This window comes from Rattus rattus, chromosome 3, assembly GCF_011064425.1.
Source record: "Rattus rattus isolate New Zealand chromosome 3, Rrattus_CSIRO_v1, whole genome shotgun sequence".
NCBI lineage: Eukaryota > Metazoa > Chordata > Mammalia > Rodentia > Muridae > Rattus > Rattus rattus.
Genome location: NC_046156.1, coordinates 149,269,002 through 149,413,180, shown reverse-complemented (window position 1 = coordinate 149,413,180; position 144,179 = coordinate 149,269,002). Strand labels below are relative to the sequence as shown.

Sequence of the window (144,179 nt, the reverse complement as noted above, 5' to 3'; positions counted from 1 at the left end):
TCCAGTTCATTCTCTGATTCCTTCAACGGGGGTCCCGTTCTCAGTTCAGTGGTTTGCTGCTGGCATTCGCCTCTGTATTTGCTGTATTCTGGCTGTGTCTCTCAGGATCGATCTACATCCAGCTCCTGTCGGTCTGCACTTCTTTGCTTCATCCATCTTGTCTAATTGGGTGGCTGTATATGTATGGGCTACATGTGGGGCAGGCACTGAATGGGTGTTCCTTCAGTCTCTGTTTTAATCTTTGCCTCTCTCTTCCCTGCCAAGGGTATTCTTGTTCCCCTTTTAAAGAAGGAGTGAAGCATTCACATTTTGATCATCCGTCTTGAGTTTCATTTGTTCTAGGCATCTAGGGTAATTCAAGCATTTGGGCTAATAGTCACTTATCAATGAGTGCATACCATGTATGTCTTTCTGTGATTGGGTTAGCTCACTCAGGATGATATTTTCCAGTTCCAACCATTTGCCTACGAATTTCATAAAGTCGTTGTTTTTGATAGCAGAATAATATTCCATTGTTTTGATGTACCACATTTTCTGTATCCATTCCTCTGTTGAAGGGCATCTGGGTTCTTTCCAGCTTCTGGCTATTATAAATAACGATGAACATAGTGGAGCCGTGTCTTTTATATGTTGGGGCATCTTTTGGATATATGCCCAAGAGAGGTATAGCTGGATCCTCAGGCAGTTCAATGTCCAATTTTCTGAGGAACCTCCAGACTGATTTCCAGAATGGTTGTACCAGTCTGCAACCCAACCAACAATGGAGGAGTGTTCCTCTTTCTCTGCATCCTCGCCAGCATTTGCTGTCACCTGAGTTTTTGATCTTAGCCATTCTCACTGGTGTGAGGTGAAATCTCAGGGTTGTTTTGATTTGCATTTCCCTGATGACTAAAGATGTTGAACATTTCTTTAGGTGTTTCTCAGCCATTCGGCATTCCTCAGCTGTGAATTCTTTGCTTAGCTCTGAACCCCATTTTTTAATAGGGTTATTTGTCTCCCTGCGGTCTAACTTCTTGAGTTCTTTGTATATTTTGGATATAAGGCCTCTGTCTGTTGTAGGATTGGTAAAGATCTTTTCCCAATCTGTTGGTTGCCGTTTTGTCCTAACCACAGTGTCCTTTGCCTTACAGAAGCTTTGCAGTTTTATGAGATCCCATTTGTCGATTCTTGATCTTAGAGCATAAGCCATTGGTGTTTTGTTCAGGAAATTTTTTCCAGTGCCCATGTGTTCCAGATGCTTCCTAGTTTTCTTCTATTAGTTTGAGGTGTCTGGTTTGATGTGGAGGTCCTTGATCCACTTGGACTTAAGCTTTGTACAGGGTGATAAGCATGGATCAATCTGCATTCTTCTACATGTTGACCTCCAGTTGAACCAGCACCATTTGCTGAAAAGGCTATCTTTTTTCCATTGGATGGTTTTGGCTCCTTTGTCAAAAATTGACCATAGGTGTGTGGGTTCATTTCTGGGTCTTCAATTCTATTCCATTGGTCTATCTGTCTGTCTCTGTACCAATACCATGCAGTTTTTATCACTATTGCTCTGTAATACTGCTTGAGTTAGGGATAGCAATTCCCCTGAAGTCCTTTTATTGTTGAGGGATAGTTTTAGCTATCCTGGGTTTTGTTATTCAGATGAATTTTGCAAATTGTTCTGTCTAACTCTTTGAAGAATTGGTTGGTATTTTGATGGGGATTGCATTGAATCTGTAGATCGCTTTTGGTAAAATGGCCATTTTTACTATATTAATCCTGCCAATCCATGAGCATGGGAGATCTTTCCATCTTCTGAGATCTTCTTCAATTTCTTTCTTCAGAGTCTTGAAGTTCTTGTTGTACAAATCTTTTACTTGCTTGGTTAAAGTCACACCGAGGTACTTTATATTATTTGGGTCTATTATGAAGGGTGTCGTTTCCCTAATTTCTTTCTCGGCTTGTTTCTTTTTTGTGTAGAGGAAGGTTACTGATTTATTTGAGTTAATTTTATACCCAGCCACTTTGCTGAAGTTGTTTATCAGCTTTAGTAGTTCTCTGGTGGAACTTCTGGGATCACTTAAATATACTATCATATCATCTGCAAATAGTGATATTTTGACTTCTTCTTTTCCGATCTGTATCCACTTGACCTCCTATTGTTGTCTGATTGCTCTGGCTAGAACTTCAAGAACTATATTGAATAAGTAGGGAGAGAGTGGGCAGCCTTGTCTAGTCCCTGATTTTAGTGGGATTGCTTCAAGTTTCTCTCCATTTAGTTTAATGTTAGCCACTGGTTTGCTGTATATGGCTTTTACTATGTTTAGGTATGGGCCTTGGATTCCTATTCTTTCCAGGACTTTTATCATGAAGGGGTGTTGAATTTTGTCAAATGCTTTCTCAGCATCTAATGAAATGATCATGTGGTTTTGTTCTTTCAGTTTGTTTATATAATGGATCACGTTGATGGTTTTCCGTATATTAAACCATCCCTGCATGCCTGGGATGAAGCCTACTTGATCATGGTGGATGATTGTTTTGATGTGTTCTTGGATTCGGTTTGCCAGAATTTTGTTGAGTATTTTTGCGTCGATGTTCATAAGGGAAATTGGTCTGAAGTTCTCTTTCTTTGTTGGGTCTTTGTGTGGTTTAGGTATAAGAGTAATTGTGGCTTCATAGAAGGAGTTCGGTAGTGCTCCATCTGTTTCAATTTTGTGGAATAGTTTGGATAATATTGGTACGAGGTCTTCTATGAAGGTCTGATAGAATTCTGCACTAAACCCGTCTGGACCTGGGCTCTTTTTGGTTGGGAGACCTTTAATGACTGCTTCTATTTCCTTAGGAGTTATCGGGTTGTTTAACTGGTTTATCTGTTCCTGATTTAACTTCGGTACCTGGTATCTGTCTAGGAAATTGTCCATTTCCTGCAGATTTTCAAGTTTTGTCGAATATAGGCTTTTATAGTAAGATCTGATGATTTTTTTGAATTTCCTCTGAATCTGTAGTTATGTCTCCCTTTTCATTTCTGATTTTGTTAATTTGGACACACTCTCTGTGTCCTCTCGTTAGTCTGGCTAAGGGTTTATCTATCTTGTTGATTTTTTCAAAGAACCAACTTTTGGTTCTGTTGATTCTTTCTATGGTCCTTTTTGTTTCTACTTGGTTGATTTCAGCTCTGAGTTTGATTATTTCCTGCCTTCTACTCCTCCTGGGTGTATTTGCTTCTTTTTGTTCTAGAGCTTTTAGGTGTGCTGTCAAGCTGCTGACATATGCTCTTTCCTGTTTCTTTCTGCAGGCACTCAGCGCTATGAGTTTTTCTCTTAGCACAGCTTTTATCGTGTCCCATAAGTTTGGGTATGTTGTACCTTCATTTTCATTAAATTCTAAAAAGTCTTTAATTTCTTTCTTTATTTCTTCCTTGACCAAGTTATCATTGAGTAGAGCATTGTTCAATTTCCACGTATATGTGGGCATTCTTCCCTTATTGTTATTGAAGACCAGCTTTAGGCCGGACCACAGCAACTCTTATCAAGAAAAAAAAAAACATTTCATGGGGGCTGGCTTACGGTTTCAGAGGTCCAGCCCATTACCTTCATGGCAGGAAGCATGGCAGCGTGCAGCAGACATGGTGCTGGGGAAGGAGTTGAGAGTTCTACATCTTGATCTGAACCAGGAGCTTGAGCATAGGAAACCTCAAAGCCCACCCCTCTGTGACACACTTCCTCTAATAAGGCCACACCTCCTCCAAGACCACACCTCCTAACAGTGTCCCTCCCTGTGGGCCAAGCATTCAAACCCATGAGTCTATGGGTGCCATTCCTATTCAAACCACCACACTTCGAGTATCAGACTTAGCCGCAAGGGCCTTTACCCACTGAGCCATCTCTGAGAGACGCACTTTAAATCAGCACGCTGCTTCTACTGAGGGAATCAGCATTAGACTTAGAATATCATCAGTTTGGGAGTCGGTTAGGAAAACCAGTTTGACTGTTGTGAAAGCATTCCTCAGTTCCCACTTAAAAAGTGTATGTTTCAAAGCTGACCAACAACCTGGCCCCCCAGACTCAGCCGTTTCTAGAATTCAACTCGAACATCAGAGAATGACATCTGGGGTTGTTGTTGTTGTTGTTGTTGTTGTTGTTGTTGTTGTTGTTGTTGTTTGTTGTTGCTGTGGGGAGCATGGTTTTTAATGGAAAAATACTGGAAATAGTATGCCACGAGGTTTGAAAGCAGCTCACAGACTGGGACCCCTGAGACACGCATGCTCTCAGTTCTGGGTCCTTGAGGCAGGTCCAGTCACAGGCCTGGGCCACAGAGGCCCATTCCTGGGGCATCCCATGGGACATGCAGCAGACTCACATGTCAAGTTTACAGTCCCACAACTGTAAACTGACAAGGGGCCGGTGCTTTAGGGCTGAAGAGAATTCCCAAATGAAAGCAGAGTAAACCAGCACCCCCTCGGCAGGCCAGAGCCTCAGGACACCCCCAAGAGTCAGAAGTGAGTCAAAGTGCTTGACTGCACCGGCAATGCAGTAGGCTAGAATGAAAGGTACCTTCTACATCCAGGACCATCTCAAATGGGATCAGCAATCAGCAAGGTCAACAGTGGCAGCATTCCCAGGACAGGCTGCCCCAAGGGACTGAGGCTACCAAGGACGCAAGGCTGCCCTGCAGGACACAGTTGTCTGTAATGTCAGACTCCAATTCCAAGAGCTTCAAGGTCCCCACCAGGTGTGACAACTCCCATTCATGTCACCAAGGCTCTTTGGGGAGGGGTCCTGGGGGTAGGTGTCATCCTGATGCCACAGTGCAAAGGCTGAAGGGGCCGGGCAGCTGTCGCTCTGTTCCTCACTGCCTTCCCCTCCAATCTACCAAAGCAGGGAGTGAGCCAGCACAGCCATGCAGGGGTGGTGGTTGGAATCCCAGCTGCCTCCAGCTGTGAGATCTAAATTGGAAAGATTTTAATTAGGTCCTCATAACTGCCAGTGCCTTTATCCAGTTATTCATTCTCCCCTTATTAAGAACCCACCACGAGCAATGATGAGCACAATGAGGCTTAACCACTCGGGAACCCAGAGCGATTATAATATAATCTCCTTTCTGGTGGAGTAGTGGCCGTGGCAGGCGTCTATTATGGGACAGCCATCAAATCATGGTCTTTAATAAAGGCAGATGGCTCACACAGATTTACTGCACAATAGGAGTTTATCCTAAGTAGGCTTCCATCAAAGTAATTTCTAGGTCCTCATAGAACTCTGCTCCCAGCCTCCCTTCGCACAGCTGTTTTGCACGGCTGAGGCTCACCTCTCCAGGTTTTGTTGCTGAAGGAAGCCTAGCCACGCAGAGAACTGTTAGTATTTGGGAACCAGGAAAAATAAAAGCTAGATGCCACTCATCTGCCCAGGACATGCAAGATCAACCAAGAGAAAGTTACACACACACACACACACACACACACACACACACACACACACACATGCACACGCACACACACACATGCACACACGTCTGTACTGAAGGCATGAGATAGGGGACAAGGAGAGGGTCCCTGCCCTAGCACCTGATCTGAGGGTCACTAGGCCCCTGAGAACAGTCTAGAAAGTCCATGATCCACATATGTTCCCACCCACTGTTGAGGACAAGCCTTTGATCAGAGCCTGATAGTCACCAATGTATATATTCTGACACCCAACCTAGACTGCAGACTCTTAGAGGTCTACCAGAGGTGCCACCATGTTTTCCTAGGGTGACACATCTCTCTAATCACATGTATGTGCACACATGGCCATGAATAACTAAATGAATGTGTACCAAGCCGACCTCTCTGTCTTCTCAATTCTTGACTTCCCGCCCTCTGGCTAGGTACTGTACCCTTACACCAGGCCTCTTGGCAGAAGCCCTTTAACTCTTTCCAGTGGAATGTGACTTTTGTGTCCCAAATTCTAAACGGTGAGTCAGTGAGAAACAGAGGAACGTACCCTGCCTTTCTCAGGTATGTCACTGTGAGACAAGGACACCAATGAGCACCCTGAAGCCTGCATTACTAAATCCTCCTGTGGTCAGTCCCTGCTGCTCTGTGCTGCTGGCCAGTGACAGAAAACACTGACCACCCTGACCTGCACATTGACATCCTCAGCTCCACTCTGGATGAAGGCTACTGTTACCCATACTGCACATAGGAGACCATCCCAGGCTCAGAAGGTTTCATGGGGCCATGGAGCTGGGGTCTGAGGCCGACTAGTGAGACTCTACAGAAAGATCCCACCTCACGGAGGTCCTATTCCCAGGGTCCCCTCAGCCAACAATGCCCCATGCTGTATTGTGCCCTCACTGCCTCTGCTGCATGCCTAAATGAATACCAGCAGGAAGAATGGGTTCATCAACTTCATGGGTCCCAGGAATTATGGGTGCAGCCTTTGCATGAGGCACAGTGAGGTTACCCGGGTCCCAGTAGAAAATATGAGGGTGGCAGGGCCCGGAGCAGAGCAGGCTCCCTTTACTCTTGACACCTGAGCTGCCTGGCATGACCCAAAGGTGGGGTTTGACTGGGCCCCTGTGTAAAACACTGTGCCTGCTTTCCTCTCATAACTGTGGTTTCCAGAGCTCAGAAGGTAGGTTCTGGGCAGAAGCATGCTGACGGAGCACATCGAGGGGAACACAACCCTCAGAACTGCTCTCGACGTGGCCTTGGGAGCCACATAATGTCACTTCAGCTACATTGCCAGCTCGGCTCCAGGAAAAGAGAGGAAATGCTACCCTCCCTTCCTCCCTTTGATACACAAGGTCTCATGTAGCCCAGGCTGGCTTCAAATTAGCCAACGATGACCCCTGACCACCTGATCTTCTTGCCTTCACTAATCAAGTACTAATTACAGATGGGAACCATAATAAACGGCTAATGAAATGCTAGGGCCTGAACTCATGGCCTTGTGCATGCTAGGCAAACATGTCACCAACCGAGCTACATATTATTTATTTACTTCACACACACTACTACCCAAGTCTCCCTGTGTTTGAGCTTTCGGTGCCTTAACTCAGAAGCCAAATGCAACATCATAAATTTTACATTTAGATCTTCGATCCAACTTAATTTTTTATAGAGAGGAACCAAAATTGATGTATTTGTCGAAAAGCCATCCCTCCCCCATGGCTGCTCCTGGCATTGATGACCCTCCAGACAGACCACAGGCAGGCGGCACTTGTTGCAGACCTTCAACTCTATTCCACCGGTCTGCACGTCCATCTGATGCCCATCCCACACCTCCCTCATTCCATGACTGTGGAGCAAGGCCAGAATCCAGGAATGAAGATCCACACTTGTATGGGGAGAGGGTGGTGTATGTTTGTGTTGTAAGTAGACAGAGAGAGAGAGAGAGAGAGAGAGAGAGAGAGAGAGAGAGAGAGAGAGAGTGAGTTGTCCTGTGTGTGCACATGAGGAGGCCAGGAAATGACCTCCTGGGTGTCTTTTTCCCCTTCAGAGAGGCTTTCACTGAACCTAGGGCTTTCGATTTCCTGGTACGCTGGCTGGCCAACAAATCCAAGCAATCCTGCCTTTGCGCTGCCTCCTGTCTTTGATCCGATACTCAGGTCGAAGTTGTGCTTGGCCACACTCAGCTTTTCACATGGGTGCTAGGGATTTGAACTCAGGCACTCACGCTAATGCAGCAAACCGTTACCACTGAGCCATCTCCCCGGCCTCCATTGGCTTTTTATATGAAGTAGATGCTGACGGTCAGTCTGAATTGCCGCGTGTTAAATGCACTGTCGAGTCTTCACTGTTGAGGCAGATTACTTTTTGGTTTGGTTTGGTCTGGTTGTTTGGTTTCTTGATGTTGTTTGTTTTTCAAGACAGGGTTTCTTTGTGTGGCCTTGGGTGTCCTGGAACCAGCTCTGTAGACCAGGATGGCAAAACAGATTACTTGTGAAATTTGCCACAACGTGGGGTTTGTTTCGGCCTCCTGCTTCATGACCATTTTATTTATATTTCTGCCCAAGGTTATGCTCCACTATTTATACATGTAAAAAAAAATACTGAAGACAGTGAAAAGGGAGACAGAGAGAGAGGTTTAAGATGTGCCTCTGGACTGTGCCTCTGGACTACAGAACAGACTCTGCCCGCCTATGGCAGACTTCAAAACTGGAGTGGACTCTGACCAGGAAGTTGGATGACCAACCACCCAATAAGTAACAGAGGCCCAGGGAGGCCCTGGGCTTCTGACTCCTTATGTAAGTTAGCCAGACTTCACTCATCCCAGAGATTCCGAAGAGCAACTAGCCCTGAGATCCACTCCCCTCCCTCCCACATCCATCCTAGCCTTCATGCTTGCTGCCAGATTCGCCAGCCGAGGTCAGCAATAAAGGGTCCAAGAGCAGCAAGGGCTGGACCACAGGGGTGGCAGCATCCAGGAGCAGAAAGCCGAGCCAGGCGTCCCTACTGATTGTGTGTTAGGATCCTGAGCTCAGTGAGTCTCTGGAAAGACTAACCAGACATTTGTGCAACGTATCTGAAGTAAGCAGGAAGTAGGCTGTGCTCCAGGCACTGTGCTCAACTCAACCAGTTTGGCTCAGTATAGTAGCACAAAACTTCCCTTAGGCCTTGGGCCAAGCTATAAATCCAGTTTGTCCTATGTATTGGCAGTATTGGTAGTATTGACAGCAGTTAGACACTTGCTGATAAGGGGCGTTTGTTCAGCAAATAGCTGTTGGATACATATGTCCAACGAGGTGTTAAATATGAACAAGAAGGCAAAGAGGACCAGGCAGGCATTGCTCTTGTCCACTTCCATGTGTCTGCTGGGGTGGAGTCCACCCGTCCTGCCATACTGGGAGCATAGAGATGTATGTATGGGAGTTTCAGGACTTGGGCAGACTAAACAAGTGGGTAGCTCTTTTCTTTTCCCGAACCTTCGAAGAGCAAGGCCTTGCAAAAAATCTCGGCTTTGGGTTTCTGGGCTCCAAAACTAAAGGAATATGCTTGTGTCACATCAAGCCACCCTTGGTCTCAGCCCTTTGTCACAACAGCCTCAAGAAAGGTTTGCACTTCCAGGAGGCTAGCCTGCAGCTCCAGGAGGCTAGCCTGCAGCTCCAGGAGGCTAGCCTACAGCTCCAGAAGTCAGAGGCTGTGCGGGATCCAGCTCCAGTTCCCAGGAAGCTAGCCTGGAGCTCCAGGAGGAACAGAGAGGCTGTGGAGAACCCAGGTCAGGTTCCCAGAGCAAAGCCGCAGGCCCAGTCCCCACAGGGACAGATGTGAGCACTGCCTATGAGCACATGCTTCTGCTGCCACGGCTCTCCTCACTCTGGGCTGCTTCCATGGAAGGTGGGCAGGCTTCATAATCGGAAGGAAAGGTATAAATGAGCAGAGTAGCTTTCAGCAAAATGTACGCCTGGCCCTAGCTCTGCTCCCGGCATACGAGAGACACAGAGCACGTGGCATCATGCTGTTGCCCAGACAACTCGACTCATTCGGTCTGGAATCATCATAATTTTAGATGCTAACAAATAAAACAGTCTCCCCTCCCTTCTTTTCTCTCCCTTCCTTCTTCTACCCTGCCTTTCCTTCCTGCTCTTCCTTCTCTCCTTTCTCTCCCTCCCTCCTCTCCTCCTGCTACTGGGACTGCCTCCTGACTGCAGCTGCGCTCCACTGAGCCCATCTGCTGCCTGGTGGCCTCCACAGCTGTGCTGACCTGTGCCCCGCTGACCCAGATTCCCCCTTAATCTCAGACTTGCGCGTGTAGACGGGCTGTTCTGGTTTCACAAGGATGGCAGGTGGTTTTTGCTAATCACATAGAGTCTCTTAAGATGCCCATTAAAATAAACGTCACTCAACCCATTTGAAATGAGGAGCAAATGTTCCGCAGGCCCAGCTATGGGAACAGGAAGTCAGAGGCAGCCCAGGGTAAGCGCAGGTGTCACGTGACATGGTGCTTTTATTATTTTACTCATGTGATAATCAGGTAACCCGGGCCTCGAACTCATGATCCTCCTGCCTCTGTATGTTTTTTGTTGTTGATGTTGTTGTTGTTATTGTTTTTTGTTTCGTTTTGGGTTTTTTTTTTTTTCCAGAGCTGAGGACCGAACCCAGGGCCTTGCTCTTGCTAGGCAAGCGCTCTACCACTGAGTAAATCCCCAACCCCTCCTCCTGCCTCTGTTTCCTTCAGCAAATCCTACCATCATGCACCAGGGCAGGAGCCCAGTCTGTTGTCACCCAAAAAGAATGAATATGGTTGCTTCAGCTTGTTGGAATAAACACCATGACCAAAAGCAGCACGGGAGGACGAGGTTTATTCGGCTCACAGGTCATAGTCTATCCTGAAGGGAGGGCAGGGCAAGAACTGGAGGCAGCAAACATAAGGCCACAGATGAACACTGCTTACTGGTTGTTCATTTTGGCCTGCCCAGTCTTTCTTCCACACCTCAAGACTACCCACCCAGGGTGGCACTGCCCATGGCGGGCTGGGTCCTTCAAAATTCAATCACTCATTAAGGAAGTCTCCCTTAGGCTTGTCTACAAGCCAATCTAGTGGGGGCGGTTTCAGTTGAGGTCTCCTCTTTCTAGATGATCCTGGTGTGTGTCAGGTTAACAAAAAGCTCCCCAGCGTCAGGGCCTTCACCTTAGTGAGGACTTCGGGATAAAATAATCAAAACTCTGAGGAAGACTGCAAAAAAAAAATTTAATATTAGATAAATATGGATTTTTGTTAAAGATTTATTTTATTTTTATTGATGCATGTGCATGTACATGAGTGTGTGTGTGTGTGTGTGTGTGTGGTGTGTGGTGTATGTGTGTGTGTGTGGTGTGTGTGTGGTGTGTGTGTATGGTGTGTGTGTGTGTGTGTGTGTGTGTGTGTGTGTGTGTGTGTGTGTGTGATGTGTGTGCACACTGTATGTGTGTGTGGTGTGTGTGTATATGTGTGTGTGTGTGTGGTGTGTGTGTGTGTGTGTGGTGTGTGTGTATATATGTGTGTATGTGTGTGTGTGTGTGTGTGTGTGTGTGTGTGTGTATTGTAAAGTAAGTAGGGAGGTCCAGTCTACAGGATCAGTTCATGAAGGGCCAGATGCAGGCAGGAATCTCCCAGCCTCATCAGGGCTGTGTCTAGAACCCAGCCAGGTGAGGATGCCTGTGATGAGCCTAGGCCCTCACTTGGCCCAGGAGTGGGGAATGATGACAGAGGGCTGGCTGGCCACCACCACCAAGCTCTTTACTGTCATCTGAGTCATGTTTACCTACCCTGCCTGCGTTTAGAAGATGACAAACTGTGCTGGAGACAGCTTCCTGGATGAGATTAAAAGGGAACTCTGGAAAGCACAATGCCCAACCAGGCTCCCTCGAGCCTACTGGAAGAAGCGTGTAGATAAGAGACAGCTCTGCAGGAACAGCCACCCTGAGCACTGGCTCACAGGGCTGCCCTAGCTCAGTGGCATGGCATGCACTGAGGTAGAGCCCTGGGGATCTGTCCCAGACCTTCCTGTGGGCTTCAGGTGCCTCCGAGATAAGTTTGACACCCATTCACTTGTAGAGGCACGGCATAGTTTGAATTTCGTGTAGCTGTCTGCCCTTTCCTTGTCCCTGGGCCTGGCATGTCAACAGGTAAGTTTGGAGGGGACACCGCTCAACCCATAAAATCTATGGTGGCACAAATCCAGCACAGAAGCTCAGGCAGGGGGATCAGGAGCTCAAGGCCAGTCTGAGCTACTCTACATTATCTCAAGCAGGGGGTGCTGGCTGGGTCACAACAACCGCAAGGACATCCCCCTCCCTTCTCACAACTCTACCGCCTTAAGCTAGCACTGTCCACAGTAGTGAATAAAGAAGGGGCATACCTAGACACAGGTCAGTTCAGATCTGTTTTGTCCCCAAGTGGGCCGGTCTTGGTTCCAAATTCCCCCTTAAATGTTTTGCCTCCAAGTGACTCTTATGTCCGAATGCCCCCTTAATCTTTGCCTGGGCTATTTGGCTTATAGAATGGTGGTTACAGGATTGGCTGCCAGATTTTCGTCTTCCTGACGTAGATGATGTAATGTGTTTTGGTGACGGCAATTTTTTTTTTCTGTTGTTTTCCCAGGGGACTTTTTGGTCTCGGAGTCCCATTGTGTAGTCCTGGCTGGCTTGGAAATTTGCTACATAAATCAGGCTGGCCTCAGATCTGTGGTCATCCTCACCTCAGCATCCCAAGGGGTAGATGACAGTCATGGCTGACTTAATGTGTTTGTGCAGCTGGAAGCCAGATCATTCTGGGATGCTCAGAGAATCCCTTTCAGTATCATAGTTTCCCATCTGACAGAGACTTGAGACGAGGAGAGAGCAGAAGGTGCCTCCTAAAGACTCCCTTATTGCTGACCTCCACTTAGCCACAGGCAACCCCACCTTAAGTATCTCAACGGCTTCAGAGACTGGTGTGACAGCCCTTGAGCGCCTCCCGGATCCCAGGTGGCCTCTAGTTCCCAATTCTTCCCTTTTCCTTGTGTCTGTCCGGTACCTGCACAGAAGAGTGAGGAGGCTCGTGTCGCAGTGAGGCCCCATTCAACAGCCAAGGACATGGGACACTGGTCAGATGCAAATCGTAGACCACCAACCAAATTTCTTATGTGTGTCAGTATATTGATATTTAAAATACACAAGAAACGTATTTATTTGGAACTCAGATTTAACCACATGGATGGTGTTTTATCTGGCAACCCTTCCACACATCTCTTAGTACAGCTGGTGGTGGGAACTGTGACCCGAACTACACTGCTGTGGGCGGCACCATGTCCAAGGCCTGGGACTTCACAGCATGACTAGATCAGAAGATAGCACCTTCAAGGGAGATAGTTATTCTAAAATGTGGGGTTGGGCAGGGATTGGGGTGGGCTCTAATCCAATATGGCTGCTGTCCTGAGAGGACACCCCAGGTGAGGACACAGCTAACGTCAGACATCTGCAAGTCATCAAGGAGAGGTGACCCAGGAACCTTACAACTGCTGACAGCTAACCATTTGACCCATCAGCCCCTGGAACCGCAAGTAAGTGTGCTTCTGTTGCCTGAGGTGCCCAGCCTATGAGCTGGTTATGGTGGTCCAAGTGGCCTATACACAGCTCCTGTGCTTGGACAAAGAAAGGAGAAACATTCTGGAGAAAGCATGGAGAAGTGAGGACATGGGTGGATAGACCAGGAGACAGGCCCACAACAACAATGCCAACTTCCTCCTTCCCTCCTCCACCCTTCCTGTCTTCCTCCTCCTCCTCCTTTTCCCCTCCAACATCCTGCTTCTTGGCCAGATACCTTGTCTCCGGGCAACTCCTCCCTCCTGCCAGTGGCAATGGGAAGGGAGGCATCTGAGCTCCAGATTCCCTTCTGCAGCTGCCAATTCTTGACAGAGGTGAATTCACCCTTGAGGCTGAATTCCTGACTTTTGCCACAAGGCATTACGGTGAAACAGACTCGGTTTATTGAGTAAAGTTTTTAAGCTGGGAGTGGTGTCTCCTGTTACCCCAGGAGGTGCAGGCAGGAGGGCCCAGAGATCAGGGTAGTTCCAGCTACATGGTTTGAGGCTAGTCCAAGACTCAAGGTTGTCAAAAAATAAAAAAGCAAAGAAAAATAAAAAAGTTTTAAGATTTCTTTTTATTATCTGTGTCTAGTTACCTGTCTGCATGTCTGTGTGTGTTTGTATCTGTGTGTACGGATGTCTGTGTGTTAATGTATGTATGTGTCTGTGTGTTAATGTGTGTCTGTGTTGTGTCTATATGTCTATATGTGTGTCTACATGTCAGTGTGTGTCCGTGTGTGTATGTCTGTGTTATGTCTGTGTGTGTCTGTGTGTATGTCTGTGTGTGTATGTCTGTGTTATGTCTGTGTGTGTCTGTGTTATGTCTGTGTGTGTATGTCTGTGTTATGTCTGTGTGTGTCTCTGTGTGTATGTCTATGTGAGTGTCACTGTGTGTCTGTGTGACTGTCTGTGTGTGTGTGTGTGTCTGTGTGTTTGTGTGTGTGTGTGTGTGTCTGTGTGTTTGTGTGAGTGTGTGTGTCTGTATGTGTATGTGCATGTGCTCCTGAATGCAGTGCCTTTGGAGGAAAGGGTGAACTGAGCTGCCCAACGTGATTGCTGGGATCTGAACTCAAGTCCTCTGTGAGAGCAGTTCATGCTCTTAACCACTGAGCCATCTCTCTATCCTCAAGGAAAAGGTTTTAATGTCAATCAATTAAGTAGAACCATGAGGTGGATGAGGGAGGAGCCAAAGTGTGAGCGCTGCTTCTTCGGGTCACATTTGAGTGTCTCAGCAGTGTGGTGGTTTTTGAAGTTATATTGTTCGGGAGTCTTTCTCATATTCTCTCTCTCCCCCTCTCCCTCTCTCCCTCTCTCCCTTTTGTTTGTAGATCAGATACAAGCTTTCAGCTACTGCTCCAGCACCATGCTGTCTGCCATGTTGAACATGGACTCACCCTCTGATACATGAGTCCCAGTAAACCTTTCTTCTCTAAGTTGCCTTGGACATGGTGTTTCGTTCTGGCAGTAAAAAGGTAACTAAGACTCTAACCTAACATGTCTTTGAAAATCACCTGGATAAAGTCAAGTGTCAGATTAGGGCCTGAAGCTCTAGTAGCCCCCAGTCTCTCTGCACTGGAACAACCTAGGGCACCAAGACTGTTTCCAGGGTCTAGGTCATTCTTTGCTGACTAAGGTAGGATTTCCAGCATGGCTTAGTCTTTAGCCATTTAGAATCCTTCCTAAGGATATCTGGGTGCAGTTGGACCCCAGTGGGTAACCCCACTGAGAGTCTTCCACATTCCAACACACTAAAACAACCCAAAGACCCACGTAAAAGCAAGTCCTGGCTCAGAAGGTAGGCTGCCCCGAGGTTCTTGAAACTGGACAAAGTAGGGTTCTCGTGTGATTGTCACCTGGACCTGGGAGTTTGTGAGATGCCGACTCTCACTCCCCACCCTGGACCTGAGAATCAAAGCTGCATTTCAACAAGGCATAGGCAGGATGGACACACAGGCAAGCTAGAGCAACCTGCTCCAGCCCAAAGCCTTGAGAGAACAGAACAGGGCCTCCCAGACTCCAGCTTCAGCTGCTACTTAATTCAAAGGTGTGTGTCTATGTGAGTGTCAGTGTGTGTCTGTGTGTCAGTGTGTGTCTATCTGTGTTGTGTCTCTGTGTTAATGTGTGTCTGTCTGTGTTGTGTCTATATGTCTGTGTGTGCGTGTGTATGTCTGTGTGTGTCTGTGTGTATGTCTGTGTGTGCTGACAGCCACCCAGACGCACTCTCGCCCTGCTTGCTTGTCCTCCTGAAGACTCCTTGTTTCTCTGAAAACTGATGATTTCAGGTGGTGAACAAAGGTCCCTCATCCTGCTACAAGGAATCCAGGCACAAAGTCCAGAAACCATGGAAAGGAAAGAGCAGACGCAGGGATAAAGAGGCTACAAGATACAACCAAATGATGCTCCCCTTCATCTCTTCAGTTAAACAATAGCTATATGGGGGGGCAGTGACTCAGTGGGAGAGCACTTAGCTTGCTCAGAGCTCCTGGGGTCAGTACCTAGGCTTGGAGAGAGAGAGAGAGACAGAGAGAGAGAGAGACAGAGAGAGAGAGAGAATTGTGAACTCAAGGGCAGCATTGAGACCTGGGTTGCAGCATAATGATACAGAACTTGCCCACCCTATGCAAGGCCCTGTGTTCAATCCCCAGCACTTGGGGGAGGGTGGCAGGGAGAAGTATGGGGGAGGGGTGTAAAGAGATACTCTGTGGGAAGATGGATCACTTGCTGCTAGCCTCGAGTGGGAGAAAATTGAGCTTCCTTCAACCCGTTCAGTGTAGGCTGCTTTCGGCCTATTGTGAGACCACAAATAGGAAAAGGCCTCAGCCAATAGTCATGCCCAGCTCTTCCTGTTTCCGAAGACTGCAGGACTGGAATGACAGTGTTAACCAGAAGCTAATGGCCCCAAGGGCATCCACCAAAGGATGAAACTTATTCCTCTCCATTTCAAGACACAACAGTGAGCCTTTACTTGGCTAGCCCAGACCCCAGTTTTTTGGAAATGACCAAGAGTTACTCAGAATCTTGTTATCTGCTTCAGGAGGGTGACCACACTAAACACCATGCTCAGAGACAAATCTGAAATGTAGCATCAACATAACATCTCTGGGGTCTTTTTGCGTGTTGCCATCTGCCTAAGTGAGGTCAGCTGAAGATCCCTGTTGTCACATTCCTAAGGTCTCCTAACTCCACCCCAGTTCCTGCTCACACACAAGGCAGGGGCTTATTATGGGTATCACAGAAGAAAAGATGGTCTTTTCTTAAAACATAGCTTTAGGAGCAGCGACTGGTCAGGTGGCAGCAACAGAGCCAAGGAAAAGGGCAGGCCTACCTGGAGTGTCCTGGACTGCCGTGACAAAATAGCACACATGGTGCATTAAACAGAGGAGCTTGCACTCCTGAAGCAGAAACTGTCCACAGGATTGCAGACTAGTACAACCATTCTGGAAATCAGTCTGGAGGTTCCTCAGAAAATTGGACATTGAACTGCCTGAGGATCCAGCTATACCTCTCTTGGGCATATACCCAAAAGATGCCCCAACATATAAAAAAGACACGTGCTCCACTATGTTCATAGCAGCCTTATTTATGATAGCCAGAAGCTGGAAAGAACCCAGATGCCCTTCAACAGAGGAATGGATACAGAAAATGTGGGTACATCTACACAATGGAATATTACTCAGCTATCAAAAACAATGCCTTTATGAAATTGAGGCAAATGGTTGGAACTGGAAAATATCATCCTGAGTGAGGTAACCCAATCACAGAAAAACACACATGGTATGCACTCATTGATAAGTGGCTATTAGCCCAAATGCTTGAATTACCCTAGATGCCTAGAACAAATGAAACTCAAGACGGATGATCAAAATGTGAATGCTTCACTCCTTCTTTAAAAGGGGAACAAGAATACCCTTGGCAGGGAAGAGAGAGGCAAAGATTAAAACAGAGACTGAAGGAACACCCATTCAGAGCCTGCCCCACATGTGGCCCATACATATACAGCCACCCAATTAGACAAGATGGATGAAGCAAAAAGAAGTGCAGGCCGACAGGAGCCGGATGTAGATCGCTCCTGAGAAACACAGCCAGAATACAGCAAATACAGAGGCGAATGCCAGCAGCAAACCACTGAACTGAGAACAGGACCCCCGTTGAAGGAATCAGAGAAAGAACTGGAAGAGCTTGAAGGAGCTCGAGACCCCTTATGAACAACAATGCCAAGCAACCAGAGCTTTCAGGGACTAAGCCACTACCTAAAGACTATACATGGACTGACCCTGGACTCTGACTTCATAGGTAGCAATGAATATTCTAGTAAGATCACCAGTGGAAGGGGAAGCCCTTGGTCCTGCTAAGACTGAACCCCCAGTGAACTAGATTGTTGGGGGGGGGGGGGAAGGGGGGGAGGGGGGGGAGGGGAACACCCATAAAGAAGGGGGGGGGGGGAGGGGGATGTTTGCCCAGAAACCGGGAAAGGGAATAACACTCGAAATGTAAATAAGAAATACTCAAGTTAATAAAAGAAAGAAAGAAAGAAAGAAAGGAAGGAAGGAAGGAAGGAAGGAAGGAAGGAAGGAAGGAAGGAAGAAAGAAACTGTCCACAGGGTGAGCCCTCTTGAAACCTGAAAGGAAGGATTCTCTGTTGTGGTCTCTGTGAAGCATCCCTCATAGGCTCTGGCATTTGTCTGCATGGCACCCAGCAGGTGGCGCTGTGCGAGAAGTCATTCAACACTTAGGTGGAGTTGAAGGAAGTGGGTCACTTTGGGTAGACCTTGAGGTTTTGTAGTCTAGTCCTGCTCTGCTTCTTGGTTACTCCCTGCTTCTTGGCAGCAGACACAATGTGACCAGCTGCCTCCTGGTTCTGCCGCCATGCCTTCCACACCATGATAGATGCATCCTCTCGGACCGTACACAAAAAGAAATACATCATCTTCCTTTAAGTTGCTTCTAATTATGTACTTGGTCACAGAAACAGGGAAAGCACCTCACACACCCTCCCTAGCTTATCTAGCTCCCAGCCATCCTTGATGCTCTTGGTATAAAGTTCACCTCATAAAACTGCAGTCAGTTTGAACACATTCATAATAAACCCAGAGTCACAAATAATATGTCAGCATTGCGGTAAGAAAAAAAAAATCAAAGCACTTTCCCTTGGTGTCATTTAACCAAGAGCAAGCCTAGATTTGAACTCTCTACTTTGCTTCTCCTATGTGTCTTTCTGTCTCCTTATCTATGTCTGTATGAGTCTATACCTGTACTTCTCTGAAGGTTGCCTTGTGAATCTATCCCTCTGAGTGTGTCGGGACCTAGCAAAGTGTTCTATTTCTTTTATTGAACAGTACAAAGCACATCACATGAGGAAGAAATGAGTGAGACTACAGAAATCCTTAACAGAGTTTCACAAGGGATTAAGTCACCGATGCCAGTTGACACCAACTAACTAACTAACTAACTAACTAACTAACTAACTAACTAACAGCATTACCAGCATCACTGGTTATTGAGCAATAGCCACATGTTGTGTTCGGCTTTTTTTTTTCCGGTGCTGAGAACCGAACCCAGGGCCTTGAGCTTGCTAAGCAAGCGCTCTACCACTGAGCTAAATCCCCAACCACCACATGTTGTATTCAACATTTATGGTGGTGTGCTGGCTAGTTTTATGTCAACTTGGCACAAGCTAGAGTTATCTGACAGGAAGAAACCTGTTAAAGGAATGCCTCCATGAAATCCAGCTGTAAGGCATTTTCTTAGTGATTGATGGGAGAGGATCCAGTCCATTGTGGGCAGGGCAAGCCCTGTGCTGGTGGTCCTGGGTTCTATAAGAACCAGGCTGAGCAAGCCATGGAGAGCAAACCAGTAAGCAGCATTCTTCCATGGCCTCTGCATCAGCTCCTGCCTCCAGGTTCCTGTTCTGGTTGAGTTCCTGTCCTGACTTCCTTCAGTGATGGACTACGATGTGGAAGTGTAAGCCAAATAAACCCTTTCCTCCCCAACTTTTGACCATGGTGTTCCATTGCAACAACAGAAACCCTAAGACAAGTAGATATTCATTTTATAAGACCGCTGAAACATTTCTGTTTTCAGGAAATGGATATCAACACACACACACACACACACACACACACACACACACACACACACACACACTATTCTTGGGTCAGGGTCATGGAAGAGTATATAATTTAAGACCAGAGCTATGTATTGGCTTAAATTGTAAACGTTGCTTACATGGGAAATCTAGGCAAGTTCTCTTAAAGGCAGGTTAAACAGACAGGCTGAGTACACAGTAGAATAGCAATCTTTTTTTTTTTAAAAAAAAAAAAAGATTATATATAAGGCCACTGTAACTGTCTTCAGATACACCAGACGAGGGCATCAGATCTCTTTACAGATGGTTGTGAGCCACCATGTGGTTGCTGGGAATTGAACTCAGGACCTCTGTAAGAGCAGTCGGTGCTCTTAACCACTGAGCCATCTCTCCAGCCCTAGAATAGCAATCTTAAGAGTGATATTAAGGTGTGTTATTTACTCTGACTGTGAGGTCCAGCAAAAGTCCCAGTCTTCTAAAATGTAAGAAATGTTCTTATCATAAAGTGTTGCTGCAGTAACATCACTGGTCAGAAGAAAAGGATCTGACCCATCTTTCTGGCCCTGAGGAAAGATACTACATTCTGAATACTTAGGTCATGAATAGCTAAAGAAACCTTCTCAGATGACTATCAGGCCAAGGAATTCTGATAGAGAGGGTACTCCTGCCCTCTCCTCCAAAAAAAAGAAAAAAACAAAAACAAAACAAAACAAAACAAAACGGGTCTGTCAATCACCTGGACAGGAAAAGAGTCTTCAGAAAGGCTGTCTGTTTCAGGGGTTTTAAGAAATAGTATAATGACTACCACAATGTAGGCGAGCACAGTGTTATAGCCGGCCATTGTCTGTGCCCTTGCTTGTGTGGTCATAAATCTCACACATTTGCTAAGCTCCCGGTGAACCTCATATGAATTCTCTCAAAGGAGATTATAAAGACCAGAGCAAAAAGCTCCATGACAATAGCTACAGAATCTTGGTCATCTAAGGGCCAGCTATAGTCTCCAACAAATAAAGCATTGTGTGGCACAGGAAACCAGAGATGGGGACCAGTGTCCATCCTCATTGCTAAGTCAAGCCAGGCACGTGGGTCTACAAGGAAGCCTGTACCCCTCCACTCTCTCAGGCACCAGAGCCAAATGAGAGAAGATACATTCTCACCTACTATGGCTCCGAACACAAGTTCTCTGTGTGCCCGCAGTGTGAACTCAAGAGCTAGGACTGGCCAAGCCTCACGAAGGTCTCCCTGCCAGGTTGGCTCACCACCACCAACACCCCACCACCACCAACCCCACCCCGGTCTGTCTCACTGTAACCATGTGAGCCCGCCATCTTGCTGGCGTCCATGCTCCTGGCTTATAGATTTTTTTACCTTGTCCGTTCTCCAGCCTGGATGTTTCTAAAGCCTAATCCCAATTACTGCCTATGCCAGGACCATCAGCATCACCTAGAGTTGGAAGGAGACTTTAAGTCTACTCCAGACCTGCATTCCCCACTAAGACCCCTGGGACCCACCACAGGGGGAGGAGCTTACAGCTAGAGCTGCATCATCTGCCCCCACTCCCCTCATCCCTCCACAGGAACTGCTCTTTTCTCTCCCAGCAGGAGAGTGCCGGCTGCCTAGGAACAAGCCCATAGTTTGGAAGTCAAGCAGTGCTCTTTTGGTTTATTTATATTCCTGGAGCTTCATCTATTTTGGGTCTCATATATCATCTGAAAAGGCTCGAGCTGTTAAACTTGTTCAGGGTGGAGTAAGAGTGCTTGTCTTAAACCAAGTTAAGAAACATATCTGGGGCTTGTGGGCTCGCCCAGTACCAGGCCCAGTCTCACCTGGCTGCCTGCCCAGTTATCGCTGCAGACCATCTGGGTCAGGCCCTCCCCATGGCCATATCTGTTGTTCTCAAAAAAGAAAGAACACTTCCCTTTCCTTTAGAAAAGTTCTGTTCTGGGTAGAGCAGGGCTTCTCACAGTGCACCAGGCCCTGCTCCATTCACTCCACCGTAGTCACATGGCAGTCACGTGATCCAGGCCAGCCTGTGTATTGGCTTATGTGTTCTTGGCAGGACTGATTGCTCCAATGTGGCCATGTAGCTGAAGTTAGCCCACTTATGGTCTGTGGAGCTGCTCACAGTGAGTACGAATGGAGTCTGAGGGATTTGTAAACTGTAATGACATTGGTAAATACATCCTGTCTCAAGCTGTACCACCCTGATTTTCTGCTATTCAGAGGTTTTCTGAACACCCACAGAAGGAGCAGTGCCCATCTCAGACAAGCCCCAGATCAAAGTCGGAGCCTGAGGAAGTCTTCACTTCCTTCTAAAGCCTGTTCCAGTCCTAAAGGCCCCAGACTTGGAGCTCCACAGAGTCCTAAATCATTCTGAACTGTCTGAACTGCTTTGAACTTGATTTGTCATTTGTCACTAAAAAGGTTCTAAAAAAAAATCCCCATTTAGGAAGTCTTTCAGTGGCTGCCATGGTGGAGACAGCATTTTAACTTCCCAGTGTAGCTCCATGCCCTGCGTTTCCTCAGTGGAAACATAGCTCCTGCCCTTGATCTTCAAAGGTGCAGGTTCCTGCTGGGCTCCTTCCAGGCCCCTTGCTCCCTCTGGCTGCCGCAGCACCTGCACCCGGGCAGCTGCACTCTTCTGCGTGATAGCAACCAGCTGCATCCGTTTGCTCCATCGGGAGCCTGGGAGCCTGGAGTTAACGCAGTTCTGAAACTCAGAATGTCTCTGACTAGTAATATTCACAGAGCCTCCAAACTCACCTTGAGGCTTGAGAACTCAGTGTCTGTGAACATCCTGTGCTATAGTAAATATGGAGTTTTAAAAAATATTTTCACAAGGCAGTGGCTGGAGAGGGTTCAGTGGTTTCGAACACCTGCTCCTTTTGCAGACGACCAGATTCTGTTCCTGCACCCACAACGGGCAGTTCACGAGTCCACTTCCACGGGATACGATGCCCTCTGCTGGCCTCCGTGGCCAAGTGCACTTATGCAAGTCCACGTACGCACACAGATACACACAATTAAAAATTAATTTTAAAAACTTGACCTAAAAATATTTTCAGAGGTGGAAGGATGGACTATTTGTACAGAGGCAACACTGAATTGCTTCACTCTCTGCTCTCTTTGCTTCTTTACATCAACCATATGCTAGATTTCTAAAACAGAATAATCTGGCAAAATTGTTTTTTTTTTTTAGAACAACTTTTAAGCTACATTTTCAAAGTTTTCTTCAGTATATTTACTCCTTAAAAACTTAATTTTTTTATTAAATGTAAGTGAGCTGCAGTGAAATAGGTTATACCACTTTGGGAGAAATAAAATTAAAACAATTGATTAATTAACTAATTAATTAAAAGTAAAAACATTAATTCCAGCTGGGCAATGGTGGCACACACCTTTAATCCCAGCACTTGGAAGGTAGAGGCAGATGGATCTCTGTGAGTTCAAAACTAACCTAGCCGAACAAGAGCCAGGACAGCCAGGGCTACACAGAGAAATCCTGTCTCAAAAAGATAATAATAATAATAATAATAATAATAATAATAATAATAATAATAATAATTCTATTGCTAATTTTAAGGAAAAATCCTGACTAGTCCAAGCAAAGGAGGATGCTACCCAGTCTTGGCATTAAAAGCAGGTTAACTAATGGAACAGAAGAGTGGACATTGAAAAGCTAGAGCTGAGCTGGAGAAATGGCTCACTGGTTAAGAGCACTGACTGCTCTTCCAGAGGACTTGCGTTCAATTCCCAGCAACCACATGGTGGCTCGCATCCATCTGTAACAGGATCTGATGCCCTCTTCAGCTACAGTGTACTCACAGTAAATGCATAAATACATAAATCTTAGCAAAAACACATAATGGGAAGAGATACAGTAAGTCATGCTGACAAAACTGGATAGCCACATGCAGAAGAATTAATCAGAACTTGATTTTTCATTCTGCACAAAAATCAACTCAGAAGCCAGGTGTGGTGGCACATCCATCAATCCCAGAACTTGGGAGGCAGGGGCAAGCTGATGTCTGAGTTCAAAGCCAGCCTGATCTACATAGCAAGGTCTAGAGCAAAGATAAAAAGTGAGACCTGCTCTGAAAAAAAGAAGAAGAGGAGGAGGAAGAGGAGGAGGAAGAGGAGGAGGAGGTGGAGGAGGAGGAGGAGGAGGAGGAGGAGGAGGAGGAAAGAAGTGGGGAAATGAATCTGAAGTGAACTGTAGATCTCAATTTAAAGCCTGAAGCTACTAGAAGAAAACAGGGATAAACCTCAGTGTGCTAGGTCAGCAAGAATTTGATGGGACCCCCCTCAGCCCAGGACCTACCGCCAAGAAGCAGCCGGTGAGACTGCTTAAATGCTCTCTGCATAGCAGAAAAAATGATTGGCAAAACCCACATCTCAGGACAGGAGTCTCTTGATATCTGTACTTCAAACAGAGGGTTAACAGGCAGGACTTACAACCCTAGCCCACACAGGAAGGAAACAATACAAATGAGCCAATGCAAACCATGAAAATGCAAATAGCCAATAGCTAGTCTCCAAAGTGTTCAACATCCCTCGCAGTCAGGGCAATGCGAACTAATGCTCCTTTGAGATACCAGCTAACCCCAGTCAAAATGGCTATCATCAAGAAGTCTAACAACAAATAACAGAGAGGGTATGGAGGGGAAGGAACCTTTACTCACTGGTGCTGGGGCGCCCACTACTGCAGACAATAAGGAAGTCAGTTTGGAGGTTGCTGAAAAAATTAAAAGCAGAGCTACCACATGACCCAGCCCTCCCATACCCTACTGTAGAGGTATTTGCATGTTCATGTTTATTACTGCAATTGTCTCAGGAGCAAGAAACGGGAGCAGAAAGGTGTGCACCAGCAGATGAACAGATCATGGAAATGTCATACATGCACACGTTGGGAGAGCACCCAACTGTGTGTACTAAACTATGAGAAACGATGAAGTTGTGAAACTGCTAGGGAAAGTTGAATGGACCCAGGAAGGATAAAGTAAGCAAGGCGACCTACACTCAGAAAGACAAGAATCCCATGCTCTCCTTCATAGGCAGATCCTAGCTTGCAATGTATACACATAGCTGTCAAAATGGGTATAAGTCTAACTACTTAGAAAGGAGGTTGGGCTGGAGAGATGGCTCAGTGGTCAGGAGCACTGACTGCTCTTCCAGAGGTCCTCAGTTCAATTCCTAGCAACTGCATGGTGGCTCACAACCATCTGGAATGGGATACGATGCCCTCTTCTGGTATGTCTGAAGACAGCTAAAGGGTACTCATATAAATAAAATAAATAAATCTTTAAGAAAGGAAGAAAGAAAGAAAGAAAGAAAGAAAGAAAGAAAGAAAGAAAGAAAGAAAGAAGGAAAGAAAGGAAGGAAGAAAGAAAGAGGCTAATATTGGCACTATTAGATTGTGAGTATAAGATATATGACTCACAAATGAGGATACAAAGTTAATGTGTTCTCTTTTCTTCTCCATCACAAGCGATTCTCCTCCGTGGTAAACATGTGAGGGCCAGACTTGAATGGATAGCAAGAATCACAGAACACCCTGGGAAAGGCACAAAGCCTTTGAAATTACAAAGCCTGCCCCCATGACACATTTCCTCCAGCTAGTCTGTACTGCTCTCAACTAGGGACCCAATGTTCAAATGCCCAAGAGTATGGGGGATATCTCATTCCCACCCCTACACCAGTGGTCTGACGTGCTAGCTGGACCTTAATAGAGCTTCTGCTAATCCATCTAAGATACTAAGAAAGAGAAACCATTCAACCATGCAAGGGGACTCGATGGGCCCCACCCTGATTTAAACATTATTTAAAGTTATATTTATTTATTCATTGTATGTGTGTTCCCACACCACAGCATATGCGTGGAGGTCAGAGGACAACTCATAGGAGCCTGAGCTCTTCTTCCACCACGTGGGTTCCAGGGGTCAAACTCAAACTGTCAGGCTTAGTAGCAAGTGTCTTGACCCAGTGGACCTTCTGCCTGGTCCTCACCGAGATCCAGGGTAGCAGAGCTATCTACAGACAGTGATAGAGAAAACAACACATTCCTGGACACACGCTTCTTCCTTCTGCCTGTCCTTTACCCTGTGACAGCACCTTTACTTTCCTGAGGATCCCCTAACCCCCACTGAATCAAAACAAACAAACAAACAAAAAGTGGTCAGATTCCAAGTGTGTGTTCTAAGAGGGGACCTATCGTTCTGCACAGCCTACTGAGGATGGAAGCTGGGTTCTCCAGCCCAGTGCTATGGCTCTGACATGATTTGTGCCCCTCAAAGTACTGAAAGGAAGTAGTTATTTAGGGGCATGCTCTGTAAAATGTTTTGGGACTCTGTCTCTGTCTTAGCTAGGGTTTTACTGCTGTAAATAGACACCATGACCAAGGCAACTCTTATAAGGACAACATTTAAATTGGGGCTGCCTTACAGGTTCAGAGGTTCAGTCCATCATCATCAACCCAGGAGCATGGCAGCATCCAGGCAGGCATGGTGCAGGAGGAGCTGAGAGTTCTACATCTTCATCTGAAGGCTGCTAGAAGAAAGCTGACTTCCAGGCAACTAGGACCAGGGTATTAAAACTCACACCCACAGTGATACACCTACTCCAACAAGGCCTTACAATAGTGCTACTGACTGGTCCAAGCATATACAAACCATCACAGTCCCCTACCCCCTCCCCTCACTCCCATTTCTCCTCCCATATCTCCAGCTCTTGGACACTGTGACCTTCTGTTATGGTGACTTCAGTGAGCCCTGACACCATAAGCCCAAATAAATGTTTGCTCTCCTATGTCAGATACTTTGTTTCAGCCACCAGAGAGTGAGAAAAGAATTTGTGAGTTGGTACTGTGGGGCATTCTAGAACAGTCTACTGACTCATGTAGGTGTCCTCTAATGGACAAATTCTACATTTCTATTGAGCTGGGGTCAGGTGTGGAAGTTTGAAATAAAGACAATAACCACAGACAATCCCACAGACCAACCTAATTTAAAGAATCCTTACTCAGGACTCTGTCTAGATAATTCTAGACCCTGTTAACAGGAAAAAGCTAACCATCACAGGATGTGCTCCAAGAGGAGTCTAGGGATTTTTCTAGAACAAAAAGGTAGCACTGGATATTTTTGCCTGAAGCTACCTCCAACTTTCATAATGGCACTGTATCAATTACTTCACACATCATTGGGTCTAGAAATTTTTTTTTCCTTTTTTTTTTTTTTTAATTAATGGAAGTCTTTCTATCAAGATATGTGTTTGTGTACTTTGTAGCTCTAGGGGACAGTCAAAGGAAAAGAAAACTCAGCAGAAGTAGCTACATTTGTTTCCAGTCAATTATAGCCCAATTATAGCCCATTTTTTTCATTTATTTGCTCTTGCAGGGAGTTGGGAGGCTCTATTTTTAGCACCTCCCCTGCTCAGCCTAGGCTGGCTCCCTTCAGTTGATAATTCCTAGCCTCTCCCTCAAGTCATACATGCACCGAGAGGAGTTAGTGAGGGCAGGAGCCTCCTCCCCACAAGTACCGAGGATTCCTCCGAAGCAGGGGAGGCTGAAATCAGTGGCCGTAGAGTCAGAGGGCTGTCTGCAGCTCTCCACCTTGGCTGCCTCTGTGCCGCTCACTGAGAGTGAGCTTTCCAGATTCCAGAGAGGCTTCCCTAGATAGTCTTCTGCTTGCAAATCCTCTGGGTGTTGATGCTGCAGTCCCTCCCCCCACGTCCATTTACAGCTCTGTCAAAGCATCTTGTCCAAACAGCAACTGATAAGGATCTCTGGAAATTGGAACAACCGTAATGGAGCACAAGCCCCACCTCCTTAATCCTGGAGAAGTGCTTGATGGAAGATGGTCACACAGTCACGACAAATGTGACCAGGGCCTGGGCACAAGGGTTTTCTGACTCCAAGAAGACGGGCTAGACTCTGAATTGTCTGTATGGCAGTGTCTTCACTTCTACAGATCATCCCCACCCTGACTTGCATTCCCAGAAGCTGAAAGAGTTATTATTAGAGTCCAAATGACTGGCTTCTGCCTCGGCCATTCCGGAAGCCCGTTTATTTATTCAAGCAGTTGTTTATTTTCTTTTGTTCCGATTTGTTGTTTGGGTCTTTTTAATACTTATTTTTAAAACTTTTGATTAATTGAATCATTTTACAAATTTTAACAATTAAAATATAATTACATTATTTCTCCATCCCTGTCCTCCCTCCAAACTTTCCCACTCTTTCTTCTCAAGTTCATGGCCTCTTTTTATTACATACATACATACATACATACATACATACATACATACACACACACACAAACATGTTTAGTGTTACTTTTATATATATATATATATTATGTATTATATGTGGTGCATATGCCTAGTATTGCTTGTATGTATGTATCTTATTTCAGGGCTGACCACTTGGTACTGGGAGCCTCGGGGGGAGACTAAATCTCCCCCTCTCAGCAGTCATTACTTACTCATAGTCCTCTGTTGAGGATGGAGCCTGGTGAGATTTCCAGATTAGGGTAGATTTTTGTTTTGTTTTGTTTTGTTCTGTTTTTGAGATGGGTACTAGTGCCTGGGCTACTCTGGAACTTGCTACATAGCTGAGGTGACCTTGAGTCTCCTGCCTTTGTCTTCAGATACTAGCAACACAGGCTTGTACCTCTCCTGGCATATGCAAGCCGGGAACTGAACCCAGAACTTCATACATGCTCTACCAAGTAAGCTATATCCTCAGCCCCATCATGGAGGCCTTTGGATGCTGCCATTCACCACATAGTGATGTCCCTGTCAATGCACCATCTATAAGGTAGTCAGCAATCATATTGCAGTGGAGTTAAGCGCTCCCATCACCTACCGTCTTTATTGGGCCTTTTCTACAGTCGGACACAAACACCATTGCATAATGGACAGCAAAGTCCTGGGAGGTGTGTGTCTAGAGGGAGGCACACTGTGGGACAGTCCAGGCCTGCACAGTGACAAGCCTGCCTAGTAATGCTGTTCACAACTGTAGCCGAGGGGCCTGTCAGTGTGCGCTCATAGCTGTTGCACAAATCGTCCTAACCAGCTCAGAAACAGCAAGACCAAGAGGCACAACAAAACCACCCATGGAAGCAGGCTTTTCGTGCTCTCAGCTTTTTCCACAAATCTGATGGCGCCATCTTGGCTTAGCACTGGGTGCTCGTGCCTGAACTGACAAATACCCTTTACTATCATTCTTTCCTCTCCTGAGGTGAACCCAGAGCTGCTTTCATTACGTGTAATTTATACTACCCTTCGGCCTGAGAAATCAAACAATGTGGGCCGGGCAGGAGCATCAGGTGAGGAAGGGCTTGTTGACATGCCGGACAACCTGAATTCAATTTTTAGGATCCAGGTGGTGGAATGAGAGAGTCACCTCCCAAAACCTGACCTACACACACACATAAATAAATTAGTTAATGTAAAAGTTTGAAGAAATCCAACAACATAGCTGGGCATGGTGGTGCATGCCCTTAATCCCGGCCCTCAGGAGGCAGAGGCATGTGGAGCTCTGTGTGCTCAAGGCCATCATGGCCTACATGCTGAGATCCAAGCCATCCAGGGCTGTATAGTGAGGCTCTATCAAGAGATAGAACAATCTAGCATGTGTGTACAGGTGAGGACTGGATCACAGTGTGTTCCCTCAGCTTCTGCAAATTTGTACCCAGCCAGAAGCTCTGCATATGGCCCCACTTGCGAATAGAATCTTTGCAGGTGCTTGAATTACCCTAGATGCCTAGAACAAATGAAACTCAAGACGGATGATCAAAATGTGAATGCAGATCGCTCATGAGAGACACAGCCAGAATACAGCAAATACAGAGGCGTATGCCAGCAGGAAACCACTGAACTGAGAACAGGACCCCGTTGATGGAATCAGAGAAAGAACTGGAAGAGCTTGAAGGAGCTCGAGACCCCATATGTACAGCAATGCCAACCAACCAGAGTTTCCAGGGACTAAGCCACTACCCAAAGACTATACATGGACTGACCCTGGACTCTGACCTCGTAGGTTGCAATGAATATCCTAGTAAGAGCACCAGTGGAAGGGGAAGCCCTGGGTCCTGCTAAGACTGAACCCCTAGTGAACTAGACTGTTGGGGAGAGGGCAGCAATGGGGGGAGGGGTGGGAGGGGAACACCCATAAGGAAGGGGAGGGGGGAGGGGGATGTTTGCCCGGAAACCGGGAAAGGGAATAACACTCGAAATGTATATAAGAAATACTCAAGTTAATAACAAAAAAAAATTAAATTAAAAAAAAGAAATGTAAATAAGAAATACCCAATTTAATAAAAATGGAAGAAAAAAAAAAAGAATCTTTGCAGGTGTGGTTTTAAGATGGGGCTATTTGGGTAAGGTGAGCGTCCTCACAAGGGCCGTCTGGATAAAGATAAAGGCTCTGTGAAGAGGAAGGCAGGGATTTACGCAATGCATCCACAAGCCAAGGACTACTGAGGGTAGCCAGAGGCCAGCAGAACCTGGAAGAATCAGGGGAGGGGTCTTCCTTGTGACCTTGGGAGGAAGAGAGCTCAGCCAATACTGAGGTTTCTAGTCTCAGTGGTGTCTCAAGGCTGAGTGAGTCCTATGGCCAGCCTGAGGTACTCAGGTATAGCAGCCCCACGAGGCTAATGAGGGGCAGGAACTGAGGTCGGGGAGCCCAGAGGGAGCTCCAGAGGCTGTGACTGAGCAGCTGCCCCATTCATCTTCCCGGTGCTGACAGCAGCTGCTTCTCCTCTACAGCAGCAGATGCACAGTCACGGCAGAGTCTGTGCAAACCGCAAGTATTCACTCTCTGGTACTTTATGGAGGATGCGGATTCCCAGAAACGACCTGGTCCCCTCCGCTTCCACCTGCTCCTTCCCAGGAAACATGAATTCCAGCTGCTCCCCCGTTCCCAAACGCACACCAATGAAGCAAGTGTAACCCAGGCAAGCGAGTGTGTTTATCCCCAGCCTAGATGGCCAGGCAGACACACACTGCATATCATGCTCTAGGAGGAGAGTCATCTGGGCAGGCTGATAGAAGGCTCTGGTGAGAAGGCACTGCGAGCAGCTTCTGTCTGACCAGACCTCCCTCAGCAGGGGTCCCCTCTCCAGGTTGGTACTGAGAGTACCAGGATCAGCATCCTCTTCCGGAGCACAGTAGCAGGTGCCCTCTGTCATCCACTTCTAGGAGACCGATCAATTGAGCCTCCCTCATCCTCAGGTCCTGTGAGTGCCCAGCCAACCCCTGTCCTACCTTCTTTTCCTGATGTCTGCAGGGCTTTGTCCCACCTCATGCCATACACTGTCCAGTTTAGTGTGAATGACAAGAGCAGGACCTACCTCCCAGGGGAAAACTGAGAGCTGCCAGGATGGTACCAGGGACCAGCAGTGCTCAGAGGGTGACGTGTTAGGAGACAACTCCAAAAACCTAAAGAGTATCCAGGTCAGGTGCATGAAGTTCATGAGGTGAGAGGGAAGTATAAGCAGTGAGCTAAGACTGATTTTATACATAATTAATTAACCGAAGAGGTGAAGCATAAAAGTTAATGATGCACATTTATATAAGCTTGTGACTTTGGTGTTGAGTGATTAAGGGTTTTCTTAGATTTATTTTTATAGCGTGTATATAAAAATATAGCGTGTATAAACGTCTTGCCTGCTTGTGTACACGTGCACCACCTGACTCTGGAGACAGGAAGAAGACCTTGGGTCTTTGGGAACTGAAGTGATAGATAGATGGTTGCGATGGATGCATCGGTAGTGGGAACTCCACCCTGGCCCGTTGCCAGAGCAGTGTGTACCCTTAACCACTGAGCCGTCACTCCCCCGGTGTTCTCTCTTAACTACTGGGCCATCTCTACGTCCCCAACAATAAAATTTCCCTGGACACAAACGCACTTTTCACTTTCACATTGCTAGTGGCTGAGTAGTCATGGTAGGAGACATGTGTCCTGCAAAGCCTTAAACTGTTTCCTGGTTGATGTTCTACAGAGAAAACTTGCTGGGCTCCAGCAACCAAATTGATTTTTACTTGCAAATCCACTCCTGGCTAGTTTGGAAGCTTTAGGTCAGTTCTCCACCATGTTCTGCTTCCCTTTGCCCAGCTCCAATGGTCATGACAGTCCTATGTCAAGATAGTTTTATGAGACTTAGGTAGGTCCATATTTAAAAAACCTTACCATGGGTCCTGGAATGCTGACTTACCATAGATGGCATGTCAGTCAGCTTCCTGCAACTGCAACCAAACACCTGAAGTAACTAAATTATAAAGTGAGGTCAGTTGTGGCTGTTTGGGGTCTACTCTATGACTGAGCAGACCTTTGCTTCTTGAGCTTCTCCTAAGGGCAGAGGACATTCCAAGAACATGGGGCAGAGAAAAACTGCTTAATCCATAGCTAGGAAGTAAAAGAGACCAAGGATGAGTCTTCAAGCCGCCAGGGGTTGAAGGGGTACCCCAGTGACCTATAGTCTGTTCGGTAATGGCTTTGGCTTGGTGGGAAAGGCATGTGCACCCCCATCATTCTGTTTTAACATTTTAGAATTAAGACCAATAGAGCTTGGGAGAAACTTTCCATGCTGAAAAGTCGGAAGTGGTGGTGAGATGAATAGCAGCAGCCCCTGTACATCTGCTAGGGAATACAGAGTTTTCCTCCCACGTCACAAATTAGAAGCCATCTGGGACTCGAGAAATCTGAGCTCAGGTTTCCTGGGTGTTTGCATATGGAGCAATAGCTGAAAGTTCAGAAAACATGAGTCAGTTTTGAAGAACTTCTATGCACGAGGTGGGGAAGCTGCTGGAGGTTTTCAGTGCTCATCCAGAAGGCCAGGGTGGGCTGGATTTCAGGAGAATGAGGACCCAGGGAATCGTGCAGTCTGTCAACTATCCTCTGGATCCATTATAAGTCTGTTCATGGGTGCTGTTGAGAGATGGTGGGCCCTGTAAGAGGTGGGGTCTATTGTGGGTCCTTAGGTCATTGAGGGTATCCTTTTCAACACTTGAAGCCCTATCCTTGGTCTCTTTTACTTCCTAGCCCCAGTGGAAGGCAGCATTTCTGAGTCTGGGTCTCAATATATGAGTATGTGCTCTTCCTCCTTGGGCTACTAACCTCTTCCTGAGAATGGCAACCATGCAGAGAGGAGGACGGTAAACTGAGAGGATGGAGATACCAGCTTTCCTGGAGGACCCATGGAACACAGGAGTTCTTTCACGAAGACGCCCTCGTCCCAGGGTCCCTTGAGAGAATCAGCCATGTGCTTTCATTCACAACATGACTTCATTGCAGCAGCTTAGCTTTTTGCTCCATCTACACAAAGGCCATTATCGTCTGCAGACTACAGATGAGGGCAAAGATTGAGAAGTTCTCACCTTCAAAAGCCCACACTGCAAAGCCAGTCTCTTACCTTGAAGACCCGTGCTCTGGCCATGTGCCCTCAGTATTGTCTGCCCATGAGAGATGGAGCAGCGTCTCCTTTTAAGTTGTGTGTGGTGTGCTGTCAAGGAGCGTGTCAGTCTGGACCCAGTGAGGAGAAAGCAGCTGCCCAGTGATTTGAACAAGGAGAGTTTAATACAGGCTCAGGTGCTACAGCAGGATTGGCTGGTTGAGGAGAAGGGTATCCTGCAGGTTGGAAGAACAGATTAAAAGACTGGCCACTGGCCCAAGGGCTGGAAGATGAGCTCCAACACGGCAGCTGGGAGGGAGAGAGGAGCCTACTGCCTGGTTCATGTGGACAGTCTGAGGACGTGGTTTCATCTTGTTAGACATCTGCCCTCTAGGATGCCAGAGAAAGCTGCCCAGAGGTAGAGCTCTCTGTAAGGTCTGCTGCTACAAAACTCTCTGGGAAGCTGTGTACGCAGCCTCTGCCCGCACGGAACAAGCAATCTATTTCTGTATACATCTCAAACACAGTTTTGCATAACCAACCTGCGACTTTTGTTCCTCTGCCTATATTTTCTTTAGATGCTTTGGAACTTTTTCTGGACTAATGTGTGATTCTATTCAGAGTACGAACCCATGCATAACACTGGATCGTGAACACAGCATAGGGAAGAAACACAGTCAAGGTCCCAGCTCAGCCGCTGCTGTCTGAGCTGGATGAAGCTCTTATGCGGCCTCAGGACCTTGGAGAGGTCCCCCTCGGTAAGGCAGTCCCCCAACTGGGAACCAGAACTGTGAGAGGGATAAATCTGCATGCTCTGTAAGCAATCTGGTGTGCTGCTATAGCAATGAAAACAGACTAAGACATCTCCTACACACTTGGTGAATTATTTTCCATGAAACCTTCCTCTCAAATTCTATTCAAGTGTCCCTTGCAGGGATCCTGTCCTACATACCTTCCAATTGGGAACCAAGAAATTAACCTTCACCCCATCCTGACATTGCCCCAATCTTAGGAGCCACATTTCTCTCCTGCCTTCATTTTGAAGGCAGACTCCCTCGGTTTACTGCCATGCCACTAACATCCTGTTTCAACCAAATGAACTTGGACAAGGAGCTGTGTCTTCATCCATAAAATGTGATGACAGGAGCGTCTGAGGGTGAGAACTCAGTGGCATGCAAAGTTCCTTCTTGACCCAGGATGTGGCCCACAATGGGTTTGAGAGAAAAGCATTTCCACCCAAGCCCAAGTGCTATTAACCCAAATGCCTTTCCAGACTGAGACTTCCCTGAAGAGCACCTTCCAGGCCCCTGGTGTGCAATGGCTTGCCCTTCTGGCTACATCGTTGCTAACTCCACTCTACGTTGATCTGAGCATGAGGTTAGGGCTACGGTGGTAACTCACTGGGACATGAAGCTCTTCTGATCTGAGGTTAGCTGCCTCTAACTCAGCACAGGATACCACAGGACTGCTCCCTCCTGGTGGGGTGGCGGCAGTCACTCTGTACAGACCCCTGGCATCAACACGTCACATTGCTCAATTTATTTTACCTGTTCATTCGGTCTTCTGATGTCACAGAAAGGCAGCAGGGTGAGGAAAGATAGCAGAAATGCTAGTTAGTGTAGGGACCAGAGAAGGACAAATATGTGGGTAGGTGAATGGACCTGAATTGGGTCCTGAGTGTCTGTAGTGGTCTGAATAAAAATGGCTCCCATAGGTCCATAGGGAGTGGTACTATAAAGAGATGTGGCCTTGTTGGGGTGGGTGTGCTTTGTTGGAGGAAGTGTGTCACAAAGGGTGGGCTTTGAGATCTCAGAAGCTCAAACCAGTTCTCTTCCTGCTACCTGTAGATCTGGATATAGAGCTCTCAGCTCCTTCTCCAGCACCCTGTCTGCCTGCCGGCTGCCATGCTTCCTGCCATGATGCTAATGCACTAAGCCTCTGAAACTGTAAGCGAGCCCCAACTAAGTGTTCTCCTTTATTAGAGTTGCCATGCTCGTGGGGTCTGTTCACAGCAGTAGAACCCTAACTAAGGCAATGTCACTGGCCTTTACTATAAAGAAGCTAAAGTCTTCTTCTGTGGCTTGCCTCTGGGTGATCTTTGAGGAATCTCTTTGCAATCAAGGAGAGCAAGCTGTGCAGAGCAGGGAGAGCGCTGGGGCTCTGAGCCCATTTCAGTCTCAGCCACTCAGGCAGAGGATTCAGACATGCAGGTGTCTCAAGGGCCTTCAGACTCGTGAAGAAAAATGACTGACTGCGAGTTACTGAAGGAGCAGAGTCATTCTGCTCAAATGACTAATTTATATATTCATCTCCATTAATTGCTAAATTGAGATAAAAATCTGAGTACATTTGAAAACCATTTGTAAGTCAGATTTTTCTCACTTTACAAGAATTCACAAGTGTGCTAGCGAGTGCCAGGAAATAATAGCTGACCAGAAATTAAATGAGTGATTGGACCAAAATCATTTCTGTAGCAAATGTTTGGGTCTGGCTCCCTTCTCAGCACTCCTCTACAAAAGGGGATCACATATTTCCAGTCAGCCCTGATTTCCCAGGGGTGCAGCTTTACATGTCATAAACATGGGATGAACATGGGAGAGAGCTAACCCAATTTATCTTTAGAGATCAGATAGATGGGTGATAGATAGATAGATAGATAGACAGACAGACAGACAGACAGACAGACAGATATTGATAGGTTACTCACACATAGACAGTCAGAAGGACAGACAGAGAGAGAGAGAGGCCAACCAACTACAATGTTAGATTGAAACCAAAAATCTATTGACCATCGCTGCAGTGACAAGGACATCTGAAATAGATTTTAAAAAGAAACCTTGGGAGGCTTTGCACTGGATGTATGACACACACCTGTAATCCAGCACGCAAGCTCTCAGGAGGCTGACGAAAGAGGATCACCTGGCTTTAAAGTTCAGCTTAGGCTGCAGTGTGACCCTATCTCATAGACACAAAGAGATCAGTAGGTAAACGTACTTACTGTGCGAACGAGAGACCCTCCTGGAGCCTCAGCACTTACATAAAAACATCTGAGCATGCCCACACCTGCCTGTTTCCCCAACAGGAAAGGGAAACAGACCCCAGGGCCTTACTGGCTCCCAACCCAGCCTAAGCAGTGAGCTTCAGGCTCGGGGGGAAATCCTACCCAAAACCAAGGTGGAGATGGTAACACCTGACATCAGTCAACATGGCCTCTAGACATGCCTGCAAGGACAAGCGCACATGTACACAGGAGGAACACACACACACACACACACACACACACACACACACACACACACACACACTATCACCCCCACCCCAACAAGCCCCCACTTGTCACTTCTGGCTTTTCTAATTCCTCATTGATAACTGCAACTTTGGGATAGTAAGCAGATATTTTTCAAACCCTTATGTGTTTGTCCATTTCTGTTGTAGTTGCTACAGTAAAATGCATGAAGCAGGATAACTTTATAAAGATCAAAGGGTTTCTTTAGCTCACAGGTTTGGAAATTCAAGGATGTGGTGGTCCTGGCAGAAGTCTGACTCTGATGAGGATGTAGAGGAAGGAGCACATAGGAGAGGGAGAAATCACATCCCCAGATGAGTCAGAGTCTAAGAGGCACGGAGGTAAGCACTAGAGGAGCCAGAAATGCTAACCAGGCGGGGTTGTTTCTTTGCAAGGAAGAGATGTATAACCTGTTTTCTACCCAGATGGATGGAAGCAGAGGTGGTTAACTAACAGCCTGGTGAACTTTGCACTAAGTGTATGACCAAGACCATACCATGGACACTTAATCATGAGCTTGTCAACCTATAACCCATATTTATGGAAGATGCCATGTGTACTTCAAAGAGGGTTTCTACGTAATCATGTCTAAGCTCTAACGTCCACCCAGGATTGAGTTAATTATCACCAAGAAAGTGTTTTTCCCAAATTGTGCTGCGCTTGAACATTCCTAAAATAAACTGCCTGGCATCAGACTCTCAAAGTTTGAACCAACAGCAGCTACTGAGCCATGCTGAGCCAGATTTCCTTCTTGCCTCTCCTGGATCAACAACCTGCTGGTCATAATGTTTGCAGAGACCCTCCCAGGAGAGATGTTCTGGGGTCGGACTCACTCTCACAGCTTCTCACGTGAAAACACAGAGTCTCAGAATAATTACCCATACTCCTTTCTGAGAGGGGAGTTCTGTGACCCACTGGACTTCAGTTAGGCTCTGACACATTGATTTTTTTTAAGATTTATTTTTAATCATGTGTATCTGTGAGGGAGGTGGATACACGCAGGTGTAAGTACAGGTACCCTCAGAGTCCAGAAGAGGACTTTTCATCCCCTGCCATTGAAATCACAGGAAGTTGTCAGCTTCTCAGAGTAGATACTGAGATCTGAATTAGGTTTTCTGCAAAAGCAGCAAATGTTCTTAATCCCTGAGCCATCTCCCTACTATCCCATAGGTGCCATCTCTTAAACTCTAAAACTAGGATTCTAAGGACCCAGCTTCCAACATCCGATACTCAGGGAACAAGCACAAGCCATATATAAGCCTTAGTTCCATGGCTTTCAAACACGAGGGCTGAAATATTCTGGTGTAGAGGTTCATCATTATCAGACTTCAACCGGAAAAGTCTCTTTGCCCCCACGGTGTTAATCAGGATGGGGTGACTGCCTCCTTTTCTCTTTCCCACACGTGAGCAGATCCTGGCTTCTCAGAATCTACTGATCCTCACAGATCCCAGCCTCCTATAGAGAAGCTTTATTTAAACACACCAGTTGCTTGGTCAGTTCTCTCCAACTGTCGAGTGAGCTATGACAGTTGCAACATGGCTGCTGGTAATTAAACCGTTTTTGTGCACACTTCCCCAGGTGATTATTAATCTGACTGAAAGCCCACAGCCTACAGCTATTTAACAGGAAGTCACTACAGGCATGGAGGATACAAACGGCTTGGCTTGTCACAGAAGTGTTAAAGTCAGCACGGGAAGGGAAAGTGTGTTCTGCAGTGAGGGAAGCAGAGCATTCTGGGACTGGGAGCCAGGTACACTAAGAGGGAGCCATCTACTTTTGGCTTAGAGAGGACTGAATTAGGTGCTAGGAGAAGTTACCTGAAGCTCCTAGGCAGAAAGTTGCCAGGCTGTGTGTCTGCCTGGCCCCTGGGATGCCTGAGTGCCACCAGCAAGTCTCTCAGGAGAGGCAGAACAGTCTGTTATGGGATCCCAGCCCATGCTCTTCTGGGCAAGAAGTAGTGAGTTCTGGGACAGACCCTGTGATTCTCAGTCTTCTGTATACCTAAACACTACCGGGGACCACGGGGAGTAGAGATCGGCGGTCCAAGGATCTGCCCTTCCCCTACACACCAGGCAGGAAGGGAATGGTTGAGCCCAGGAAGAGGCAGAATCCAATTTGGTTCCAAGTGAGTGCCAAGGGTATAAAGGGGCGGGAAGAGAAAAGACCTGGGAAATTTAGGGGGCGGTTCTTTACAATGAAGGCCTCCCACCCTGCCCCCGAAGCGATCCTTGATGAAGGAGATGTCCTTGCTTGTCCAAACTGTTTTATTTATAGAGAATGTGAACGCGTACATCTTACTCAGCGTGAACCAGGGATTAACTACGTTTTGCAGAAAGGAATGCCCAGGAAAGGAAGCTCATTGGCTAAACGCTCAGTGCATACCTAGATACCTTACCGGCATGGAGAGCTCCAGGTGTTTTGCTATATTACATGTTGTCATGGTTCTCTCCGTGTGGTATCATGGTTACGTGTTCCAGGACAGGTAGAGTTAGTTTAGCAGGGAGCTGGCTCTACGCCTACCGTTCTCAATTCTGAGGTTCCCTGGGGTTTTGAACCTGCTTCAACCTTATCACCTCTTCTGCCTGGTACACGGCCCACGCAGGAAGTGTCATCTTTTATGTGTTACTAATAACACTACCAATCATCTCTCACCCCTTGGGGAAGCTCAGCCCCTCTGGGAGCCCAAGGCTTGCAGCTAGCACACCAGGACATCTGAACTGAGAAGCCAGGGCCAGAGGGTGCTAGCAGATTACTGTGCAAGAGATGAAGACAGAGCTTAAAGGTGACTCTGATGTGATGACTGGGGGGGGGAGGTGGTGGCATGCAGTTGCCTTTGTATCCACTGCTGAGAGAGAGCCAATGACCCCCATTAGGAGGATGGGAGTGCAGCAGACAGGTACCTTTCTTCTTCAGACCTAGAGTCCACCATAAAGAACATTCTTGAAACCTAGCTTGAACCTGGCTGTTAAGCAATTACTCATAGGGCTTGAACACTGCTTACCATTTGAGATAATAGGTGTGTTCAGGTGTGAACTAGACAAGGGCCAGTGTAATGTCTAAGATCTCTTTGTTAGCAGTTCACGACCTAACTTACTAACTCATGTGTTAAAAGTCCTAACCCCCAAAACCTCAGAATTGTGACCATGTGTACCAAAGAGCTTTAAAATGATGTGTTGGGCTAGAGAGATGGCTCAGTGGTTAAGAGCACCAACTGCTCTTCCAGAGGTCCTGAGTCTAAATTCCAGCAACCATGTGGTGACTTACAACCATCTGTAATGAGATCTGATGCCTCTTCTGGTGTGTCAGAAGAGAGCTACAATGTACTTACATATAATAAATAAATAAATAAATAAACAAACAAACAAATAAATAAATAAATAAAAATGATGTGTCATTCAAAAGAGGTCATCACAATTGATCCTGATCCAGCATGACTCTTGTTAAGAGAAAATCAGGGCAGAGGACACACAGGAAGCCAAGGTAACAGTTAAGTCAAAACTTTCCCTCCTGGAGTGAAGAAAGAGTCTCCTGAGATTCTTGGGAAGTAAGTGAGGCATGCAAGGCACAGGAGCTCCTGAAACTTACAGGGCTCAGGAGGCCTCTCCTTAGAGTTATATAAGTAATAATAATAGCTGGGTTTAGGAGACTCTCTAATCAGCTAAGCTGCCTCAAGTCAGTCAGGGAGCTCCAGGGAGCAGCTTTCATAAGTTACTACCTGTAGTAATGTTAAAAAAAAAAAAAAAACCCACGCTATTGCCAGCTAGGCACTGGCCAGAGGTCTCGGTCTGTTCCCAGCCCGGCACATAGGCCAAGACCATATGTTTCCCTTTTGCCAAAGCCTGTCCCACCAAAGCTGGCTCTGCCTCTCCAGAGCTCCAAAATCATTCTCTCCTCCCTGAGGCTGGCTGCTGCCTAACTCACTCAGCACTCCCAAATTTCCGAGGCTAGCTGGGGTGCACTCTTGCAAACCCATGCTCTGCCGCAGTTACCTTTTCCCTAGAGCTCAGCCAGGGAAAACACCAGGCAATCTTAATTTAGAATCAACAGATAACACAATCTCTGGATGCAGAAACCTAACATTCTAAATTCCCCAACTACTGTGTTAGAACTCTTCCAGTGGTGGATCCTGGTGGATCTGCCACCCGAGCTAATAGTTGCCCCCCAACCTCCACAGCCTACACGTTGGTTGCCTTGCCTCTGCAGTCCAAAAAGAAGTCCCCTCCTCCTGCCTTCTATCTTACTCTCTCAGACCAGGAAGTCCCGGCTCCTCGCCCAATGATTGGCTTCTAGTATTTATTATTTGAATCAATTAGGGGACAATTCTGATATAACCACCAACCTCACAGGTTCTCCAAGATGACCTTGGTGGTGCCGTGCTTTGGTCTGTTGTTAATTCATGTTCCATTCGGGGTAGGGACAGACTTTTGTTGGCATCTACCCAGGAAGTCACAACCCCATGCAAACCATCAGGGACTTTGTTGGCTCTACCCAGGCTGTGTAGATTGCTGTGGCTGCCCAACTGAAATCATTTACTCCATCCCTAAGCTTCCTTGGTGTCTCTATCCTGCCCCCTCAAAGGCTGGACCTGGCTCAAAAGGGCTAGGGCAGTCCGGGGCTTTTCCTGAGGCCTTGATGTATGGAGAAGGAACTAAGACCAGGTATGATTGTGGTAAGGCCAGGAATGGCCTGGGGACAGGGACCTAGTGGGGCTGTGGCTTTGAATCCTGAGAATCCTCTTCCCGCCCTATGTTACTACGGTCATCAGTCCCAAGGCTGCTGTGTACTTGGTCTCTGTGCCCTTGAGGTATCCCTTTGTACAACACTGATTAGCTTCTTGCTGACTTTGTCCCACGGTATAATAGTTTTTGCTGACACTGACCTATTTTTCTTTCAGGAAAACTGTATGTAAGATGCTGCATTTCTTAATAAACTTGCTTACATGGCCATCAGCTTGTGTAAGATGCCCCTGGTCCCAAACTTTCCTATCCTCTCATCCCCCGACCACCTCTCTTGGGAACCTGTCACTGAGGAATGACGTACCGGTCCAGATCACAGCTCTCTTCTCTTTTCTGCTTCCCCAAAGTCCCTATGGCCCTGTGTGGATGGTGTGCCTCCTGCATCTAGAAACCTGTCTCTCCCACAGTGATTTTTGTTCTTCCTTTACCTGACTAGAGGTAACCCTGGCTATCCTTTTAGCACATCCCTGAACTAGATTCCTTGAGAGACAAGCCCGTTTTAGAAGGGACAGGGAAGATGGCGTGGCCCAGTGCACCCAGACACTGTCTGTTGGCATGCTGTCATAGGGGGACCTCCAATGGGCAGGGCTTATGAGTGGTCCGGGGATGGAGGGAGAGAGGAAGTTAGCCATTTTTTTCTGAAAGGTTTAAGTATAAAGAGGGTCATGGTACATTGAAGGGCATCCCTCACAGAGATGTGGGTATATCCTGACCCCTGGATCCTATGATTGTGGTCTTTAGAAAGGGAGTAATCAAGAGATAGGAGCCAGAGACATTACTCAGTAATGGCTCTTGCCACGGAGCCTGACAGCCAAAGTTCCATCCTCAGGACCTACCTGGTGGAAGGCACTGACTCATGTTTGTCCCTTAATGTCAGAGCACACACACACACACACATGCACAAACGCATGAGCACACACAGATGCTCATGTAATAAAAATTTTTTAAAGGGTGATAGGATCACTGTCCTGTGTAGATAGGTCCTAACCTCCATCACAGGGGAAAATACAGAAAGGGTCAATTAATGACTACGGAGGCTGAGGTGGGAAGGCCCCAGTCATCTGGAGCTGCGTCCTCACTCTCTTTCACAGAGGGCATAACCGCCAATAGCTTGATTTTGATATGGGCCCTTAGTGTGAGGGTAAATCCCTCTTATTTCCAACCAAAATGGCGAAATGCTAATTTGTTGCAGCGTCACAAGAAAGCATTGGGGGCCAGAAGATAGCCAGGCATGGTAGCCTTTCCCTTCTCCTGCTACTGTGTCCCCATCAGTAAGGACTGATCTCCGGCTTCTTGTCCATTGCTAGCTCTAGGTTTGCTATGTTCTGTTGCTATGACAAAACACCCCAGGCTAGTTCTTTGTTACGGAGGAGGCTTGCTTTCCGGTTCTGGACAGTGTCCTCCTGGCTGTGTCACAGCATGATGAAACAAGTTCATGCTGCAGCTTCATCTCATGGTAACCGTCTCAGCATGCCTGCAATGCCAGCAGCCGGGTAGCTGATGCTGAAGGATCATATTGTGACCGGCTTGTGCTAGGATGTACCTAGACCATCTGACAACACCGATACACTAAACAGTGATGGTGACCCCAGCATTCTGAGGGCTAACTGTGAAGCCCTCTGTGAGGGTTAGTCCTCTTAACTTGCTTTCACTGCGGATGTGACTGCCTGCTTCGGTGTCCCGTCACCTTGATGTGCTCCCTCCTGATATGCTACCACCACACTGGACAACAGCTCCTGTCCCTGAGCCTTCCTGAAACCGCACGCTTGAATATATAGAACACACAACAAAGCTGAGTTCTTAAAACACAAACTTTTAAAATGAACTCGCCAGGCCTGGTGAGATGCTCATGGGAGGCACAGGCAGGAGGACAGAAGTTCAAGGCTAGCCTGATCTACAAATTGATACAAAGAGATCCTGTGTCAAAAATATACAGGCTGGAGAGATGGCTCAGCCATTAAAGGCTAGGCTCACAACCAAAAAAAATATACAACAGTTCTCAGGGCCCTACTTTCTTGGCTGGAAGACAGAAACACACTGCCTTGTGCTGGTGTCATCAGGGTCACAGTTTCAGCCTCTGGGTTCACACACACAAATCACTTTGAGCTGGGCCCTGCACCTCTGACATCCAGGGCTCAGCTTTCCTGTGGTGAAGGCTCATTATGTAGTATGAATGAACAGGCCTTGAAAGTTACACTCTGAGGGACCTGGCCCTGAGGCTTTGTCTCTGAACCACGAGCTGCCCAGTCTCAGATCTCAGAGATGTTTTCCAAAATTGATTTTATGAAACGCCTAGTGACTGACCTGACACAGCGATAGAGTTGTCTGAGCAAACCTGTGCGTGCAGGTAGTGGTCCTCCAGGCCAAGGGTCAGTGGCCCACAGCGGTGGTTCAGCATTCTACTGCCAAGTTACATTCCCAAACAAAACTCTTGTCTCTTATCCTACCCACCCCCACACCAACTCTGCGATTTCTTGAGCCAGTTCTTGGTAAATTATAGTGCAAAGAAAATATCCTGTGTATTGTATGGATGCATCACCTGTCAATTAAAAAGCCTTTGGCTTAGGCAGGAAAGAGGTGGGACGTCCAAGAGAGAGAAAAATGTTCCGGGAAGGTATGTGCATGGTGCCTGAGCACAGGTAACCAGCCACACGACAGGGTGTAGGTTAGAATCAATGGAATATTTTAAGTAATTTCCTAGGAAATATTTCCCCTCCTAGGAAGAGTAGGGCCTAGCTATATGGCCAAAGTATTTGTAAGTATATTTGGAGTCTACATCTTATTTCTGGGAGCATGGGGCTGGAAGAACCAGAAATAACATCAACATTATAGTTTTTAAAATGTACACATTTCATCAAAATAAGAATTCTGTTCCAGCTGTGAATGCCCTTGTCTCAGAAAGTTCCACTTCTGAGAGATTCTCAGCACTGAAAAGCCAAGCATCTGTGTAGTCTTCTAGGCAAGAAAGGGCTGGACACTGAAAGCTGCCTCCACTCCACTCCCTGCCCTCTCCAGCTCCGTTTTCCCCCACTGTGAGGTCCTTCCACAGTGCAGTAAGAAGCAGTGACCAAGTGGCCCTGTGAGCACCTGCCACAGTACTGCTCCACTGAGAAAAACTCAAGTCACAAGTCACAAGGTAATGACAAGCTGTATTTGGCGCCAAGGTTTCGCAAAAGCTTCAACATTAAACGCGTTCCTCTCTGCATTAAGGCTCTACTCTTCAGAGCTTTCTCTTCAAGGCTCCCTATACTGGCTTTTTTCCAACGACGAAGTCCGAAAGTCCTATCATGCCATTCTTTCTAGATTCTCTGCATGGGAAACAGACACAGCATTAGAAACATTCTTTCTACAGGACGTGAACCATTTTACAAGATTATCCCAAACACTGAGCACTAAAGTTTCACCAGACTCCTGCCAACAAGCACGAACTCTGGGCAGGACAGGATAGCTCTATTTTCTTGTACAACAATGGATGTTTATTTCCAGGTGAAATATCCATACTGTACCTTAAATCTCCACACTCGGGAGGCAGAACCAGGCAGATCTCTGAGTTCGAGGCCAGTCTGGTCTAGAAAGTTCCTGGGCATTCAGAGCTACACAGAGAAACCCTGTCTCAAACAACCAATCAACAAACAATGTCTGGGAGCTACTTTATACTAAGCAGTGATCACAGCACACCCTGGTTTTTGACACAGCAAGTGATCCCTCTAATCTTCCCATGCCTCCTGCTCACTCTAGCCAGAGAGGTCTCTGTTGCCCATGCTACCCCCCCAACACTCCCCTCTCCCCCCCCTCTCCCCCCCCCTCTCCCCTTCCCTCTCTCTCCCCCCCCCCTCTCTCTCCTCTCTGACATAGGCCAGAGAGAACCAGGGCTGCAGAGCCCACATGGCTCCCTATGCCTCAACAGCTAGGACAGATCATGCACAGCACCACTGCCCACGAAGGTATAGATAGCAAGGGAATATCAAAAGCTGTCAGAACCAAGCGGGCAGCAAGTAGGTGACAACGTGAACGAACTGTGGGGTGGATAAATGTATTTGCAATAGGCAGACATATAAGCAACAGTTCCCTCTATTTAAAAAGAGAAATCTAATTAACAAGCTGAAGAGGGAGGGGCAGGAGAGGTGGGCAGTCAAGCAGCCTGGCTCTGGCTTCTGGGTGTTCACCACATGCCGTACCTCAACCCAGGGGCGCACTCAGAGCACCCAAAGAGCACCAACCGGAAGGTCAATGGCCGCGCTTAGCCAGGCATCACATTACCTGGGCAGCCAGGCCAGCCCACAATGCTTCCTTGAACAACTACAGTGGGGATTTTTCAAGGTGAGTGCTAATGAGTACAGGACAAGCTGAGACCCCCCTTGGCCATTTAGAGCCCGTATCTCCAGCTGCTCCCCTTAGAATACTAACCTATCCCTATTCACAGTCCTGCCCACCTCCCCACCCTCTCCCTGCAACCAGCCATTCACAGCAAGCCACAGACTGCACTTCTGTCTCCTAGTTACCTTTTAGTCTCGCTTCTGTCAACATTCTCATCAGCTGCCACATTTGGCTTGGCTGTCAAGCCCCCTCTCCTCCACACATCCACCTCAGTGTCATGGAGTCACACTTCCTGAGATAATCCTGGGGAGCATTAGAAAAGACCTAGCCTAAAAAACTTATGAGCTTCCCACATAGAAGTGACAAGCCCTCTCCAACCAAGATGCCAGTACATCCACATCCACAGAGAACAGGAACAGAACATCTCAGATGTGGGCGCCTCAGGCCACTTACTAGTCAAAGGCAGCCATGAGTGAAGTCAAGAGTGCCAAAGGACCTTCACTACTCCACATTCTATCAGTGCTGACAGCATGAAGACACAGTGTGTACAAGTCATGTGCCAGCTCCTCAAGTCCACAATGTAACTGGTAACACAGCGGTGTCCACAGGCGCAGCCAGGCTGCCCACTGCTGCCAAGTCACCTCTCTTTCATGCATTGGTGAGGGAAACTCCATCTGTTTAAAACTCTAGTAGAATTGGGCTCTTCTGTGACAAGACATATTTTCTCTATCTAGTGTCAAGGAAGATAGAACCTAAGTCCCCATCCTGAGGGCACTGAGGAGACCAGCTGAGGGCTGCAGCTCTTCTGCTTATGGTCTCTGATAGGCAGTTCCCCGACAAGACTGTTGGAATCAAGGTGGACGTCTGTGCCTTCCACCAGGGGCAAATTCTCAGCAAAGACGTGGGTGAAGGAGATTCTCCAACTGTCAACACACCAGAAACCCACAGTTTTGTACTTACGACGTGTCTCTTAAATTGGCAAGATAGGTCTCGGTCTCCACGGCCGAGTATTCTGGATCCAATGCAGACAAGTACTGGTAAATGTAGGCAAACGTCTCAAAGGGAATGCGAGCGGGGCCGCCCTCCGGGTCAGAGGTGAGGATCTCACACACGTTCTTCATGGCCGTGTTCAGGGTCTGAGCGGGGGATGGGACAAGGATGGGACAAGGATGGGACACAGTCAGTCTCAGAGTCACAGAGATGACAAGCCAACACCAGAGACAGAAACACAAATGTGCTCTGAAAACCGTCTTCAGAGTGTTTTCTCCACCTAAGCAACAAGAAAGACTTGACCAGAATGCAACAGAGCAGACACAGTGATGCGCAGACTTTATATGAAATGTGAACGACTGCCACAAACAAGATAAGCACATCATCTTTAATCAGCAGCTTCCTCCACGTGCTTCTGGATTTGGAGTCTAGGGCCATTTAACCGTACCCTTTAGTCAGTGCAGCCTGACTGGGTGCAGAAACAGACTCTGTGCCAAGGCACACAGGGACCTAGTGCCCCTCTGAGCTGCCGCTGAAGAGGGCACAGTTGGCAGGACAGACAGCACTGTGCATCTGTCAATGTCCCTGCTGTCCAGCCTTCAACCTCACTCATACAGAAGGCTTTAGGACTCTGTCAGGCCCAGGAAACTTCTCTATGACCTGTGAACCTCTCTCAGACCTGCCCAAGACGCAACCTAACTCTACCTGCACCCCACCTTCCACCTGCAGCCTGACCGATATTCTCAGCATTCTCTCACAGTTTATGCACAGGCTTCTGGTCTTTCTTGGAGGCCTGCAGAGTAACAATGACGCAACAGGAACGAGGTTGCAGAGAAACACTGTATGACCAAGCCTCAAACACTTCCTTCTTGCTCAATTAATCCATGAAAAGGGGGGTAAAATGGAGAAAAAAAATGGCTCATAATAGATTCCTACCTAAAAAATATTACAGGAACCAAGTTTCTTTCCTTTCTTCTGTACTGAGGTAGCACAGTGTCTTCGCTAGGGTTTCTATGCTCTTACTGTGATAACATCATCTGTCACTTGCCACCTGCCTTCCTGCCACCATGGAGCCAGTCCCTGAAGTCATCATGGAACAGCATCTCACATTTTGTGCCCTTGCTCCCTGACTGGCAACGGTCTAGCAAAAAGAGCTCCAACACACCTACAAGCTGGCTTCTTCATCTCTCCTTTGAGAAATAGTTTTTAGAATGCAGAAAGCCAGAACTCCCTTGCCATCCCTACTGTGTGCTTGTGCATGTCCAGGCCACAGGGCCCGTGTAACCCGGGCTCCACAAGTGGGTCTGCACAAGCAGTTGTGCTGTCAAGTGTGCTGATGGTTATGCTGGGCTTGGGTACCTCCCTGCCACACAGCCCATACTGAAACAGTTCACATCCATGCCCCGGGGAGAACAGATCCCCCCATACGGTCCAGTGGCAGGAAAGATACTGACACTGAGCCTATGTGCTACTGGGCACCTAAGAGAATAGAAGGCAAGCAAAGCAGTTAGAGCCAGTAAAGACTTAGGCTAGGGGACAGGAAGGACCCCTCTGTGAACAGTGTGCTTTTTTGGTGTAAATTTATTTTGTAACAACAAAGTGGCATAGAATAAACAGGATCTCGGTTGTTTTCAAGTAATCACGGCAGAAGATGAAGCGCCTTCCTTTACAAAATGGCGCCACCTAGTGTTGATCGATGTACATGGCTTGGCCTTTTTCATGACTAAGATGAAGCCAAAATTATGAATTATCCTGTTCTTTCTTGTTAAGAGCAAACTGTTGCACCTATTTTTAGAGGCATAAACTGTCAACACTAACCCCAAATGTTAGATATTCTCTGTTAATTTAATGTTAACTTCAGCGTTCCTGTGAGCACACTGACAGTTTCTGTAGTAATCACATTTGCCTTCCCTTTCCAAGGAATAATCCACTGGGCCGCCCAGCCCCTGTGAGAACACGTGTCAGCGTCTGGGCCTCCACACAATGAGCCCAAAGCTGACCAGAAACCACATATCCAACTATGGCTGGGCACACGGTCACCAGCCTGACACCTGCCTTCTCTGAAGGAACAGAGCTTCCTCTGACGGAGCCCGCACTGCAGAAGATTCAGTCGCTCGTCCAACCAAGGACATGCATAAGCTACGCAGACAAAGGCACCCCCAACGCCATCAGAAATGAAGTTCCAGGAGACACCCATCTAGCTATCCCATCATAAAACAAAACCCAGCTCTGATGGTGTGCTTCCTGGGGCATTTGTCAATGCATGCGTATAAGGCAAAGGCCAGAGAAAGCAGAGACGGTGGCAGGAGAGGGCACGTGCAGCTGGGATTTTACTGTCAATGTCTCAGTGCCGGTGCCATCTGATGCAGAGTAACTCTGGACAAAGGAAAAAGAAACGTGAACACGGACCAACATTAGAGGAAGGAAGGGCAGGAGCTCGTTCAGTGGTTAAGGGCATTCATTGCCCTTCCCGAGGACCTGAGTTAGAGACAGACAGTTCTCCATTGAGAGGCTAACAGAGGATCCAGCACCCTATTGTTAAAGGCACATGAAAAATTATGAGTTATATACAGCTAGGTACTCAGAACTGACAGACTGAAGAGGCAATGTAAAATATGTATCCAGACAGAAAAAAATTAAAAAGGTTGCTTCTCCCTCTGAAACCCCTTTCTTCACAAGCACCAAGTGTTCTTCTCTTAACCACAGGCTCTTCAGATTCCAGCCTCCCTACAAAGCTCCACCCACATCCTCCCACTGCAGCCTCCACTCACCTCACGCCTAAATCCCAGGCCCACAAAGGCCACTGCTTCCCAACTGAGGACCATCCGATTAGTCATGTTATTCCAAAATTGTCGGAGTTCCATTGTAATGCCAGCAATGTTACACCATACCTACTAGTTATTACTACTGGATTGTAAGTCAAATACAATGGAGTTTTATGCCTCTTCCCACAGACGAAGAAAACTGTTACCAGCTTTCAAACGTATACTGCTCAACCAAAGAACTCATTGGTAGATCCCATCTGAAAGCCTAAACATATTCCAAGTGTGTCCAGATGTTTCCTCCATGCCCAACATCTTTGGAACTGTGGTTTTTAATCATATAACTGAGGTCTGGGAAAACAACATTAGTTAATAAGATAATCAACCTGTTTTCAGTAGCTACTGAAACCCAGTCTGACATGTAGTCACACAGATGATGAAATAATATTAAGATAACATTTGAAGGTACCTACCCCACCCAGTGAGCTACATCCAAGTGCTAAAAATTTGATCCATTCCATTTTGTCTTCACTCGGATCCAGATCCACGATTGCTCTGAACTTTTCTACTGGAAGGCACAAATTTTTCCACTTCTTCTCAAGATCTGCTAATTCCACATATTGTTTGTGGCTACACTGTTTAGAAAACACAATATTACACACTCAATGTAAGTAGAAACTCTGTGAAACCAGAAAAATGCTTCTGAAGACTTTAACTCATAACAAATAACTATCATATGCGTGGGAGATGTGGACTGTACCATGTGACTGTGGACTGTACTGTGTGACTGACTATGGACTGTACTGTGTGACTGACTATGAACTGTACTGTGTGACTGACTATGAACTGTACTGTGTGACTGACTATGAACTGTACTGTGTGACTGACTATGAACTGTACTGTGTGACTGACTATGGACTGTACTGTGTGACTGACTATGAACTGTACTGTGTGACTGACTGTGGACTGTACTGTGTGACTGACTATGGACTGTACTGTGTGACTGACTATGGACTGTACTGTGTGACTATGAACTGTACTGTGTGACTGACTATGAACTGTACTGTGTGACTGACTATGTACTGTACTGTGTGACTGACTATGGACCGTACTGTGTGACTGACTATGAACCGTACTGTGTGACTGACTATGGACTGTACTGTGTGACTAACTATGGACCGTACTGTGTGACTGACTGTGGACTGTACTGTGTGACTGACTATGAACTGTACTGTGTGACTGACTATGGACCGTACTGTGTGACTGACTATGGACCGTACTGTGTGACTGACTATGGACCGTACTGTGTGACTGTGTGACTGACTATGGACTGTACTGTGTGACTATGGACTGTACTGTGTGACTGACTATGGACTGTACTGTGTGACTGACTATGGACTGTGCTGTGTGACTGACTATGGACTGTGCTGTGTGACTGACTATGAACTGTACTGTGTGACTATGAACTGTACTGTGTGACTATGAACTGTACTGTGTGACTGACTATGAACTGTGCTGTGTGACTGACTATGAACTGTACTGTGTGACTATGGACTGTACTGTGTGACTGACTATGGACTGTACTGTGTGACTATGAACTGTACTGTGTGACTGACTATGGACTGTACTGTGTGACTGACTGTGGACTGTACTGTGTGACTGACTATGAACTGTACTGTGTGACTGACTATGGACTATGCTGTGTGACTGACTATGGACTATGCTGTGTGACTGACTATGGACTGTGCTGTGTGACTGACTATGAACTGTACTGTGTGACTATGAACTGTACTGTGTGACTGACTATGGACTGTGCTGTGTGACTGACTGTGGACTGTACTGTGTGACTGTGGACTGTACTGTGTGACTGTGGACTGTACTGTGTGACTGACTGTGGACTGTACTGTGTGACTGACTATGGACTGTACTGTGTGACTGACTATGGACTGTACTGTGTGACTGACTATGAACTGTACTGTGTGACTATGAACTGTACTGTGTGACTGACTATGGACTGTACCGTGTGACTGTGGACTGTACTGTGTGACTGTGGACTGTGCCATGTGACTGACTATGGACTGTACCCTGTGACTGGTGGACTGTGTCAACCCTGGTAAGAAGAGCTAGGAAGGGAGATAGGGGAAGGGCGTGCCAGGATGAAGCAGGTAGATGGATATTAGCAACATTTCAAAAGAGAAGAGGCTAGAGGATGGCTCAGTGGGGAAAGTGTTTGCCACTCAAACACCCACCTAAAAGCTGAGTGTGGTGGCATAGACTTTAAAACGTGGGACCCAGTCCTGCCTAAAAACATTGTGCTCCAGGTGTAGTAGTTCCTTAGTGGTACAGCTGCCTATAACAAGATGGCCCTGTAGAAGCTGTCAAAAACAACAGCACAATCACATTCCCTCAGCGTGTAGCTGTCACCGATGCTGCAGGAGATAGCCATAGTGGTGCATCACTTTTCCCACCACCCCTGAAAAGCAGCTGTCCATGGTGACTGCACCTTTCCTGCCTCAGCTACAACTTTCTTGAAACACTGCTCAGGCAGGAGCTGTCTCTCAGGATCTGCCCACAGTGGCAGTGCCTCCTCTCCAGCCTCCCCACAGCAGTCCCACAGAGATGACACCTCAGCAAAAGCTGGCTTCAGCAGGGAGAGACTTTCCACCCTGACCCATGGGCCTGATGCGGGGAAAAGGGGGTGAAAAAAGCGGCCAATCCCTGAGCAGGAAAACCCCCAGTCCCTGAGCTCCCCAAGATCAGGACTTGAAATCCCACCACCCCTCAATCTGGAAACCTCTGTCCTGAGAAGCTCCACCTCTCAGAAATCCTATATAAAAGCACTGCCTCTGTCTAGTTCATGGCTGTCGGCTCCCAGGAGCAGGGGGCAGCCATCCTCGGATTCGTCCCTCCATACTGGACACTCTAATAAATCTCCTTCATGAGATTTCCCACCTGGTGTGACTTTCTCGTCGGAAGAAGACAGGAAGCAATGAAAAGAAGAAGAGAAGACATGAAGAAGGAGAGACCGAGACTCCTCAGCTCCTCAGCTCAGCTGGGGATTCCCTCCTGCACATGCGCACACGAGCGCGCGCACACACACACACACACACACACACACACACACACACACACACACACGAGAATAAGGGAGCACTTACAGGGAAGGGTGAGTGGAGAAAGAGGAGTCAATGAAGAAAACACGCCCCACAGTGGCCTCCTGAAATGAGCACTCCCATGGGGAGCACATGGTCCCTACTGTCCAGAATATCTCCAAGTTCAAAACTAACTTCAAAACTAGAGCAGAATGCCCACCTGTACTCCTAACACTCAGGACGCCGGGTTACGAGGGTCACCTCAAGATTGAGGATCTCTGGGACTACATAGCATGTTTCTATCTCTCCAAAAAAAAAAAAAAAAAAACGTGAAACAAATCTCTGGGGTTTGTTGATCTCCAACACACATTCACAAAATAAAAATAAAATCTATACATGAAAAAGCTAGCTCTTGGGGTTCTTTCCAAGAAATAACGTCAGATTTAAACATGGCAGAGCAGGCCTGGGGACAGCGGGGAGGCATCCCAACGTTTCAAGAGACACAACGAGGTACCAGCAGCACGGGCAGTGAAGAGGTTCACCCACCTGCTTGTGCAGGACTTTCAGGAGTCCCTGGGTCAGGCCTGTGTCAGTCTTCTGTGTGGCCACAGGCATTTCAATTCTGTCCTTTACGGGAAGTGGGTCTCCTCGGGACAGGGCTGAAAAATACCTGGAAGGAGAGACATCACTGAAGAGATCAGCACAGAGGCAACACTCTCTCGTCACCCCAGCAGATGTGCTGGGAGCTCCCAAAGCCAGCGGACCACACTCAAATCCCGGGACCTTGGCTGGACAACCTCCTTGAACTTCACTGTGCACTGTGGGTTCTCTGTCTGCAAAGCAGACATGCTGATTGCTATCTGAGGGTCCTGGAAGCACCAAGTGACAGAGAGCTTACATGGGAACCAGGAGAGCCTCACTGAACTGTGGTTCATCTCCCTTCTTCTGAGTGCTGTGTTTCTTTGTTTTTTAAACCTTTTTTTTTTTTTTTGAAGCTGAGGACCGAACCCAGGGACTTGTGCTTGCTAGGCAAGCACTCTACCACTGAGCTAAATCCCCAACCCCAATATTTTTATTTGTGTGTGTGTGTGCGTGTGCGTGTGTGTGCGTGTGCGTGTGGGGGGGGTGCAGATGTCCATGTCCAGGAACTGGAGTCACGGTTGGCTGTAAACTCTGTAATGTGGGTGCTAGGAGTTCAAGTCAGGTCCATCAGGAAAGCAAGCAAATACTTTTAACGGTGCCCCATCTCTCCAGCACTCCATGCCTAAGGCTATTCCTTTTCAACAGCTGCTTTCTGGGCTATGTGGCATTAGACAGCTCTACACGTTCACTTGGAGGTGGTGTGGGCATACACAAAGGTCATCTACTTCCCGCTTTCCATCTTTCCCCGTCCTGCCTGCCACCCTCCCACCCCCAATCGTTCCATTCCAGGTCACTGAAAATGCTTAGGCTGGAGGCAAAGGAGGCACAGAAATGGCTCAGGGCAACAACTCGAGTGGATTTCTATCAGATTTGACCAGAGGGAGGCCTTGTGCCAGGCAGGGTCTTGAGCCATAGTCGTTAACCAAAGAATTTGTACAGGAAAATGTACATGAAAGTAAGCACCAGGGCAACAGGTATGTATATGAGTTCCCAGAAACCTCTAAGTCTGTAGCATGGGTGTATGCGGAAAGTGGAGACTGTGTAGATCAAAGATAACCCCCTCTCTCTTCACCCCTCAGGGTCAACTCTGCCTATAACTAAGACTTGTGCTCCTCTCTGTGGTTTTGTTAATGATCTAAGGAGTGGTTCGGACAGCCATGAGAGAATCAGATGCAGAACTGTGGACCTATCGGTCCAGGCCCCATTTGTGGCTTGGCAAATTCACACCTATCCTATAGTCGTGCTCATCACCAATCAAATGAATCATGGAGTTCTTGAGCAAGGCCTCAAAAAACTCTCTGGGAAGTATTATCAAATGTGCCCAGTTGGGGCAGAGTCTCGGAGTGCACATAAACTTTCGTAAAAAGCTAGCCCTTTCTCTAAGGCTTAAGCGTAATATCGTAGAGGGGACATTGAGAGAACAGTCAAAGGTGGCCCTGACAGAGCTAAATAAGACACATCCAGGTCCTTTCCCCGGGACCTGTGAGAGGTACATCTTTGCACGATTAAGGACTTTAGGTGGGGAACTATCCTGAACAAACTGTATGGCTCCTAAATGCACCACAGGAATCCTCAAGGAGAGTAAGGCAGAAGAGAACCCATGGATTGTAGAATGGCCATTAGAGTGCAGTTCCAACAGCTGAATCAAATATGGAAGCCGCCACCCCAAAAGCCTGTTGCCGGCTTCAGATGATTTGGGGTTTTTACCTCCAGAGCTGTTGTTTTAAAATAAGTTGAGTTATTGAAACAGCCAAAAGAAATGAAACCACCTTAGTTATACAGTTCAGAGAAAGTTAGCAAAAGTTGGCTAAAAATATTTCTCGTGATTTAAACAGTGGCAGAGTTCTCGTGTAAAAACCGAAAGAATGAGTGGTATGACTCTAATGGCCAGGCCCAGGGTTCGTGTCCTTATTTCTAGAGTGTGAAGGTTTGCTAGCTGTGAGCTGTGCTAGCCAATTTTCTCTGGTGGCAGCCTTCGCATACCTCAGCCTCAGTGGGGTTGGGGTCAGTTGATCTGAGCGGTTTCACTGTAACATCCCTGTAACTTTTTTTTTTTTTTTAAACTCAGCGGAGCCTCTTTCAGCCCCGCGGTTGGTGTGCAAGCTTTGTTAGTCTACACCCACAAAGTAGGCGTCTGTACTCGGTAACGGGGTGAGGTTCCCAGGCCGGCCTTACCCTGCCGACCACTGCAGCACGTCCGCCGGCTGCGTACGGATGGCAGCCTTGGTGAACTGCTTGAGGATGTCCGGCAGCTCCGGGGGGATGTGGATCTGCTGCGCGCAGAACATGGTGTCCGGCAGCGGCATCGCTCTGGGCAGACCGCGGCGGCCAGGGACGATCCGCTGTGCTGCGTGGGGAGAGGCAGGGTCAGCGCAGCGCAGCGGGCGGCGGGGAGGGCCTCGGCGGGCTCCGCTTCTAACCGGCTGCTCCGCCCCCTCCTGGAAACTGAGGCCCAACCGCCCACAGCGCCTGGAGCGCGCGATTGTGGCGTGCGGTTTCCAGGCAACCTGAGCTGCGCAGGCGCATAGCCTCGGCGAGCAAGGGGCGGACGTCCGGCCCGTAGTCGCGGTGACCAAAGTTTCTACAGAGGGGAGAGTGCAACAAAACAGCTTGTTTTCCTAAAATTCAGAGGTTGAGCTAATCTGGACCCCACGAGATCGCAAACTGTCTTCTGGATAGACCAGGGTCTCGGCTTGGCGTCACCATCTGTGAATCCATTTGGTCCACACACCCACTGTATGAATACACATTTCCAAACCAAAGCAGCTTTGGGAAAAAAAAAAAAAAAAAACCAAAAAACAAAAAAACCAACAACAAACCGATAGAATGGGCAAACAAGGATTCTCAGACACTGTAAACAGAAATGTGCGTTTATCTGGGGACTACAGAATTTTCTGATGACTTAGCAGTATAATTTATCCTTAAGGGGGGTGGGGAGTAGGTATAAAGGAGTAAATAATAATGTCCATTATGTAGCTCGGTAGGTTAACTTTTATTAAAAGAAAAACAACATAATCGGATAAAACTTGACATAGTTAAAATCTGATGTGGGGGCTAGTGTGTGCTACAAAGTTTCTGCGACTCAGTATGGGGTTCATTTGAGCTGGGAACTGGAGACATCCCGGACAACATTTAGTGTTTCAAGAAGCAACAAGTCTGTCCCCACCCACACCACCACCACCACCACCACCACCACCGCAAAAATTAGCCACAAGACCGGTGAAGCTGAAAAGATTGTAAAACCTCCAATCTGGGTTTGCAGGTGTCCTTTTATTCTTAAATGTCTCATAGGTATAAATTGTGACAATTAAACTTGTATTTTGCTGTTGTATCTAAAAAATGTATGCCTAGCTTGACATTGACCTAAATTTTTTTTACCCTACAGAAATTACCATTTGGGGTTTTACTTAGAACTAGAAATATTCATTTGTACATATCTGTAATATAAATGTTTGCTTTTCATTCTGTTACTTCATTTTCAGCATCCATGCACCATTGTGAAGGATCCACTGTCTACATGTGGGAGTTGTCTGCTTTACCACACTGTGGCAAGGAAATGGCCTCCTAAGCAAAGAACAAATGGCTGTGGTTCCTGAGCAAGAAGCTCCTTCCTCCTTCAAGTATGTCCTAAAGCATCAATGAACGAGAACAGAAACTCTTAGGCACTGTTATATACATTTTTTTTTAAGTGTCTTAACAATGTAAACTGATGCAGACAGGCCTGTGCCTTGGTGACTGTCTACCTGAGATAAAGGCAGCAGGCAGCAGGAGGCTGATGGAGGATTAGGTGTGTATGTGTGCAGACCTATAGAACCCACTGAGGAAGCAGCTGGTCCCGGTGTCTCCCCAGTCCTGTGTGCTGGCTCAGGCGGCTGACTTCTCTCTCATCCCTCTTTGGTTACTATCTGTTCTCCACTTGTGGTCCTTGGAGGCAGACATCTTCAGTCACTTGACACATCAACTCTCCTAATCACTGTGTTTCCAATGAGTAGATATAAGATGATAACCATTTCTGAGTATTGATTTCCTTTGATGAAGACTCAACTTCACAGATTAAAGATGTCTGTGGTTCAAAGAACATTTTCCCACCACTCCTACATTAAACAGTGTATTTATAACTGGGTGGAGATGAGAAAAATGTTGAAAGCTTTTGAAAAACTTGAACTTAGAAACAGAAAAACTAGAAATGGCCCCGAAAACCAAAAGATCTCATTATCATAAAGGAGAAAACCCTTTCATTCTCAGGCATGCAGGCAATGGACATAAAGTGGTTGCTGACGTGTCTTTTATGAGCCTCCATCCCAAAGCGATGGCTCATGGCACGAGAGGTTTCAGGCCTTCCAGTAAAAATGCTCTCCACTCCCGTGCATGAGCAGGGACAGAGGTGTCCTCTGCAGCTACACTTCCCACCCACTGTCAGAGTACATGATGGGACTGCGAAGCTTCAGGTAACTTTTCCTTTCCATTATAAACACCTAGCTATTTCTAAATTTTACTAATTTCTTTTGAGGTGGGGCCTTTCTGTCACTCCAGCAATCCCCCTGCCTGTTTCACAGTAAGCTGGGGTACACATATGTTCCACAGTACCAGCCCCATACCTTTCGGAAATTAAAAGCAATCTTACATCAAAGTAAAAACACGCAACCAAAAAGAAAACGAGGCTACAACTAACATTCACTTTATTCAATTCTGTTCTCTTAACTCAGAAGGCAACAAATGACCACATAAAAAAGGGAGCATTTTTGAATATATACACATAAAATTGATCTGGGTACAGGTGTTTACTGTAATAGAAAACTGACATCCCACATCACTAAGTGTTCTAGTTCATTCCTACAACAGACATCCCTAGGCCTTAGTCATTCGTTTCCATCTAAGGTTCTATAGGACTGTCATGATTACAAAATGAGGCACTCATACAGACAGGAATGGAGACATACATATACATGTATACTGTCTTATTTTTATATTAACGCCAAAGCTATTATTGGAGAGTATCTGAAAGAAGCCCTTGCTCACGGCGGCTGTTTAAATGTTGACACAACAGCAGTAAGCTGAAACAAAACACCTGATTGACAGGGCAAATTAAGTGTGCGGAGACTGGGCAGTAAGCAAAGAATGTAAAGACCCTTCAAGGTGAGGTCTTCTGTAACACTCCAGTGGTACTATGGGTCCATCGCTCCCCTTGATAATGACTCAACAGGTAAGATCCTAGAGGATTGTTTGAACAAGAACTTTGAACATCACAATGTAGAATGAGGCATCACAGTAACGAGCCTGATATTCTCCATCCCAGAGAGGAGAGGAAGGAGCTAATTTGGAGCACCGTGACAAGTGCCAAATTCTTGCATAATGGCACTGGCTCCTGTGTCTGCAAACACAACAGGGTACAAATGTCCAATGCATATTTTGTCTTTGTCTTAAAATTTCATCGGCTCAACCTAAATTTAAGAATACAGTCTAATGAAGCATTTGTGCAACAAAAAAACAATGCACCTAATAAACTCATTGGAGGACAATAACTCTGTTCCTCGAGGGGAAGGCCTGTCTGAGAATTCACAGTAATAACAACCATACTGAATGCTGACATAAAAATGACTGCTCACATATCCTACCTCCTTCCCCCCACCAGAGAACAGGAGTGGGGGCTGGGACCACAACTATAAACATGGAACTTTAAGGCTAGCTACACACAAATTTTACATTGGCATTTTCTTTAGTTTTCATCTAAACTATTAGGAGTTTGTAGTTTAAAATCAAACCATAATTTGTTAATAATGAACAACTATACATTTCAAAGTGACCATTTGATAACTGGTCATGTAAAACTAATCCCAAGTGGTGATTTGTCTTCAAATTATCGATAATAAAGCACAAAGATCTTTCCTCGTAAGCTTCCTTGAAGACTGGGTGTTAGCCCAATTCAAAACGATGCAAAACTCTTTATCTGTAAACTTCCTGTAAAAACAGGCAGCAAATAGGAACACCTTCTGAACTGAGGGTTTTAAATGTTTATGATATTGTTGAATAAAACCTGTATGTCACCCTAGCAAATGTTATGCACAATAAATCCTCATGAGGATATTATCTTACTGAAAGCCACTAGACAAAACACAACTGTAAACCCAGGAGGAATTCCTCAGTAAGAGAGCAGAGACCTCTGCCAATAAAGGGGGCAAACTTTGGTAATCTGTACTGTTTGTGTTTGTTTTCAGCAAAACATCTAATAAGGTTCACTTAAAATTTTTAACCTTGTGGTAGATCCATAAATTCTTTAAAAATTAAAAATAAAGCCTAAATGTTATTTGCCCAATACACCACCATCCTTTTCCTCAAGAGATTAGGTTTCAAAGACATATTCCCAATGACAGGCGGCACTGCATTTTAAAAGGCTAATTCTCTGTGGAAGGACAAAGCCTGAGAATGAAGGTAGATTTGCTAGAAGACCCTTACTTCACACAAGAGAAAGGCCATCACACAATGACAGTGTAACACTGGATCCCATGGCAAGCACTGCTTCTATTTAATATAATGCTGCTTTAAAACAAAGTATCTGCTTATCACTTAGTGAATTTAAGAACGACAAAAAGACAAAATCAAAAAGAGAACAAAACCAAGAAGCATTGCTCTTAATCTTTTGTTTGGCTTTGTATTTGGAGGTGGGGGGTGAACCCTCAGACCTTTCCAACTATGGGTTTAATACTCCACGGAACTCTTTAGAGTCTATGAAAGCTTCTAGCACTATCCTTACAATACACCTTTACCATTAAACACTTGGACGATGTACAATCATCCTCATCTTTTAAACTTTAAACATGAAGCCTGGGCTAGGGGGAACCAGGCTTCCTCTGAGTATTAAATTCTCTAAAATCTCACAGCATTTCTCCAATGCAACTCTTTCCTATGTGAAGGCCAGCTCAGTCTGCTTCCTTTCAAACAAATAAAACTTGGTTTTACTTGCAGTTTATTGTAAACAAAATGCTTTAGAAGAGGGCTTTCCTGGTGCATTCACCGAGCCTCAGCTGCAGTGTGCTGCCAGCACGGCGGATGTTCTGCTCGTCCTCCCTGATGCAGTCAGCCGCACACCGCAGCCTAGGGCCTCCACCTCTCACAACGGTGGTGTTGGTGATGCTATCTATCCCCTCAGATTTCTCATGTGGCATGACACTTTTGGCCACTGCTGACAAAAAGAAAGAGCTGCGTGGAAGGGGAGGAGGCTAATAAAACTCTTCATTTGTAGTTTATCTTTCTAAGGATAGACATGCCCCTAACAAGCACAAAAACCCCAACTCCCAATGCTGATCATTAGGAATATTAAATTATCAAAATTAAAAATAATATCCTCACCTAGCACAACATACTATACAATATTACAAACACAGACACATGAAAACAATCAGGCAGTAGAAAATGTACAACAGCTTTGGTGTTACATGTAAGAATTCTCAAACACGACTGTCTGTGAGGCACTCGGTCCGTGTCCCTTACCACAGGCTCCACTGCTCAGTCGGCTGCTGGTAAGGACTGACCAGCCAAGGACAGGATGCAGTGACCTGGTGAGAACTGCTGGCAACACCATGCACTGCGCTCCGAAAGATGTCACTCACTCTTGCCTATACACTACTGCTCTGTGGCACATTTCCTGTCGAGATCACAGCAGGTCCAAAATAAAGTGACAACTAGATTTAATAAATTAATATACATTTGTTAAAGATGTACAATGCACATTCTGTTTAATCCAAGGTTTTAGGGCATCAAGGAACTCCTATTTACACATGTACAGATCTCAGACAGCAGTGATGTCGGCAGATGCAGGGAGGAGCAGTAGTGCCGGATGCGCTGCTCTCTGAATGCTGAGGACACAAGTCAAGTACATTTAACTTAAACAACGCTGAGATCACAGGAGAATCTCCAAGTGAGAAGTCCACAACAAAGGACACGAAAAGGCAAGGAGAAGCTCAAGGAGCTGAGACAAGCACTTTATTCTTGGGACGACACCGGAGGTGGCGTAGATGGGCCTTGCTTGCCAGATTTGCGCTCATAGTTCACCAGGCGCTGCCCCACAAGGTACCTAGGGTACAAAAAGAGGGACGTCACTTTCCTGTGTGCCTCACACATACATCATTCTTCAAGGGTAAATTCTTCCAGTGACACCTTGTTAACTGTATTCAGATCAGCTAACTAGCAACCTTTCAAGAGGCGGGCTACAGGAGCATCTAGCGCGAGCACAAAGAAAGGCCAGCACGTTGGAGGAAGGTCTTATGTATGGTGTGTTTTGTGGGAAGGTCCAGAGCCATATAGACTGCACAGTTGTGGGGCCTTTACTACAGTGGGGAATTAGGAGTCCTCGTCACTATAGACCCCTTGCTGACCTTGTAGGAGAGCAGATGCAGGGGCTTTCCATTTTTCATTTTGCTAGGGTTTATGCTTTACAAGTCACCTTAGTGCTGAGGTTTTGGGAAGCAGACTACAAATAGTGCAGGCAAATAGCTTGGACAGGAAAAAGCGGGACTCAAAAAACCTTTTGTTGCTCCTCTGGACAAAGGAGCAACAAGGGGCAGATTTCAGGGAGGTCAAAGGTAGCTAGCTGGTGAGACTAAATCCATGACAATCAACCAAAGAGTACTGCTAACTTGCATGCTGTGAAGAAGGGAAACAGCCAATGCAAACAGGGTGGGCTATAGCACTTAAGTATGCAGTACTGAGGCTGGAGAGCCCTCCACGAGGAGGCTGACATCCCACCACCACCACTACCACCACCACCAAGGCAAAGGGCAGCAAGCTCAGACCTGAGCACACCCGTGAAAGCACTCGCTACAGAGCTGGATGGACTGCTAAGGACACACACTCGTCTGTGTGTGATGAGCTATCAGGAACAGGGGCTGGGACCTCAGTTTACTTTTTAGTTACACAAGAATGGTAGTGTCATACCACATGATTATTTGAGAACAGGAAAGCATACAAAGCCCCATGATGAGGGCTTTGGCACATGTTAAAAGGCTCAATGCAGCTATCACTGGCTTCTTACATCTTTCCTGTCAACACATACAATCCTTAAGACATCGCTTAGCTTTTGCCAATGTCACGGTTGTGAGGCTCTCAAGTCTTCCTGCTTCTTTACCCATCATTATCCGTGTCTACTTCCTTCTCACATGACTAGTTCTTTTCTTGAACTTAACCATTCTTTACCCCACTGCTTCCCAAGAAAGCAGTGTTTTTTGAAACTGAGGATAGTACTATTTGATAGAATATACAGAGCCCAAAACATATCACATATATCAGGATTTGTCAAGAATGTGAGCAGGGCCATGTCACTGAAAAAGCAAAGAAACAAAGTACACAGACTAAGTGATGGTAATCTGCCTAAGACCCAAACTGACTCACTAACAGAAACATGATGCTGAGCTCATGTTCCACTCTTTCAAACCCTTCCCTCCTGCACCTTAGTCCATGTCCCCTTCCCTCTCTACCTCCTACAGATCAAGCTATGACAAATGGTACACACGCAGAGACAGATGACCCGTGCTAATAAGTATACTGAAATGGGAAGTAAAGAGTGGGGACCAGGAGCCTCTTTGTGACATAAAAGCAGAAAGGTGGTGACGGTAGGGAGGACAACAGAGGGGAAATAGGACAGAACAAAAATGATGCTTGAAAGTGCTGTGATGAAGCAGTATTCTGTCTGCTGATTAAAGCACGATTAGAACATAAGAGATCAGTGAACACAGACCCCTGGGGAGACAGAAAAGGGTAAGCCTAAAGAACAGGTGGGCCTCCAGAATGAAGGATGGAGGCAAGAAAAACCTTGCAGTTGTCCTCTACCAAAGCAGCAATTAAAAAACTGACACACTAAAAATCCTCCTCTTCTTCCCTTCAGGGGGACCATCCTTTATTCTCCACCTGATGGTACTTATACTTTTATTGTCAGTACATTTTTCAGAGAAGTCTTGAACAATTTAAATTTCCTTCTTGAAAGCATTCCTCTTAGGAATCCTCAGAATAAGTAAAGTGACTGGGATTCCTCTCAAACAGGGCATGCACGAACGAAGGGTGGTGCTCTTGATACTGACGTGCTATATCAAAGTAGCATGTTCCTGTAGGGGTGAGCTTTGAGGGCTCATATATGCTCAAGCACCCCTCAGTGTGCCTTTGGATCAAGATGTAGAACACTCAGCTCCTTCAAGAACACCATGTTGGCCTGCACACTCCATGCTTTCCACCATGATGATAATGGACTAAACCTCTGAACTGTAAGCCAGTCCCAATGAAATGTTTTCATTTATAAGAGTTGCTACGGTCATGGTGCCTCCTCATAGCAATGAAACCCTAAGACAAGCACAAAACCCACCACCTTAAGAGTGGCTAGATGAGCAGAATTCTAGACTTACTTGTCATTTTTAATGTGTTCATAAAGGCGCTTAAACTGGCGGACCTGGAAGGACAGGATTCCCATCAGCACAACAACCATCAATAAAAATGGATAAATCCGCCGGTGAACTAAGTTCTGCATTTCTGCAGTAACACCTGTAAAACCAAACAAAGACAATTTTATTAAAGCAATAGAAAATGGACCGATGAGCCTGTGGATTAAGAATGAGGTCTGGTCTTTCTGTCATCTTGGTACCTGTAGAGGCCTGCTGGGAAAGGCAAGTATGTCTGGAAAGCTTGGTGCAAGGCCATATTTGCTGGCCACAAGCTGGAACCAAAGAAAGCACACAACTCTTCTTAAAATTGAAGGTGTTTATGCTGAGATGAAACCAAGTTCTACTAGGCAAGAGATGTGCTTATGTGTATAAAGCAAAAAACAATAATGATTCTTGGAGGCAATCAAAAAACAAAACAAAAAACAAAAACCAGAGTGATCTGGGGAAAAGAAACTCAGGCCTGAGGAAACAGAAGCATGGATCACATTACACTTTAAAGCAACCTTCCTACAACGACCGTTGGACACAGAATCTGTGTGATGATGTACCCTTCCCAGATTTAAACTAACGGGAAGTAAACAAATGAAAGCGGATTTGTGCTCTTTTATTTATTTTTCTTTCAAAGAAGGGGGTGGGGGGTGGAGGGGCGCATCTGTCCTTTCCCTAGGAAGAGGACTAGGTGCAGCAGAGAAGCTTCTACAAATGTTCTACTAGACTCAAGTACTCCCATCTGCTTCTCTTCTGTGAAATAAGGGAGTGCAGGTAGGTGCTCCAGGAGTTTTATCAAATGCAGAGACCCTGGACTTCACATGCAGTTGGTGGTTTCATTTATGTATTTCAGCTATGTCACCGTTTCAGAAACTAAAATCCTGTGCTTATACAGAGCAGGGGACAGGTGCTTGCCTAGCCTGTGTGAGCCTTAAGTTCAATAACAAAGGCTGTGCCTATATAATGAAAGCGCTTACTAGGGATGTCAAATGGTAGCGTGCTTGGCTATATGAACAGAGTCCTGGGTGTGTGAATGCTTGGCCCATAGGAAGTGGCACTATCAGGAAGTGTGTCCTTGTTGGAGGAAGTGTCGCTGTACAGGCAGATTTTGAGGCCATTATATGCTCAAGCTACACCTAGTATAACACACAGTTTCCTGTTGCCTTCGGATCAAGATGTAGAACTCTCAGCTCCTTCCACAGCACCATGTCTGCCTGGACGCTGCCATGCTTCCTACCATGATGATAATGGAGTAAGCCTCTGAAAGTAAGCCAGCTCCAATTATGCTTTCTGTAACCTATACTGGTCTGGTATGTCTTCAACAGCAGTAAAACCCTAAGACAGCCAGCATTAGGGAGACACAGGCAGGAGGATCAGAAATGTAAGGTCATTGTCATCCACACAGCAAGTTTAAAAGCAGCTTGAGACCCTGCCTTCCCATACTTCCAGACACAGACTATCAAAAACATGCATTCAGTTTTATAACTCTCATACTTCCTTTTCAAATCTTAGCTTATATGCTTTAACTCTTCTTTCAAATAGGGGAGGCTTAAAGGCAGAGGAAGTATTTCAAGGGAAGTAAGAGACTAAGCCTCACACCCATTTAATCACTTCTTCACTGTGGTGAAAGACCCATGCACTCTGGAGCCCAGCATAGCCTGAATCTTCCCCTCCTTAAAATCTACAATTTGTGGAAGATGGTCAATCTCTAGAAACTTCGATTTCCTCATCTCTATATTGAAACTGATAAAACCTTCAAAAAGCCCTGTAAGAACAACATATAGGAGTTGGGGAAATGGGTTAGACAGTATAAGGCCTGGGCCTGACCCCTGAAATCTACACAGAAAAATCTTGGCATTATGGTCATGCTTGTAATAACATTGCTGCAGAGGCAGAAACATAAATCCTTAAGGTTCAATGGCTAGTCAGCTTTGCCTAAAAGTGAGCTCTGGGCCAATGAAACACCCTGTTTCAAAATAAGGTGGAGGTTCCTTATTGTTTCCCAAGTAATCATAGCCGAAACTGCTCTTATACACACACACACACACACACACACACGAGAGCATGAGTAATAAACTATGTAAAGTACCAAGACAGTGCCAACAGACGCTTTACTATTACTTCTATTCATTTACAACCATTACCCCTTGGTTTCCAGGGCACATGCCTTTAATCCAGCACTTTAGAGGCAGAGGTAGGCAGGAGTTTGAAGACAGTTTGGTCTACAGAGCTAGTTCCAGGTCAGCTAAAGATGCACAAAGAAATCCTGTCTTGAAAAACAAGAAACGGGGTTGGGGATTTAGCTCAGTGGTAGAGCGCTTGCCTAGCAAGCGCAAGGCCCTGGGTTCGGTCCCCCACTCCGAAAAAAAGAAAAAAGAAAAAAAAAGAAAAAAAAGAAAAAAAAAAACAAGAAACAACAAAAAGTGCCTCCTAAGAGGTACAATAAAATTTATTTTTTCCCTTTTCACTGAGACTGGATCTTGATGTGAAGCACAAACTGGTTTCAAACTTACGCTCTTCAAGCTTCAGCCTCCCGATGCTGGGATTACTAGGCATGCATCATATACCCTCACTAAGAAATTTCTAATACACACATGAACATGTATGAAAAGATTTAGGTGTGGAAATCAAATTGTAATTCTTAAGTCTACAAACCATCAATGAGAAAACTATAATATACCTCAATAAACATACTATAAAAAAGACAGGATATTCCAAACAGCCAAAATTGCCCAAAACTTTTAACTCTTTTTTTAAACTTTGTGTGTGTGTGTGTTTGTATGAATGTTCTAATGATAGTACTCTTTGAAAGGTTCACACCCAGCATTACCCACCTAATAAAGGAACCACGCCAGAAGCTATGACATACGGTATACACAGGGAGAGCAAGAGCACAGAGATCACTGGAGCTGCCAGCTTACGAATGATATAGTGAAGGTCGATGTTACGGATGCCATTTGCGTAAACCTGAAACATTGAAAAGTAATGGTTAGGGTGTGGGTCACTGAATGGTCAGCAGATAAAGGTGACTGCTACCAAGACCAACCTGAGATAGATTCCTGGGTGGGACCCACATGGTAGCAGGAGAGGACTCCCCAACTTGTCCATTGACCCTCAATGCCATGGCACTCAGGAAACCCCAATTATCTTAGAAAAAAGCTACTACATACTATTGAAGGAAAAAAAATGGATTGAAGTAGGAAACCTTGAAAATAGATAGCACTGTTGTAACAGAGTGTGCCCATTTTCTTCTCTTGGCTTCACTCCCAGCTTCTTAGAAGCCAGGATATAGTCCAGCTCAACCCATTACTCCAAGGTCTGAAGGACAAGCAGACTTACGCCTCTGAAGACATCTTCCATCTCGAACAGAGTAACCCAAATGCATGAACACTAAAGAGCAGGCAACCCAGGTTTCTCAATCAGCCTATAACTGTAATTTCTCCCTCTCATCTCACCTTGCCCTCTCCCCATCCTCACTATAAAATAGTATAACAGACAAGGGGATCCCACAAACAACAGCAAGGTTTCTTCGCTCCCAGCTACTAATAAACTCAATTTCTAGACTTCTTTGGAAGGTCAATTTCAATTGGGAGACTTTCCAATGGACGGTCTCCTATTTCTATCCTGAAGGGGTATGCTGCCACAAACACATAGTGGCCTTCTCCTGACCCCACTCTTGATCTAAGAATCAATGGCTGGAAGGTCCCAGATTACGCTGAATGATTTTCTTATGTACACTGGGCAGAGAGAACTACTTAGATCTTAACTGCCACGGACCTGCAAGACCTTACCTTTCTAGCAATTTCCTAAGAATAAAAGGGCTGAGCTATCCTTGAGTACATTTTCTAGATAACTTAAGTTTAAAGAGGAAAGTACTAAAATATCTAGTAGAGCTATATGGATAATGTTTTTTCTGAAATGAGCTATCAATTAGTGTTCAAAAGAGCAATTTACTTTTTATCAAGTTCAGCACTATGATAACCAAGTTACCTCACAGTTTCCTATCAGAGCAACCAGTCTTAAATGCTATGTAATCAGAGTATTCCTAAGCAGCCCTGCCCCATCTGTTAAATGAATAGTAACTTCCCTTTATCTAGTAGGCTTAGAAATATGAATACTAAGTCTCATCAGAATGTCTGCAGTGGAAAATGCCGAGGATCAGCTTTGCCTCCACTTTAGCCAAGGCTATAGCTATTTTAACTTACTGGCTAACCTCCGAGTCAGTTAGGAGTGACTGACAAAAACGGGAAACCAGAACAAACACTGAGCACTTGACACCCCTGGCATTGGAGGTTTTAGGTGGACTGAAAGCAACATGCAGGAAAGCACTCGATCCTTCCTGCCCCTTTACAGAAAAAGAAGGTACAGAAGGTGGCTAACTCGCCTAACTGGGTACTAAGAAGGGCAAAGGCCAGCTACAGACAACTTGACCCTTTGTAGGTCTACCTAGAAAGAACCAGAGAAAACAACATTGATAAAGCTCGTTATGTAGTCCCCAGGCCTTCTAAAGCAGGGTCTCACATGGCCCAGCTGTCCCTGAACTAGCTGTACAGCTGAGGGTGACTTTGAATACATGAGCCCCCTGCCTCCACATCTTGAATGCTGCAATTGAAGGAACTTTTTCTTTTGTCTTTTAAGTTTCTTAAGAACTTGTTAATGTTTCTTAAAAATATTCTATCAGCTAGAATTCAAAGCTACTTCATTAATAATTACTCAATCTAAAGACAAACTATTTTAACAGCCACAATATAAGAAAACAAAACTGCCTCCTTGGTTTAAAAGGAGAAGGAGGCTAGGCATTGTGTCACAGGCCTTTAATCCCAACACTCTGGAGCAGCAAGAGGCAGACAGATCTCCAAGTTTAAGGGCAGCCTGCTGTACAGAGTAAGTTCCAGGACAGCCAGGACTACACAGAGAAACCCAGCCTCAAAACCCCCTTCCTTCCTCTATCCTCCCCAAAAAAGTAAAGAGAGGCCAGCAAAAGTTGATCAAATAGGTAAAAGCACTTACTGTGCAACCCTGACAACCTATTTAATCCCCAAAACTCACAGTGGAAGGAGAAAACCAACTCCCAGAAATTGTCCTTACATAGGTGCACTACACACACACACACACACACACACACACACACACACACACACACACACACACACACACTTACACTTTAATAAAAAAAAAAAGCTGTATATGCACGCTAATGATAATAGAGCTCAGAAAAGCACAAACATAAAAACAAAAATTCCATTAGCTAAATCCAACCATGATCCATTTCAAAGTATCTTTCCATGGAATTGGCTTCTTACCTGTTCAATGACAGTCTTCAACCACCACTGAGGACCCATAAGTGTTATAGCTGCGATGATTTTGGCATGCAGAACTCCCAGCGCCCAGTCCTATGGTTAGAGGAAACCATGAGTGCTTAACACATCTTCACTGGCCTCAAAGGTAAGCCTAACAAAAAGCTGTTTAGTTTTGGAACAGAAGCTGCCCAGGACTGGTAACACTTAGCTAAGCTACTGATAGCCGCTAGCTTCTGGGAGACAGTCAATTCTCTTTAAGAGCTCTATCATTGATGGGTAAAAGCCACACATCCTAAAGTACATGGGCAGCTCATATTTGATGGATTAAAAAGATCTCCACCCCCAGAGGCCATAAAGGTTAGGGCTAGTTAGGGAAGGCGAATGAATCTTCAGAGAGTGGGGAGAAGGAATGAATATGATCAAAATACATTGTACAAACTCTCAAAGAACTAATAAAAATGAGGAGATTAATATGTAAAAGCTCAAGTTGAACAAATAGTCTTTTATCTTTTAGAAATCTCCATTATTTTCTCAAGAAAGTAGACAAGTCTGGGCATTAATGGAGACCCCATTAAGGAAATAAAGTAAATGCTATTCTTTAACCAGCTATGCTTGCTGCTTGTCCTGTGTTACTACTATGGCCTGAGATAACTTAGGTTGCAAAAAGACATTTCTGACCTACAGAAATTATTCCAAAGGCTTGTGTTCAAGCTCAGGCATTTGTGGTTTTCCTGAGGTGTTACCAGATCCAGACTATTTTCTATTCCCACTACCTCTGAAACCATATTAGTAGTAGTTGGTAGTGGAACACTGCCTCCAAACCCTCTCCTTCAGCTGGCCAGCAACCACCCTGCCCCTCCATCCCATGGAGACATTTTAAACAATGTACATCAAACCCTACAAGTACCAGTCCCTGCTTAGAACCCTAAGTCCTTACCATGGCACAAAATACTCCTTTACATTTTTTTAATTTCATTATTTTTTTAGGGAGATGGGGAGCAAGTGCATCCCACAGCATATGCACGCACAGTCAAGACACCTGGGGATCAGTTCACCCATGTGAGTCCTGGATAGAAAGCTCAGCAAAGGGCAACATTCTGACCATAAAGTATTCCAAGAAAGGAATTTGTGTGGCTTTTATATCTTTAAAACAAGAGTAAAAGAAATCACTTCAACACCTTTACAAGGGTTCCTAGAATAAAAAAAAAAAAAAATCTTCCTAAAACAACTGTGTAAAAACATACTCAAAAATATTTTTTCTGGGGCTAGAGAGATGGCTCAGTGGTTAAGAGCACTGACTACTCTTCTAGAGGTCCTGAGTTCGATTCCCAGCAACCACATGGTGGCTCCCAACCATCAGTAATGGGATCAGATTCCCTCTTCTGGTGTGTCTGAAGACAGTTACAGGGTACTCATATACATAAAATAAATAAATAAATAAATCTTTTAAAAAAATATTTTTTCTGATCCCACATCATTAGCAATAATCACAAGAGTAACATACACATTTACCTGCCAAGGGTAGAAAAGGGGAGTCTGATCAAGAGGGACCCTCAGAGGAGCAACAATAACCAGCTCAAACAGGAGCCCCAGGAGCAGTGGGACAACCCCAGCCAGCAGCACAGCAACTATCAAAGTCTTCATTATCTAGTAGGAACAAGACACAGAATCATTACAGAGACCCTGCTTCTCGACAAACTGGATTCCACTGTCAGGCTTGTTTTCCTCTTTGACCTGATTCCCAACAAATTTTTATGTTGCATATTTCAGTGGAATTTCCTTTAATGCATATGGGCACATATGGGAGTGTGCCTGCACTGGTGCTCATGTGTATACATGCACATGAAGGCCAGAGGACACTGTCACCCCCTCCTTTGACAAAGACTCTCACTGGCACAGAACTCCTCTATTAGACTAGACTGTTCAGCCAGCGAACCCCAGGAGCCTCCTTTTCTACCTCTTCCTCACTGAGATTACAAGGATACATTGCACACCCAGCATAACTGTTATGTGGATTTGGGAACTGAATCTTGGTCTCCAGCTTTCAGCAAGAGCTTGACAAGCTGAGCCATCCAACCCCATGAAGTGATCTCAACTGAACGCACAAGCTGTAACAAAACCTAACATTACTCCAGACTGTTCTACAAAAGACTTTTCCCCCAAAATCTTATTTACTGTTATATACAGTTAACAAAATGACTATGATGTTTTCCTCCAAATATCATTCTCAGTACCTGACTTTTATCTTCCTGCAAAAACACTGATTTGCCAAAACACTGGTCCCATGGCAACCAAACTCATGATTTGTGAGTCTGGTAAACTGGTAGTTAATCCTAACTTCAGTTAAAGTAATTCATCAAGCCAATCAGAATAGGTTTTTTCTTCTTAATCAAGAAATGTTGCCTATCCATTTAATACATTAGCAGCTACAGCTAATGTGTTCACAATGCAGCTTTAAAATTTGGATTAAGTAGCAAAATAAGAATAAACTGCTACAAAGTAAAAGAAGCTATAAAATACTCAACAATGAAATCAGTCTTTAAAATGACCTTGGGTTCTGGTGACCTCTTTTTACGGTGGCTTCAGTACTCTTACATATGACCAAACATGGTATTGGTGGAACATATACTACCTTTTTACATGTCATTTGTGAAGACAGGATAAATTTTCAAATGAAACTAAACTTAGCTGTTCTCTATATTTTAAATATAGGTAAATGGCTCATTATGCTATTGACTAAATAACAACTTAACCCCCTCTACTCATAATCTACAATAAATCTCTCACTACAGACATAAATGTTATCACCGCATAGTTGTACAATGATGGAAAAGTAGAATTTGCTAGTCTGATTAGAACAAACTACATATACATGACTATTACCAAGTTAACACGTGGTACCAAATAGTATGTGCAAATAATAAGTTTAAAATATTGAAAATGGTTTCAGCATAAATATAAATGTATAAAGTCCAAGAGAAAACAAAATATAAAGTCAGATTCAAAATGCAGAGCTGATTACCTAAATGACTAGGCAGAGAAGTGCCCTACCATATTTACTAGCCCAGCCAATGGTGTGCACAGGAATTCATTCCACACTCAGAAAGGGACACTCTGTGTGAAATCAGGATTTTTGAGAATAACTTCCCTAACTTGTGCATTCCCATCTCCAAAAGCATTTTCCGTAATTCTTAGTTACTTCATGAGATTAGATAGCAGCTCACTCTTCTGTTGGCTCTTAAGTGTACCTGGGTACTTCTAGAACTATGATTCAAGTAAAATGGAAAGTTACCATCTTAAAGGAATATGCCTTCTGATAAAAAGATAACTCTCCTGAAAACTGGTAACACAGTAAGAAAACCAATGGGAAATAGCTGTTCAAGTGTTTACTACTGTCAGTAAGATCAAACTCTTGTTACAGAAACCTACCATGAGGGACCACTCTTTGACCTTCTGGAAAATCACTCTCCGCCCCTGGGGCATCCAGGCCACCAGCACCGTCACAGCCCTTATGGTTAGCCAACACACATAGAGACCACAAGCAGCTGTGTACAGCTCATGGATTTTGGCAGTCCCCGTCCAAAATGACATTAACCAACGGCCAGCAAATACTGAAAATAGAAAGGCTGACAAATGAGACATGTGGCTAGATAAAAAGAACTGTAATCTTGACATTCTATAAATATTTTCACATCAGAATAAACAAAAACAACCAACAACCCTTTAGGAAATAGAATTACTTGATTAAGAAACATCCAAAACACAGAGAGTCAATGAGCTGATGGTCTCAGAATATGCACCCTGATCAGCCAGGCCATTTACTAATTTATTCTGGCCTGGGATGCTATGAGCATTAGTGCTTTTGTTACTTTTTATTACCAATTAAAATTATTATGCTAAGAGGATAATGATACAAGTTTTCTATTATTTGTGCTACTGATATTTTATCTAGAAACATTACAAACTTGGGTTTTCTCCCAAATGATCCATTAGCACAGAAAAATAAACTTTTTAAAATAAAGTAGACGCAATAATATTCCAAAACATAGCATCAAAGAATATTATATAAACTTTCTTTTAAAAAATTAACACCAACACAGAACAGTAAGATACAAACTTGAGATCTTCCTAATGATCGCCAGTTTTGAGCTTTTGGTTTTTTTTTTTTTTTTTTTTTTTTTTTTTTTTTTTTTTTTTTTTTTCCTTTTTTTTTTTTTCGGAGCTGGGGACGAACCCATGGCCTTACGGTTGCTAGGCAAGCGCTCTACCACTGAGCTAAATCCCCAACCCATGAGCTTTTGTTTTGAGACAGGATTTCATACTGTAGTCCAGGGTGATGTCAAACACAAAAAGTGATTCTCCTGCCCTCAAAGACTGAGTGCTGGTTCTCAAGTGTGAGTCACAGTGCAGCTCTGGTGCAACCACACAGTTAATGTGCAGCAGATGTTTTTTTAAAACTTTCTTTACATAACTCATTCTCAACGAGGCTTGAGAGATGAGTAAGTCTCTACTGTTCAATTTGTTCTGGACTGTTCTCCTAATTGTTGTGTCTGAATACCTAGATAGAGGGTCAGTATGCTAAGCATTTCCCATCTATCCTGTCGTTCATTCTCCAATGGTTAATATCTCATCCAACATAAATACAACCTCCATTTGAAAGACTAAAGGGATGGGCGCGGCAGTGCATGCCATTAATCCTGGTACTTGCAAGGCAGGAACAGGTGTATCTCTGAGTTCCAGGCCTACCTGGTCTAGAATGAGTTCCAGGACAGCTGGAACAGAGAAATCCTGTCTGGGGGGGGTGGGGGGGGAGAGAAGGAAAGAAGGAAGGGAGGAAGGGAGGGAGGAGGGAGGGAGGGAGGGAGGGAGGGAGGGAGGGAAAGAGAAGAAGGAAGAGAAGGAATGAAGGAAGGAAAAAGGAAGAGAAAGAAGAAGAGAGGAGGAGGAGGAGGAAGAAGAGGAGGAAGAGGAAGAGGAAGAGAAAGAGGAAGAGGAAGAGGAAGAGGAGAAAGGCTCAGCCATAGGCCTTGCTTGACCCATCAGTTACATAGTATGGAGATTTTTGAATGCATGTCTACAAGATTAAGCTCATGGTTCTGCCTAATGCAGTCAAGCATTACAAGCCATATGACAAACAGACCTCTTATCAACTTACAAAATAGTGAATTTATCAAAATAGCTCTTTTAAAGACAAATAAAAACTGGACCGGGAGTGAAGTCAACCATTTGTGAACCCTGAGGTTCAATCCACAAGAGGATAAATATATTCCATGAATTAAGTAAATGTGCAAATTAATTCTAAGACACCAAAATCACCACTGACACCTGTAAAAAGTGTTTAGTGCTCTATATAAATGTCTATAGTTTGCCTCTGAGATTTTAGATGTTTTACATTTAATATCCTATTTCCATTCCCTCTCTCCCCATTGTTTTACCTCTCCCATCCTTTCTCTCTCTCTTCTTCCCCCTTCTCTCTATTTTTCAGAGGGAAGATGGGTTCATAAATTATGTTGTAGCTAAGAGGTAATCTGTAGGAGGAAGCAGAAGCAGGCCTCATTAGCTTCAAATGTGCCCCACCAAATCTCTTCTATGAACCTAAATTATTCTTCGACTATGCTAGAATAGATTTAATGGAAATGTTTAACAGTGTTCAATGATATTGAATTGTTCACATTACTAGATGAAAGCTTAAAAACTAGTTTTTGTTTTTTGTTTTTTTTTTTGAGACATGGCTTTTTTGCGTATCCCTTCCTGTCCCAGAATTCACTCTGTAGACCAGGCTGGCTTCACACTCAGAGATCCTCCTGCTTCTGCCTTCGAAGGCTGAGATTAAAGTATGTGCCATCACTGCCCAGATTTTATTGATTTTTTTTAAAATTCTGATAAAAACATGGAAAAGGAACATGAAAACTATGCTCACACTGAAGCTAGGTAGCTAGCCAGCTATGGTTTGAAAAGGACAAGGAGCTTAAACTTAAAGCAGTCTTACAAGGTCAGAAGTCTAAGTGCTTAACAAGAGGACTTCCATATCACATATCCCAATTCCCCATGCTCAGAAATCATTGAGAAAGAGGGAGAAGAAAGTGTCAACCACACCAAACTGGAGCAAGGCACACGCAAACTCACAGCAGCTGTATTTACTGGCACATAATGCAACAGGATCAAGCTGATCGACTTCCCATTTGGATAGGAAGGAGCTCATGAGCCCTATCGCGACCCTAACGTGGGGACTATGGACAGCTACCAGGGAAGAATCTCTTTCCTTTAAGGGCTGTAGACCCTGGTAGGTTGACAAGAGTCTTAGAGCAGCGGTTCTCAACCTTCCTAGGGTTGCCACCCTTTGATACAGGTTCCTCATGTTATGCTGACCCCCAACCATGGTTAGTTCATTGCTACTTCATAACTGTGATTTTGTTACTGTTATGAACTGTAACTAAATATCTGTTGTGTGATCTCTAAAGGGGTTGTGACCTATGGGTTGAGAACTGCAGGCCTTGTAGAAGGAAGGCCTCATCCGGTAGTTCAAAGGCAATACCAACTGAGCTAGATCAGTTATTAAACTTAAAAAAAGAAAAAGAAGAAAAGAAAAGAGGAAAAGAAAAAAAAGCAAAAGGAAAGAAATTTGGAGATTAGGGAGGTCAGGAGATCTGGTAGGAGTTAGGGAGAAGAATGGGGGTAGATCATTAAAAAACTCTGAAAGAATCTCTAAAAATGATTAAAGTCTTTACACAGAGATAGTACAATTTTACTTAAACCAAATGAAGGTTTAAAAAAAATTCACAATTTCTTCAATTTAAAAAGTGTTTTATCTCTTTGTCCTTTTTTTTTAAAAGAAAGATTTTAATTTTAATGTCCCTAATTGTTCTTTTCCACTCTTATAACTCATGGAACCAAATATTTAACACAAATTTAGTTATAAAATTATTAGCTTAGTAGTATAAGCAAAACAACTGCTCAGTACACCACGTGGTGGGTAACAGCTATCAGCATGACTTGGAATGTCTTGAGCGCAGAGGACAGACTACCCTATGATTTGTTAATGGCTTTGGGCTCTATCCCACTGAGGGCATCTTTGCTGAGAGGACAGCAAGCTATTATATCCCACCAAGAGTGGCTTCCTCATTAGATGAAGAAACACTGGTTGACATTTCTAACAAAGTCAATGTCAGGGAAGAGCAACACTTGTAAATCCCAGATTTTAGTAAAATGTCTAACTTTTTAAAGGACTTTGAAAACCCACACTGCAACATACTATGAAAACTGAGAGGCTGCGGTCCATGCTCTGCAGTAGACTCGTGTTTCTGGAACCTGTGGGCCTCTGGAGTCCAGCTAGATGAAGTACCCCCAAAGGGATCAACAGCCTAGGAATCAAACATTAGGACTATATTCCCAGTTTCTATTTGGTATGACATGTTTTGAGAAAAGAGTCTTAACATTCAACAGCTGGACACTAGGATAAACTCCTACCTGGTAAGGTAAGGCAGATGAGGCTGGCGATTAGTAATGTTATGCACATGAAGACAATCAGCAGAAATATCTGCAATGCAAAACAGAAAAGTTCATAAGTGGCTCACATGTCCTCAATATATTCTGATACTCAAAGAATCCACATAGCATTCCCACTATAAAATCTGCCAGTGAGCACAGGAGTTCATAGGTGCCTGTACTCCCAGCACCAGGGAGAGAAAGAGAAAGGGGCAGGAGACAGCCTGGACCTGTGCTTTCAGAGTAGCAAACCTTTGGAAAATAAGTGTTCATTTTCACAAGATCAGATATACCTCCAAAAAAAGAAACAAACATATTTATACTCAAACTTTCCCACAATTCACTCAAAATTAACAAATTTAAAATATCCATTGTTCTAAACTCAGCAACATTGCTACTCAATTAGAATGTTCTGTGTGCTGATAGAGGCATCTACTTCTGCACTGTCTAGCACAGTAGTCACTGGCCACATGTGGCTACTGAGCCCATGACATGTGAATAGTATAATGTAATAACAGAACTAAGCTTTATTTTCACTAATTTTAACTGTAAATACATACACATAGCCAATGGCTCCTGGGAAGTACCAATGGAACAGCAGCCCACAAGGAAGAGGAGACCCCTTCTCCGGGGCTGAAAGAAAGCTCACTTTCTACCTTACCCTCTTTCTCCAAGAGTCCCTGATGAGAAAAAATTCAAGTAAGACTTAAGCTTTGCCTGCCTGAAAAGCCCTCAGTGACTGATTCTGTCTAATGAGCACCTACCAACCCCAGCAGCAGGGCCAGGTGTAGACCAGGGAAAGTAAAACAGGTGCTTACTATGAGGTCTGCTTTTAGGACTCACAGACACAGGGACTGAAGAAAAGACCTTTTTGTTTCCTTTATCATTAAAAGCAACATTTTTTAGAATAAGCTACTGCCTCAGAACAGCTGTGTTTCTTAATGAGGCCAGAAGCAGTAAATACAAAATCTTGAGTGCCAACTACAGTACAGAGTGTTGAAGGCTCTGCGCTCAGCTGCAGCCTGAGTGAAAGTCCGTCTGCATAGCCTCCCTGCCCGTTACCTGTTATACTCCCTGCAGCCCCAGGCTGACCACGTCCCACAAGCCTGGCATGTGCCTGCAATGCCCTTCTACTTCCCCGTTTTTAGTGCTGGTCCTCCCAGCATCAAGGGCAGCTTGTCTATCACCTCCTCCAGGAATATTTCTAGGCATTTCGACCACAAGCCAGGGGCCCCTGCCCAAAAGCAGTCACAGTGCCCTCAGCAAACGTCTACTCTGAGAACCCAAATTTGCTATTGTTTGGTTTTTTTTTTTTAAATCTCCAAAAATAGTCTAAAAATAGTTTTAGTACAAAGACTGCATGCATGATCTCTACAGCCTTAACACACATCCAAAATATCAGGCACTCAAGACATGTTTACAAAATGGCTACATATGACCTACAGGTAATCCAAAAATAAGAAGATGACTATTTTTACAGAAAAAGAACCAAGGATAGGCTCTTTAATTTACCAAAATTTCAAAATGACCATTTAGAACCTCAAACCATTATAAACATAACAAATTTGTTAAATATAACAAATCGCATATAAATGTACTAATCATCAGGATAAATTCCTGACAAGACTTTGAATCACAGACTGTCTGCTAGCTTCGAGACAATGAAACAGGTATACTTTTAGCCAAGCTGGTCTTCAGTTTCATTAACTATCAACATGAGATGACCTCCCACATCTGGAATGCCAGGCCCTTAAGGTCACATGGGACATGGTGACGTCTAACTACAGATAACTGACTACATTCAGGAGCTGGTGTGTGTGAGGAGAGAAGAGGAACAAGGGAGGCTATGACATCCAACACTCGGAGACGGACAGAGGCAGAGTGAGGAGCCATGAAGGCCACATGTGCACTACCCACACTCACTTCTTCTCTGCCCTACTGGAGCACATTTGTGTCCTGACCTAACAGCTGCCGCAAATGGGATTGAATGAGAGGCCAACATGAACATATCATGACAGTTCCTGGCACATGCTGAAATGTCATCCCTCATGCTAGCTTCTAATGTATGATCTTTTTCTCTCAAGCAGGAACTAAAGTCCATGGAATTCTGACCCCACACAGTGCCCATCTCCAAAATCTAATAACTGATTCTGAACATTTAAGCTACATAATGAGAGTAATGCAAGTTTCGTTCTAGGAACCGTATGTCATAGCTACACAGCAGCGATTTTAACAGCACTAATTCTCAATTGGTGAAAGAAAAATTAATTTACAGAAGACAGGCTATATGGACTCACCCTGAGTGGGAAATTTAAAGGCCGGCGGTAAGGCTGAAAGCCAACAGGTCCTCCCTGCTGGAGTATGGCTTGGTGAGCTGCATGCAGACCTTCCCCAGCAGGGACGGCGTTATTGTTCCGCGCAGGCTGATTGTTGTTGACCTGCTGATTTGCACTGTTCTCACTTTCCTCCTGGTCTCCAAGCAAGTAGGAATGAAGGTCCCTACACAAAGTTACACCAGTGTGAGTCTCATTTTAGGCCAGAGTGACAATGACAGGTGTGACGTGTTTTCTTAAAGGGGAGAAAATATGCATGGGAATTATACAGAGGGTTACTCCTGCTGTCTGGACTACATGCTAGTGTCTGCTTCAAACCAAACCCTTCCAACTCTGTTAGCTAGCTTGTAGGACACTCCACAAATTCAACCTATTTTATGTTTCGTCACCTAATATCTGGGAAAAGTCAGTGATTTAGAAGAAAGCAGAGAGTCAGCATTAGGCTCCACAGAGTGAAAACCTTTTTCTTCTCTCTTAATGATGGCTGTGTCTCCTGCAGAAGCAACAAGCAATTCAGACAAGAGCAGCACTGAGGAGAAGGGCAGTCTTCAATCATCAAATATAACCAAGTCTACATCCCACATAGACCATACTGTGCCAAGGATTTCACAGAAACTTCCATATGTATGCAAGCCTTTGGAATGCCAGTGAAAGAATATCTCAAGTAGAGTGAGGTGGGAAGACTCATCCTAAAAGTAGATGACACCATTTCTTTGACAGGGCAGGGGTCCTGGACAGAATAAAGCTGTAAGAGAGAAGCCAGCATTCCTCTCTCTCTGCTGTGTGAATGTAAATGTGAACAGAAGCTTCGAGCTTCTGCTGCCAAGACTTCCCCACCACAGTGGGGTCTACCCTGAAAACATAAGCCAAAGTAAATACTCCCTCTTAAGCGGCTTCAGGTGGATATTTTCTCACAACACAAAAAGTAACTAAGTAACAAAAAAGAAATCAAACTTTAGCATTTAGTCCAGATAGCAGGGATAGAATCCCTAAAATAAGTGTAGTCTTTAAGTGCACTGCATTTTATCTTTTAGGCTAATATGCATTGATGGTACTTGCATACTCCATAGAAGATGCCATGTAGTGCAACTGCACTGATCGATCCCAAACCCTTTGGTCTGCCACGTCTATTAACACAAAAGGAACAGCAGTGAGCCTGCACAAGGGGACAGTTTGCACATACCCTCCTTCAACCAGTAACCTCCAGACAGTACTCAACTGTTTCCTATTAAAATGAGGGTTTTCCAAGAGTTTTTATTTGTACGCCAATAAGGACACATGGAACATGTGTACACCACATGCATTGTGGATGCCCACAGAGCTAGAAAACATATCAGATTCCCAGAGGTGGACTCAAAGGCCAATGGGAGTAGCTTGACATTAGTGCTAAGAAATGAGGTCAGTCCTCTGGAAGAAGAGTAGGCATCTTATTGCTGAGCTGTCTCTGCAGCCTCTAAAACTAGGTTTTAACTTCTTTCAGAAAGGTTATAAAACAAGACTGGCCACAGTGGCACATGCCTGTATGCTCAGCACTAAGACCAGGATACAAAGACTCTAGGGTTGAGGACAGCTTGGGTAGGAATGTGCCTCCAAATGAAAAATAAAATATGGGGCTGCAGTGTCACTCTGTAGTATAGCATTTGTACAGTGTACATGAGGCCTGGCTTTAGAAAAAGAAAAAAAGGAGGGTTACAGACACTGATAACATAGATGCCCAGAGGCAGCTGCCATACTCACAGCAGGTATCCAGCAGTAACAGTCCATGCACGTACAAGCCCCTTCAGCCACTGCCTGGTGTGCCCCTGCTCCAGCAGGGCTGGCAAGACAACCTGCAGCAGGAGCAGCTCAAGGGATAGCTCACTCACTGGAGCATCACTGCAGTAGAAGATTGCGAAGAGCCAGGTTACTACATGAGTCCGATTATACTATATAGAGCATCTATTCAGATAACAAATCTCCAAAGCCAAATGAACTTGTCTTAAATGAACTTGTCTTTACTGCCTTTTTCCCATTCTCTCCAAGTCAGTGAGGCTATCCTCCTAAACCACACTGCAGCTGTTCCTGGTCCCTTGGTGTCCACCAAGGCCATGCCTTGGTGCTCACTTGTGCTGTGACAGCAGTGTGCTTCCAACAGCTTCCAAGCAGCTGCTCTCCCTTTGCCTCCCCAGCCTAGAAACACAAGGGCCCAAGTTTTGTCCTCTTGCTCAGCCTAGCTTATTCTTTGAATGACTGTGACTTGTCTGGCTTGAACACCACCTTTATCTACAATAGTAGATGTTTCTTCCCTGACTCCTAACTTGTGATTCCACAGTGGAACTCAGTGATTCACACTGATGTGACCAAGCATCCATCAAACTATTAATCCTGCTCTCCCCACTGTCACACATACCTCAATACATGTAACTTTACACTTCCCCATGCCAAGAACAGAATTTCTGATTTCTGACTTCTTTACAGCTCACATCCACACCAGTAGATTCCTTTGACTCTTAACAATATTATCAATCCTAACTGCTTCTTAGCCTCCATTGGTATCTCTTTCATCTACACCCCTCCCATCTCCACCAGGATCCTCACATTATCTTCTTCCTGGCTATCCTGCTTCTCTCTCACAATATCTTGATCACCAAGGAGTAGAGTAGCCCTCATACCCTTCCACGAGCTATCCCTATCTTGTGACTAAACATCACAGTGCCTGTTACAGCTTTCAAACTCAAAGAGCTGCTTTCAATGTCTTCTCTCACTCATAGCCAACTACTTTGCCAAAATAGTCTGTTACACAGTTCTGGGTGCTAGTGTGCCTGCCTGATCCACTGGGCTCCGTACCCCAATCCCCACCTACTTTCATGGCTTTCCATAACTGTCATTTCAGTCTTTCTAAATTAAAACCTCGTCCTGGATTATTTTTGCTCCTTTCTTTTCCCTAGAACAGTAGGGATCTATAGTAAGCATACTATATATTCTATCTATACTAAAGCCTGTCTCCTTGCCTGTAGATATAACTAACGTCTCCTATGAAGGAGCTACTGACAATGTTTTACACAGGGATAATACAATCTACCTTTCAGAAAACCTAGAGCCAGCAGAGAGGAGGCTGGGATATAAACGGAGAGCAGAGGGAAACTAAACCACTGCATAGAAAATGAACCACTTTCGTTAAGTTCTTAAGGATGAACTGACAAGACAGAAGTGAATCTGAGGAAGCAATCTCACTCCTCATAGCTTAAGGTGAACTATGAGATTAAAGACGTCACTGGAAAGTTTAACCCAAAAAGATGAAAGCCTTGAGTCTTGCTTTTAGTACATAAAGGTGTACACAAAGAAAAAACAATGTTACTAATTCTCCTTAAGTGTGGTTAAACAAATGCAGTGGGTCATTCCTTGGAAAAATGTATTAAGCAGGTGGTGTTGGTGCAAGCCTTTAGGTCCAGCACTTGGAAGGCAGAGGCAGTCAGATCTCTGAGTTTGAGGCCAGCCTGATTAACAGAGTGAGTTCCAAGACAGCCAGGGCTACACTGAGAAACCCTGTCTTGGGGAGAGGTGGAAGGAGAAAAGAAAAATGTAGCTATTAGCAGTATACAAATGGAACTACCACATAAAATGTTTAACGTAAAATGAATATTAAATCCCCAACAGTGATAAATCATTACAGCTTTCCTAAGTTTTAAAAACTTAACTATAGATTCAGAGATGTTGCTCATAGTATGTCACTTGCTTAGCATGCTAGACACTGAGTTCAATCCCCAAAACCACCAACATAGAAAACAAAAAACCCTTACCTGTAGAGCATGACATTGTAAGGAAGAAAATGAGGCAGGAGGCTCTTAATTATACGTATAGGAAGCCAGAGCATCAGAAGTACAATGGAGCCAAAGACAATCTGTAGTAAGAAACAGGCACAACCCTACTGTGAGTCTAGGAAACTACGTGGTAAGTATGTTCCACAGGTTTAGGTAAATACAGTCAGCATGTTCTCCCAGCCCTCCCAATCTAAAAGAATACAAACAACAAAAACACTGTATGAAACTAAAAGGTAGCATGCCTTGATGTTTTTAAAAATAAAAAGATCTGCTCACCACTGACAAAATAAATCTTCGAAGATGTCTATAAATAGGCAAGTGAATCATTTCCTGTACTGGATTAAAATCTGGATCATTCAAATTCCTCAGAAACCATAAGACACCAGGTCGAAGAACCTGCAAATATATTTCAAGTATGATAGATACTCAGTAACATCTTTATGTTGTGCATCTGAAAATTAACCAAAAAAATGAGATCCTAAAGTTATTCTGGCATCTAAAATTCAACCCTGAGAATTCATGGAAAAAAAAGAAGTTCCTTAGTCAGAAACTATCAAACTACTGTGCTTTTAATGGCCTTTGATGCTTTTAATCATAAACTGGAAAACACTCACTGAAAACAATTTATCAAGAAATCTGAGTCACTGAGGAAAAAACAATCATTACTACACACTGTACGATTTAAAGACTCAGACCCACCCCTCCTGTCCTCAAACCTTTTACAGATTAAAGCACACATCTCATTCAGTCTGCGATCTCACATTCCATTCCCACTGCCTTCTTTGGCCTTCTCCTCCAGAAGCTAATTTTTCAAAGAATTTATTAACCCCAGGAATGAAGGATAGGAATTGTCTTTGTAACCTCAGTATTACCCCAGCGTACAGATTAGATCTGGAGCCAGAGGTGTACATTAAGGAGATACTAACCTCCTCTCGTTTTTAAACCACTCAGAACAGGATCTGTGAAGGCAGCCAGACACCTGACAAGTGAACTGTGGTCATAAAGGATCCTCACTGTTATTCTGTAATTCAAATGTCTGTTCCTAAATATTTCAGTATTCTCAACTCTATAAAACCTCTCTTGGGGATGATGTCTACGACCAATTTATTATCACAAACACTTTTAGGAGTTTACAACAGGGGGTAAGTATGATGTATATCAAATAAGAACTCTGATTTTTAATTATCCTTGATCATTTTTAAAACTATAAATTGTCATTTTTTGACATAAACATTGATTGAAAGTAATCAAACCAAACTATATTATTAGTTCCTGTCTCTTAAAGTAGGAGAGAATATGATTTAGTCAGGAAAACATCCTAGCCTTTGAGGGATAGATGGTTGAGAAAGTAAAGCCCTTCTCAAAAACACTGATCACCAACACTTCCATATAGGACCTACCTCTCTCAGTAACAGGATGAAGGAGGCAAAGTAGAACACATATACCATTCCCACCAACCAGTGCAGAAACATTGTGGTCCCTGGGGCTGACTGAAAGCTCAGCTCTCGATCTTTCAGAGTAGCATCAAACATTTCCTGAGCCAGAACACAGCAGGTCAGAGATCTGTACCACCTACATTTGCAATTCTTAATACTTCCACCATTAACAAGTCAGATCACAATAATTAAAACACTTTGTGAAATTTTAATTTCTAATAAAAATATTTTGTACACTTACAAATTACAAAGATGCAATAAACATTAATTTGAAAAAAAAAAGTAAGAACTCCAAATGTAGATAGATAATGTCAATGTTTTGGGTTTTCAGTTCTCTTAATGCTAGTTCACAGCGTCACAGAACTATGTAAGAGCATACAACACTTTAAAATTCTGAAGCCTGGACAGACAGGGTGGCCAACCCTGAGTCTGATCCCTGGACTCCACAGTAGAATGGATTCCTGCAAGCTGTCCTCTCACCATCGAATGCGCAGACACTCAAAATAAATGATGCAAATAAATTCCTGAAGCATAAAGAACCGGTTGCACTAGTTTGGTTGGCTGGTTGGTTGTCTGTTCTCCCTGTGATAGGGTCTCATGTATCTCAGGCCAGCCTAGAACTTGCTGTGCAGCTCAAGAAAACATGGAAGTTCCAATCCTCCTGGCTCTTCCTCCTCACTGCTACAACTACGGAAACATGCTATCACACTCATTTGATGCTGGGAACTGAACCCAGGACTTCACGCATCCGAGGCAAGCATCCTAGGCAAGCATCCCACCAACTGACCTATGCTCTCAGCCTTTACTAATAAAAACCCCTCTTTTTAACTATGTAAGACCTTGATGCTTTATTACACCCTGCATTCACAAAGGCTTTAAGTGGTAAAGAATAACAGTATATGTCAATCTCCGAACCAAAAGCACCTTTTCTACACATATTTTGAAAAAAATTAAAACTAAGAACCATTAAAATTTAGTGTCATAATTTTAAAAACTGGCCACCATTACTATAAAATTTAGGGGAAAAAAAGTAACAAAATTCTCCAATAGTTATAAAAGCTCCAGTCAAAATACCCTGACATTCAAATACATAAAAAAAACCCAAAAGATTAATACTCAAGACAAATTAACGACATTTAGACTTAATAGTGTTTTGTTCCAAAAATAAGTGAATCACCAAATACTTTCCTTTAAAAGCAATATTTTCTAAGCATGATTTGAAGCTTTGAAATGAGGTGACTCAGTGGACACTTGACTCACCAGAGAACAGATATCCAGCCACCAGCCACAGATGAGAGGGAACACTCCAATTTCTACCACAACTAACAGAGAGACCTTAATTAAATAGAAATAGAGTTCATCAGTATCAACCAAATGGAGGACAAACCACGTTTAGCTTTCATTTACAAGTGGATTACCTTAACCACAATATAGCAGACGCCCAGCAAGCGACGAGACCTATGAAATTTAACAAGAGTGGCCAAGGCCTGCAGCATTTAGTCAAGGAAAAATGTATGAGACAGGAAACTCTTCAGATAATACTGAATGTAATGACATTTTATTTATTTCAAATTTCTCCACATTCATCCCTTCACCAGCATTAACTTTTATGAAGACAACAGGGGAAAGCAGCTTTTGTTATTAATAAGAACTCTTCAATATGAATGGCATGTACCTCCAAGCTAAACTGGTTCATTAAAGGATACATGACAAATTATCAGTGTTATTGCTAAAAGTATATATCCAACAATTGTCGTGATTAGACCTTCAAAATGAGATGCTTGAACCTGAAAATAAAACAAATAAATACAATAAGACTTTCCCCACATGGTTGGTAACCCAGTCTTTTCGTATACTAAGGGATCTGAACGACACAAAGTAAACTATGGCTTTTGTGGCTTGGTTTGGTTGGATTGGGCTGACTTTGAACTCGAGAGATCCACCTGCCTCAGTCTCCCCAGTGGTGGGATTAAAAGTAGGCGCCATCACCTTCCAGCACAATAGTAAGTAAACTGTTGATTCTACATATTTATAATTTAAAAACTGAAATCTCATTTATACAGCATCTGCAAACCAGACTCTCTCATATACAGACTGCTAAACATTACTGAAGACTAAATATTAAATAGCATTCTATCCAAAGAGTCAAAATAACAGTGAATGAAATTTCTCAGTAAGACCACAATCTGATCAGCCTGCCCTTATTCTCAAAATTGGGCATTTGCTAAGGGCTTACAGTTCAAGCAGCAGCAGCAGCAAACTGCCCAGGTTGTCCACTCAGCTGGTGACATCTGACCACATTACCTCATACCCTTAGAAGTAACGTTTAAGCTTCTCTGACCCTCCAAAATTGTTCTAGAGACTTGCAGAAAGCAAAAGTTTACAGGATAACAAATATTTTTCATTCATATCATTTTAGTTCCTGAATTATAGATAATTATGTAGCCACAGTTCAAACAATTAAGATCTGCTGAAATCTTAGCCTTCTAGAAGCTTACAAGCAGTCTCCAAGAGGTATCAGAGCAGTAGCAGATAATGAAACATTCCTAAAAGTAATCTCCCCATACAACAGGAACAAGAGAGCCCAGTCATCCAGAAATCTTCACAGAGCCCATAAAGGTAGTCAGTTCTACTGCATGGAGCTTTGGAACCTCCAGCTGTGGTAATCCCTTCTTAACACAAAAGACAGTCTTGTTGACATGCAAAGCCATCACCATCTAACTGCTCTCTGAATCAGACATGCACAATGACACTCTTCACTACTAAGGATCTGAGGGACACCGAGTTACTGGTGTGCTTCTGTATGCTATTAAAATGTTTTAGGGAAAAAGTATTAAGACTCTGTCAGTGGGAGAGGATGCACTCAATCCTGTAGAGGTTTGGTGTCAAAGGAAGGGGGATGCAGGAAGTGGGAGAGAGGTGAACACCCTCTCAGAGGCAAGGGGGAGGGGAGAGGAGCAACTGGGGGAGGGGGGACACGGACATTTGCAATGTAAATAAATAATTAAATAAATAAATTTTTTAAATCTACCCAAATACCTATCCACCATTAGGAAATAACAATATGTAAAATATAAGCAAATTCTTGAGCAAACACTATAGACCATTACTAAAGATAGTCCTCTATTCCCTGTTTTTAAATTAATAAATACACTGATACTTTTCAAAATTCACTATAGATGACCTGGGGAAAGAGAGAGCAAGGGACACACAAGTTCATCAAGCAAGTGAAGCAGTCTGTGGGAACTCTCTTGCGATGTACCTCAAAGCCCACTACATACACTCTGAGACTCTGTAGTGTACCCGGAATGACTTGCAATAGGACATACCACTTCCTGAGCAACTGCCTGGCTTTAAACAAAGAGAACAAGACTATGCTGGCTAACTATTCCTTTGCACAAGAAATACTGAGAAAAGAATTCCTGAGAATGTTCCTTGGTGGGCTGGAGACATGGCTCAGCAGTTAAGAGCACAGGTTGCTCTTGCAGAGACCTGCGTTCAGTTCTCAGCCCCAGGATGGTGACTCACAACCATCCATAATCCAGAGATCCAACGAGACACACATACTGCATATATGCCAGCAAAACATTTATACACATAAATAAAAATAGCCTGGAAAAGAGCAAACTCGGGGATAATTAGAAAGTAAGTTTCTAAAAGTGATATACTCACATGCTCCTCAAACCCCAAGCCAACAAGGGAGAAATGACCAATGTGGTAGGGACAAAATGCTGAAAAGGAGGAGAAAACTTATCATTAGGACAACGAGCACTCAACATATCTCCACTGAAGGAACCAGGACTTCTCTGAAAATGAAAATTCTAGGACAAAAACAAAAATATTTCTCAAACATTCTCTGACCACAGAATAATTGGACCCTGTTCAAAAGGACACAGACGTCATATTGAAGAGGGTGTCACTGTCATTTTTAAAGAGATTATATGAACATTAAAAATTAAAAACAAATACCTGGTGCCCGAAATTGATGGGAACACATACATCCCATGAGTTTTTCTTAATACTCAAAGCTCAAAATAACCACAAAAGGAAAGACAGCAACATGAAATGTTTTGTGTCTGGGAAGTGGCTAACACACAAGTTCCTTATTCAGAACCAATTACTGAAAGGACGGCCTTGGTCGTGTCTGGAATCTCCTGAGAACTACCCTCAGACCAACTGGATTACTCTTGCAGAAAAACTAGCTATATCTTTAAAATGCCAGAATTTGAAAAATTCAGCATTTTTGCAACATCTTCTGAGACAGAGTTTGCCTGTGTAGCCCTGGTTGCTCTAGAACTCACTTTGTGGACCTAGCTGGCCCTGAACTCAAGAGACCTGCCTGCCTTTGTCTCCTGAGTGCTGGGATTAAGGGCACGTGCCACCATTGCCCAGCTCCCCACAACTCCCAGATTACTTTCTTAGTGTGAAGAGAAAATGAGGTCATAAAACAATGGATAATATCATATACTTCCTATGTCACATTAAAAGTCAAAATGTGCATCCAATAATAACCTTCTCACAGAACCTGACCAGGCCCTTTAATCTCACTTCCAATTTAGAAAACATGGTAGACAGAGGATAAGGGTGGGGGACATCAAGAAAGTAGTTGAATGAGCATCAACACACTCTTGTCATAACAGAGAGGAGTGGGAAACAAAAGACTATTTCAACTTCCAAGTAACATGCATACTTACTGGGGTCGTTATTCAAACAAACCAACTATAAAATGGTATTTAAGGGAACAACTTACAGATCACAAATATAATGGATTATTGGGAAATGATACATGAATTCTACTAAGTTTTAGATATAAAGATGACAGATACTATAGTTAAATCGTAAAATGTACTTAAATTTTTCTATTACAAGTTTTATACTTCTCTTTTCCTGAAGCCTTTCTAGCTAGATTTCAGTTTGTTCTTAATAAGTTGTCTTCTCTCTGTTAACAGTAAACAGTATAATAGATAAATAGGGCAAAAGTTGATTCCACCACCAAGTAAAAGTCAGAGCATTTACTAGGGTCTGGCTCCTAAATCTACATTATATGTTCCTTAATATTTCTAAGGTGCAAATAACACAAAAGCCTGCAACAAGATTCGTAGAAAAATCAAACTTCTATTATGATAGTACAAGAGCTCAAAGCATAGTATGTATAACTTACCAAAAACAAGAATGAACAGTGTGTTTAACGATACCACCCAGAACACATGTTCCTACAGGAGACAGCATTAGTGTTAGAGACTTCGTGTTTAATTGAGCAACTTCACCCACTTAGTCATGCTAAGTCCTGAAAATAACTGACTGTAATTTTTAACTTTTTAGTTTTCATTACACATCTTGTGAAAACAGAATAAAACAGAAAGTTCACATTTTTCACATTCAGAAAATAAATCAATTTATAAAATCAATTTATAAAAATTTCCTTTTCAAAACTAATAGTTCATCACAAATTACACAGATTTTTACAAATACTATCAGATTTCACTTAAATGACAATGAAAAGTTCCAATTGGGGAAAAAAGTTCATTCTAATCAATACATTAATGTCAATACAGACTGCTTCTCTCATTCCCCATTTTTCTTTCTGGACTTCAGCAAGTCCACTACTACTTAAATTCCCTTCCTTCCACCTTGCCAGCAACTGCTACATGAAATCGCCTCCAGTCCCTGCATTCTCCACGTGGTAACTTGGCTGTTGTCTCAGAAACACATTCTTGAATTGTCATCTGATCCGCTGTTATATAATTTACATTGTACATACACAGTTTACCTTATGTTATTATATATTAATATATGTATTATGCACCTGTTCCTGCAGCCGTGTCAAATGCATGTTAGCCACATTCTATACTGACAGGCTACACTGTCCAAGTGCAATCATCTGGGCCCACCAAGTCACCCAACATGAAGACAATGAACTTTCCGAAGGTGGGCTGGATGAGACGGTCTGACCTATTTTCAGAAAAATCCATCTGTTTGGGTTCCCTAGTCTTCCACCAACCAATCAGGCAAGAAAGTGATGAGTGATGACTGATACATTCTGACCATGGAAGCTCAGGTTTTTTTTTTTTTAAAGTTTCTCTGCCTTAAGGGCTCCTAAACTCTCTCTATCCCAACATCTTCTATGCTTCAATCTCTTAACAGATCATCTCTGAAGATGTCCTGCTAAAAGACTTCTAAGAAAGACTTAACAATCTCCCTTGCTACACTGTAGTTTGTCATTTCTTGCCTCATATTTCATTCATTCGTATGTATGTATGTATGTATGTATGTATGTATGTATGTATTTTTTAAAAAAATTATTTCATATACGTGAGTACGCTGTAGCTGTCTTCAGACACACCAGAAGAGGACACCAAGATCCCATTACAGATGGTTGTGAGCCACCATGTGGTTGCTAGGACTTGAACTCAGGACCTCTGGAGGAGCTGCAGGTGCTCTTAACCGCTGAGCCATCTCTCCAGCCCTGGTGGCGCTACCTTTAAGCTGTAGCTCTGGAGTACTAAGGTGGCTTACCAAATAAAAGTGCTTGCTGTGCATCCTGAGGACCTAAGTTTGATCCAGGTTCCACACTGGAAGATTAACAGACTCTGGCCTCGACATATACTTATGAATAAATTTTTAAAAGATTAAAAACTAAAAACCCTAAAATAAAAAACGAAGCTGTAAGCTTTACTCCTATAGCAGACTTTCCAGATCAGACTGTGGCTCTCTCCTGGGGAACAGACAAGACTGCTTTGCCCCAACAGTACACGCATTAAACATGTACAATCCAACTTTAAGCATCAAGTTCTTTTAACTACTATTAACTTTGGATATTTTCTTTCAAATATTTAGTAACTTTGTTTTTACATAAGATTACCTTTAAATATTTCTAGTACAGTTTGAAAGTAAAATATACTTTCAAACATGAAATAACCAAAAGTCAAAGATTACTTTGACTTTAGTATAATAAAAGCACACTCCATGAATTTGAGGTTACCAAATAACAAAGACAAATAACTCATAATTCTATCAGAAGTAATAGTTCTACTTACCAGAAAAACTAGTGATCCATCAAGTCCAAGCATCTAAAATAAAAAATATGCCTTAATTTAAGATGCAGTAGACTTTCTTTTCTTATAGAAAGATTGCTTTCCTATCAGTATCATTAAATAGTTTCTAACCTTATCATTCCCAGAATGTTTTAAAAAAAAAAAAAAAGAAAGAAAGAAAGGAAGGAAGGAAGGAAGAAAGAGAAAGAAATTCTGTGTTCTCAAGTATCACACTCTGAGTCTCCCTTTACCCTAAGTAATACAGAAGATGATATCACGTAGTAATGTTTCATCTTGTGCAGGCAGGGTATATGTCTGTGCTTCCCACACTAGAGAAAGTCGGGCAGCTGCTGAGACGGAGAGTGAGTCTGCGTCAAGCAGCTGGCAGGTGAGCTCAGTGAAAGAGTGCCTGCCTAGCATGCCCAAGGCCCCGGGTTTGTAGGGATGTTTGCCCAATACTGAAAAATGGAAAACAGACCCGTTCTGACTTTTAACTCTTACATTAAATAGAACCAGTCATAACTTCATTATGTAATTACTTTATTTTCATCAATTAGTGTGTGGAAATCCTGTTTAAATTTAAGTTTTTGGGTTTTTTTTCTTTTTTTTCAGAGCTGGGGACCGAACCCAGGCCCTTGCACGCAAGCACTCTACCGCTAAGCTAAATCCCCAACCCCTTAAGTTTTTATTTAATTTTTCTCAAGTCCACAATATCAGGTCAAACTGCCTCCATGGAACAAGGTTTGTACTAAAGACAGAAAAACAGACCTGTGATCATCTTTACCACAAGGTCCATTGCTTGATTTTCTCCAGAAATTAAATCCTAGTAACTGTCTTCATCAAACTTAAATATGAAATTTGTGTTCATAGGTAAATATGCCAACTTCAAAAAACATCTTAGGATTAAGGACATTAAGGACATGTGACAGTGACAGTTCTTACTCTTTCCCAAGTAAGCTCTTCAGCAGCCCGGTCCCACTCCAAAGCATTCCAGTTCATGTCGTCTGAAAATACAATTGCACATTTGAGATTACTGACACACACTAAACTACACAATAAAAGCCAGTTTAAATTACAATCTGTGGTGAAGCTGAACCACATTTAAAATTTTATATGACATAAATTACTAGGTTATAAGTCCTACAAATGAGTGCATTTGTACTAACACATACAAAATAATCATCCTAGACTGTGGCAAGTGCTAGAAAGGGAATAATTAGGATTATGTGAAAGACAAATCTAATAGCTGTGGTTCAGAAATGAATCTGGTAGATTTGAGGAAAAAAAGGAAAGCAAGGGATTAAACTTTCTTCGAATTAGTAAGTTAGCAAAAGATAACAGTATAAAACTCAGAGGCCGACTAGTGGTTAACAGTTCCCACTGTGCTAATGGACTCCATCTGCTCCCAGCTCTACTCATCAGTGCCCCACAACGACCTGGACTCCAGCTCTAGGGACTACTCTCTTCTGGCCTCCCTGGGCACTATACACACAATTATAAACCCATAGACCACAGACAGACATATACACACACAATGAGAAATATTATCTACATTCAAAACGTCAGAACGGAGAGATGGCTCAGTTTAGAGTACTGACTGCTCTTCCGGAGGACCTGAGTTCGATTCCCAGCAATTACACAACCATCTACAATGGGATCTGATGCCCTCTTCTGGTGTGTCTGAAGATAGCTACAGTGTACTCACATACATAAAATAAACATTTTTTTAAAAAAAGTCAAGAGTTGAATCAGGTGGTACAAAGCTTGTGATTTTACCACTCAGGAGGCTGAGGCAAATTGATTACAAATTCTGGGTCAGCCTAGACTGTACAGCAAGATCTGTCCCAAGTGGGGAAAAAGTCTGACAGGCAGACGGAGATTAAACAGCAAACTTGGAGAAATGTGCAGGTTGGGCTGATTTACTCCTACTGCGGTGAGCAAGATACCTAAGGACTTAAGTCAAAACGGAGGAACACTGCTGATGGGGCCAGACCAGAAACAGGAGACTTAAAGCTGCTGCATACGGCAGGTGAGCGCAGAGCACTAGAACAGCAGTAGCACATGCTGTTTTCCCTGAGCCTCTGATCTTTCCCTGGGAGCCTTTTGCTCCCGGGTATGTCTTTGTTTCTTATCTTTCAAAGGGTCTCAGCTCAGGGGTTGGGGATTTGGCTCAGTGGTAGAGCGCTTGCCTAGGAAGGCGCAAGGTCTGGGTTCGATCCCCAGCCCCAAAAAAAAAAAAAAAAAAAAAAACAAAGGGTCTCAGCTCAAAAGTCACTTATTCTGAGCTTCCTGGAAACATTATTTATTTGTAACAAGTATCATCAGCCAGACAGTGATGGTGCACACCTTTATTTAATGCCAGCACTTGAGAGGCAGAGGCAAGCAGCTTCTGTGAGTTCGAGGCCAGCCTGATCTACAGAGTAAGCTCCAGGACAGCCAAGGCTACACAGAGGAGCCTTGTCTTGAAAAAACACCAAATAAGTAAATAAAACTAACCTCAGAGCAACCCATATACACTAATACAATGCTATGTCTCCTACTTCTTCCCTAGACCAGAAGCTCCCAGGAAGGCAGCCCCAGACATTTTGTTCACAACTCTATACTCAAGCGGCTGGCACAATGAACACAGACACTAGCAGAGTAGACTCAAGAATAACAGAAGAGGAAGGCAGTGAGCTCTGACAACTGAACACACACCTTGGGTCTGATTTTACCCTCCAGAGTTCCCATTTACAGAAAATAAAAATGGTTTCCAGAGGTGGCACCTGGCCTGCAGTGTTCACTACAGTTCTTTTTTCATTTGAAAAGTGCAGCAACTCCATGAAAGCAGGAAGGTGGTGGAGGGGATCAGGTAATTCTATACCAAGCTACTTCCTCAAAATGTGAACCTGGTCACACTTAACCATTTTTTTCCCAACCTATAATTTACGGACAGACAGACAGATGGACTAATGGATATGGACAGGACAGATGGATGAATGGACAGTAGGTCAGTCCTGTGTGAAGAACTGTGATACACATGTTTCCTCTTTCATAGAAAGCAATTTGTGTACATGTATATTAATGATAGCTTGTCAAAACAGAAACAGGTAATAAACAGAATTTTAACACATCATAAAACATGAAAACATTACTCTGTCTTCAGCGCGAGCTAAGAATGTCTGGCAGCCCTGAAGATGAGCAAGGGCACAGAGCAGCCATTACCTTGGGCCCCATTGTTGGCATCAGCAGCATCTTCTACACCTGCATCATCTTCTTCCTCATTGTCCTCCTCCTCCTCTTCTGCTTGACCATCCTGGGCATCAGGATTCTCACCCAGAACTGCATTCTCACCTGCTGGGTTAGCTGGCTGATCAGCAGCAGGGTTTTCTGCACCATTTCCTCCTACAGGAGCCTAAAATGAGAGGAAAACCCAGGAATTCACTTACCTGGTTGGCATGCACCACCACTGCCCGACATGAACTCACTTTTCAATGTGCACATTTCAGAAAGCACTATAGACCTGAGGGGGTGGTTTCTATGGGCAAAGCACTTGCCACCCCACAAGTGTGAGGACTAGATTTTGGATTCCCAGGACCTACATAAGCTGGGCACAGTATGTACCTGCAATGCTGTGCTCCAACATGACAAGAGAAGGTGGAGACAGAAGAATCCCTGGAAGCTTGTGGACCAGCTAGCAGAGAATCTAAGACCCTGTCTCCAATAAGGTAGAAGGCAAGGCCACATACCAAAAGTTGTCCTCTGACCCTCACATGCACACCATGGCACATGCATAGCCTCACTTATATATGTAACATGGGAACACACTCAAGCCAAGAGAGAGAGACAGACAGACAGACAGTATAAAATATAGGCTTACAAATCTGGCTACCTTAGGGACAAAACCAATTTTTAAAAATGTATGTACATTTACAGATGCATACACACCTTAATTTGCTTTGACTGAACCTTTGAGTAAATGATTTCTAGTTTGACCTAGAGACTAGGAATTATCAACTACCAAATGCATTTTCTCCTGGCTCTGCCTTTAGGATACCAACCAAGCATGGTGGCCCAGAGTGGTAATCCCAGATACTGTAAGGGAAAGGAGCTGAGGCAGACGACTATGAATTTGAGGTCTTCTGTTGGACTTGACCAGACCTTTGTCTTTGTCTCAAAATAGAAAATGAAAGGACTGAAGCTGTAGCTCCATGGGATGGTAGGTACATAGCAAGTGTGAAGCCCTGGACTCAGTCCTCAACACCACAAAGTGTTACAAATCCAAGTTCTGCCAATAACCAAATGCAAAGATCTAATTAACTGTTAAGTTAAAACACAATTCACTTTGATTTAATGAGAATTCTAAAACAAAACCACATGAAATGCCTCAAAATACGAGGTGCAATAACCACAGTGCTGATCATAAACTAATAGCAGTGCCAGCATTGACACGGTGGTGCACCCTTCCTACTTTTGGGGCACAGGGAGGAGGAGTGTGAGTTTGAGACTCGTTTGGGCTGCATATGGAGACTGGGTCTAACATTAACAACAAAAGACCTGGGTGCGGCTCAGTGGTAGAGTGCTTGCTTGCCCAGCATACACAAGGCCTTGTGTTCCATCCCCAAAACCAGTGTGTACCACATCTTGTGGTGTTGAGTTCGTACATATGCTTTTCAAAGGTAAAGGTATACTCCAATTTCATTAAGTCTGAAATCTTTTTCTGCTACGATCTAAATATTTTTAAAGTGCAACAAAATACAGATCATAGGAACAAAGATTAATTATCATTGAATAGTTTGTGATCAACTGTTTTTCTGAAAAAAGTGTATGAAATGTGAACTTTTCACTTTACTGAGTAGTTACTGTGTAACACTGTTGGCCCTAAATTCCCAGCAGGTGAGATACTAAAATTCACTCGCTATACTATCCTGGTAACAGTCTGGCAAGTTTCCTTGTATCTGAGCATGTTATTATCACTTACAAGAAAACTACACGCAATTCTTTTTTTTTAGTGTGTTGTGTGTGCACATGCCCTCATACATAGATCTAAACACATTGCATGTGTGGAGGTGACAGGACAACTTTTTTCTGTCCACTGTGACTTCTGGGGAATCCAAACTATGGTTATCTAGCTTAGGTTGCAAACATGTCTACTGTGACTGGCCCAAGTTTTCTACTTCTGAAAAGGTTCTTCCTACATAGCAGAAAAGACAAGGTATTTTGCATGAAGAAAAAAGCTGAGATAGGTAGAGAGCACTCCTACATGCTGTGGAGCATGTCAGAAATCCACCTAGGAAGTTGTTTTGAGTGTGTGCGCATGTGCATGTACATGTCTATGCACACCTTGATAAAGGTCTCTCAACTATGTAGCCGTGGATCTATTCTGGATTACAGGCATGGCCACCACTCAGCTATATATATAGGAAGTTGCTTCTTACCTTCCAGGCCCAAGTAAGCTGCTGACTCAGGCAAAGAAAATGGAAGTGTTTTAGTATTCCCTCTAACACTGTTCCCAGTCTAGCAAGAACATTAAGAGACAGTCAGAAGGTATTTTTTCATTTCCCCTGTCCTCTCCTATAATATGAGCACATTGTAAGGCACATGAAGGTCAAGGGTTTAGATCACAGAGGGTGAAAAGGACACTCATGTGCTGCCCATGTAAGATACATGTCAAGTGAGGGGCTTACCTCATTTTGGTGGTGTCCAGCAGCATTGAAGGGTGGAGCAGCATGCTCCAGCCAAATTGGTGCTCCCCCATGGACTATCTGCTCTCGTAACCACACCAGGCTGATGAATGCACAAAGTGTGCATGTCACCACAAAACAACCCTGCAAGCAATCCGCCAACAAATTTTCCCTATTTTAAAAAAATAATAGTAATAGTTAGACACAATTAACTTCAAAGAACACTTGTTTAAAAAAAAAATCTAAATTTTTCAGTAAAATGCAGTTGCTTCCAAAGGATTACTTATAATGATGTTGAAATTCTAACTTGTAAACTAGATAATATGTAATTTATATATTACTGTATTGAGTAGATACAAAATATATCAAATTATATAGCTATTAACTATCCATCCTATTCTTTTAGCATAGCCAAGAGACAGGAATATAAGCAAAAAAAGATCCAACAAAATGAAAGCATTGTATCTATAAAATTTACTAAATTTAGGTAAGCAACTGTACTTTATCCTTTTAACAGAACTTTAAAGTTTAAGCAAAACAGAAGTACATATATGAACAAGCTCATCAGTGAGAAAGGTGGCAAACTCCTGGTTATTAGTACCTGGTCTAATACCTACATGTAGGAAGGGCTGAAAGACATTTAGCACACTATGAATCGGATGGAGAAACAACATATAGCACAGAAACTCTTCACTCAACAAATCTAGTTTCAATGCTACCTCAGAAATACCAAGTTATCTTCAAAGAGGCAGGTGTGGTTCCTTTAGAAAACCTTGCGAGGAAACATGAGACTTCTTTTTTTTTTTTTTTTTTTTTGGTTCTTTTTTTCGGAGCTGGGGACCAACCCAGGACCTTGCGCTTCCCTAGGTAAGCGCTCTACCACTGAGCTAAGTCCTCAGCCACGAAACATGAGACTTCTAACACCTGGAAGCTCTTGTTCCTTCTTTCTGAAGAAACTCATCCTTCACTGTCAATGTCTGACTTCAGAATAATTCAAAAATATTGATAGACTTCAGAAAATTGATAGCTTTTGTATTCATTTAAGAAAAGGTCGGGCTGGAGAGATGGTTCAGCCATTAAAGGCTAGGCTCACAACCAAAAATATAATAAAAGGTCAATCTGAAAGGTCTCGGCCTATCAGCTCCACACTTTAACTAGCATTGCCCCTAAGGAGGTCCTATCTACAGTGTCTCCAAAAATCAAAGGATTCCTCACTATCACTTATTAAAGGCTCCTCTACATCATCAAAATCATGAGTTGGGGCTAAAATAGCACTTCTCTAACTTCCTTGACAAACAAGTAATTGCTTCTTGTAGACTTTAAGTGGAACCAAACCTTAAAGTCCCTTTCTCTAATGCCTTCAAACTGAATTAGCATCATGTTTGCCTAGACTTGAGTTAAGGATGCCCAAGTGCAGAGACCGGAAAGGCCTTGTGAGGTCCCACTCTCCCAGGTCACTGTGTTGTCCCAAGTCCACCTTGTAGAGCAACCCCCATTCACCTTCTAGAAGATGAAAGGCCATGTGGAGAACTAAGGCACCTTAGAAAGGTCCTCCTTAGACAATCAAAGTCTTCTAAAAGACATGTGTGGTGGCTTAGGCAAGCTTAACAGACGAATAGCTCGACTAAGCCCAAGTTCAATTTCTGACCTCCAGAATTATGAACAAATAAAATGGCAGCTGTCTGACACCATTATGTCTGAACTCTGTTTTGCAGCAAGAAAGAAGATGGTTTGCCTGAAGATGACCTAACTCATTCACACACGGTATGCTGTCAGATGTAGTACATATGCAGAATTTTCAGGAAAACACTGTCCTCTATAAATTATATAAATACTCGGTGCAGGGTCAGAGAGTTCCTAATTCTGTCTGACCATTCCCACTTAGCGTTCCTCTGTGAGTAGTCTAATGAAGGAGGCAACAACCAGTTAGAGGACATGTCAACACAGGGCCAGCAAAATGCTAACATCACAGCATTAAAAGAAAAGCTACAGTGAACAAGTTTTTAATGTGGTTTAACAATCATCTTACTAACATTTTAAAGTTATGTTCAACATACAAATCCAGCATACAACTCAAAGTGCACAAAATATTTTAGTTTTACATGTCTTTCCAAAAGGCTCCTTAAATTCTTCTGCTTTAAAAGAAACAGAACTTACACACACCAATTTCTATACTATAGCAACAAAACTGTAGTTAGATAAAAAATAATAAATTGATGTTCTTAGATGAATCTAATAGGATTAAATATGTGAGCCAGGCATGATGGTGCATGCTTTGACCCCAGTCCTCAAAAGGCAGGGACGGGTAGATCTCTGTGAGTTCAAGGCAAGACTAGTCTACAAAGCAAGTTCCCCAGAACAGCCAGGGATGTTATATGACAGAGAAACTATCTCAAAATAAAAGGGTGCAAAACAAACAAAAAAGAATAAATATATGAGAAAAGACACTTTTTTACAGGGCCCAAACTTCACCCTCAGAGTTAATTAATACTCACGTTGACAGCATGTCTAGTGGCAGTGTCAGTAGTGAGCTCACGGAGCCAGTAAACAAGCACTTGTAGATGCGGCCTACAAACAAGGGCACAATGGCACAGTCACAACTGGCATCATATACTCACAGCTGGCTCAAGACAGCAGAGATAAAGTAGAACAACACGGACACCAATAAAATAAGTGTTCTTAGTCTCTGTAAGCCTGGGTCTCATTGGTTTAGTTTTTGTTTTTTATTTGCTTGGAGGGGATTGGGGTCGGAGAGGGTTGCTCACACCCACATACTATGGTTTGAGTGTTGTCACAAGACAACTTTCTGGAGTTCAGTTTTACTACTCCTACTACTTCCTACTGTGGGTTCCAGGGATGACACTCAGAGGCCTGTGTAACAAGCACTGAGTTATCTCACTGGCCTCAAACTACTACTCTATAAGAGAATTTTAAAAGTGAGCAAATAGTAAGTTCTCCATGACAATGTTAGCTGGTCTTTGCCAAACCAGGATTGAAATGAGGGCCTCACACATGAGCTCTACACTGAGCTACATCCTCAGCTCTAGTTATCTTACACTTGTTTTTATTGCAAGAGTTTAAATATTGGGGGAAGTGAGAATTAATTATCTAGATCATAAGATGAACTACAAAATTCACTAACTATTCATAAAAACAAAAGATTTGAGTTTTCAAAACACACATCTTTGAACTAAGAAGCTTCTTCAGCACAGTGCATAATCTTATGACACCTTCAGAGTCCAGTGAGATGAACAATCCCAGCAACCTCAGAGAGACAAACATTCCAAAGTTGTTCTAATCTCCACACACACCAAGACACAAGAGCACACACATATACAAATATTTGTTTTAAAAACACTTTGGGGTTAAAATAAAAGTTTCAAAAGGTCTCAAAGACTAGCTTACAGTCTTGGAGGGGAAAGACAAGCATAAAAGAATTTCACTTGTTGAGGTTTGGTCTGCTGCTATGTATTGTAATGCTCAACTCTATTCCCTAAGGCAGAGGTCTACAAGAGATTTCTCACATTTACCAGCTTTTGTTGTGCAAACCTTGCTCCTTAAAACTGTTAGTTAAATAAAAATAGCTATAGCTCATTGCTGGTGGGATTATTAGAAGTAAGCAGGTGTCTGAGATAACAGGTTGAGCCTGAGAGACCAGAAGAGGAAGAAGAGAGGTAACATGAGCACAGCAGGAGAAACAGCAAGTATTTGGGGTACCCCACTGGGGAGGTAGCCAGGCCAGCAGTTAAAAAAGCAGATGTGGGGTGACCCCTGCCCCCCCATAATTGTCCAAATCAAATAAAGTAACCACAGTCAGAGTCTCATTTATTTGTAAGCTGGTCAGGGATAAGCTTACATTACTTGTACTACATTCACTGCCATCCCTTACCCCCTTACTCAGAAAACTGAGAAAGGTAGAATTCTAGAGAGAATGAAGTAACAAGTCTACAGCTTTAGAAATGTATTAAGGAAAACGCTAAGCTTTCCCTTCAGAACATTTCTTGTACATTCTTAATTTAAGCACTGTCCTCAATCTTAAACCAGACCATTTCCATGAGTTCAATGGCTTCTTTTAAAAGTCAAGTCAAAAGGGTAGTCTAGAAAGAATGTCAATAATGGAAATTATTTACATATTTACAGAAGAAAGCAAACAATAATTGCTTACAATAAGTAAAACTAACAAATCAAGAGTCAGACAATTGGAAAATGGGCTGCATAGCATTAGAGCTCCTTAAAAATCTGACACTAGGTACTAGGAAAGGAGGATGGTACATGGTTAGAAAAGTCTGTAAGGATATGTACCATATGATGCAACTTAAATTTGAGGTACATGGGTACACACGAAAAGTCAGGACAGAAATCAAGCTTGTTATAGTGAACTCAGGCATCCACCTGGACTGAACTGTTTTATTTGTAGATTTTAGAAAAGTATGTTGCTTTTGGCTATTACTGAACATTTCTTTCCTTTCCTCTTTTCTTATGCTCCATATAGACCAAGCTGGCCTCAAACTTGGGATCCGACTGCTAGAGCCTCCAGTGACAGAATTACAGGTATATATGCTTCAAAGGTGCTAAAGTAAACACTTAACATCTAAGGAACTGTCTGTATTTTGTTCTTCCAACTGAGTCTATTGGGGGTAGGGGAGTAAGGGATTTACATTAAAAAAAAAAAAAAACAACCTCTGCCAAGACTGAACTCCCAGTGAACGTGATTGTTGGGGGGAGGGCAGTAATGGGGGGGGGATGGGGAGGGGAACACCCATAGAGAAGGGGAAGGGAAGGGGTTAGGGGGATGTTAGCCCAGAAACCAGGAAAGGGAATAAAAATTGAAATGTAAATAAGAAATACTCAAGTTAATAAAGATTAAAAAAAAAAAAAAAAAAACCAACCTGATGTGTTTGGAAGGTGCCACTGTCTTCTAGCATTCAACAAGCTAATTTCATATCTGATTTTTCTCTACTTTGTAGGAAATCTGAGAGTGTAATTCACTACCACTTATCACTATCAGCATCCTACCTGGCTCTAGAACATTTGAAGCATTTAGGTTTATAGCATCCTTCCTTTATTATTAGGTTAGTTTCCTAAGGGAAATTATCAACTCTTCATCTCCATCTCCATGGTCCGACCTTGTAGAACTCTTGCTAGGCAGTCACTAAGTCCTACCTCTCCTTGTTGGTCTCACCTGAGCTACTTCGTACCTCTGAATTACAATGGAGGAGGCCTCACTGGCATGGCTGGCTCACTGAGCCACTCTCCAACAGTGCCTGTTCTGCTACTTTGTGTATGGTCTCTATCTCCACAGGTACTCCAGCTGGTTTAACTTAAGGAAACATGAAGCTACAAGTGACATGTATTTAAAACCCCTGCTCCACAGAATCATATCTACATACTGTCAGTCATGTATTATCAATACTGATTTATGTCTAAGAAAAACACCCTTCCTTCTCCAGAAACAAATTACTGAAGAAGTTTTCTTTCCTAATACATGGTATTATAAATAATTAAAACATCATTCGCAGTAGTAGGCAACAACTAAAATATTAAGCAGTTATAAAATGTTTAACTAGTTCCAGAAGAGGCATGAATACTCACATGCTGTAAGAGGAACAACTCCCAGCCAGGCAAAGGCCACAAGTGTGTAATGAAACCAGTATCGTATCGCAGTGCCAATACTTGTAACCAGTCCAGCAAAAATGTCTTGGATTGGTAGCCGTGAAGGCATATCTGGAGAATAAACTAGAAGAGGAAAAATTACTCAGGATTTCATGAGAATTTTTAAGTGATTTAATTCATAAATACAACAGAGATACTAAGCTTAAGTATTTTTCCTATAAACTACTGAATTTCAAATCATTACAATAATACTATTTATACGAGCTGTTTATTTATCCAAACTACAACTAAAATATAGAAATAGACAAAGAAAGTCCACTGAGAAGAAAAACAGCATCAAGAGGAGAGAAACATCTACTTCCTCAGTTCACAGCCTTGAATCTCAAATCGTGTTAGTCTACACACATCTAACAGGCCAACCATTTGATGACCCGGCTTCTCCGGCTATAAAAGATGCAGTAACGGACACAAGTGCAAAAGGAATTCTGTAGGCCTGTGACCAGAGGACTTTCTGAATGCAAGTGCTAGACACAGCATCCCAGTGAAGGCCTGTGACAGCAATTTCACTGGAACAAACAGCTCACTGATGTCACTTGGCTAACCATCCTCTCAATTATAACATCTTAATTTTCAAATCATTAATTCAGACATCTTTGCAAAATATAATTTAGATGTAGTTCGAGAACATTCCCACATTAAAAAAATCTGTGTAAGAATTGTTCCAGTTAAGATTATTTTATTAAAAAAGCTCTATTTCATATAATACAACATTGTCTTTCAAACACCTCTTTCTCCAAAAAGGCCAAAACAAGGAATTGTCATATAAAAATTGATGATCTAAAATTATAAAACAGGGCTAGAGGAGAAGAAAAATAACTAAATAACTAGACAAAACAAAAAGACCATGCTGGTTGGGGATTTAGCTCAGCGGTAGAGCACTTGCCTAGCAAGCGCAAGGCCCTGGATTCGGTCCCCAGCTCCGAAAAAAAAAAAAAAAAAAAAAAAAAAGAAAAAAAGACCATGCTGGGTGTTTCTCAGATGCAAAGTACTTGTTAGCACAGATAACACACTAGATTTAATCTTTAGCAGCCAAAAAATAATTAAAAAACAAAAACCTTTAAGAATGATTCCATAAAACTATTCAGCTACAAACAAGAAAGAAGCAATAACAAAGGGCAAGTCTGCACACGCCACAGATCACCCAGCCAACAGGACACTTGGTATGGAGGACAGCAGAGTTTCTTGAGAAAGGTCTACAGGAAACAATGCACGAATGTCAGGAGAAAAGCAAGCCACAAAATAAGTTTTTATTGGTCTCAAGGTAAAGGTCCACAGGTACTGATATGTGCTACAAATTTTCACAAACAGTAACATCCTTATGCACCAGAGAAAATTAAAGACTATGAAAGAATGCATGTAACCTTTCTGCTGGCAATGAATAAACAAAATGCAGTAACTTTGGTCATCCATGCTTGTCAGATATCAAGTAAAACCAATGATAAGTTATAGTATTTGTACTAAGCAGCACAAGGATCTTAAAAAGTAAAACACACACACACAAAAAAAAGGTGCAATGTACTTGGATCCCAGCATGAAAAACTGTGCTTCCATTTTTTAATAATTTGCCAATACAGTCCTGTTTATTTGATATAATAGTCACAATAGACTCAATAGGCACAAGTATTGTAATTAAAATTTTAGACATCTGAAAAATATTTCTTCTAGCCTTACAAAAAGACGGACTCAAAAGGTAGTTTCCTGGGGCTGGGAAGAAGCACACAAGCATGAAGATCAGAGTGAGGATCTCCAGCATCCATGCAAGGCTGGCAGGCATGGAAGCCATGGCCTGCCTGAATTCCAGTGCCCAAAAGGTGGGGACAGCAGATCCCAGGGCCACACTTGCTGAGGTGAGGAGTTGTGAATTCATATGAGATTCCATAATGTATGTTAGAAGGCAGTGAAATCAAAGACACCCCAGCATGGCATGGTGACATATGCCTTTAATCCCAGCACTCAGCAAAGGCAGAAGCAGGTGGATCTCTGAGTTTGAGCCCGACCTGGTCTACAGAGTGAGTTCCAGGACAGCCCCGGACTGTCACACAAGGTTCAAAAAAGGACCCCCATTCCACCTCTGGCACATACACATATATGCAACATATGTGCCCCCTTCACACACACACATACATATGCACCCAGACAGCCAAACACACATGCACATACATTTTTAAAAGTTGGTTTCATATAGGAAAAAAACACGCTCTAAGACTTCTCTTTACTACTAAAATTTTAATATCCCAGTTTTAACTCAGAAGGAAGATGAAACTGAATACGCTAGATCTGAGGAAGTCAAGGCATCATTGTTTCTGCAGGGAAATAATGACTCATAAAAGGAATGTTTTAGTGACACATACTGAAAATGAATAGATAAAGTTAAAACTGACAGTATTTCTTTTTAAAAGGATAGACAGAATATAGTAAACATGAGCGTACAGACAAGATGAGATAGGCCATGAGTTAAAAACCAAATGCACTCACAAGCACTCACTAGACACCTCTGTAGATGTTCAAGCTTGTCTGCGACTAAGCAAAAACAAAAAGAAAACAAAACCTATAATAAAAAAAAAGCCTATAAAAAAGCATAATATTTCTTAAAATAGCCTTCTAAGCGGAACGGGTTTTTTCTATTACTATCAAAGACAATGAAGTTGAAAATTATTGCTTTCAAACTCTTTAAACACCTTTTGTCGCCAGAAATAAAGAGAAAACTGTAGTGAAAATTTCAAACAAACTTACTTGGTGTGAAAGCAAATCTGTGCTTGCATAATTCACAGTATTCTTTCCGACTATGTTTCAACCACTGAACTAGGCTGTAATTACAAATATATTCATAAATACAGTGTTTAAAACAAAGCAACATCAGTTTAATAACTCATGTTATTAAATTTTTTGTATTACGGAACTTTTGTAGTTTTCAAGATTTCAAATATGGCATATTTTAACTTTTTATATGTCCTGTCTAAGACTATAAAACTTAAAAACAGATAAATACAAAACCAGTATGTGTTGTAGTAATAAAAAGATTTAATTAACCTAAATTCTAATCTCTTCCAAGCTAACTGAATACTGAATAATACTAAATAACCCAGGGGTCAAGATCACAGTGCTCACCGCCAGCTAGTGAGCCGGTCTGAATTCCCTCCCGCCCTGCCCCAAGCAAGCATGCGCCTTAGACAGGTCCTTCCTTTTGTCTATGCTCTGCTCCTTCAGCCACATAATGATGTTGCAGACTTTTCTTGCAAAGAGTGAGTTCAGATGTATAAAGCGGGGATTGGTGAGATGGCTCAACAGTTAAGGTCACTGGCTACTCTTCCAAAGGTCCTGAGTTCAACTCCCAGCTACCACATGGTGCCTCACAACCTCTGTAATGGGATCTGATGCCCTCTTCTGTCAGATTCCATCATCTGTCCCACAGGCATACAAGCAAATAGAGTGCTCATATATATAAAATACAGAAGTAAATAAATTTTTAAAAAATAGACATGTAAAGCATCAAAGACAGTTCTTGTCACAGAGTACTTAATTAATATAAGCTATTATGCCATTCAAAACCAGGAAAGCATAATTATTCCCATGAACAAAACAAGTTCCCATGCTAGAAATAAACAACAGACTATCATTAGCATATCCACAATATACCAAAATAACATGCCAGGTATTAAACTATGAATAATTTCTTTTGAAACTTTTTTTTTTTTTGGTTCTTTTTTTGGAGCTGGGGACCTAACCCAGGGCCTTGCGCTTCCTAGGGTGGCGCTCTACCACTGAGCTAAATCCCCAGCCCCTCTTTTGAAACTTTAAACTTATATAACAGAAGTTTTCAAAAATAGTGATATAGGGCAAGTTCACGGAAATGATCGTTCTTATTATAGAGAACAAAATTGAATTTAAGAATTATACGATTTTCCAAATGACTTACCATTCTTGATGAATAAACTTAATACTGCCAGTACATACACAAGGATGGTAAAGAGGTTTCTCAGGTGTTCCTTCTGACCGACACACTCTACATATATCTGATAACAGAGAAAAAAATGGGATTACCTTTGGGTATGGCTTTTATACAAAACAGACCAACAAAACCAGAATATTTTGTGCTAAAGGTAAAATTCATCGCATTAAATGAAGGAGAGCTGAAAATTATGATAAACCTTATAGTTAAGGATGCATCTGAACCCTTGGCAGGGAATAGGGAGGCAAAGTTTAAAACAGAGGCAGAAGGAACACCCATTCAGAGCCTGCCCCACATGTGGCCCATACATATACAGCCACCCAATTAGATAAGATGGATGAAGCAAAGAAGTGCAGGCAGACAGGAACTGGATGTAGATCTCTCCTGAGAGACACAGCCAGAATACAGCAAATACATAGGCAAATGCCAGCAGCAAACCACTGAACTGAGAACGGGACCCCCGTTGAAGGAATCAGAGAAAGAACTGGAAGAGCTTGAAGGGGCTCAAGACCCCATATGTACAACAATGCCAAGCAACCAGAGGTTCCAGGGACTAAGCCACTACCTAAAGACTATACATGGACTGACCCTGGACTCTGACCTCATAGGTAGCAATGTAAGAGCACCAGTGGAAGGGGAAGCCCTTGGTCCTGCCAAGACTGAACCCCCAGTGAATGTGATTGTTGGGGGGAGGGCGGTAATGGGGGGAGATGGGAGGGGAAGAAGGGAGGGGGATGTTGGCCCGGAAACCGGGAAAGGGAATAACAATGGATATGTAAGTAAGAAAAACTCAAGTTAATAAAGATAACCAAAAAAAAAAAAAAAAGAAAGAAAGAAAGAAAGAAAAATGTAGAAGAAGAAGAAAAAAAAGGATGCATCTGAATCTACGTATATTCCTTCAAAATGGATTAAAACAAGTTGTTCCTTAGAAAGGTCTGTAAATGAAATTGAAAATTAAAAAACACATTTAATTTATCCACATTTGCATTTTCCTGTAACAATCAAATAAGTAGAAGAATCATAGCCACAAATAATAGTGTCCAAACGGTGTAACTTTTAAAGTCTAAATTCAGTTCTAAGGGTTTAAGCAACACAAAAACATCTGAGGGAAGGAAAAATGAGAACAAAATATGACATAAATGAAAATGCCAGAATGAAGCTCACTGCTTTTTATGCCAACCTAAAATGTATTTTTCTAAATAAGATTATCTCTAAAAATGTTCAGGGATCTAGAGAGATGCTTCAGGGGACTGGATGCTATACCAAAGGACTTAGATTTGATTCCTAGCACCCATTTGGTGGCTTACAAATGTCTGTAACTCTAATTTCAGGGGACCAGATGCCCTCTTCTGGCCCCCATGGGCAGGGCACATGCAGGCAAAATACCCATTGAGATAAAAAAGAAATATAATTTTAAAGATAATATTTTTTAAAATCATATCTGAGGACATAAGATGGAAACAGTAGAAGAAACCACAGTAGATTCCCCTTCCAAGCATGTATGTCCACACACACTTAGGATTTGGGGACAGCACCTCAGGACCTTGCAGACTCCTACCAGATGAGGAACAGGAAGCTTCTTTAAGCAGAAGCTACAGCAGCCCAGGGCTGAGGAGTCAGCAACTATGGAACGCACTCCCTGACCCAGCACCAAAGGGCTCTAGGCACACACATCCTCTGCCCTCCCATCTGCTGTGGCCAGCAAGCAACACAGAAGAAAACCTCAAGAGATCTCTCTTGTGCTCACTTGTTCATTTCTCCTAACAGCTCCTGTTCAGTGCCTCATTCTGAAATTTGACTATTGCTATTACTTAAGACTATTTTCTTGGCTGACCCTCACAGCCAAGTGACAAATAATCCCAGGGCAACAGTCAATGTGCAAAAGGGACAAAGGCATAATGTTTGTTTCGGACTTGCTCTCTTACAGGAAATTCCACACTCAACGGAAAAAATGGCAACCCTGATGATTCGGGCTTCACTAATGAACTGAGAAAGGGCCCGTGGTATCCCCTGGATTAAAGCACACAAGTTGAGGACTATGCTGCACCATCCCAAACACTTGGTATCATCATAGACTTTCCGGTTGCTCTTTCTTGAGCGACAGAATGCCATTTATCCAAGCTGAGGGACACTGAATCATCAGGAAAACCTAATTGGTTAGTACACTACTCTCCCTGGTTACCAAGCAACCATATAAGTCTCTTTACCTAAATGGAAAAGTCACATTCCCCTGCCCACAAAAGAGCTATCTATCTCAGAGCTCAGTCTCTGTGGTAGAGTTCACTGAGGTTCCACTCACTGCCCCCTTTCCTGCTTGGAGTTAGTGATATGTATGCCCCTGCCCTCCTCTGATAGCAGTTTAGCATGCCCCTCTCTGTGAAATGAATGAAGATTCCCCATCACCTGGATTCCAGGTTAGTCACTGTCACAGTGGACAGTGCAACCAACACATAAAGGTGACAAAAGCAATGATGCTTGAAGCTGATCCATGTTTATCTACAAGTACCAGAGCCACTAGCACCATGGATGCAGATGAGTATCATGGATAAATTACTAGTTATCCAGGCAGGAGATAAATGCTGCCCAATGTCACCACCATACTGAGTACTGACACAATTATTCATTACTGTAGATCAGCAAAGTAGACAGGATGATGTTAATAGAGATGGAACAGCCCTGGGTATGGGATCCTATATCAACAGCCTCCTTTGAGAATGCTCTATCAGAAAATGATTCAAAGAAAGACAGCAGTAACACAGGCTCACACAAATGGGGTTGTCCCATTATTCACCCTCCAGGGAGGGACATAGTAACTGGTCAGCTACTAAGTATGAATTGAGAAAGGGCAAACAAAAATGGAACTTTCTAGTACACTGTAGTCAGCAAGATACAAGTACAAGGATGAATGAGAAAACACATAGGCATAACTGACTGGTCCAAGGCAACTCATCACTGTGTGAGCTGAGAAAGCAGCGCTGGGACCAAGGCAATGGCGAACTCCATGGGTGCTAATCTGTATAGAAAGGAGCCTGTGAACAAGGGAGGACTGAGGTAGGGAAATCTTAGGGGGCCCAATACACACTTGGAGAGGGCACTGATGTTTTTCAGAAGGCATTCATTCAACTCAGAGACAAACCAACAAACACAGTGTCATGCACAGACAACCAACTTAAACTCAATCCCCAAAGCTCTTAACATAACACTAATGTGTAGCAGAGACCTGGATCCTTGGAGTTTGTAGAGTCCCTTCCTTATTCAAAGACTGAAAGGTCAGAACTGCATTCTAACAATCCTGAGTAGTCTCTCTTCACTCACTGATGAGCCAGTTTACAGAGGTCTCTTTCTATTCTTTCTTTCCTTTTCTTTTAAGATAGGATCCCATTATGCAGCCCAGGTTAACCTTGAACTCAGTGCTCTCCTGTGACAGTCTCCAAATGCTCCAATTTATCACCACACCCAACTTACAGTAGCATCTATAGAGAGCACATGATACAACATATTGGATGCTGCCACATATTAAAAAATAAAGAGCTGTTGTTCTATTAGCTAGACATTAAACACAATTGTAAATATAAACTAGGCTTGGTGGCACACTCCTTTACTCTCAGCACTTGGGAAGCAAAGGTTGGCAGATCTCTGCACTCAAGGACAACCACCTGATCTACATAACAAGTTCCAAACAGTCAGTCAGACTCAGACACAGACACAGACACACACACACACACAGACACACACAGACAGACAGACACACTCTCTCTCTCTCTCTCTCTCTCTCACTCTCTCTCTCTCTCTCTCTCTCTCAGCAAATTGGAGGATTTAGGATTTAGAAGATACAGTTTCTTTGCGTGGGTTTTGTAATTGTTTTGGTTTTTCAGGTCAGGGTTTCTCTTTGTAGCCTGACTGTTCTGGTACTCACTTTGTAAGTGAGGATGGCCTCCGACTCAAGAGACTTGCTTGCCTCTGCCTCCCAAGTGCTGGGATTAAAGGCTTGCACCACCAACACCCAGCTCAAAAGATACAGTTTTATGAAAAATAGTATGTATGTTATGTATAAAACCATAATGAATGAATATGCTATTTAAATTAAATGATTCCATTTTATTTTCTAATATAACAAGTAAAATTCTTACAGGTCTTTAAGAGTATAAACATATGTTAAAACCTCAAAAGTTTGAGAGCCAAGGACTAGGAAGATATCTGAGCAGGTAAAAAGCATGCTTCATTTAAGTCTGACAAGTGCAGTGTGACCTCCAGAACTCATGTAAAAAGCTCCATGCAGTTGCCTGCATCTGTAAGATGGGTGAGACGGACAAAAGCCTGGAAGCTCACATACTACCTATCCTGGAGCACATAGCACAGCAGTCCCTGTTTCAACAAGCAACTCCTGAAAGTTATCCTCTGACCTCCATACATGTAGGGGATGCAGGGATGCATGTACTTGTAGGTGCTTGCTTTCTCTTTCTCCCTTTCTTACTTTCTAAAGTTTGAGAACCACTGCTCATTAGTAATTGTTCTGATACATTTTTTGGCTCTTTGGAGGTGGTGTGTGTGTGTGTGTGTGTGTGTGTGTGTGTGTGTGTGTGAGAGAGAGAGAGAGAGAGAGAGAGAGAGAGAGAGAGAGAGAGAGAGAGAGAGAGAATAGTAATGACCCTTTCCAAATATATTGGTAAAATTATTAAGGGCCTCCCACACTCAGACGAAATCTATAGGGAAAAAGGAAGGTAACTGTAGACTGCTCATCCATTTCGTTTCTGACCATGGAAATCACCTTTGCAAGTACAAAACAAAATTATATCAAAATGGAAAAGAAGCAACGCCTAAATGAAAATACAAACAAATCAATAAACCCAAGCATATACCATGGCTAGCCACAAAAGAGAAAGAGACACTTTAAGGCAGTAATTTGGAGCGGGTGAGATGGCTCAGCAAGTTAAAGTACTTGCTATGTATACCTACCTGACAGATGGCTTGAGTTCTATTCCTGGTACCTTGTGTAAAGGTAAAAGAACAGAACAGATGCCTCAAAGTTGTTCTTTGACTTCCACATACAGTGTGTGATACACCCATGTCCACAGATACACAATAACAAAGAGAAATACATAATTTTAAAAACTAAGAAAGAAAAAGAAAAACCAGCAAGGAATGGAAAGCTTCAGAGACTAATAGCATCTGCTACTCTTGCAGGGTGTGGTTCCCAGTACTCATATCAGACATAATGCAGCTCTAACACCAGTTCTAGGACTTCTGACATTTCTGTGAATACTGGCACACAGAAGTGCATATTTATACAAGCAAGTACACACACATACACAATATACAAAAATAAAGAAAGCTTTATTATTTATTTATTTATTTATTTATTTATTTAATGTATGTAAGTACACTGTAGTTGTCTTAAGCACACTAGGAGAGGATACCTGATCCCATTACAGATGGTTGTGAGCCACCATGTGGTTGTTGGAAATTGAACTCAGGACCTTTGGAAGAACAGTCAGTGCTCTTAACCGCTGAGCCATCTCTCCAGTCCAAAATAAAGAACTCTTAATAAAAAAAATTAAGACCAGCAATATACTCATACATCCCTCATAGACTATATTCTAAGACAGAAGATATACAAAGACATCCTAAGCATAATTATTAACTGTTAATAAAAAAGCAGAATAGAAATAATATTATGATTATTTAAAAACTTAAAGGACAGAAGCTACAAGAAGGCTCCAGTATGTGACTAAACTTAATGCATACACAAACATAAGAAAACTGACATTAGTGATTTTCTTATTTCACTGGTCCATCTTTTAGCATGATGAACACTGCACTGACAATACGGGAAAAGAAAGAACTTAAATAGTATTTGTCTCAACAGTCCCAAAAGTCAACAACTATTCAACTTTTACCACTGCAACAAAGACAAATACCACATGAAAAACTGTGATCCTAGCCCTCCCTCTGCCAATTAAAGCCCAAGACATCAACCACCTAACTTAGCAAAAACACAACTCACCAAGAAGGTTTAAAAAAAAAAAAAAAAAAAAAAGGCTAATATGAATACAACTTCCATAAATAAGAAGCCACTTTTTCAGTCTCAGGTAACAAGAAGGGCATCCTTGGGGATCTGGAGAGCCTAAAGGGCAATAACAAAGCACCACTACTGACATCGAAGGTGGGAAGAGACTCACCTCCAGCTGCCAGCAATGAGGCAGTGCCTCCTCTACCTGCATATCATAAAAAACAAAACCCCAAGCATTTTAATAAGAATGAAACTTAATACAAGCAAAAATATCCACGATACCATCAAAAAACCACTCATACCAAGCAAAAGGAAAACCCCAGTCTAAATTAAAAACCCCAGCCAAAAGATGTTGCAGCTATCATAAAAATGATCCTGTGAACAATGACAAATCTGAAAGATGAGAAACATCAAAACAATGGAAGATAAAGAACCCATTGTAACAAAAACCAAAATATTTACTAAAAAAGAGATAGTGAATTTAAGATCAGACAATAGGAACTTCTGGATCTCAATAGAATACTTGTAAAAATCTGTAAAAAAGACTTCAGTGACTATGTAACAAAGTATGTAATGCTTTTGGCAGCAGCATTCAGGAGGTAGATTAAACAAAGTTAGCAAGCAAAACTCTTCTTATCCACAGGAAACAAATGCCAAGAACAGTGAGTACTTGAAACTAAGAACAATGTCAAACCCTACGTATACCATGCCTTTCTTATATGCACAAAATAATGTAGGGGCACTCAAAAACACACACACACAGTAACAGGAAAGTGTGAGTAACAAGAAACAGGCAATTATAATACATGGTAACAAACTCACAAACATCACTAATGATTAAGCAAACTGAGGGATTTTTGCTTTGAGTGTTATGATAACATCAGAGTCGATCTGATAACTCTGGCAACACAAGGACTAAATAGGTGGACAGCATAAACAGTGTGCAGAAGCACCATGTGAAGGGTGACTAAGCCTAGACACAGGTCTTCAAGAGGAAGTACAAGTAGTTCTAGACCAGTCCTCACCATGGGACGGGACACACACACACACACACACACACACACACACACACACACACACACACACACCCCAGAGTTGAATCTATCCATTTGTTTCCTTTACTTTTATTGTATAAAAACAATTGACAGGCAAGGTCTCAAGTAGGAGAAACCACTAAAGGGAATTCTAATAGTGCATTGTTTCCCACCAGTTATATAATGAAGTTATATATGTATTCATGCAAGAGTTAACAATCATCCTCTGCTGCTAATAATATAAATTTTACCCAAGTAAGTGCCTTTCCAAGTAGCTTTGTTTATCCTCAGGTGTATATTCAATTTATAACTGGCTATGTGGACAAAAATAGAAACATGAACACACCAGGAAATTTTCTATCAATTATAATACACAAAATTCTTTAAACAATCTTAAATTTTCTAAACCATACCAAGTGAAAATATATTCTACAAAAATATTAAAACAATCATATTTCCATTAATAGTATGGAGAAAAGATAAAAGAAAACAAAAATTGTTTGTTTTCAATACATGCTGACTGCAGTTTCCCCTTCCTCTGGAGAACAGAAATTTTTAATTGTGGAGTCTGACACACATCCTTAATTAGATCTTAGAAGAAAGTAAAACAAACTTTCTACAGTCATGGTTTTGTAGAGATTTATATTTATATTTTGCCTGTATGTAAGCACAACATGTGCAAGGATGGTTACAGACACCTTATGGGAGCTAATAACCAAATACATGTCCTCTAGAAAAGTACCAAATGCTCTTAACCACTGAACCAACTCTTCAGCCGGTTTTTAAAGGTATTAAAAAACAAAATAAAACAAAGAACATTCAAGGTTCAAGAGACCTTTCAAGAATATATTGATTGCATGTGTGTGCGCGCGCGCACGCACACAAACATATATGTGCATGTACCATGGATCTCCTATGTAGAGAACAGAGAACAACTTTCAACAGTCAGGTCCCTCCCTCCCATCATATGGATCCCACAAAAACAGTATCCAGGTTTTCAGCTTTGGTGGCAAGTGCCTTTACCTGCTGTGTCATCTCGCCTGCCTTGTCACGGTACTTCTAAAAATAAATCCAAACAGATGTTTTATTATTCTCCAGGTCTATCTAAGGAAATTTACAGCCTTTTCAAGGAGCAGGAGAGTGCCAATACTGTTAAGATAAAGTATCATGCAACCCAGGCTGGCCTTAAATTCAATACATAGTTGAGACCGTCCTTTGAATTGTTGATCTTCCTGCCTCTACTTCCTGAGTCCCTTGTGTCCCTTTTCATATAAATATTATCAACTTGTATATGCATGCATGCTCATGCAGATACACTCACAGAAAGAAGAGGGCATTATATCCCTTGGGGATGGAGTAATGTGTTATCATGAATTGCTTGCTCAAAGTGGGTTCTAAACACTAAACTCAGGGGCTGGAGAGATAGCTCAGCTCTTAAGAGCACTGACTGCTCTTCCCGGGGTCCTGAGTTCAATTACACATGGTGGCTCACAACCAACCGTATGGGATGCAATGCCCTCTTGTTGTGGTTCTGAAGTGATAGACAATGTACTCACATACATTAAACAAATAAATCTTAAAAAAAAAAAAAATCCCAAACTCTAAGCCTGGGAAAGAGCATCAAGCACTCTTAACCATTAGTCATCTTTCCAGCCCCCTCACGTCTTTTAACTACCATTTGACACAACATACTAAGATGGTATCTTTACCATCTAGTCCTTCAACTCTGTTATGCTCTGCCATTTGTACAGCATGCTTTCCTATAGTGAAACATATTATTGAATGTAGATTTAAAAATAACTAGGTAGTAAAGCAGTTAATCACAAAGATTTATTACTAGCCAAGCTGAACATTTCCAAATACTGTACCAAGTTGTCATTCTCTGCAAATTATGTCTGAATTCTTTATTCTACTTTTTTGTGGAGTCTTAATAAGAGTGTAACAAGTATAAGTGTAACAAGTATATGTGTGCACATGATGCATGTGCATGTGTGTGTGTGTGTGCGCGCATGCACACGCAAGCACAGTGGCCAGAGAAATAACTAGGTATTGGTCCTGGAGACCAATTACCTGGAGAGACGGAGGCATTGCGCATGCCAGGCTAGCTGGTCCACAAATTCTTCTGGGGATTCTCCTGTCTCACGTCCTGACTTTCACAGAAGCAATGGGATCAGACATACTATTGTGCTGGCTCTGCTAGGTGCTGGGGATCTGGACTCAGGTTCTCAGACATGACAAACTTACCTACCGAGACAGCTCTCCAGTCCTGGTTTGTTTTTTTTTCTTTGAAATTTATGTAAAATGATCTGAACATCTCCCAATTCTGTCAGTGATATGATGATTTCAGAATTAGTACTGTCATTACTAATAGACTTTATTTTTATAGAACAGTCAGACTTACAGAAGTTATGAGAAAAGATTGGAGAAAATTCAACACACAGTATCTCTTATTAATGTCTTATTAGGATTTGTTATACCTTCTTAAATTTAATAACCTAATACTCATACATTATCAATGAAGTCCAATGTTGATTCAGAATCCCTAAGGCACCTTTCCTGTATATTCCATACACACTTAGTGGTGGTCATGTCTCCTTGGGTTTTGTTTGTTTTTTTTTTTTTTTTTTTTTTTTCCGGAGCTGGGGATCGAACCCAGGGCCTTGCGCTTTCTTGGCAAGCGCTTTACCCCTGGGCCAAATCCCCAACCCCCTTGGGTTTCTTTTGTTTCTTGTAATTTCTCCCTTTTCCGGGTGTTGATGACCTTGGCTTAAACAGTATTGATGGAGGTTACTGAAAACTGACTCATTCCTCAATGATTTGGAGCAGGAGACCACAAAGGTACACTGACATTCTTATCACATCCTATCCAATATATACACAGCAACATGATCCAAACAATGCTGGTCTTGTTTCATCTGGAGGAAATAAACTTTTATTATCTCCCAGTAAAATGTTTACAACTAGTAGCTTCAATCTTAATAGGCAAATATTAAAAATATTACTCGATGTCTGTGGTTAGCCTACATATGTGAAAAGAGGTACATATCTGCTTTAATTGTATACTTTAACCTTATGGAATATAGTCCCTTTAAAACTGTATGTTACACAGAAAAATACAGATTAAATGAAGCAGGAATTAAAAAATAAACACATTCTACTTCTTAAAAAAAAAAAAAAAAACAGCCTAAGAAAGAAAATGTAAAAACTGGAGTGGTTATAACTGGTCAAAAGACAGCTAAGAGCTAGAGGGGGTGGAAGAGGCCAAGGAAACAAGACCTTCTAAACAGAGTCCGACGGATGCGCATAGGAACTCGGAGACTGGCAGCAAGCACACGGCTACAGGGGTCTGAACCAGGTGGAGTCCAGAGTTGAGAGAAGTAGACACACACCCTAACCCAGAAGCTAGCTCCACTGATAATGAAAATTTGCAAGTGAAACCAAGGGGATCTCACTGGGGAAGCAAACCCACGGTCAGCGGTACTAATACAAAATGAACCCAGTAGCATCTTTAGAGGGTCTTTGTGTTTGTAATGCTGTGTTGGGACTGTTTTTTTCACATTACAGGTCTTTGCATGGGATGCCTGTGTGTGCAAACATGTGTCTCTCTGCATCTATGTTTCCTGTGCCTTTTTTTTGGGGGGGGGGGGGCACGCATCTTTTTTTTCTTTTTGTTTTGTTCCATTCCAGTTTGTTTTTATCTTGTCTTATTCCTTGGATGCCAGAAGAGAGACAGAAAGGGTGTGTGTGGATCTGGATGGGAGGGCAGGTGGAGAGGAACTGGAAGGAGTTGTGGAAGAGAAAACTAATCAGAATATATGGTATTTTAAAATCTGTTTTCAATAAAAGAAAAAAGGTAGCTATTTTATTTCTCAAAGTTGCTAGTATTTTGCTGCTACTTTACAATTATAAAAATAAAATACTTTAGCTGCTCAAATTCTATTTTTAAACATCATTTTTGCTAGGTATGGAAGCAGAAAAATCCTAGCACTTGGGATGTAGAATGAGTTCACAGCTATCCCCATTCCCACAGTAACTTCAAGGCCAACTTAAGCCCCATGACACTCTGTCTCTAATCCCCAAATTCTTTGTGAAAATATCTTTTTTTTAAATGTGGATTTAGGAAGCAGGCATCATACACTGTTGAAAACCCCAAACACCCGGCCAGCAAGCAGCTTGGCTGGTAAGGCCATTTGTATTTGAAGAACAGCCTGACCAGCTGAGTCCAATCCCCAAAGCTACATAAAAGGGGAGAGCAAGAAATGGCTCTACAGACCTTCCCTCTGACTCCACATCCACATCCATACACCTCGCATACAATAATAAACATTAGAACTCCTATTCCCTGTGTATCCCCGTTTATTTTCTTACCTTTCTAGATTACTATCAATGCAAACAACCACCTTTCCTGCTATTCTTGGTAGTCTGAAAGTGAAAACTACATATTCTGGCCTCTTGAAAGACTAAATTTGTGTTAAGAGTCTGTCTATAAGGAGCACTTCAGAAAGCAGAATGAAAGAAAGACTGTATAGTTCTGGTTCTAACAACCAGCAGAAACAATTTGCAGGTATACTGCCCCAACTTATTACAGAGGTTAAGGAGAATTTTGCCAGTAGCTTGGGGAGAAGGCTTAGCTGCAGAAGCAGTAACTAGACTCAGCCTCAAGTCACCCCTTCAACGATTAAGCGCCAGTAAAGGATGCTGGCAAGCACTGGAGAGGAAGGAGGTGCTTTCCTATTCCTTCGCACTGTCAATGGGCTTAATGATCATTTTCTCATAGCCCTAATGAAGACCTGACCGACTTCAGATCTTACACAGGCTAAGACTTGGTTTGGTCAGTCATTTTACCAGATCAGGTTAGCCACTCTATTTAGAATGTCACAAATACAACTTAACTTTCTTTTTAAAGTACAGTATACTTATACACCATGAAGTTAAATCACAAAGTATGCAAGTCAACACCAGTTATTTACAGTACACCATCATTTTAAGACAACAAGAAACCTTGTAACTGACAGCAGTTCTATTATTAGGCCTTCTACTTCAAGCAACCACTAATCTACTTCCTCTCTACAGAGATTTGTCTACAAATGTCTATTTGACTATTTGACATTCCATACAAAGTGGATCACATAAATATGGTCTTTTCAACTTGTTTCTTCAATTAGCATAATGTTCATGAAGTCCATCCCAGGTGTGCCCTGTTTCTAAGTACTGGTGAATAATGCCCATTCATACACACGACACATTTATTTATCAAATGAGGACATTACTAAGTACCTTTGTACTTATCAAAGCCATCCAACATCCTTCTTTTAGAGACTAAGCTTCCAGAAGTTTCAACCTAGCACAAAACCACAAAAAACTCCTAGTTAAGTTTTAGGCTGTTCAACTAAGTTTAACATTCTTTTTTAATTAACTTTGATTTACTGAAAGGACCATGGCTCCAAGTTCATTTTCCTGTAACTATTCAGTTATTCCAGCATCATTTATTAAAATATATATACATATATACATATATATATATATATATATACACACACATATATATTTCTCTATGGAATTGCTTTTGCACTTTTGTCAAAAATCAACTGCCCATGTACATTTTACAACATATGGAAACATCCCACATCATCAGATCAAGAGATTCTTTGAGAAGAAGTTTCAGATTTACTAATTTTATGTTTACAGGTATTTTCCCCACATATGTGTCTGTATAACACATGCATGCCTGGTACCCTTGCAGATTAGAAGAGGGAGTCAGATTCCTTGGAACTGGAGTTACCGATGGTTGTGCATCACCATGTGGCTGCTAGGAAACAAACTGGGTCCTATACTAGAGCAACATCTCCCCAGTCCGAGGCCAAATATTTTAACATCCAACTTAGATCTTTTAATTTAAAAACTGACACTTTTGGGGCTGGAGAGATGGCTCAGGGGTTAAGAGCACTGACTGCTCTTCCAGAGGTTGAGTTTGAATCCCAGCAACCATATGGTGGCTCACAACCATCTGTAATGGGATCAGATGCCCTTTTCTGGTGTGTCTGAAGACAGCTACAGTGTACTCAATAAATAAATCTTTAAAAAAAATTGACATTTTCAGATACATTATCACTTAAGTTTTGACATAGTAACAAACACACAAAACTATCTGAAAATACTCCTCCTTTTCAATCCGAAGTTTTCACTTAACCAAAACATGTAAACAGAGTAAATGCAAAAGCCACGTGAATATTTGTCTTCTAATAATTCATATATAAGACATCTTTAAAGAGTTAAAATAATACTAGGCTTTACAGTCAAGATTTTCACCTTGGGAAAATATATGTATCAGAAGGTTATTCTGTTAGCATGTACTGGCATTATTCCTTTTAACTTTTATTTATGTTATGTGTATGTATGGATACCACCTACATGCCTGGTGCTTCAGAAGGTAAGATGAGGGCACAGGATTCCCTGCAACTAGTGTCACAGGCAGTTCTGAGCCACTGTGTGAGTGTTAGGAATTGAACTTAAGTCCCTGCCAGAGCAGTAAGAACTCTAACTGCTGAGTCTTCTCTCCATTTCCATCATTACTTTTAAATACTCTTAACTTTTAACAGTTGTTTATCAACGCTGTCAAGACAGCTCAGCAGGTAAAGTACACTTGCTGCCAAGCTTGACTCCTCAGTTTGATGCCAGAAATCCACATGGTTGAAGGAACCAACTCCCCTACACTATTCTCTGATTGCCACGCTCAAGCCTGTGTGCGCGTACACAGAATAAATATAAATCAAACAGTTTGAGAAGACTGGTCTTCCTTTCTAATAGGGCAAATATCTATTTATACAACACACAACAACTTAAATGTTATGGCTTCTCAATTTTAAGAGTTCAAAGAAAGCCAGATGTGGTTCCACTACATTTAGACACGACACAGGACTGAAGGTAGGAAGTTACCTAGGACACACACAGGAGGTTCAAGGACAAATAAAGACCCAGTTTCAAAACAGATATAAACAACAAAAACCATAAAGAGTATAAAGGGGTCCTGAGAGTAAACTTGGAACACTCCTCTGTATCAACCATCCTCTATTACTTTTCTTGTCAAAGTGACAGAACATCTGACAGAAGCAATGTAGGGAAGACTAAGAGATACATCCCAAAGTGGAAGGGAAGCACAGCCACTAGGGCTCTTCTGTGACAGCCTGCAAAGAGACTTGTTACATCTCAGAAAATGAGGAAGCAGCAAGATCAGACCCAAAGGACACTTCAGACCCACAGCCCGGAACCCATTTCCCTCCAGTGAGGCCCCACCTCCTAAAGGTTCCACACCATCCCAAACAGCACCCTCATAGAACACATTAGCCTGTAAGGGTCATTCCTGAAACAAAGAATAACAGCCTTCAAAGTGTTACATTTAATACAATGCTTCTAAGCACTGTAAAATGAGGAAGGAAGAATGAAACATTTTACTTAGCAAAGGTCCTAAGTACACAGTAGATGTTCAGTATTCATTAAGTAGAGACAAAATTTCTAAAGATGTGGTGTCTCCAAATCCCTCATCTAAAAAAAAAATGTTCCAGCAGAATGGCATACCAAAAAGGTAATAAGTTTCAATGGGTGTAAATTGTACTTAATTAACCTACCTCCACCTTTAGAATACAACATCGTCAAGAAGGAAGGGCAGAAAAATAAGAAAGGCTATGATGCTGAGGTTAAACAAGAGTAAATAAGAGTTGAGGGAATGCTTCATTGGCTTCTAAGCCTCAAGAACTGAGCATGCTACCCCATCCCTCCATCAGAAAAACCTCTTAGATATGACCACATTTGAAGAGATAATTAAGTTAGTGTAGTTGTTAGTATGGGACCTAAGCAGAATGACTTGAAAGAGATTGAAAGAGATTGAGACACAGATCAGTGCAGAATGGAAGACCACAGCAAGAGGACAACCATCCCCAAGCCTAGGAGAGTGCATCCCTCAGGAGGAGGACACTTGTCAACACTTGGATCCAAAGCTTCTGTCCTATAGGGCTGTACACAGTTAACACCGAGACTATGGCATTCTGTCACAGCAATCCTTCAAAACTAAACAATAGTCAAATCCCAACTCTTCCCATTGCTTACAGATACTACTACTACTGTAGAAATCATTTCCTTTTAACTCCTCCTCCCTAGGCTATCTCAATTATTTAGCTGTTATGGTTTATACTGATTGGCTTTATGTGCATTCCAATCCCACTACCTTAATTTAAACTTCCATAGCCCACTAGAATACAATGGGTATTCATCTGAAGCTTCCCTTGATGACTGACTTCTTAATCCCTGTTAAGATTTCATTCTTCATTACACTAAAAATGAGTTCTCTTCATGTCCTTACAGAAACAAACAAACAAACAAACAAACAATCAGTCTAGTCTGAAAGAAATTAGATGAAGATAACTCAAAAACAGTCTCTGGGTAGCACAGATTTCATCGTAGCAATTCAATCCCAAGTACTCCAGTTCACCCATGTATCGGGCATGTTTTCAGATGTCTGGCCAGCTCAAGGACTGACAATGCCAGTCACAGTTTTGTTCTCTTTTCTTACCTTTACCACTATCACCCTGCCTCTTGGATCAAAATGAACTAGTCATATTCTAGCTCTCAGAAATCTGAGGTTAACAGCTGGTAACAAAAAGGGCTACATAAGGAAAATAGCCAGTAACAGAGTGAGAAGAAAATGTGTTATGCTACCTCTGCTCTAGCTAGAGGGAACTGTTCTTAGAGCTCCTAAGTCCTAATAGACTATGGAAGGCTACACTGCTGCTGAACTTCCAATAGAAAACCAACCCCAGATGTCTTCATGATGTACCTGTTCTTCCCCCAGCTCATTCATTCACTCCCCAGAGACATGCCTTCTTAGTGGTTTCTTAACATTCCAAGCATGCTTGTACCTTAGAGATTATCCTGCTCTACACACAAAACATTTGCAGAGATAACTCCTTCTATGTCCTCTCTGTTAGGTCTTCTACTGTCAAAACTGTAAGCCCTGTCCTCATACCTGATGTTTTGCACAGCACATAACAACCTTCCATTCATATATGCCACATATTTTATTTAATGTTTGTTTTGGTTTTCCTTCTTTACCTACCAAATTAACTAGATTTTAAGCTCAATGAAAAAAAAATCCTCTACTTTGTTTTCTTTCTAATTCAAACACACCAACTATTTGAATTGAAAGATGTGTTCAATATTATGCCAGATAAAAGGAGGCACACTTGGTTCATGAATGCAAACATGTTTGAGCCACAAGTCTGTGGTTAGAATGAATCAGGTTATGTCTGGAAACATAGTAAAAGACGTATTTCTAAAACATTCTTAAAAAAGAAGCTAGCTAGCTATATGACTCTGATATTTGCCCATCCTATTAATACATTGCTCCTAATGTAGAAGAATTTGAATCCAGTAATATGGCTGCCCCAGCAAGGGATTACTTCCAAAGACCTAGGTCTGTGTGATCCAGCTGCAACACAGACATGCCCTTAGTACACATATTTAATCCCTAACATTGAAAATAAAGTTAGTTTGTATAAGGAAGCAACCATGCTTACAAGTGTTAGCATCTAATTGAGGAGCAGACAAAGTGATGAATCAGAGAAAGGATTGACAGACTAAATCAAAGATAGGATACATTCAACTCTCATAAGAACAGCATAGGAAAAGAGGCAACAGAGAGAGATCAGAGACAGACACAGAAACAGAGAAACCATAACAGTTTTTACAGAGACAGAATGAGACAGATAAGAAGAAGCCAGAAGATTAGAACAGATTACCAGAGTTAGAAGCCAAGCATAGCAACTCAGTGAGAAGCCAGATTGAATCAGTCAGCTTGAGAAGAGTTTGGGCCAGAACAGCTGAGTTGAACCAACCTGCCAGAGTTCAGAAAGAACTAGGAGGGTGAGTTTGTTTATTCAGCAGTAAGATGAAGACTCTGAGATGACAACTACATCTGGCAAATGAAAGCTACTTTTGGGTTTGGAGAGATGGCTCAGTGATTAAGAGCACTGACTGCTCTTCCAGAGGTCTTGAGTTCAAATCCTGACAACCACATGGTGGGTCACAACCATCTAGAATGAGATCTGATGCCCTCTTCTGGTGTGTCTGAAGACAGCTACAGTATACTTATATGTAATAAATATTTTTTTAAAAAGCTACTTTTACACCTAAATTTGAACTGCTCCATGCTTCTTGTCATAATGTTAAACAATGTGATCAGTTGTAATACATTTCACCTTCATATTTTTAAAAATGAGTATTTACCAAGGCCAGGCATGGTAGTATATACCATTGATACCAGCCAGCATTTGAGACAGAGAGGCAGACAGCTTTCTATGAGTTTGAAGCCAGTCTGGCCTACATATTGAGTATCAGGACAACTAGGACTATAGAGAAACCCTGTCTCAAAAAGATAAATAAAAATAAACAAAAAATAATATTTTCCATCATAAAACACAAAATAGAAATAGTGCTAACATTTCCCTTACAAAATACTGATAAAATTTGAATTATGTTCATTACTGTAAGTAGCTACTTAACAAAATGGAAAACAAAAGAGCCTGCTTTATGTATCTATCACTGGGTTGAAATATAAATGTTCTTCTGTAGCAAAATACTTAATATTTTTATGAGAGCTTCAGACATGAGTTCTTGACTGCAACATCTATTCCAATACTGCAGCACTTTTCCTTTAAAGAAAACATGTAACTTGGAGCACAGCATAGATTGTTTTTTGGGTTTTTTTTTTTTCTGAACTTGAAAAATCTCAGTGCATTGCAATAAGATTGGACTCCTGACCCATAAAATGAAGAGGGTAGATGCCCTAAGGTCTCCTTTAGCTCTGAAATTTAAAAATTTGATGCCAGCAGTTTACATAACACACCTGTACTTTTGCAAACTATACACAAATAAGTTATCTACCAAATACAAAAATAAATTACAAAATTGCCAATTTGACAAAAATATAATTCAACACACTTAGCACTTTAGTAATCTTTAAAATTTGGTAATTATGCCAACTAACCCAGAACTTCCAGGGACTAAGCCACTACCCAAAGACTATACATGAACTGACCCTGGACTCCAACTGCATAGGTAGCAATGAATAGCCTAGTAAGAGCACCAGTGGAAGGGGAAGCCCTTGGTCCTGCCAAGACTGAACCCCCAGTGAATGTGATTGTTGGGGGGAGGGCGGTAATGGGGGGAGGATGGGGAGGGGAACACCCATATAGAAGGGGAGGGGGAGGGGCTAGGGAGGTGTTGGTCCGGAAACTGGGAAAGGGAATAACATTTGAAATGTAAATAAGAAATACCCAATTTATTAAAGATGGGGAAAAAGTGAAAATTGGTAATTATTTACTATGAAGACACAGAAATTATAAAATAAATCCTTTACTGAAAACACAAACATCCTGAACATTACAATATTGTAGACGATGGTCCAACAGAAGAATGTAATATGATATTTCTGTGGTAGGTATTTACTAACAACCATTTTTCATAGAATATTCAGTTTTTAAAACAAGTGTTTCCCTAAATAGGAAATAGTGCTAACATTTTTAAGAATATATTTTATTTTTTCTTCATATATATTATATATGTGCATCTGTATGCCTACTATGTATATTGGCAAGCAGGGGTGGCAAGGTACCCTCAGAGGTCAAGAGAATGAGTAGTACCCTTTACAGCTGGTATCAAAGGCAGCTGTGAGCCACCTGACATGGGTGCTGGGAAGTAAACTGAGGTCTTCTAGAAGATTATGGAAGAAAAAAAATTAGAGCATTTTTAAGAAAAATATTTTAATGTGTATAGGTGTTTGCCTGCATGTATGTTTGTGCACCATATGCATACTTGGTACCTTTGGAGTCCAGAAAAGAGCGATGGATTCCCTGGAGTTACAAACAATTGTAAGCTGGGCTATGGGTGCTGGGAATAAATCTCAGGTTGTCTGAAGAGCAGTCAGGGACTTAACTATTGAGTCACCTCTCCAGCCCTATAATATGCCCTCTTATTAACAAATATTTAATGGATTTGGCTCATCATCTCTCTCTCTCTCTCTCTCTCTCTCTCTTTCTCTCTCTCTCTCTCTCTCTCTCACACACACACACACACAATATAAATGTAGTAAAACAAATTTAATTTGCTTTCTGTTACGTCATACTTTTCAAACACAAAACCAACAGTTTGTAACAAAAAGAAACTGCATTTAGGAAATAATCTACTGGAGCTGGACAGGTAGCTGGCTCAGTAATTAAGTGCGCTAGCTCTTCTGGCCGAGGACCTGGGTTCCCAGAACCCACAAAGCAGCTTACAGCCATTCGTAACTCCAATTCCACAGGATCCAGTGCCCTCTTTGGCCAACATAGCACCAGCAAAGCACATGGTACACATACATACATGCATTCGATCAAAATACTCTATGATACATAAATTTTTTTAAATATCCTGCAATTTTTGAGAAACGGCTCAGTAGTTAAGAGCACCAACTGCTCTTCCAGAGGTCCTAAATTCAATTCCTAGCAACCACATGGTGGCTCACAACCATATGTAATGGGATCAGATGCTCTCTTCTGGTATGTCTGAAGACAGCTACAATGTACTCATGTACATAAAATAAAAAAATATCCTGCAGTAACTAAACAAGTAGAACAATCGTTTACAAGCTTTGCACCACCTTCATTTTATGACGTCTGTCATGAACCTATTCCTTGCAGTTATTTCAAGTCAATTTTAAATTGGGAAATTTTCAAAAAACCTTACAATTCAAAACTTTACAAAAATGGTCATGAAAACTATTAATATTCACTTTCATATGCCTGGAGAGTTGACTTTTCAGGTAAAGAAAGGTGCCTGGTGACCTCAGTTCAACTCCTAGAGCCCACCCGTATGGTGGAAGGAGAATACTGACACAGTTGAAAAATAAAGTCTTGTCAACTTATATTAACAATTCATCCGCCAAAAGAAATGACAAAAACAAGTTGCCGCACTCTGGAACACTTGATGAGCCTCATGAACCATCTCTCCAGTTCACTTACAAATAACTAAGCACAGGGTCTGACATGCTGGGGCAATCTTTCTCCTGCCATTTACTACCTGAGGGAACTGGGGCAAGTTGCTCATTGAAATTAACCTTTAGTTCCTTCGCCTGTGTAATGAACAGCAGGTTGCTGCCTTCCTAAACCTGCTGAAAAAACTGAGAGGTAACACCTCTCAGAGGTAATGGGAAAGCTCACATCGACTCCTCAGTAAGTTATTAGTTACTTTGAGTAACTAATCGATTTTTTAAAAAATCACTTATCTCTTATCCCAATATAAAAAAGTACTTTTAAGCACTAGTACCATCTCCTTCATGACACCACAGACACTCAGTTTCTCAATTCCTGAGTTACTAATAACTATGGTCATTTCATATGCCTATGAAGTACTAAGTGGAAAGAATCAGGGTTTCATATAATATGCCAGTGCAAAGCAAATAATACATATGCTTGCTAGATTTAGTCATTAAAACTTGATTCAAAGGAGATTACGCGCAGTTACAAGCACTTGTTCTTGCAGAGGACCAAGGTTTGAGTCCCAGCAGCTTACATCGATCCAATACATATGAGCAAAATACTAACAAACTTGAATCAAAGCCAGTCATGGTAATGCAAGATGCTGAACTCGTCTCAAAAACCAAACAAAACAAAGACAAGCACTGAATATACGGATGTGAAACCTACAGAGATGTACACACAAGATCAGCCTGTGTGACTGTTAATCCTCAACGGTTTCATTTGACTCTTTCCCAAAGTTCTGCAATGGCGACTAGCTTCACTCACTCACTCACTCACTCACTCACTCACTCACTCACTCAACAGAACCATGCTGTAGCATAATGAAGTGACAGCGACAAGCAATGAAAACAGGGTCAACTGTCTCCTACCACCTGTGTGAACCTTAACCAAGCTACTAAATAAGCCTAAATTTCCACAGCCACGAAAGGTAATACAGATCCACCCCCCAGGGCTGTCGGGAACTTCAAAGTGAATCTTCCTGTGCATGTTTTGTAAACTATACTATTTTTTATCAACTCCTCACATTATTACTAAACTTTTTATTACTCGATGACTTCAATACAGAGCTTGGCGGTTCAATTGCATATCAAGTCGGCAAAATAAACCCTGAGGTTGAAAAAGACGCTCATTCGAACAAGAATATATCCAAAGTGTAAGTATCTGCCCTGGTAAATACATAATAATTTCCTCTACAGACTCACTAATACATCAGCCACTCTAAAACACCCTGCCAACGTCAGGTAAGCGACTGCTTTCTCTACCCATGTGGCCGTTTTTGTCTCGTTACTCTGCTAATTCAAAACAACCACATCCAAAATACGCGTCCACAAACAAAACAAACAAACCCTTGCTTGCTGGTGTCCAGGATTTACAAGAAACCTAAATATTAGCCCCTCTTCCTCCAATAGTCTCTAGGAACCCTCCCTCTCTCGTGCCTAGTCAATGCACTTAGGGTAAGGCAAGCAGAGGGCAAGGTTTTACAACAGGGGTCAGTTCAGTCCACTGGGCAGTTGTCACCTCGCGGTGTATTTTCCGCGAAGTTTCAAAGTCAACAAAGAAGTTTTGTGGCAGAGGTAGGGCTTAGAGGACAACAGCAAACAGACCCGAACACGGGGGAAAAATGAGTGGGGGAGGGGAGTGAAAAATGCCCCCGGACTTCGCACTGTGGCCCCCTCCTCCGAGGACCCAGGACGGCGGAGGCCGGGGCCGCGATCTTCTTCACCGTCAAGTCCCCGCAGCCCCACGTCTCGGGCACCCTACGGTCCCAAGCACCCCACTTTCCGACACCCCCATGTATTAAGCACCCCACGTCGCGACACCCTCATATCCCGGACATCCCAGTCTCGGCACCCCACGTCTCGGACACCGAAGTCCTGGCACCCAGTATCCCAGTCGAGGCTGGGTCATCGCCCGCGGGAACCGGCGGGGGGCGCGCAGAGGATCGGTCACCTTCCGATCCGAGCCCGCTGGAGGACCCGCTCGACCCGCGCGCCCGCCGGCTCGGCGAGCAAACTGCCCGCGGGAGCCGCCGCGAGCGCCTCGGCCCGAGCGCGGGCACCGCTGCAAGGGCGCGGGCGCCTCCGCCTCACCTTCCTCGGCGGTGTCCATCTTGTTTGGGGGGCGGCGGTGACGCAGCCGCGAGGCGCCCGCGACCCGGCAGAGCCTGGGGCCCGAAGGGAAAGGCGGGAGGGAGGAGGGGAGGAGGAAGAGGACGCGGGCCCGGCAGGTGCTTGCGCTCAGGTGCGAGAGGAAGCCAGACTCGGGCGAGGGGGAGAGGGACAGCGGCTGACAGAAAGCGAGCGCCGGGGAGGGGGAGGGGCGCGCGGCGGAGAGACGGGCCTGGGCGGGGCGCGCGGCGGAAAAGGCGGGGCGCTGGAGCTCTAAGCGTCACATCCGGTGCGCGCTCCCGCTCGCGCCGGGCGGGGGCGTTGCGAAGAACGGCCTGATGCCGGTGGCTGCGCGGGATGGGGACTGAAAGCCGAGGCAGCACCTCGCGGAGGTGCGGCACGTTCCGGGACAAAGGAGCGCGGGACAGCGGGAGCGAGCGCGGCGAGTCGGGCGCGCGCCCAGACGGGTGTGCGGGACAAAGGCCCCAGCGTGGGGTACCCGACCGCCACTCCCGGGGCATTCAGAATCGGCCCCGGAACAAGCATTTGGGTTCCGCTCCAGAGTGGCTCTCTGACGCATGTCTTAAAGAATTACAAAAGCATCCCTAAGATGGAAAAAGACTAGCACCCAGGTTATCAGAATCTCTCCTGGGGAGGCTTATGCAATTGATTGGAAAGACCACGTCTTCACAGCTGAAAACTGACATTGAACCTACCTCTAAGGGAAATTGGTTCAGATGTCGACACAATTAGGAAAGCTTACCTGGCCAGAACTAAATTGCTGATGAAAGAATGATGAAAGACTCAGCTCTGCTCGCATCAGTAGGCTACCTTCCTCACATAATCCTTAGAGCTTTCTCTTAATAAGATAGTACAGATTAGAAGAAAAGTTTTTCCAACCTCGATGCTTAAATATGCACGTAACGGAAAATAGATCCAAGAGACGAAACTTTGTCCATCGGTGTGAGTAGGAATTAGAAAGACACTACTTTCGATCCTCATCTGAGTATGAAAAGGAGTTCTTCAAAAAGGACAGTATTTATTTTGAATAAAGTCATTGATTTGTCTATTTCTCCAGGCAAACTCTTGCTGCCACAGTAGTGGAGATGATTCCACTAAGAATTCACTCTGTAGGGCCTATAGCAGCATACTTTGAGCTAGCCAGGAACACAGAACCAGAATTCAAGTCTTGTCAGCATGGGAGGAAAGATTTCCGGGAAAGAGAAAAAGGTTTGCAGAAGGAAGTATCATTAATAGTATTCAGGGTGGGTGTGTAAACCTGTTGGCCATGGGTGATGTAAGGTGGTGGGATGGAGGGCTTTCTCCTGGTTTTCTGTGTTTTCTCTTGGGAACTCAAGGGGAAAGTTCACTTTTCACCAGGTCGCCCTTCCACATTGCAATACATTGTGCAGTGAATTACCTTTTCTGGTTTTGACTTTGGATGAGATGTAAGTAATTAGGCAATGTCTGTTTAGTCCGTACTATGTGCCAGGCAGTCTTTACAACAACCCTTTGAATTGTATAAATCAGACCTCCCAGATGCCTCTAATGGTAATTTAACTACGTTTAGGCTAAAAGCAGGACAATACTCTTAATGTGAACCTCAAGATAAGACTATGCTGGGTCATAGGGCTCCTAGAACTAGTCTCTCTACCCCATCCTCAGCTTGGCCTTTCTATGTACATCGGGTTCATCTTGTCCAGCCAACTTCTTCCACGTGGCTAGATACAGGGAGAACATGAAGCTCTCTATTACCAAACTTAAAACTCCCAGGGAAAAGCAATTTCTCCAGTAAATTGCCCATCCCTGAACCTAATGACTGTGCTGAAGGAGGACCTGTAACAACATGGATACCATCATGTTCAGGTACTGCCTAGAATGTGTGGAAATGCACTGTTTACTGTGCTCTGGGGATACTTTACTACCCCTATTGTAAGAGAATGTTGTAGTCTAAAAACAGCTTGTTCTGTTTGTTGGGTCTATTGTCGTTAAAAGTTTGACCTAGAGGTGTCACTTGTAGGAAGGGCTAGAATCATTGGGAAGTGGGGCCTAACATCAGGTGACTAAGTCATTGAGGCGTGCCATTTAGAATTTTGGTTAAAAAAAAACAAAACAGTATGTGACTTTTTCTTTTCATCCCAGGTGTAGGATATGGGGCTGTTTCAAATTAGCCACAACCTGCTCTAGGAGGGGTGTGATCTTTGCTGTCTCTAAAGAGGAGGAAGAAAAGGGGAGTTGGTTCCTGCTGCTCCTGGTTGCTGTTGTTTGATGAGAAGCTGGAGATATCCTGTTGACAAAGTTTGGACTGGCCAAGGAAACCCGATGCCCCTAATCATCAGGAAGTAGTCAAAGGAGGTCTACTCCCCTTTCCCCTTTAACCTTCTCTCTCTCCTCCCTTAGTGTACTAAAACACAATGGAATAGCCCCTGCCCAAAGTAGCCCCAACAGAAGACAGTCCCCGTAGGTTTGTCTTTGAGAGTTCTCACCCAAAAAAGGCCAAGTTTAGCCCCATGCAGATTCCTGGTTGGTTCCATGCACTCCTATATGCACATCACCTTCATCTTTTGCCATATCCTGAACAGCTTACAGCAACCTGAATAGAGAAAGGTGGCATACAGAAAAGCTGAGGTCTGTGGGCCATGCTTACTCTCCTGGGCTGGCCTCATGATGCCCCAACCCAGAACCTTGTCATGTTTACTGTGAACAGCACAGGAGAAGTTAGCTAGTCCTGACAGAAGTCTCGGTGGCATAACAGTCTCACAGTGCAGTCAACTGGAGGAAAAAGCTGCAATTTCTAGGTTTTGCACACATAGGTCAATCGTTTATAAACATACATAGACCAGAGGAAGGCCTTGCCTTTCCTCTGAGCCTCACTGACAAGGAAAGCTTTGTCCATTCCCATAGGTCTGAAGCACTGGGGTCCTTGACATGGTCGTGTCCTTTTCAGTAATTCACACTCGCTCAGGACTTCATCCACACCTTACACATGTCACCATGAGATCCTCACACTATATGAAGTTATCATACAGGACACCATGGTCTTGAACCTACAAAACCAAGCTAAGTAAACCTCTTTTTCCTCTCCCCATCCCCCACTCTGGGACATGGTCTCACTATGTAGCCTTGGCAAGCCTAGAGCTTCTTTTCCTGTGTAAGCAGCTTGTGTCAGGTATGTTGTTATGGGATGAGAAGATGACTCAGGACATGTGGGAGGATACAGTGTAATTTTTTGAGCATGAACGATGACAATAGCAAACTAATAATAACAGTAATTAACCAAAGTTCCTATTATGTCCAATGAATATCAATGGCAATTCTGTGAAGTAAATATACCTGTTCGCAGATGAGCCATCAGATTCACAGCAGGTGACTAACACAAAGGGAAAAAAGGAAGCAGCGTTAAGCCACAGCTCTGTCTGACTCTAGGGCCCCATATTTTAAACCTCATTGGTTTAGCAGAGCAACCGCTCCCTGCCATCAAACCTCAATTCTTTATTGTTTTTACTGTGAGCTTAAGTGTGACCTTGAAACAGTTGCACAGAACTCTCCTGAAGAAACATAGGTATAGTAACTAAGCCAAGACCCTTACCACAACCTTGACATTATCGAGAACAGCAAATTACTAAGGGCAATGCATGGTGCTGTCTTAAAATTAAACTCTTTCCTTCCACTTCAATTTCTCTTATTATTTTTCTCTTCCCTTCTCACCTTCCTTTTTCCTATCTTTCCTCCCTTTCTATCTTCTTCATCATTCCTCTTCCTTGAAATGAGACCCAAAAGCAAGGTAGGAAAAAAAAGTATACAAGTAGAATAGAGAAGCACTGTGGGCTAAGGCAGTGCCTTACAGTCTGCAACTAAAGATGTTAAGAGTAAAGATGGCTTCCCAGTAACAGAGGAAATACAAATACGGAAAGAGGGAAGGCTAAAAATAGTCCTGAAAAATTGAATCTAGGAGTCACTCCTGGCAGGAACTGCTATTCAAACTCGGCCATCAGTGATCAAATCATCTCAGGCCATGAATTTGGTAGAAACAAGCTTGGGCCCAAGCATGGTGGTACACACCTTGGAAGGCAGAGGCAAGCAGATGTCCGAGTTTGAGGCCAGCCTGATCTATATAGTGTAGTCCTTCCAGGGCTACACAGTGACTCTGTCTCAAAATAGATAATTAATTAATAACTGAGCTTGGGCTGCTAGATCTCTAAGCAAGAGTAAATATGAATTCTTTCTGGAAAGATGTACCTGTGCTGTACACTGACCTTGCGAGTTCATTTGTGGAGATTCTTTGAGGGCGTGTGTATACAAAATACAAGAATAAGAAGAAACATACAACAAAGAGTAGAAACCAGCCCCACTGACCTCCTTCTCCCATCCCTGAAGAGGCAAAGTCTCACCCAGACTGAAGTTGCATGCCTCCCTGCACATGTGTTGGGTGTCTACTGGGATCTCTTCAGTTACCCATCACCTGGTTCAGTTACCATGCATGTCCTGATGATGGATCCAGATCTCTGATGCCTTCCTCAGTTCCTGATCCCAGCATGTGCTACTTAAAATTCTTTAACCTGTAGTTCAGAAACTCAAAAATCTCTTAATTATCTGCATTAGTTAGGGTTTCTATGCTAAGACACTATGGTCAAGGCAAATTATAGAAGAAAGTATTTACTTGGGTTCCAGAGGGATAGGAACACATTGCTATCATGGTGGGGAGCAAGGCAGCAAGCAGGCAACCATGACACTGGAGCAGCAGCTGAGAGCTCTCGTTCCAATCTACAAACAAGGAACAGCGAGAGCTAACTCAAAATGGCAGCAGGTTTTCGAAAGCTCAAAACCTGCCCTTGGTGGCATACTTCATCTAGCAAAGCTACACTTCCTAATCCTCCCCACTAGCCACCAACTGGAGATTAAGTATTCAAATGCCTGAGACATATGGGAACATCTCACTCCAACCACAATATCTGTCACTGTTCGTTCTCTTGCAGAGTCACACCACTGTCAGTAACATGGGGGCAGAAAAGGAAAGATCTTGAGGCTGGGCCATGGGCACCAAGGCCCTGTAAGTCCTGCCCAACTGGCTCCATTTAGTAAACATTCATGCTATCTTGTCAGAGGATTGGCAACCTTGCCTTTATCATCAGAAGAGCCTTCCTTCTCCCTAAAAGGTTTAGCATTGCCTCTTCCAGCACTTGCCTCCTGTGAGTCTGTCTCCATATAGGACAGCCCTTAGGTTTGCCCACACTCTGCTGCATGCCCCACTTCTTTGTTAAGTGGACTGTGGGCACCCCTCTCTAGATTCTCTAGCATCTGGGTAGTCCCTGAGCTGCTCATATAATAAACGGGTGCTGGTCAGATCATTTCTAATAGAACTTTGTCGTACAACCTGCAACAGCCAGGCTGGGAAGCCATGTTCTTCCCTCCACAGCAGTGAGCCAGTCGTGGTGGGTCAGGTTTGCCTCTGGAGTACCGTGTTTGCTGCTGCTGCTTCTACTTTAGGACCAGCTAGAGAAAGACAAATCACATGGGATGCCCTCATCCACACCATTAGCCTCTAACCAGGTCTTCTCCCTACCCACCCCAGCCTTCCTCCCCTCCCCCCATTACAAAGACCTTTGACTCTTCTGCTTGCCTTTAGTCTGCCAAACACAACTGGCTGTGGTGGACTCCCTTACCACAGAATAGCCTCTGCTCGTTCTTGTTTGGGGAGCCTTTGTTTATTTTTACCTAATTTTAGTGGCTAGTTCTGAGGTCTTGTGGTTGGTATCTTGCCCACCCAGGCTTCTGGCTCCCTCTTCTACTCTGAGGGCTCTTCGCCAGCCTCCAGTCTGTCTCCTTTCAGTAGGAGTGACAGTGCCCTTCCCTGCAGTGACTCATCCGTTTGTTCATTGTGTCAGAGGAGACTCCAATCACCATTGGACACCCACAGAACCTCATTTTAGCCCCAGTGCTAGGGAAGTAGTTGCCATAGTGATAGATGCAGCCCACAGGCTCACTTCAGAGTGGCTGGCTGCAGCTAGCCCATGCCAGGAAGGGTCAAGCCTTCTGCATGGTCTGTGGTGCTCAATATGTCCAAACTACCCCTCACTTCTGAGAGTACAAGCGGAGCAGAGGGTGGGAATCCTCCATGTCCATCATTCTTACAGTCTTGATTTAGCATGTCCCCCTCCGCACCCCCTCCACACTGATTCTTAATGGTTGGCCTCACTGGGTTGTGCAGCTTAAACTGTGTTGCTCAGCAACGAAATGACAAGGTAAATGCAACCTCCATTGAATGTGTATGAACACCTCAATCTTTTCAAGAGGATATAGATCTAAGCGGTCCATGTTAGGATGGGGGGTTGGGTAGTCTAAGCCTTCTCAGAGGAAGGTTAACAACAAGAACAGAGACAGTGCACAGTGAAAGTGCATATGTTGATAAATTACAGCCAACATCCAAGTCCAGATAGAGAAAAGGAGCATCTCTAGTTCTCCAGTTTCCTCCAACCTTCCTCAGTGCCCATCTCCTCAACCTGGATATGATTTCCACAATCACCCTGCTGCTCCACTGGTCTAAGACTCCCATAACTAGAATGAGACTGTATACCTGACTCGACCCAGGGCACTATGACAGTGAGATCCCTATGAGGGGTGTGTGTGTGTGTGTGTGTGTGTGTTTATTTATTTATTTTGTTTGAATGTGGGAGTAGGAGGTGGCCATGCCACAATTCATAGGTGGATGGCAGAGGACAACTTGTAGGAGTTGTCTCTCTCCTTCCACCATCTATATCCTAGAAATCTTGTTGTCTTGGCAACAAGTGTTTTCACCTGCTAAGCCATCTCACCAGACTTTTTTCTTTATTGTAATTTTAAAGTAGAGTCTCACCATGTAGCCATGGCTAGCCTGGAATTCACTATGTAGAGCAGGATAGCCTTGAGCTCCCACCAAGTGCTGAGAGTTCTGACCTGGAGTTTTTCTCCTTCTCCTTTGAGCAGCAGAGATCAACAGTGATGGGATCCAGGTGCCAGCCTCTGATTTGCTGGCACCAAAAATTTGAAAACAGCTCCTTAAGTCTTGAAGCCCATGAACCTGAGAACATGGCAGAGAAGCAGGTCCTGGTCTCTACAGGCTCCAGCCCCCTCAAGGACCTTTGGTGGCCCCAGGAACATTCTCTAATGTCCCTACTGCCCCACTACAGAGAAGAGGAAGCGTGGAGGAAGGGGAGGTGATGGAGTAAGAGCCTGAGGCTTTCTCCCTGGATGCTTTCCTGGCATAGATCTGATTCTTCCCATGAAAGCATAGAGTATGGTGGGTTAGTTTATTCAATAATACAGCCCTGACAACAGTTCATCTTTAACTATTTTCTCTCTGTTGGAAGGAAGCCTAGGAAGTGAGTATTCACTCTTTTCTGACTACAGACTGGACTGTTTCAGATAGTTGCTGGTTTGAGATGTCATATATGTATATTTGAATGCTTGGTCCGGTTTGGATCTGTTTGGGAAGGATTAGGAAGTGTGGCCTTATTGTAGGTGTGTCACTAGGTGGGCTTGGAAGTTTCAAAAGCCCACAACAGGTATCAGTTTCAGTCTCTCTCTCTCCCCTCCATCCCTTCTTCATATTTCTCTCTCTCTCTCTCTCTCTCTCTCTCTCTCTCTCTCTCTCTCTCTCTCTCCCTCTCTACCTCCCCCTCTCCCTCCTACTTGTGGATTAGGTGTAAGCTCTCAGTTACTGCTCCAGGACCTGCCTGCCAACCAAGCTCCCAACCATGATGATCATGAACTCACTCATCCTCTGAAACTGTAAGCAAGCCCCCAGTGAAATGCTTCTTTTATAAGTTGCCTTGGTCATGATGTCTCTTTATAGCAATAGAGTAGCGACTAAGACAAATAGCAATGTTATGGTGGTTTGAATAGGTATGGCCCTTATAAACTCCTGTGTGAAAGCTTGGCCCATAGGGAGTGGCACTATTAGGAAGTGTGGCCTTGGAGTAGGTGTGGTCTTGTTGGGGGAAATATGTTACTGTGGTGGAGGGCTTTGAGGTCTCTTATATACTCAGGCTGCATACAGTGTGATTACCACACAGTCTCCTCCTGCTGCTTGCAGATCAAGATGTAGAACTCTCAGCTCTTCCAGCACCACGTCTGCCTGTGTACTACCAAGCTTCCGGCCATGATGATAATGGACTAACCTGAGCCATAAGCCAGCCCCAAATTAAATGTTTTTCTTTATAAGCCTTGGCTTGGTTACAGGGTCACTTCACAGCAATGGAAACCCTAAGACACATGTGATCTTTCATATCTAACCTCTTTTATGTAATATGCTTTCAAGATCCGCCCATGGGATAGCATGAATCAGCACATCATTTCTTACTATTGCCACATGACATCCCAGTCTGTAGATAGCACTGTCAGGTATTGAACACTCGGAGTATGCCAACAGTTTTGCTATTATGAGCAATGGCTGCTGTGGACGATCAAATTGTGTGGATATACGTGTGGCTTTATACTTTGAAACAAAATTGCTGTGGTCAAGTGGTAAATGATTTTGAGAGACTGTCAAAACCTAATCTTAGAAATTTTGGGAAGAGGGAGCAATGCAAAAAGCAAACGAAGTTTGATGACCCAAGTTTGATTTCCAGGATCCATGTGGTAGAAGAGAAAAACAACTTTGACAAGTTCCTACACACACTCATTCTTCCTCTCTCTCTCTCTCTCTCTCTCTCTCTCTCTCTCTCTCTCTCTCTCTCTCTCTCTCTGAATAAAATTAGATATAACCTAATAGGAAACAACACTGCACAGCACTGATAACTTCTCTCCTAGAGATTTAAGGAGAGCCTCTCTGCAGACATCCTAGAATGCAAGAAAGTGTGTGTGTATGAGGGGGTTCTGGAAAGAGGGGATGGAGCTGAAGAGCACCAGGGGAGTAAGCACCTCATCCTCCCACAGGGTAGGAGGGAGGCAGACACCCCACTTTGCAACCCAAACCCATCCCAGATGCTTTAGCTAGAGGTGAAAAATCCACAGAGGACCTGGGAGGAGCCAACTCTGCCTGACTGTGAGAGGGGAAGCAGGGAGGGGGACGAGTTGGGGGCAGGGGAGCAAAATCTTCCAGATCGGGGGAGGAGCTTAGCAGCTGAGATAATATTTACCTCTACCTTCAAAAGACTGTGGGTTGGCAGCAAATCAGGAAAGAAAAAAAAAAGCCTTCTGGGAAGGAAGACCAGCTTACATTAACACTAAGCCATGTTTGAAATTATGATAAATTTGGCAATAGTGAGAAGAAAGAAGGTAAACTGAGGTAGAAAGTCAGTGACACATTAAGGAGTTTAGATGTGCACCTAGGGGCCCTGGGTGCTTTCATAGAGCAGGTGGCCAGTTCTTAACTAGCTGGTCTTGGAGGTGAAGAGGCAGGGGACCTTTGGGCTGAGGTTTCATGAGAGGCTGCTGTGGGAAGGCAGAGCAGGGGAGGAGGCAATCGCATAGCAGGAGAGGGTAGTGTGCAAGAAGAGTCGTTGGGTCAGTAAGCTTTCATTTATATTTTCCAGAGAAAGAACAACCTGGCTTGAAGTTCTTAGCTCTTGGGGCATGTATTGTCCCTAACTGCTCATTATGCTTGCTCTGTAAAGAGTCCCCATGGGCTCCTGTGTTTGAAAACTTGGTCTCTAGCTTATGGCACTGTCTTGGGAGGTTGTGGAAACTTTAGCAGGAGGGTAAGTCTTGAGCGGTGTGACTGTGTCCTGTTCTCTTCCAGCTCTACTGTATGTGCCTCCAGCCACCCGAGCAGGTCTCTTCCATGAAGAGTTCTATTCCCACAAACTGTGAACCAAAATCAGCCCTTCCTTCTTTAATTCGCTTTGTCAGGTAATTTGATGCTGCTGAGGAAGAGTCACGGATATGCAGCTTTAAAGTGTCTGTCTGCCAATGAGTTTGAATGCCAAAACATTACCTTCAAGAGGGAACTTGGAGTTTGCAGGGAAGGGATAAATATTTACTATCTGCCTTACTGGGAGCTGTTCAAGAGGATCCTCCTCCTCCTCCTTCTCCTCCTCCTCTTCCTCCTCTTCCTCTTCCTCCTCTTTGTTCCTCCTCTCCTCCTCTCCTCTTCCTCCTCTTCTTCCTCCCCCTCCTCCTCCTCCTCCTCCTCCTCTTCCTCCTCCTCCTCCTCTTCCTCCTCTTCCTCCTTCTCCTCCTCCTCCTCTTCCTCCTCCTCCCCTCCCTTTTCTACTTTTTTTTCCCTCTCTTTTTCTTCTTCTTCTTCTTCCTCCCCTCCTCCTCCTCCTCCTCCTCCCTCTTCCTCCTCCTCCTCCTCTTCCTCCTCTTCCTCCTCTTCTCCTCCTCCTCCTCCTCCTCCTCCTCCTCTTCCTCCTCCTCCTCCTCTTCCTCCTCCTCCTCCTCCTCTTCCTCCTCCCTCCTCCTCCTCCTCCTCCTCCCCCTCCTCCTCCTGCCTCTTTAAAAAAAGGAGGAATGTAGTATCATTTAATTTTTTTAAATTTATTTTTATTTATCTGAGTACACAGTAGCTGTCTTCAGAAACACCAGAAAACAACACCAGATCTCATTACAGATGGTTGTGAGCCACCATGTGGTTGCTGGGAATTGAACTCAGGACCTCTGGAAGAGCAGTTAGTGCTCCTAACCGCTGAGCCATCTCTCCAGTCCAGGACCCCTTCTTCAACATACCCCTCACCCTGACCCCATGCCCAGCCATTTACTTGCCAAACCATCCAACTCTGCACTGACAGCTGATGGTCCTCAGCTTCAGCTGCTGTGGGACAAGAGCTATGTGCCTCCTTTGCTCTGTATGTCTACTTGACAGTAAGGCCCAGCCATTTCGCACCTGCCCGAGGTTCCCAGGAGACTGGCTGCTCATGAAGGAACATTGTGTCTCCTCCAACATTCATGCTCTGGGCTCAGGCTAAAGATCAGCATTCTAAGAAAGAGGTGCTGACTCAAAAAGTCAAAGGGAAAAAACAACCCACAGATAGATGTGGCTAGAATGTTGGGCTTGATCTGCAGCACGGCAAGCCAGAAAGTACAAAACTTAAAAGCCTTCCGTATGCTCTTGAGGGTCAAGCTTATGTCCAGAGAGAACTGTTAACAAAGGCGCTGAAAAGGAAAAGGTTGGCAAGGGTGAAGCACTGCTCAGACTGGCTGTTGCTTTCCTGACTGTGGTATTTGTGCATTGCACTTTCTTCCAGGGATTTCTTGGAATGAGCCCAGGTTGGAAAGATGATTGGGTACCAGTGCAGAGCTGGTCTCCATCCAAACATGACTTCTTTTTTTTTTCTTGGATATTTTTTATTTACATTTCAAATGTTGTTCCCTTTCCCAGGTTCCCATCCATAAACCCCCTATCCCATGCCCCTGCCCTTCTTCTATAAGGGTGTTTCCCCTCCCCAACCACCCTTGCTCCAATCTCCCTGCTCTGACATTTCCCTACACTGGGGGAATCCGGCCTTGGCAGGACCAAGGGCTTCTCCTCCCATTGGTGTCCAACAAGGCCATCCTCTGCTACCTATGCAGCTGGAGCCATGGGTCTGTCCATGTGTAGTCTTTGGGTAGTGGTTTAGTCCCAAATATGACTTCTTGTTGCTAGAGTTTTGAGGTTGGCAAGGTTTGGCAGGGCATAGGGGTGTGTGTGAAGAAATGTCTGAGCAGCATCTTGTGTGACGATCATGTAGGCCTTTCTCTGTGTCACCCACCAGGGGCCTGTAGTCTCTGAGCTCCAGCACACAAGGGAATTCACATTTGACCACATCCTCTTTGGAATCGGATCCTTTCATTTGTTCTACAACACTGAGCATCAGGAAACCAAAGAGAGTTGACTGATGATTACATACTAATCATACATTTAAAAATAGTGAATGGGGGTTGGGGATTTAGCTCAGTGGTAGAACGCTTGCCTAGCAAGCGCAAGGCCCTGGGTTCGGTCCCCAGCTCCGAAAAAAAGAAAAAAAAATAGTGAATGGATTCTGTGGGGTTTTTTTTGGGGGGGGATCATACTTTTTCCCCCTGAGATTTCATGTGAAAACCTTCATTTGAAATCCCAGGGAATCCTAAATGCCCATCAACCAACGTGACACAGAGCGGCCATGGAACTCTATTCAGCTGCCAAGAAAGTTATAATTTGCAGCAAAATGAGTACAACTGGAAAATATCATGTTAAGTAGGGTATCTCAGGAGGAGAGCATTGTGCTCTCAGATACGGCCTTGCTTATATGTGTGCGTTTATGTGGGAGAAAGCATGGGCAGAGGTCAGAAGTAGGAAGGATGCTTGAGAGGAGGCAAGAGAAAAGTTTTGAGAGAGCTGGAAGGGAGACTAACAGAATGCATATGACAGGAAGTTGGAAAGGGAAGTATGAGGGATAAAGGGGACAGGGGACAATGGTGGGGGCCGAGCACAAAAAAAAGCAGAATGCAAGAAAGAACTAGCAAAACCCAACAAAATATATATGAAATGGTACAAGGAAACCTATTCTCCATGCTAATCTCAAACAATAAAGTAACAGTGGAGTGGGGTTGGGGAGAGGACTCAGTCCAAGTTTGTCACCAGAAACAATATAAGAAGTCATATAATGGTGCACTTTTATAATCTCAACAGGGATCTGCGAGCTCAGAGGAGTGGGGAGTAGAAGGTGGCGTGCAGAAACAAAAGAGCCACAACATGGTGGAAGGGCAGACTTGGCTTCCTGAAAGCTGTCCTCTGATTTCCACATGCATGTTGTGTCATCCCTGAACACACATACCTGCACACACATGAAATAAACTCAGGAAATTTTAAAACAAGCCATAAGCCCACAGGAAATGGCGTTACTCACATTCCCCTCAATTGATTTCTGATATTTTTAAATGATTAACTGCTGGGGACCGCCCCCGACTTTACAGATACTCCTGAGGTGACACTCAGCATTGACAAAGGCCAAAACCGAAAGATCTCTGGTCTTGTAACTCTCTCTTACTGTTGCAGGGGCCACAAGCTGAGAGCCACTGGAAACTTAACTCCCTCTTGCTATTCTGCGGCTAAAAGCTGCTGGTTTCTGGAAATTAGCTCCTGGTGTTCGCAGTAGATTACATAAAGAAGTCTTAGTTGCTGGGGCTCTCTTCTCTCTGACTCAAGGGCCCCTCCCTAGCCAGCAAGAGGCTTGGAGTTCCTCAACTCTTTGTGAACCACAGAGAGGAAAAAAAAGGAAGAGAAAGAAAGAAGGAAAAGAGAAAATTCACACATGTAGAAAAACATTCACTTATTCTGGGCGAAACAGAGAAAGAAGCTCCAACGACCTTTATTTTCTGTTCTCAGTATGTATACTGTCTCTAAAGCATTACCTCATACAACTCTCAGGCAGAACCATTTCAGCAGGATAATTGATTACATGGTTTTCTAAATACGTTTACATCCCACCAAGTTCATGGTAATTTAAGGCAATAATTCATGTCATAAATCAATAAGGCTTAAGGAATAACAACCAAATTGTGTAGAGGGGAGTTCTGATGCTTTGATCAATCTGTTTACTGACACTGAAGGTCCTTGCCCTCAGTTGGTTTTTGATCTATCAATAGAGTTCCCCATAGCCAATGACTCAGCACAGGGCAGGACACTGAGAGCTGCTTGGGTAGGATGCAGGAGAGCCAGGAGAGAGTGGGAGAGAGGAGAAGGGGATGCAGCAGTATTAGTGGAGGAGATAAAGCCAACCAGCCAGGTGAGGTTTGGGTAAGTGGCCTCTGGCCACTTCCCTGATTGGGCATGGGGTAGCAGGGGAATATTTAGGAGCGCCCAGTTTGTTGCATTAGCCTAGGCATTTTAAGAATAACTGGTGTGCGCGTATTTTCTATTCGAGAATCCGAGATAGCTCCTCGGTGGGTGTACACATGTGCAACCAGGTGGGAACGCAAAGCGGTGTAGACAAAACTACACCAAACAGAATTGTTTAGCTGTTTTTCATTAAGACTAGTATCTCACTAAACATTCATTATCTGTTGCTATCCCCTTAAGTACATTTTAAGTTTAAATAAAGTTAGTACGGTTTTATCAAAAGAGAAATTATCTGCCTGTGTCTTATTAATTTTGAAGTTTTGTATAGATAAACTAGTCAATATTTTATGTTTTGTCCTTGCACCTACAATACATTTTCCATTCCCAGTTTATGACCTTTTGTTACTGGATAATGGTCTCATACCTAATCTAGAAGGAATGTTTTCCTTGATTGTAAATTTGTTCCGAGCCTGCTTTCTTTGTCTAGTGCTATTAGCCATGACACCTGAAGGTCTACAGAGCTCTATTTACAGCTTTTTATTCCATAGGGTGCTGAAGACTTGTATGAACTTAAGAATTGTATAAAATCATTATCCGGAATTGTGAAATCATTAATTCATCTATACAACATTACTAAGTGAGAGTACATCTTCATGTTGATCAGCAGAAAATCTGCCCAATGGGGTGGGCTATGCCCAGGAATTACTAGACTATGTAATAGTGACAGGAAATGGCATATCTGCAGCAAGAAGCCATCCTGGGGTGAACTCTCTCGGGCTCTTGCTTCATAGAGCTCACCCATCTCAGGCCATGGAGAACAGTCGTCCAGCTCCAAAAAATTCACTTACATGTCTTTAGCCTTTCCTAGATGGCTTCTGACGGAATTAAAACTGCACTGAAGAGGCTGCAGAGATGACTTAGTGGTTAAGAGTCCTGGCTGTTTCTTCCAAAGACTCAGGTTCAAATCCCAGCATTCACATGGTAATTCATAACTGTCTGTAATTCCAGTTCTGAGGGATTTGACACCCTCACTCAGACCTTCATGAAGGCAGGACACTAATGTAAATAAAAGTTTAAATGTTAGAGAAAAAAACTGCACTTAATGTGAATTTCCTATTTAAAAAAAAAAAAAAAAACATTTTAACCTAATTTCACCCAGGTCACAGTTTAAGAACTTCAGGCATAGTAGAACACACTTTTAATCTCAGCAGTGGAGAGGCAGGTGGATCTGCCTGACTTAATGCCAACCTGATAGTCTGCATAGCAAGGTCCAGGGGAGCAGAACTACATAATAGACAAACTCTCAATACAAACAAACAAACAAACAAACCAAATAAATAAAGAGCTAACAGTGAATTCCTCCAAAAGTGTCAAGTGCCACTTATACAACTGTGGCTGGAGGTTACAATTAGGGCTCCAGTGAATGTGCACCTGTGTCTTCTCCTTTGCAGTGTGTCCCCCCAAATTGCTACAGTTTCATTCTGCTGTTAAGCCTGGAACTCACTTTAAATATAATGTTGCAGAAGACGAGCCACACAAGCTCTGAGTCTAGGCCTTGAGAGATAATGTGAACCTTTTTCAATCCCTGGGAACAATCAATGATCTCACATCAAGAGGAGCTGGGCTGATGGCCACACCAAGGAACCAAACCTATCCCGCCAACTCCAGCCATCCATGGCTGACTAAACAGGGAGTATAGTCTGGTTTGCTTCAGACACCATACAGTGCTGCTTTAGGATTTATGAACTTCTGCAATGAGTGACTGATATAACTGGTATCCTGCCAAGGCCAGACAATACACTTTGTATTATGCCTTTTTAAAAGTGCACGTTAATTGTAAAAAAAACAAACAAACAAACAAAAAAAAAACCCAAAACACTGATGCATTTCATTATTGAGTTTATTTTGATACAAGTTATCATTCAGTCCAGGTTGTCCTCCAACTCATTATGTAGCTGAGAATGACCTTGTACCCATAATTCTTCTGCCTCAACCTCCCACACACAGATTACATGTGAGTGCCACTCTGCTGGGTTTTCCTCATGACATTTTTGTACAAACACATTTTCATCATACTCATCTACACATTACACATATACACCTCCAGCCTGTCATTCAATAGTTCTGTTTCTGGTGTATAATCTGATTTTCTAGTCTACATATGAAAGAAGAGATGCAGTCATTGTTTTTCTCATTTGGAAACTAGGTAGGTGTGGCCACTTGTACTAAGTAAGCTGTGGGTGGCTAGGAACTGTACAGCTTAGCCCTGGTCAGCTGAACAACTTGTGTGTGATCAAGTTTCAAATTTCATTGTCTCTATCAAGGGTTTTGTAGAAAAATGCAAAATGTCTTAGTTGGGGTTTCGATTATTTGACGAAACGCCATGACCGACGAGCAGAGCGGGAGGAAAGGGTTCATTCAGCCTACACCTCCACATGGAAGCTCATCAAAGGAAGTCAGGCCAGGAACTCAAGCGAGGTGGGAACTGGAGTGAGGGGCTGACGCAGAAGCTATAGAGAGCGCCGCACACTGGCTTGCTCCTCATGACTGTAAGGAAACGTGCTCAACCTGCTCTCTTACAGAACCTAGGACTACCAGCCCGGGGATGGCACCACCCACAATGGGCTGGGGCCTCCCCCACTGATTAAGAAAAAGCCTTACAGCTGGATCTAATGGAGGTATTTCTTTAACTGAGGCTCCTTCGTCTCTGATGACTCTAGCTTGTGTCAGAATGATACAAGACCAGCCAGCACAATGGACCCCCTGTCAACTTAATACACAAATACATCACTACTAAGCCTCAAGCCTTCCTTTCTTATTCATCCCCAAGAACTCACATTAAAACATAAATAACTTTAAAAGTCCC

At 43.5% G+C, this 144,179-nt stretch overlaps 2 protein-coding genes across 3 annotated transcripts; both read right to left on the bottom strand.

Annotated features, from left to right (window-relative positions):
* Window positions 1–43,618: 43,618 nt before the first annotated feature.
* Window positions 43,619–54,712, bottom strand: Ropn1l (rhophilin associated tail protein 1 like). The gene is made up of 5 exons (XM_032896818.1): window positions 54,468–54,712; window positions 52,197–52,320; window positions 49,032–49,193; window positions 45,767–45,942; window positions 43,619–43,797 (listed from the first exon to the last, which is right to left on the bottom strand). The coding sequence occupies exons 1-5, from the start codon at window positions 54,596–54,598 to the stop codon at window positions 43,734–43,736; spliced, it is 657 nt and encodes a 218-aa protein (XP_032752709.1). The 5' UTR covers window positions 54,599–54,712; the 3' UTR covers window positions 43,619–43,733.
* Window positions 54,713–56,954: 2,242 nt separating this feature from the next.
* Window positions 56,955–127,827, bottom strand: Marchf6 (membrane associated ring-CH-type finger 6). 2 transcript variants are annotated; one of them, XM_032898672.1, is made up of 26 exons: window positions 127,579–127,827; window positions 105,345–105,441; window positions 104,162–104,235; window positions 101,348–101,491; window positions 98,251–98,323; window positions 95,759–95,927; window positions 93,297–93,486; window positions 91,035–91,096; window positions 90,096–90,128; window positions 88,220–88,271; window positions 86,731–86,789; window positions 84,765–84,845; window positions 84,477–84,545; window positions 84,319–84,393; window positions 83,023–83,157; window positions 81,899–82,018; window positions 81,602–81,702; window positions 79,560–79,697; window positions 77,787–77,988; window positions 75,472–75,541; window positions 71,434–71,630; window positions 69,517–69,651; window positions 68,008–68,097; window positions 65,539–65,671; window positions 62,681–62,816; window positions 56,955–60,363 (listed from the first exon to the last, which is right to left on the bottom strand). In XM_032898672.1, the coding sequence occupies exons 1-26, from the start codon at window positions 127,595–127,597 to the stop codon at window positions 60,273–60,275; spliced, it is 2,745 nt and encodes a 914-aa protein (XP_032754563.1). In that variant the 5' UTR covers window positions 127,598–127,827; the 3' UTR covers window positions 56,955–60,272. The 2 variants fall into 2 exon arrangements, with proteins under 2 accessions (XP_032754563.1, XP_032754564.1); XM_032898673.1 differs by having other exon boundaries at window positions 71,434–71,615; window positions 127,579–127,821.
* Between the last annotated feature and the right edge of the window lie 16,352 nt (window positions 127,828–144,179).

What these genes read in the sequence shown, in the direction of transcription:
- Ropn1l (XM_032896818.1), bottom strand. Translation starts at nt 54,598, where the DNA reads ATGCCGCTGCCGGACACCATGTTCTGCGCGCAGCAGATCCACATCCCC. An exon ending in GTGCTGCAGTGGTCGGCAGG is followed by an intron (nt 52,321 to 54,467) that starts GTAAGGCCGGCC and finishes CTCTCCTTCCAG; the next exon opens with GTATTTTTCAGCCCTGTCCC. An exon ending in TGAAAGTCCTGCACAAGCAG is followed by an intron (nt 49,194 to 52,196) that starts GTGGGTGAACCT and finishes TTTTCTAAACAG; the next exon opens with TGTAGCCACAAACAATATGT.
- Marchf6 (XM_032898672.1), bottom strand. An exon ending in ACTGTTCATTCTTGTTTTTG is followed by an intron (nt 86,790 to 88,219) that starts GTAAGTTATACA and finishes CCTCCTTTTCAG; the next exon opens with CATTTTGTCCCTACCACATT. An exon ending in GTTACTGCTGGATACCTGCT is followed by an intron (nt 77,989 to 79,559) that starts GTGAGTATGGCA and finishes AACTTTGTGTAG; the next exon opens with GGACCTTCATTCCTACTTGC.